At 46.8% G+C, this 144179-nt stretch overlaps 1 protein-coding gene and 1 pseudogene across 1 annotated transcript in view; both read right to left on the bottom strand.

Annotated features, from left to right (window-relative positions):
* SCAF8 (SR-related CTD associated factor 8) overlaps positions 1 to 3690 on the bottom strand; it is a 216184-nt gene extending 212494 nt beyond the window's left edge. Inside the window, exon 1 of the mRNA XM_055135075.1 lies at positions 3631 to 3690. Coding sequence (XP_054991050.1) covers positions 3631 to 3660 — 30 coding nt within the window. The 5' untranslated portion in view covers positions 3661 to 3690. The remainder of the gene's footprint in view (positions 1 to 3630) is intronic.
* A 65080-nt stretch (positions 3691 to 68770) lies between these two features.
* LOC101541568 (calcium uniporter protein, mitochondrial-like) lies at positions 68771 to 137579 on the bottom strand (annotated as a pseudogene).
* Between the last annotated feature and the right edge of the window lie 6600 nt (positions 137580 to 144179).

Raw genomic sequence — 144179 nt, 5'->3', positions numbered from 1 at the left:
AGCATAACTAGTGTATTTTCCAAGTATTAGAAGTCCTATGCCATCCAAGCATGGTCTGAAACACTGTGCTTTGCTAATCTCCCTCCAAAAGCAATCGGGGCAAAGCTCAAAAAGCTGAGCAGACCATGCACGCTCCGGGCCTAAGTCTGCGCCGTGCAGACCAGGGCCAGAGAAGCAGCAGAGCACTGCCAGGGCAAACTGCCCGGACTGGTCCTGGGGTCCACATACAGCTAGGAGCCCCCTAAAAAGACCTACCAGAGTGACCTCCATGGAACAGCATTCTTAAAGGCAGGAAGAGAGCCAACTTGAAACTACTTTCTGCAGCCATCAACTGCAGTAGGTGAGAACTCTGAAACCACCCGCCTAGTAAATGTCTCCAGCGTGGGGCAACAGCAACTGCAATACCTTGTAATGGTGACAATTCTCCTAAGGCAAAGTGCTCAGGGCACGAATCAACTCTCTCAGAAGCTTTCATCATTTCAGAATGACAATAGCAGTTGTAGGATTAATACTTTCATCAAAATAATGTTTAACTAAAAGCGTGTTTTTTTTTAAAAAAAAAGCACATCAGACACTTAAATATTAATTACTGAGCCTTCTCATTAACAATTTGAAGGAAACTGCCACCAAAAAATTAAAAAAAGAGGATCTCTGGGCAGAGGGGTGAGAAAGCCACTGGACCACTCTGAGAAATTAAGGGGGCAGGGAGAAATACCATAAATATGATTTATACACATCCTGTATAAAGCCAGGGTTTTTAAGACTGAAACTCATCCAGCTTGCAAATTTCAAAAACCTATACCCTTAACCTTAAATAAAATCTTGGAAGGGGCTGGAGTGATAGCAGAGCGGGTAGGGCGTTTGCCTTGCACGCGGCTGACCCAGGTTCAGTTCCCAGCATCCCATATGGTCCCCTGAGCACCACCAGGGGTAATTCCTGAGTGCAGAGCCAGGAGTGACCCCTGAGCATCGCCGGGTGTGACCCAAAAAGCAAAAAAAAAAAAAAAATCGTGGAAGGAACTACTTCTAAGTCAATTTTTTTCAGGGAGTGAAGGATATCTTGAAAAACGGAATCAGAAAGCCAGAGAATGCCAAATATTTTATCTTTTGAATAAAGTATCAAAATACCATACTGGCAAATATGAGTGATGATGCTTATTGTTAATTTTTTTGGTGTTAATTTTATTGTTATTTTTTTCCTTTTAAAAGGAAGTTATTGGATGCTTCCAAGGCACCTTTAGATTCAGCAGACAAAATCCTGATGTGCTCCTGATGTGCTCAGCCCAGGAATAAATATCTTTATGGGCCAAATTAAGTATATAAAAATAGTTTATTAAAATATCCTTTTCTCCTAATCCCTTATGTAAGAGACTCCTTTTTTCTGTATAAACTTTACATCAATGATTTCATTAAAAATATTCATTATTGAACTGTTTCTCACTATGTGCTTGTGATAAAATTATTACTACAGTAGCAAGCAACTATAGTCAAAGTCAGAAAAAAATCAACAAAGTTATATATTTTGAAGTTAAAAAATTTGAATATACGTTATTCTCTATCATTTTCTCAGGTATTATTTCTTTCCTCAATGAACTACCGGTATTTTTAAGATAACCTCTTTCAATCATGCTGAAATGTGAGCAAGTAAGGGAGCTAAATGTTTAAGTTCTTGAAATCCATGGGGAGGAACAAGCATGTGCTGCATGCATTAATATAGGAAAGAAGTCTCGTAGAAATCTCCAATTCCCATAAAGATCAGGTGGGAAAAGAGGTGAAACTTCCAATCCAGTAACAGGCCTTGATCTTGAATGTCAAAGGAAATGGCAAAAAGAAAAACTGACAGCAAGGAGCACGAGTAACACTCAGTGCTCTATTGTGAAGGCAGCCCAGCAGGATGGACCCCTTGAGATCTGGAAGATGGGGACATAGATCAGGGGCTGCTGCAGCTCTTTCCTCCTTCCCTCCTCTGGCTTCTGGGGACAGAACCCAGGACACACACAAAGCAAAGGCTCCACCAGAGAGCTACATCTACCCTCACCCAAGAATACACACTAACAACTAACTCTACAGACAGGAAAGATACCCGTCAAAATGGGATGAAGTGGAGCAATCATACATATAATTGCAATGGAAAAGGATTCTTTCTTTGGGGTGGGGGTAATTAAAAAAGACTCACTATTCATGCTGTAGCAAGCCAGAATGAAAAAAAAAAACACATTACAGAAGAACTGGGTTTCAACCCTGACCTAAGGCTAAACCAACAATAAACTGTAACCTATAGTACCACTACTTTCCATTCCAAACTTCAGGGACTACCCAGAATGGAAACAAATTGTATCACCAAATCAGAAGCTATAAATTTGCAAAGAAAATGGAAACAATTCTAAGTCTGGTGACTGTTATTATCAAGAAGTTTAAAAAAAAAAAGTTCCGAAAGAAAATCTTTTATAAAGTGCTTGCTTTCGGACAACTGTCACTGCTAACTCTTTACACGGAGTCCGACTCTTGTTCTTAGCCTCCTTGCAAAGCTTCCCAGGAATCAATTAGGGGGAAAAAAAAATCAAACTACATGCTTCCAAGTGTGAGGCCCCGAATTCGATCCCCAGCAACTGCAAATTCTTAACAACTGCAGAACTTTTAAAAGTACTGTCCCGCCTGCCTGGTACACTAAAGAGTCTGCCAATCATGCTAGGGAAGAAGAGTATTTATATTCGCAGAAATCACCAAGTGAGTCCATTTCCCAAGAACCGTTGCCCATCCCATCAATGTTTCCCCCCATCCCCCAAAGGGCCGGGTTTAAAAAGCCTGTGTACTGGGAAGGTTAATATTCGCACTGAGTAAAGGTCGATTTTTTTTTTTAAAAAAGTCAAAGAGGTTTTTGCTTTTTTTTTTTTTTCTCTTTCATACCACTAACAGGGAACCCAAACACGGTCAGGCTTCCGACTTATTAATACATGCAACTAAGTGGAGAGAAGGGGGGGTACCTGCTGGCTTAGATAGATAAATAAGTAGAAGAAAGCGAGCGGGGGCTGCGCGGGAGCCCCGCGGGGCAGCCTCGCGCCCCCCGCCCGCGGCCCTCCCGGGGGTGGGGTGGGGGTGGGGGGTGGGGTGCGGGGAGGCGGCGCGCGGGCCGCCACGTGCAGAGCGCGGCGCGGCGCCCACCCCCGCGCGGGGCCCGGGCCCGCAGGCCGAGCTCGGGGCGGGCGCCCGGGCAGGCTCCGGCTCCGGCCCGCGGCCCCGCGCGCGCCCGCAGCTCCCCCGCAGAGGGCGGGCGGCCCCGAGCGCGCAGCCCGGGGACTCGCGGCAAGCGGGGCGGTGTGTGGGGGTACGGGGGAGAGAAGGGAGGGGGGGGGCCCGAAGATAAAATAGGATCGAACAGAATAAAATAATAAAATAGAGAAGGGCGGGCGCGGCCTCCCCGCCGCCGGCCCGCCCCTCCGCCCCGGGGCGCGCACCCCCCTCCCCACCCTCGCCCCGCACGGCCCGGCCGCGCGCTCCGCCCCGAAAACGAGGATCCTAATAACGAGGAGGAGGAGGAGGAGGAGGAGGAGGAGGATAAAGCGGGAGACCGGGAAGGGCCGCGCCCGCCGCCCCGCGCCCGCCCGCCGCCGCCGCCGCGGCGACACCAACCTCGCTGTTGAAGGTTTTCACGGCCTCCATGGCGGCGCGGCGCGGGCGGCGGCCCCGCGGCCCCGGGCGCGGCGGGCGGGCGGGCGGCGGGCGGCGGCGGCGGGGCCGGGCGGGCGCGGCGGGGCCGCCTCAGGGGCAGCGAGGCCGCGGCATGGCCGCGCAGGGGGACGCGAGGCGCTGCCGGGCGGGGGAGGGGCAGGGCCGCGGCGCCTTCTCCTCGCCTCCGCGCCGCCGCCGCCGCCGCTCGCCCTCGGGCCCGCCGCGCTCCTGCCGCCGCGCCCGCGGCCTCCCGCCGGCTCCCGGGCTCGCCTGGCCGCCGCTCGGGCCGCACGGACCAGCAGCGCACCGCGGACACGGACGAGGACGCGCCGGCGGCGGCGGCGGCTGCGGCATCCAATATGGCGGACGCCGGGCGTCGGGCCGCGCAGCTCCGAGAGCGGCCGCGGCGGCGGCGGCGGCGGCGGCGCCGGCCAGCGCGCCCCCTGGCGACGGCAGGGCGGCGCGGGCGCGCTCGGCACTCCCCGCGCGGAAGCACCAGCGAGCGGGTGCGGCCCAGAGCGTCGCCGCCTCCCGAGCACAGGCGGCGGCTCGCGTCTAGGGCCGCCGACTCGCCTGCTCGCCCGCCAGTCGATCGCGCGCGCGCGCGCACGCGCCTCGGCTCCTCTTTGCCGCGGGTCCACGCGGGAGCGAGCGCTGCAGCGCCTGCCCGCCTCCTGGGACTGCGTGGCCTGCACGTGGCCCTCCGGGCAATCCCGCTGTCCCCGCCGAGTGACAAGTTTTGCAAAAGAGCCGCGTCCACCTTTCCGTTGTTTTGCATGCGGGTTGTTGGCCAGAGCCGCTGGGTTTTTTGTGGGTTTTGAGCAGCTTTCCAGAACTTGACCGGGCCGGGGCAGGGGGGCCTCAAGGTTACCCTCCACAGGAAAAGTTCGTCTGGTTTCCTATCGTAGGACCCGGACGCGTCCACTGCCACGGGAAGAAACGCTAAAAACAAAAGCTTCCGCGAGCGAAGGGGTGCAGGGGGCTCCCCCCACCCCGGGAAGCTCGCATGCAGCCCGCGAGCTGCTCCGTGCAGGAAATGCACGCTGCGTGTAATCCGCGGGGACCCGGGTGCAGACAATGCGCGTGGGTGTGAGTGTGGGTGCGGGAGGTGGGCATGTGCGAAGGGGAACCCGTCTTTTGTACCAGGTGGATTCCGGAGGAATTGGGCGCCCGTGGGAAAAAGATGCCGGCAGTGTTCATCGATGAAATAAATGGGAGATGCCACTGCCAGCAAAAAGCCTTTTTCTCTCCGCTTCATGCACGGTAGAAAAGCCGAGAGAGGAGCAGACATTGACTGATGGTAAACGTCAGGCGTGTCTTCACTGAGCACCCCCCCCCCCCCAGCCCCCTTGGGGAGAGGCATGTTCCTGCAGTCGCTTCTCCTTGCTTCTTGCAAGTTCTTTCCAGGGAAGGGAGGAAGAAGGGGCAGCATTTGACCCCGGGTGCTTGGGCCAGGGCAGGAAACAGCCCAGCGGGCCCTGTGGATTTTTCGCCTCTCCTAGCCAACAGCGTCGTCCTCCTTACTGGAGCACGAGGTCTGGTTATTGAGAAAGTAAAAAATTCACTTTGGGGACTGGAGCGATAGTGCAGCCAGTAGGGCGTTTGCCTCGCACGCTGCCGACCGGGGCTCAATTCCCAGTATCCCATACGGTCCCCCGAGCACCTCCAGGAGGAATTCCTGAGTGCAGAGCCAAGAGTAACCCCTGTGCATTGCCGGGTGTGACCCAAAAAGCTAAAAAAAATCCACTTTGGCATAAGGGCCGAGATCTTGCCTGTTATTTCTGCCTTCGGAATCCCCATAAAGTCAAGAAGTGCTCTGTCCCCCTCTGCCCCTGGACAGCCCATCCTAGCCGTTAAGATCCCTTCCAGGCAATTGCAGTTGCTTCCTAGCTGGTCCCTTGGGGGTCGTCCTATAATTCATCCTCCAGAACAGCCAGAGGGCAATTTTTTTCAGATTCAGTAAGATATGGTCAAGTCCTTGCTTTAAAAAAGCCCTTTAAGGGCCTGGAGCGATAGCACAGCGGGTAGGGCATTTGCCTTGCACGCAGCCAACCCAGGCTCGATTCCCAGCATGGCATATGGTCCCCAAGCACTGCTAGGAGTAATTCCTGAGTGCATGAGCCAGGAGTAACCCCTGAGCATCACTGGGTGTGACCCAAAAAGAAAAAATAAATACATAAAAATAAAGTAGGACCATGACCTCTTACCAGACCCAGCTCCTTTAACTTTTCTGTGCTCAGGATCCTGTGGCCAGCCCTCCTTTCTGGTCCTGAACAGGGAGTGGCCCTCCTGCCTGGACATTAGGTATTTCTTCCTGCGTTGGGGTCACTTTTTCTGTTTTCAGAATGGACCCCTCATTCACTCCGTTGGCGGAAGTTCTCCCCTACCCAGCCCATCTGTGGTGTCAAGGATCCATAATTCGCTGCTTCCAGAGACTTCAGTCATTCATTAGAGAACTGAATTGCTGTGCCTGAGAAGGTGAAAATGCAAAATAAGGTAAAGAATAAAATCAGTTGTTACCTTTGTCCGTTTTGTTTTTGTTTGGGGGCCAGCTTACTCAAGTCTCTCTTCTCAGGAACTAACCCTGCCAGGGAAATTGAACCTAGGACAGCCATCTGCAAGGCAAAGACTTTCCCTCTGGCCTCCAGTTGTTACCTTTTATAGGGCTCTACTTTAATAAAACTCCCACACCAAAAAAAAAAAAAAAGAGGGTACAGGATCAAGGGAGAAAGGGAAAAGGATAGTCTTAATAGGAGCACGTGGAGCCAGAGAGATAGAACAGCTGGTGACTGACCTGGGCTGGGTTCCCACACCCACGGCCAGGAGTGATCCCTTAGCACAGAGCCAGGAGTAAGCCCCGCGCACAGCCACTGCAAAGAGAACAAGGAAATAACAATGAAATTCACACTGTTGAGTTTAACACTGTTGTTTTTCTAAGCACAGTTTGCCTAACCTGAGACCTCATGGTTAGGGGGAATAACTCAGGCTCTGCATCTGCCGCAACCGGTCAGACTTAAGCACCGCCTAAAACTACACTCACTGTAGAGCCTTCTAGAGTCTAAACCTGCTCTATCTGTGCTGCGCGGTCCCCTCACATGAAGTTATGCACATGAAATGTGGCTTGCGCAGCTAGGAGGGATGACTTTCACTCTCCTTCACTCCAATCGACTCCTGCATCAGAAAGCAGACAGCTCGCCAGAGAGAACTTCCTCCCACGACAAGTGGATGTGAATTATTTTAAAACTGGGGCCCAGACCTGGAACAGGATCTAAACCCTAGCTTTCTTGTGTTGGTTGTTTTTTTTCTGCTATGAATAGTCGGGGTGAGGGTCAGGCCACTCCTGGCTCAGTGCTCAGGGAATGCACAGGTCAGGGACTTAACCAGGGTCTGCTGAATGCAAGGCAAGTGTTTGGTTTGGGGGCCACCACGGATGGTACTCAGGGCTTCCCTCTGGCTCTGTGCTCAGAGTCACTCCTGGCAGTGCTCAGGACCGTAGAGTGCTAGGAATCAAACATGGGTCAGCTGCAGGTGAGGCAAGTACCAGCCCCCAGATGCTCTGTCCCTAGCCCCCAAGGCAAGTGTTTCTATGCCTATATTATCTCTACAGCCCCTAGGCCCTGTTTTCTTAAACCGCAAATAAAAATCCCATGAAGTCATGTGACTTTTTAATAAATCTCTCTATGATTTGTTATCAACAAATATTTGATCTCAATGCCTGTTTTATAAACCTATATGCTTGGGAGAATGTAAAACGTTCTCAGGCAGGGAGCTGAAGAGATAGTACAGTGCATAAGGCGCTTGCTTGCACACAGCTGACCTGGGTTCAATCCCTGGCATCCCACATGGTCCCCAGAGCACTGCCAGGAGTGATTGTGACGTGCAGAGCAAGAACTGGCTCCTGAGCATCTCTGAGTGTAACCATAGCAAACAAAAACAATTCTCAACAAAAAGGGGTTGTCAGTAGTAAAATTTTGAGCCGTGTGGTCTTTTTTTTTTTTTTTTAGTTTTTGGGCCACGCCCAGCGATGCTCAGGGGTCACTGTTGGCCCTGTGCTCAGGTCTGCTGCCTACAAGGCAAACACTCTCCCCGCTGTGCTATTGCTGCAGCCCCAAGGCCATGTGATCTAAACTAGAACAAATTCCTATCCAATAGGAAAAGGGAAAATGAGAATGAGGACTTGAGATGCTTCACAACATTTCTGTAATGGTTAGTATATTAGGGGATTGATACAACACGGACTATTACACTGCCAATAAAAATAGACTGCCAATGAAAATAACAGAGAAACCATCTTTACAAAGCAGTTCCTCATAGGGGAAACAAAATCATCACGCGATGATTCGATTTCACTGCTGGATTTTTTTCTTTTTTTTCTTTTTGGGTCATACCTGGTGATGCACAGGGGTTACTCCTGGCTCTGCACTCAGGAATCACCCCTGGTGGTGCTCAGGGGACCATATGGGATGCTAGGAATTGAACCTGGGTCGGCCGCGTGCAAGACAAACGCCCTACCCGCTGTGCTATTGCTCCAGCCCCTCACTGCTGGATTTTCATTCAAGACTAATGAAAACAGGGCTGTGAGTTGAACACATACGGTCATAACAATAGTCACAGCTAAGAAAGTAGAAGCAGCAGGTCAGAGCAATAGTACAGTGGGTAGGGTCTTTGCCCTGCATGCGGCCGACCCTGGTTCAATCCCCGGCATTTCATATGGTCCCCCTACCATGGCCAGGAATAAGTCCTGAGTGCAGATCCATGAGTGACCCCTGAGCATCGCTGGGTGTGACTCAAAAAGAAAAACAAAAAGAAACAAAGAAACCGGAAGCAGCCCAAGCATCTGCTAATAAGTGCCTGGGTAAAGGGAAAGAGTATCCACCCAGTGCAACACTCTTCAGTCTTGATTGTGACACTTGCTGGGCCACGGCAGGCCTTGCAGACATGAAGGCTCTGCGGAGGAAGCCACATACCAAGAACAAACGTGTAATTCCAGCTACGCGCTGCACCGAGAACAGTCACGTTCTAGCGAGGATAGCATTCCTTTCTGGATGTGGTGGCCACTGTGTTTGCCGAGATGGGAAATAGGATGGCAGCTGCCAGGGGCCAAATGAAGCGAGAAAGGGGGACTGCTGAGGACTGACTATCGGGTTCCTTTAGGGAAGATGGAAAGTCCTGAATCTGAGGATGGCACAGCAACGCGAGTGTGCTTAATGCCATAGGAGCGTACACGGGGAAAATAGTCAAGGGGCCAGGGAGAGACTCAGAGGAGCACATGCATGGCATGTGGAAGCCCTTGGCTCAATCTCCAGCAACACAGAGCCCCTGAGCACCACAAGACATGGCAAACACACACACACACACACACACACAGTATTTTTAAATAGTTAAAATGGTCAGTGTTGTGTTTATATGCTAAACCATGTCAAAAGCAATTGTAATGGTCAGAACAAGAGCAGAAATACAGGAAATGGGGCCAAAGAGGTAGTTCTGGGGGTGGGGGGTAGACACTTCCCTTGCATGCAGTTCACCCCAGTTTGATCCCTCGCACCAAATATAGTTCCCTGAGCTCGGCTGAGCATGGCTCAAATTCCTCCCCCCTCCTGAAAAAATAAATTGGAAAATAGATCACTGTCACTGTATCACTGTCACCCTGCTGCTCATCGATTTGCTCAAGCGGGCACCAGTAACATCTCCATTGGGAGACTTGTTATTACTGTTTTTTTTTTTTTTGGCATATCAAATATGTCATGGGTAGCTTGCCAGGCTCTGCTGTTTGGGCGAGATACTCTTGGTAACTTGCTGGGCTCTCCGAGAGGGGTGGAGGAATCAAATCCGGGCCAGCCTCATGCAAGGTGAATGCCCTACCCACTGCGCTATCGCTCCAGGTATACTATATTTTAGTTCTAAAAGCATGTTATAGCAACACTGAAAAGGGATACAAATAGTAGGCATATTCATGTTGCAATTGTGAGCTTTTCAAAAATAATATTTTGCCTCCTTTCAGAAATTCAGTGACTCTGAGCTTTTGTAAAAATGGACTCACTGATAATTCACCAAATTTGACATTGATATCAAGACTGTGAGAACGCATTGAAGTTACAATGTAAACATTTTACTTCTGCCAACTTCACTAAGTTTGAATTTTTTCATGGTGTGGGTTCTTTTTAATTTTTACTGAATATAGGTGAGGTAGACTGTAGGATAACATGGGGTTTGTCCTTTTAGCCTTGCCTTGGGGAACATAGTTTACCTTAAAGCAATGTCCTTTCTGTATGGACACAGGAAGACAATATTGTGCTTGTAACTTGGGAGTTGCTTGACTCCAATAATATTTACTCCTGGGCATCTGCTTTCTTAACTTAGTTGCCCTCAGTTTCTAGCACCCCAAAAGCAGGGTCCCGATGAGGGACAGGACGGATCCAGGGCAAGCGGTGAGTTATGTGCTACCCTGGCATCGAGATAGGCCAGGCCACAGCACCACAATACTCAACTATAAGTTGAGGGCATGATCATGGACAAATGTTGTCATGATCCAAAGGTAACGAAGAGATTAGGACCCTGCTGGGGTTAGGAAGACTAACCTGGCCTGACGACTGTATAGTGAGATGTCCTCAGGAAGAACCAAACTTTATATCTCTTACTGTGCTCATACAGAATGACATTGCTAGAAATATTAGAAATATTAGAAGTAGATTTACTGTAACTATTTAAGCAGATTACTAGCTCACACCCTGACACACCCTTGTTTGGAATCACTCCCTTGAGTGGATCTCCTTAGATGAGATTTCCTTAGATGAGATTTTGTTAATCTCCTCAAGAAATGGTCTTACCCTTCTTTGTTGATTTGTTGATGTTAAACCCACCTTTGTGCTACCACCCTATGTAATTTGCTATATAAACTAAGACTGTGGGGCAAAGGGGGGGCCAGACTCAGAAGAAGCAGAGAGAGAGAACGAAATAAACTGATCGAGCAACCAGTTTGGCCTTCTTCCTTCCGCCGCCTTCCCTTGACCGACAGCACACACAGCAGTTCCGGAGCACCGGACTCGGGCGGTGAGACAGAGCCACCTGGAGAGCCCGAGAGTACACGCGCCCGTCGGCGTGGTTTAGTTTTTACAGTAGACCATTACAAAGCTGTTCATGATTAGGTTTTAATAATCCCCTTTGACTCACCCTGGTCTAGGAGCTGGAGTGATAGTACAGCAGGTAGGGAGTTTGCCTTGCATGCAGCTGGCCAGAGTTGATACCCAGCATCCCATATGGTCCCCCAACCATCACCAGGAGCAATTCCTGAGTGCAGAGCCAGAAGTAACCCCTGAGCATCACAGAGTGTGGAACCGACCCTCCAAAAAAAAACAGAAAAAAAATTATTTACCCTGGTCTGTTCAGCCTTGCTTGGGTCCAAGTTTAACTGTGGCTTTCTATTTCTTTTGAGATTTCTTTATGAGTCTCTGAAGCAAGGCAGTTAATCAGTTTGCATAGCTGAGCCAGAGGTGGTTTCTGGGTGTAGCTCCCACATACCTAACTTTTGGCCATTTAATTTCTCAGGAAACTTGGTCCCGAGTTATTAGGGTCTGGCCAGAGACATAGCAGCATTTTGGGGGTATCAGGAAGCCTGAAGGCACCATCAGGCTGCTGATGCGCTCCCCCTCAGGTACAGGTTAGCCTGCTGGCGGCATCATAATCCCTGTAGGTGTGCTTTGTTGTGGATGAAAGAGGTGATTCTTCAAATGGCTAAAGAGAAGCAGCACACGTCATGATTAATAATAGAGGTCCAAGATCAAAATGCTCCTGAATTTTCAGGCTTGTAGTTTGGATGTTGATAAAAAGCTTCACATCGATGTCCCATGAGTAAACCGGGAGATTGATGGTCTTCTCCTTCCAAAGGATGCTCTGAGCCTCTCCCATTCATGCTTCTGGCTCAGAAACACTGCCTGCCTAGAGACACAACCTAACCATTATTGCTCAGACTATCCACAACAACTCTATTACTGTTTGTGATGCTGAGATATTTTGTCTACCACCAAGCTTTATGTGAATGTGCACTTTGCAATGTTTCATTTTAGATCATTGTAAAGAGATGAAATCATTTGGTTGCTATAGAATGAAAGAAAGATCAAGGCATAATGATAAAAACAAATTCAGTCATACTGTTGGAATATAGTATGACTGAAATCCGACCATGAACAGCTTTGTAAGGATCTATCTCTAAGTGATTCCATTTTTAAAAAAAGTATTTTGGGGGGCTGGAGTGATAGCATATTGGGTAAGGCATTTACCTTGCACGCGGCCTACTCGGGTTTGATGCCCAGCATCCCATATGGTCCACTGAGCACAGCCAGGAGTAATTCCTGAGTGCGTGAGCCAGAAGTAACCCCTGTGCATTGCTGGGTGTGACCCAAAAAACAAACAAACAAAAAAAGTTTTTTAAAAAAGGAGTGCATACCCAACAACACAGTTAACACACATCCTTGAGAAATTGTAAGAGGTCAGGTGTAAAAGAATGTTCATGGCAGAATTATTTTTAGTCACAACAAAAAAGTAGCAACTAGTCACATAGCCATTCACTGGAGAATTTAAAAATATCAAATAAATAGTGGAATAAAATCACTGTCATTCCATTGCTCATCGATTTGTTCGAGCGGGCACCAGTAACGTCTCTCATTGAGAGATTTATTGTTACTGTTTTTGCCATATCCAATACGCACGGATAGCTTGCCAGGCTCTGCCGTGCGGGCTCGATACTCTCGGTAGCTTACCGGGCTCTCTGAGAGGGGCAGAGGAATCAAACTCGTGTTGGCTGCATGAAAGGTGAAAGCCCAACCGCTGTGGAATAAAATGTCAGTGAAAATTGATTGAGTTACCAAAATGTAACATAAATAAATTTCAACCAAAAAAAAATTCAACCAAAGAAAAAAAAGTTTATTACACCCAAGAAATCATTTCCTTCTATTCTCTGAATCAGGTTAGCTGTCTGCCACCAAAACTGGTCATAAATTAAGGCACAAAGATAGCTGGCCTCAGACATTCTCTGAATAAAACCCCAAAGGTCACACATCTTGTGGTCATTTTGTTACTCCTCTGTTTTCTGAATAGTTACTCAGTGTAATTTATCAAAGTAGATGAGACTCATGAACACACCCATGAGAACCAAACACAGAAGACCAGTGTATGTCCCCAGAAACGGGAGTGTGATAATTATCATAAAGACCAAATGCCTGTGATTCCCTAGCTAGAAAAGCTTCCACATCAAGAAGGTGTGATGGTGGAGGGATTGTGCTTGAATATTTAATGCAATAAATTATTGTGGACAACTTTACAAAATTGATCTGATAAATGCATACATCTGATGAGTGCATGCAGTGACAGTGACAACTTTATAAAAATAAAATTAAATAAATAAAAAATCTTTCACATCAAGTAATAATCTGGTTTGCTCCAAAGTAGCATTGCACTGTAGCACTGTCCTCCCATTGTTCATCGATTTGCTCGAGCAGGCACCAGTAACATCTCCATTGTGAGACTTGTTACTGCTTTTGGTATATCAAATATGCCACGGGTAGTTTGCCAGGCTCTGCTGTGCGGGCGGGATTCTCTCGGTAGCTTGCCGGGCTCTCCAAGAGGGATGAAGGAATCAAACCCAGGTTGGCCTCGTCCAAGGCAAATGCCCTACCTGCTTGTGCTATGCTCCAGAAAGTTTAGTGAGAACTTTTTGTTTGTTTGTTTGTTTGGTTTTTTTGCCACACCCAGCAGTGCTCAGAGGTTACTCCAGCTCTGCACTCAGAACTCACTCCTGGCCAACTTGGAGGATCATTTTGTTTTGTTTTGTTTTGTTTTTGCTTTTTTTGGGTCACACCTGGCAATGCACAGGGATTACTCCTGGATCTGCACTCAGGAATTACTCCTGGCGGTGCTGGGGGACCATATGGGATGCCGGGGATCGAACCCGGGTCGGCTGGGTGCAAGGCTGTACTACCCAAGTACAGCCCTACCCGCTGTGCTATTGCTCCAGCCCCTTGGAGGATCGTTTTGGATGCTGGGGGTTAAACACTCCCCATCCAGCCCACCACCCCAGTTGGCTACTGTGCAAACAGTATACCCTCTGTACTGTCTCTCGGGCCCTTAGTGATGACAACGTTTATAATCTCCCCTCGGTATCTATGCAAGCTTCGCTGTTCCTTTTGTCCAAACTTTGCTGTTCCTTTTTCCTAGACAGCCCTGAGAAAGCGCGGCAATAAAAACCTCTTTGGTTTCTTCTTTTTTTTTTTTTTTTTTTGCTTTTTGGGTCACACCCAGCGATGCTCAGGGGTTACTCCTGGCTTTGCACTCAGGAATTACTCCTGGCGGTGCTTGGGAGACCATATGGGATGCCGGGGATCGAACCCGGGTCGGCCGCATGCAAGACAAACGCCCTACCCGCTGTGCTGTCACTCCGGCCCCTTGGTTTCTATTTTTATTTTCAGGCTGACACCTTTGGGCTGAAGTCAATGCCTGCAGTCAGACTAGTAAAATAAAAACAAACAAATCTGATTTTATCCATTGTATATCAACCTGTATATATTTTCATCAAAATTTAGTTGTTATCAAGGTACTTTAGTATTGTTATTTTTCAGTGGGGCTGTGTTGCAAATTGTGTCTCTCAAAGTTGAAATGCTGAAATTCTACCCCTTAGTATGTTAGACTGTGTCTGCATCTGGAGGTAGATACATGAACAAACTCTCAGTTATTGGGGTATGATGGAGAGCCAACATGTTTTGGTTTGTTTTTTAAGTGGAGCACAATATTTTTTGTTGAACAAAATTTACTTAGATGTGAGAGGATGAGCTGGAGCGGTAGTACAGCAGGCAGGCTGCACATGGCTGACCCGGGTTCAATCCCCAACATCCCCTATGGTCCCTCGAGCACCACCAGAAGTAATTCCTGACTGCAGAGCCAGGGTGACCCCTGAGTATCACTGAGGTGTGCTCTGCCCGCAAAATAGAAAGTTGTGGGGGGAAAAAGAGGAATCTGTGTTCCAGAGGAAACATGGGCTTCTCCAGAATAGAAAAAGCAAGCAATGGAAGCCGACCTCACATGCTAGGTAAAGAAGCAGCTCTGATAGAGAAGGGATCACCAAGCAAAGGGTGCTAGGCGGGCCCACTAGGGATGGGAGATACGGGCTGAAAATAGACTATAGACCGAACATGATGCCTACTTAATACCTCTGTAGCGAACCATAACACCCAAAAGGAGAGAGAGAGCAAAAGGGAATGCCCTGCCACAGAGGCGGGGTGGGGTGAAGGGGACAGGGTGGGGGTGGTGGGAGGGATGCTGGGCCCATTGGTGGTGGAAAATGGGCACTGGTGGAGGGATGGGTACTCGATCATTGTATGACTGAAACATAACCATGAAAACCTGTAAGTCTGTAACTTTGTCTCATGGTGATTCACTAATAAAAATTTTTCTTAATAAAATAAAATAAAATGAAAAAGAAAGAAAAAGCAAGCAAGCCAGCAGAGATATAGAGAGATTCCTTTCAAGAGAGAATGCAGCCTTAAGAGGGCCAAGAGACCAAGGTTTTGATGTCCATAGACATTGTGAAATGACCACCATAATTAAGACAAATCCCCTCACTTCACATAGTTACTTTTTTGTGTTTGAGGCAAGAGCACCTGAGTTCTACTTTCTTAGCAATTTCAAGAATCTTTGGGGCTAGAGTGATAGCACAGTGGGTAGGGCATTTGCCCTTGCACGCAGCCAGCCCAGGTTCGATTCCCAGCATCCCATATGATCCTCTGAGCACCACCAGGAGTAATTATTGGGTGCAGAGCCAGGAGTAACCCCTGTGCATCGCGGAGTGTGACCCAAAAAGAAGGGGGAAAAAATCCTTGATGTTATCATTACTGCTAATTGTCATGTATATCAAGCACTCTTAAGCACTTGCTCACCCTTCTGGAAGTTTCCATTGAACCGGTTTCTTCACTTTACCCTTTCCCTGCTCTATTTTGTTACTGTGATTTTAATTTCTTTTTTTTGATTTTTCTAATTCTAAAATATGTAGGTGGAAAAAATATGTAGGTGGGAGCAAACTATATTCGTTTATCCATATTTGACTTTCTGCATTTAAATTCCTCTAGTTTCATTCATGCAGTTCTAAATAAAAAGATTTCCTTCTTTTCCTTGGACTAATCCATTCCAGACAATTTCATTTTAGTTGTGTGTGTGTAAACAAAAATTTTATAGGCTAAATTGATAGAAGAAACAAAGATATATGAGATGCATAGAAAATATATGTAATGCATACTACCTATTATATCTTCTTCATGAACCTGTTAATGAATGCTTATATTGTCTGTCTTGGTTACTATGAGTAATGCTGCAGTTAATGTGGGAATGGAGGATCTCTTCAAGATACTGATTTTAATTACTTTGGGCATATAACTAGAAGGCAGACTCTTCTGCCCCCTCACCTGGCTGTCTTCACTGGGGCACCTCAGAAGGGGGTGGGTTGAGTTTCCCTCCCCGCCCTAAGCAGAGCCCTGGCAGTCGAAAACCTCCAGAACCCAGCCACAGCCATGCTCAAGGCCACTCCCCACAACCGGGATGAGCCTCACACACAAAGGAACCAGCAGAGGAACCCAGGCATGCGGGACCCGGGGCTGAGATCTCCAAGTCTGCTCGGATCAGGACTGGGCCTCCTCCACCCAGGTCCCCCATTTTCCAGCAGCTAGTCAGTCACACCCATAGCCACCTCCCCCCACCCCAACCCATGTAATCTCATCAATGGCCAAGATCCAGAGACTATAAAACAAAGTTCCTGGAAGAGAGTGATGCAGAATCTCGCACGGCAGAGCCTGGCAAGCTACCCGTGGTGTATTCGATATGCCAAAAACAGTAACAACAAGTCTCACAAGGGAGACATTACTGGTGTCCGCTCGAGCAAATCAAATCAATGAACAACGGGATGACAGTGCTACAGTGCTACATTTATTTTGGGGTGTGTGTGGCTTTGGGGTCACACCCTGTAGTGCTCAGAAGTTACTCTGAGGCTCTGTGCTCAGGGTCACTTTTAGTGGTGTATGTGGAACCAGGCAATGCTAGGACTTGACCCTTGTAAACCACGCGCTCCAGCCCTTGGAGCTCTCTCTGGCTTCCTATTGTCCCCTCTCAGTGGCCTCCCCACAGGCAGTGCTCCAGGGGGGCCATGCAGTGTCTGAGATCACATGCAGAGCCTTGCGTATGCACGAACGCACTCAGCACATGTCTCAGGAACACACAAAGCCCCAAGGTCGACCCAGACAGGCACGGCCTCCTGAGCAGCCGCAGGTACTCGGCCCTGGTGGGGCCACTGATGAATTTCCAGAAGAATTACAAACCACATTCCCTAGCACTCCCGTTGTATAACAATTACCAATAGTAACCAAAATGCTTAATTTTTTTTAATCAAAGAACATGGCTGAGTAGATGTAAAATAAAATCAGTCTTCAGGCCCAAACAGGCCAAAGCAGGAATGCAGAGAGCTCGGGAAGAATTGGAATGACGGGATATGGAGCGTTTGCCAGGCTCTGAGGCCACTAGTTACAAGTGACAGGCAAGGGACAGGAGATGCCAAGCCACGGACTCCTGTAAGAGAACCTTGCTCAGAGCTAAATGTCAAAGGGCCATGGCCCTGGGGAAGCTGAAGGGGGAAAACCCAAAACAAGAACAAACTTTTCCAAATGTCAGGGTGGAGTTTGGGGGAACAATATGGAGCATGCACTGTGTTGACACTGGAACCAAGGAAAGAGACAGGAACAAATTCTCCTCAGCACCTCTAAGCACAGACGAGATCTCAGACATGTCTGTGGTCCAGTTTTTTTTTTTTTTTTTTTTCTTTTTGGGTCACACCCGGCAATGCACAGGGGTCATTCCTGGCTCATGCACTCAGGAATTACCCCTGGCGGTGCTCAGGGGACCATATGGGGTGCTGGGATTCGAACCCGGGTCGGCCGCGTGCAAGGCAAACGCCCTACCCGCTGTGCTATCACTCCAGCCCTCCAGTTTTATTTTGTTTGTTTGTTTGTTTTGCTTTTTTTTTGGGTCACACCCAGTGGTGCACAGGGGTTACTCCTGGCTCTGCACTCAGGAATTACTTCTGGCGGTGCTGGGGACCATATGGGGATACTGGGATTCGAACCCGGGTTGGCCGCATGCAAGGCAAATGCCCTACCCGCTGTGCTATCGCTCCAGCCCTCTGTGGTCCAGTTCTTAACGCCGACGTGAGGTGGAAAGCCTCTGATGAAGACGTTCTAGCCAGCCAGTGCTGGCGAGGTTGGTGTGAACTCAGGCCTTTGACAAAGTAACCAGCAAATGCCTTCTGGAGCAAAAGCAACTTCGACCAAACTTTCAGAGAGCTTAAAAATGCAATTATTTACTAAACAAATAAATGCAATAAATGGATAAAAAGAAAACATGATGAGAGGTGAGTGGACACCAAGAGAGAAACCCAAGACAGTAGAATTAGACCAGCAAAAATGCAACATGGTAAAATAGACTTGAGATTGAGAATACAAAAAATGTTGACAGATATTCAGGAATATTTGGGCTAGGTTATCCAGGTCACTCCCATCCTGAAAATCATAACATATGTTGGCTAAAAGAGGATATACATACATATATATGTATATAAACCATATATGTACTGTCACTGTCACTGTCATCCCATTGCTCATTGATTTCCTTGAGTGGGCACCAGTAACATCTCCATTGTGAGACTTGTTGTTACTGTTTTTGGCATATCAAAAATGCCACGGGTATCTTGCCAGGCTCTGCCATGCGGGTGGGATACTCTCGGTAGCTTGCCATGCTCTCCAAGAGGGGCAGAGGAATTGAACCCGGATCGGCCTCATGCAAGGTGAACGCCCTACCCACTACACTATCGCTCCTGTACATATATATATATATATATATATAGTATATACACATATTTGAAATTAAGCACTCGAAATAGTGTGATATCTAAAGAAAATAAGATGCACAGAAAACTCTGAAATTTCTTTTGCTCTAAGGGCATTTTCCAATCCAGACAAAAGGCTTTGGATTTTGACAACCTCCTAGGAGCAAAAGGCAAAATATGGGCTCACTCAAGCTGAGAAGCCTAACCTGAGGGTCTCTTGACATTCCTGACCCTTGGAAAATTGGAAGAATCCTGCCTGGATTCAGATGAAACAAGATCATCACAGATCTCTCCTCCTTAGGAAAGAATCAAGAAAATCCCTTATCTCTGGGGTCCCAGCAAAAGGACTGCCTGGAGCGAGTACTTGCCTGGAGCTTGCCTTGAAGGAATCCTACACAGGCTGGATCCCCAGGCCCCGGTGGTCCCCTGATCCCTGCCAGCGTGATCCCTGAATTAAGAGTCAGGAGTCAGCCCTGAGCACCTCTAGGTAGGGCCCCCAAACAAAGCAAACAACAGAGAAGAAAAATCTCCTTTTACTTGGGCTACACTAGCACGCAACAGGGATAAGTGGAGTTGGTGGCGCCCGCTCGAGCAAATCGAAGATTGACGGGAAGACAAGTGATACAAGTGAGTGATACTGGAGCCAGATCGATAATAACAGCAGCAGATACAAAGTTTTCCTTTCAGGTGGATGACCTGGGTTTGATCCCCGGCATCTCTCATGGTCCCCCAAGCCCTGCCAGGAGTAATTCCTGAATGTAGAGCCAGGAGTCAGTCCTGAGCATCACTGGGTGTGCCTCTTCAATAATAATAATAATAATAATAATAATAATAATAATAATAATAATAATAATAATAATAATAAATCTCTTCCTTACCTGGCAGAGAAAGAAGAGGGGAATTCTGAGACCTAGAATAATGCCTTGTGTGACTCAGTAGCTAAAATGACCTAAAATGATTTGTATTGCTTGTTTGGGTTTTGGGGGCTGCTTCGTGCTCTGTGGGTGTGGGGTACGGTGGGTAGCAGTAGGGATGAAGGGGGTCACCACGTGATGCTGGGCTTCCTGCATGCAAAGCTGTGCTCATCCCGTCGAGCTCTGCAGCCCTTGAGGGAGTTTGAAGTGACCAGAGATTCTCAGTCTCACCTAGACAAGCAGCGACCAACTTAAACCCTCTTTGGAAGGCTGGCCCTTTTGTGTGCTTGTTTGGGGTTTGTTGTTGTTGTTGCTGTTTCCCATTGCTATAGTGACAAATTCCTACACATTGGGTGATTTCAAACAATGCCCACTTACTCTCTCCCTGACCTGGGTGGTGAGAATCCAAAAGGTGTCTGTCTCTCTAGGTTAAAATCAAGACGTTTTCCGGGCCAAAGAGATAGTACATTGGGTAGAACTACCTTGGATGAGGCTGACCTCTCCACCCCAGCCATTGCAGATGGTGCCCTGCAGAAATGCCGACAGAACAATGCAACTGAATTCCTACTTCATACCACAAAAACAAACAAAAAACCTAGGTCTGGAGAGAGTACAGGGATTAAGTTGTCTTGCATACCACTATCCAGTTCAAATCTCTGGTACCATGTATGGTCCCCCAAGCATCACCAGTGGCTATCCTGAGCACACAGTCAGGAATAGCTCCTCCAAGAGCAATAGTACAGCAGGTAGGGCTCTTGCCTTGCCGGTAGCTCTTCTGGGTTTAATTCCTTGTACCATGTAAAGTGATCCCTGAGCACAGAGCCAGGAGTAAGCACTGAACATTGCTGAGTGTGGCCTCATAAGAACCAAAATAAAATAAAGTTAAAAAACCTTTTAATAAATGAAATAGCCCTTCAACACTATAAGCTGTGGCCTGAATACACAAAGACCAGGGGGAAAAATTAAGCAAGCGAGCAAGCACACACGAAAGCAAGCAAGCAAGAGGGAGGGAGGGAGGGAAGGAGGGAGAAAGGAAGGAAAGAAGGAAAATAGGAAGGGAGGAAGGGAGGGAGGGAAGGAGAGAGGGAGGGAGGGAGGAAGAAGGATGAGGAAGGAGAGAGAGGAAGAAAGAGAGAAAGAGAGGGGGAGAGAGTGAGGGACAGAGAGAAACTCAAAAATGATCAGACACATGGGACTGGAGCAATAACACAGCGGGGTGGGGCATTTGCCTATCACACGGCCAACCCGGGTTCAATTCCCAGCATCTCATGAGCACCGCCAGGTGTAATTCCTGAGTGCATGAGCCAGGAGTAACCCCGGTGCATCTCCAGGTATGACCCTAAAACCAAAAACAAAACAAAACAAAACAAAAAGATCAAAAACTAAGAGTGATCAGGAGTTACTCTTGAAGTTGTGCTCTGAGGTCACTCCTGGCTGTGGATAGAATGGGTGTTGGACTGACCAAGCAAGAGGAAGCAAAGATAAACAAATGGGACTACATTAAATTAAGAAGCTCCTGCACCTCAAGGAAATAATGACCAGGATACAAAGTCAGCCCCTGGAATGGGAGAAATTATTTGCCCAATACTCTTCTGATAAAGAGTTAATATCCAAGATATACAAGGTACTGGTAGAACTTTACCAGGGATTGGTGTTGAAACAGGAAGAAAAATCCATCCTCATCAGAAAATGGGGAGAAGATATGAACAGAGACTTCCTCAAAGAAAAACTACAAATGGCCTAAAGGCACATGAAGAAATGCTCTACATCACTGATCAGGGAAATGCCAGTCAAAACAAGAATAAGATATCATCTCCTGACACAGAGACTAACACACATCAAAAAGACCAAGAACAACCAGTGCCGGCGTGGATGCAGGGAGAAAGGGACTCTCATTTACTACTGGTGGCAATGTTGATTGGTCCAGCCTTTTTGGAAAACAATATGGACATTCTAAAAAAAATCTAGGAATAGGGGCTGGAGTGATAGCACAGCGGATAGGACAGTTGCCTTGCACACGTCCAACCCAGGTTCGATTCCCAGTATCACATATGGTCCCCTGAGCACTGCCAGGAGTGATTCCTGAATGCAAAGCCAAGAGTAACCCCTGAGAATTGCCAGGTGTGACCCAAAAAAGAAAAAAAAAATAAAATCTAGGAATAGAGCTTCCATTTGACTCAGTAACTCCAAGGGTTCAAAATCAAAACAGAGAAAAGACATTTGCACCCCTATGTTCTTTGTAGCACTCTCCACAATAACAAAATCTGGACACAACCCTAGTGCTCAAAAATCACTGTCACTGTATCACTGTCATCCCATTGTTCATCAATTTACTCGAGCGGGCACCAGTAATGTCTCCATTCATCCCAGCCCTGAGATTTTAGCAGCATCTCCTTACTCATTTTCCCCAACGATTGGAGGCTCTTTTCAGGGCCAGGGGAATGAGACCCATTATTGTTACTGTTTCTGGCATGTCGAATATGCCAGGGGGAGCTTGCCAGGCTCTGCCGTGAGGGCGGGATTCTTTTGGTAGCTTGCCGGACTCTCCGAGAGGCTTATATATATATTTTCCTTTATGATGATGTGTCACGCGGCCATTTGCGGCTGCATGGTCCAAGAATATGTTCACTCATGAAAGGCAGAGCCGTAGACCAATGGAACAGGGTGGAATATCCTTACACACAACCCCAAATGTATGATCATCTAATCTTTGATAAGGGAGCAAGAGATGTGAAGTGGAACAAGGAAAGCCTCTTTAACAAATGGTGCTGGCAGAACTGGACAACCACATGCAAATAAATGGGCTTAGACCTTGACCTGACACCATGCACAAAAGTCAGATCAAAATGGATTAAAGACCTCAACATTAGACTACAAACCATAAGGTACATTGAAGACAAGGTCGGCAAAATGCTCCACGATATTGAAGATAAAGGTATCTTCAAAGGCGACACAGAACTAAGCAATCTAGTAAAAACAGAGATGAACAAATGAGACTACATTAAACTAAAAAGCTTCTGCACCTCAAAAGATACAGTGACCAGAATACAAAGACTATCCACAGAATGGGAAAGGATATTTGCACAATACCCATCAGATAAGGGGTTGATATCAATGGTATATAAAGCACTGGTTGAACTCTACAAGAAGAAAACATCCAACCCCATCAAAAAAATGGGGCGAAGAAATGAACAGAAACTTTACCAAGGTAGAAATGCGAATGGCCAAAAGGCACATGAAAAAGTGCTCTACATCACTAATCATCAGAGATGCAGATCAAAACAACCACGAGATACCACCTCACACCACAGAGACTAGCGCACATCCAAAAGAACAAAAACAACCGCTATTGGAGAGGATGTGGGGAGAAAGGGACCCTTCTACACGGCTGATGGGAATGCCGACTGGTTCAGCCCTTCTGGAAAACAATATGGACGATTCTCAAAAAATTAGATATTGAGCTCCCATTTGACCCAGCAATACTACTGCTGGGAATATATCCCAGAGAGGCAAAAAAGTATAATCGAAACGACATCTGCACATGTATGTTCATCGCAGCACTATTTACAATAGCTAGAATCTGGAAAAAACCCGAATGCCCTAGAACGGATGACTGGTTGAGGAAACTTTGGTACATCTATACAATGGAATACTATGCAGCTGTCAGAAAAAAGGAGGTCATGAATTTTTTATTTAAGTGGATCAGCATGAAAAATTTCATGCTGAGTGAAATGAGTCAGAAAGAGAGAGACAGACATAGAAAGATTGCACTCATCTATGGTATATGGAATAACAGAGTGGGAGACTAACACCCAAGAATTGTAGAAACAAGTACCAGGAGGTTGACTCCATGGCTTGGAGGCTGGCCTCACATTCTGGGGAAAGGGCAACTCAGAGAAGGGATCACCAACTATAATGTAGTCGAAGGCCATTCGGGAGAAGGGAGTTGTGGGCTGAATGAGGGCTAGAGACTGAGCACAGTGGCCACTCAACACCTTTATTGCAAACCACAACAGCTAATTTGAGGGAGAGAACAGAAGGGAATGGCCTGCCACAGTGACAGGGTGGGGTGAGGGGAGATGGGATTGGGGAGGATGGGAGGGATGCTGGGTTTACTGGTGGTGGAGTATGGGCACTGGTGAAGGGATGGGTTCCTGAACTTTGTATGAGGGAAGCATAAGCACAAATGTGTATAAATCCGTAACTGTACCCTCATGGTGATTCATTAATTAAAAATAAATAAATTTAATATAAAAAAAAAAGAATATGTTCACTCATGGGTGAGGTTCGGCCTGAGCATATGGAAAGTGGCCTGGAGGGTGGCAGCGGTGGGGTAGTGGAGGTCGGCTACCGGGACTGGGTCCCTTGGGGTGGGGAGGGCTCTCACCTATCCCCCTCTGGGGCACCCCTGGTGTGGAGTCCGGTGGCATGGTTATCGGGGCCTCGTTTTATGCTACTTCCGGGAGAAGCAGCTGTGAGCTCTGGAGGGTGGCCAATGAGGAGGTAATCTGGCGCTGGCAGAAGGTGGCTTATGGGTGTGACCCCTGGGTCACTGGAGATTGGGGGAATCAGGCAGAGGATCTCTGTTCCCGGGTCCCATTGAGCCCAGAGTCCAAGATCACAAAGTGTTCAAGAATAGATGGATAAAAAACTATGGTACAGGGGCTGGAGCAATAGCACAGCGGGTAGGGCATTTGCCTTTCACGCGGCCGACCGGGGTTCGATTCCCAGCATCCCATATGGTCTCCTGAGCACCACCAGGGGTAATTCCTGAGTGCAGAGCCAGGAGTAGCCCCTGTGCATCACTGGGTGTGACCCAAAAAGCAAAAAAAAAAAAAACCCAAAAACTATGGTACATATATACAGCTGGACTATTACTTGGCCCTAAGAAAAGATAAAGTCGTATAGTTTTCTGCTACATAGAGTGACCTGGAGAGTAGCGGGCTGAGTGAAGTTGGTCAGAGGGAGAGAGACCAACACAGAATGATCTCTCTCATATGCGGAGTATAAGGAAACACAATGGGGAATCATGAATGCCCAAAGACAGTGGAAATGAAGAACTCGAGAACTGGTAATCAATAAGAAACGTTCCACCTAAGGGGTCTGGGAGATAGGACAGGGAGAAGGCAATGACTATAGCAGAGGGAAGATCAAATGGGAGGAGGAGGAGGAGAAGGAGGAGGAGGAGAAGGAGGAGGAGGAGGAGGAGGAGGAGGAGGAGGAGGAGGAGGAGGAGGAGAAGAAGGAGAAGGAGGAGAAAGTGCTGAAAGGTGGTGAAGTATTTTGCATGAAGCCCTATTGGCAACAGAACTGTAAACCACAGTGCAAAAAATAATTATTTTTAATATTTGGGACTGGAGCTACAGTACAGTGGGGAGGGCACTTTTCTTGCATGTGGCCAACCCAGGTTCCATCCCCGGAATCCCCTGAGCATGCTAGGAGTGATTCCTGAGCACAGAGCCTGGTGCAACTGAGCTCTGCCAGGTGTGACCAAAACAGTCCCCTCCCCCCAAAATTAAATAGTGCCTCTCCTAGAGACAGGCTGGTAGGTGGGAGGCAAATGCCTGGAGGGGGGACACCGGTGCAGGGAAGTGGGCACTGACGGGATTGGTGTTGGAACAATGTTTGCTAAAACCCAACCATGAAAAGCTTTGTAATTTCACAGTAACTAATTTTTTTTTGTTTTTTTTTTTTTAAAAGAATGGGTCTGAGGACAGTAGACACAAGGGCCAGGAAGACTGCCCCATAGCTGGAAGCCTGTCTCATGAGCTGGGGGAGAGGACAGCTGGAATAGAGAAACGATCACTAAGTCAATGATGGTTGGAGGAACCGTTTGGGATGGGAGATGTGTGCTGAGAGTAGATAAAGGATCAAACATGACAACCTTTCAGCGTCTGTATTGCAAACCATAATGCCCAAAAGTAGAGAGAGAGTATGGGGGAAATTATCTGCGATGGAGGCAGGGGGAAAGTTGGAAAGGGGGGAGGGTAATCTGGGGGCATGGGTGGTGGAGAATGTGCACTGGTGAAGGGATGGCTGTTCCATCATTGTACGACGGAAACTCAAACATGAAAGTTTTGTAACTGTATCTCACGGTGATTCAATAAAAAAAAAATAAAGACAGGAAAAAATAAAAGCATGGGTGCTGGCCACGTGCCAGGCAAGCACCTTAATCCCTGCATGACCTCTTTAGTGTCCAAGATGAAACACTTAAGACAAAAGCCCCAATACTATATAACACAACCACTTGAACACATTGGGAAGAAGCTCATTGATAATGAATCTTGGAGATATTTTTTAACATTAATCTAGTCACTTTATTTGGGGGCCACACGGGTGGTGCTCAGGGTTCACTCCTGGCTCTGCACTCAGGGATTGCTCCAGGTGAGCATGAGGGGCCACGTGGAGTGCCAGGGATTGGACCGCGGTCAGCAGTTTTATGCAACTCAGTAAGAGGAAAGCAGTCCAGCTGAAATGGACAGGACTGAAATAGACATTTTTGTAGGTGTTTTAGTTTGGGGGCTGCACCCAGAGGTGTATAGGGCTTTTACTCCTGGCCCTGTGCTCAGAAAATACTCCTGGATCGGATCGGGTGGGGGGGGGGTGTCAGGAGACTGTATCGTGAGTCAGGGGTGGAACCCCGGTCGGCTGCATGCAAGGCAAGGGCCTACTCACCGTGATCTCTCTCTAGCCCCTAAATGGATGCTCTTCTAAAGAGGAGCACAAACAAGGCAAAAGGAGAAAGGAGAAGCTGCTCAGCATCACTAATCATCTGAAAAACAGGCAACTGCATCTCTCTCTGAGTGAGGCTGCTCTCCAGGAAGTGGACTCGAAGGTGCTGTGGAAGAGGGGTGTGTGTGTGTGTGTGTGTGTGTGTGTGTGTGCGTGCGTGTGTGTGCGTGTGTGCGTTCATGGACACGGGGATACTGATGGAAATATAAACTGATGCAAGAGCTACAAACACCAGCAGAAGCAGAAGAAACAACAACAAAACACTGGGAATTTCTTCTCTTTTTAAAGTTTTTCCTTTTTTCTCTTGCTATTTATTTTCATTTTGGGTGCCACACCCAGTGATGCTCAGGGGTTACTCCTGTCTCTGCACCAGGAATTACTCATGGAAGTGCTCAGGGGATTTTAGGGGATGCCGGGGATGGAATCTGGGTTGGCCGCATGCAAGGCAAGATTCCTACCTGCTGTACTATCGCCCTGGCCCCCCCACTGGGAAATTCTAAAAATTTGTTTCAAAAAATATCATCTGTAGTAAGGGAATAACAAATGGTCTGAGGCAATAGAATCTGAGACCTGGTCTACAGAACTGAGCTGACCAGGGCAGGGGGATGGGGAGGGGGCAGGGGAGGGCGGACACTGATGGAGAGTGTGGCACAGGAACATTGCATTCCTATCGTGAGCAGTATTGCAAGTCAGGTTTGTAAGGTTTCTTAAAAAATCTATTGTACTGCGCCAGAGTGATAGTCCAGTGGGGAAGGCATCTGCCTTGCATACACCTGACCCTAGTTCAATCCCTGGCATCCCATACGGTCTCCTGAGCACCTCCAGGAATAATTCTTGAGTGCAGAGCCAGAAGTAACCCCTGAGCATCACTGGGTGTGGCCCAAAATGGAAAAAAAATGTTCTATTCTGCAATCGAGCAATTCCACTGGACGGAATATACCCAAAGAAGTGAAAGCAGGTTTTTTTTCTGTGCGACACGCCACCATGTCGAGTGTAGCATTGCTCACACTGAAATCCTAGTCACTGCCCCGTGGAAACTAACCACTGTCCACTGATGGACCAATGGATATAAAAATAAAGCAGCATCAAGTGCACACACTATGGAATATCGTTTAGTCATGAGAAAGGCCATTTACCATTTACCACAGGTAGAACGATTTTTAGCCTGCTGTGCTTGAAAAACGTAAGTATGTGTTACTGTAACTTATACTTACAATCTGGAAAAAAAGGAGAAAAAAGAGATAAAAAAAAAAAAAAGACCAAAAGTGGTCGTCAGCGGACCAGGGCCATAGGGCAGGAGGATTAGAGTCAGCACCTCAGAAGGGGGAAGCTTGCAACAAGGACTCCAGCTGTGCAGAGCATTGATGCACCAGGCAAGTCTCAGCTGCAACTATTTTGTAACAAATACATGTATCACAATAACTCCGGGGGCACTTTGAATGAACACAATGTTACATGTCAGATTTATCCAAATTTAAAAAATAAACAATATTTCCAAAGGCAGCCAGAACAGACGGGTGTAAACTAGCTGAAGTTAGAAAACTAGTTTCCGGGGTGTAAACAGAAGTCGAGTAATCAGGAAGGGGCGGGGCCAGGCTCCTTGCTTAGCAGCAGAGAAACTGTTTCTTGCCTCTCTGGTGGGGCCTTCCATGGAGCCCCGCCTCAGTCTGTGTCTTCTGCAAGCCCAGTCTGTTTCTTCTGAAAGCCCACTCTGTCGCTTCCAGAAGAGTCCATGAGACTGTGTAGCACTCACTAGAGTGAATTAGAATAAAAATCTCCCTAAGGTCACGGATTTAGAGCCAGAGAGGCCGCACAGCAGGTACCGCGCTTGCCCTGCACGCAACTGACCTGGCTTCTATCCCTGGCACCCTGTATGGTCCCCTGGGCCCCACCAGGAGTGATCCCTGAGCACAGAGCCAGGAGTCAGCCCTGGGCACTGACTGAACAAGTCCAAGCCTACCCACTTGGCAACCACCTTAGCAATGGGCCTTGCAGGAGGCAGAGTGTAAAACTGTATCAACTAACTTAGCAGAGAAAATAAAATGTGCATTTGCTGGCATTGTGTGCCTCGCCCCCCAGCTCTGAAATGTGAACTTTCTTACTGTGAGGCTATATTCTCCACCTCGGGGGTTCACTGCAGATCTACTTGGTTTGTAGAATTTATATTTTTGTGTAGAAGTTAGTTAATAAGCAGTTATTTAATAAGGCAGTAAACCACGTTTTTTATTTCATTTTATATATTATTTATTTATTTATTTATTCTTTTTTGCTTTTTGGGTCACACCCGGCGATGCACAGGGGTTACTACTGGCTCTGCACTCAGGAATTATTCCTGGCAGTGCTTGGGGGACCATATGGGATGCTGGGAATCGAACCTGGGTCGGCAGCGTGCAAGGCAAACACCCTACCTGCTGTGCTATCACTCCAGCTGCAGATCTACTTGGGATATGCACGTTGCTTTATCCACTTGGTTCTCTCTCCTCTCCTCCCCTCTACTCCCCTCCTCCTCCCTTCCTTCCTCTCTCCCTCCCTCCTTCCCTCCCTCTCTTTCTCTCTTTCTCTCTCTCTCTGTGTCTCTCTCTGTGTCTCTCTCTGTCTCTCTCTGTCTCTGTCTCTCTCTCTCTCTCTCTCTCTCGCTCTCTCTCCTCTCTCCTCTCCCACCCCCTCTGGCCCATGGTTCCCTAGGGCACTGGTGGCAGGGGTCATTTCCCATGCTGGGGAGTACAAATGAAACCCAAGTGCGGGTCGACAACTGCCTGGTGCAGCCAGTGACGTGAGGTCTGTACCACAAAGTGCACAGAGCAGACACTCATCCGTGCTAGGATTCCCCAGGTGCTTCCCGGGGGACCGAGGTGGCAGAGAGAGAAGTGCAGCTGCCTCTTTCCCCACCATTGCACAACCCCCCCACCCCACCCCCCGCCCCAGGATCCCCAGAACCTTCCGCAGCCTCAGCCACGTTGCCCAGCTACAGCACAATGTTCCTGCTACTTTCTGCCTGGCAGGACGAACCGTGATGCAGGGAGAGAGGAGCCTCCCTGAGCCCGGAGGCCTTGTGGGACTTTCTAACACCCCCAAGCCAGGCGTTACAAAGTTGACTTGAGAAGCCTGAACATGCCATAACAGGTGGGGTACTCACCTCGCAGGCAGCCGACCCGGGTTCTATCCCCCACACCACATACGGGGGCCCCCAAGTCCTTCCAGGAATGACCCCTGAGTGTAGAGCCAGGAGGAAGCCCTGAGCACAGCCGGGTGTGTCTCCCCAAACAAACAAAGGGAGGAAAGTTCCCTGGAATCTGCCAGGCCAGAGGGATCCAGAGAGGAGTAGCTCACCACACGGAAACCGGCCCCCAGGGTACCTGCAGGTTCAGCTCGGCACAAAGCACACACACACACACACACACACATACACACACACCTAAGGGTACTCCAGTGGTGCTTTGTTGTTGCAAGGCTGTGTGCACGAACCCCCCCCCCATTATTAACAGAAAAAAATTGCAAATCACAGATTAAATATATTAAAACCAAAAATAAAGCTACAGGTTTATGTAATATGTATAGACATGTAAAGACACTTTTATGGAAAAAAGAATATTATCTTTAAATTTGTTCATGGATACATTATTCATATTACTAGAAACAACTCAAGTGCCCATAGTAAAGTAATGAATTATTAACGCATAGAAGATACTTTAAAGATGATGTTTTATAGAATTGAAGATTGTAGTCTGTCTTTAACAAACATGTATAGACTATACCGTAGTTATAGATAAACATGAATAGAGATAAATTTGTTCGTGTCAAGTTCATTAGTTTTTGATTATTATAGACATTAAGTTTTAATATCTGAAATAATCAGTTTCTCTAAGTGAATGCCTCATTTATCTAGTTTCCTTGCTAATTCTAACTCATCCAATTTCCTATTTGGAATTTAGAAGCACAGTCTATCCTGCAAAAATTAACAAAATGATCTCTTAGGATTTTTTTTGTGAATTAAATTGGGGGAGAGAGAGAGAGAGAGAGAGAGAGAGAGAGAGAGAGAGAGAGAAACGCACTCAAGAGAGAACACGGGCTTCTCCAAGGGCGGAGAGAGCCCCCCCCCCCCCCGACATCCTAACATTAGACACGAAAGCATGAAAGTACAAGTCTCAAGAGGGGAGATGCGGGTGACACATGATACCATGGTTTACTCTCTTATTTTAGAGATTTCTATCAATCATTTTGTCATGATTTTTCCACACAAAACTTTAGAATACACTCCCCCCACCAAAAAAAAAAATCTTTAGAATGCTTGCTACCATACATCCCTGTAGGTCTTTTTCTTGGAATCCTAATAAACTGACAAGTAAATTAGGTAGAACTGGCATATCTTGAAAACTGAACGTGGGAAGAAATAGACACTAATCAAAACAAAGAAACTAAGTATATGGTGTATTATTTGATGCTAAGTGCTAAATAAGGGCTCAAGTGGTAGTGCATTGGGTAGGGCATTGGCCTTGCGTGCGACTGACCCAGGTTTGATCCCCGGCATCCCATAAGGTCCCCAAAGCACAGTTAGACATAACCCCTGAGATTACTGGGTGTGACACCCCCCTGTAAGGACCCCCACCAAGTGCTAAATAAAACAGGAAAGGAGGCTGGGAATTAGGGGTGAAGGTTCACTGTCACTGTCATCCCATTGCTCATCGATTTGTTCAAGCGGCACCAGTAACGTCTCTCACTGAGAGACTTATTGTTATTATTATTGGCATACCCAATATGCCACGGGTAGCTCTGCTGCGCAGACTCCATACTCTCGGTAGCTTGCTGGGCTCTCCTAGAGGGGCGGAGGAATCGAATTCAGGTGTCCACGTGAAAGGTGTGCTATTGCTCCAGCCCTAGGGGTGAAGGTTGCCCGTTTGTAAATGGCACCATGCAGGGGAGCATCCCGCAGTGCTCAGGGGCTACGGGGTCACTCTAGGAGGAGCTCAGGACACTAGGCAGTGTCAGGGATTGCAACCGGGGCTTCTACATGCAGAGCTCGAGTCCCCACCTTTCGCGCCAGGTCCCTGGCCTACTGCTGAGAACAGAAGAGATGCGGGGATGCTGCGGGCGAGTCTGCCTCCAGACCAAGGCGCTGGCCTGTGCCCGAGCCCTGGTGCAGGTGACCGGGAGTCGTGGGCGGAGGGGATGGACCGCTTCCCGCCTTCCGAGTGGAAACGCCAGCTGAACGGCCTGAGGAGCTGGACCGCGAGGCTGAGAGCAGGAGCGTGACGGGTCAGTGCAGGGGCAGGGGAGGAGCTCACGGGGAACCGTGCCTTGGGCTGGAAGATGCTCGCCCTGCATGTGGCCAATCAGAATTCAATCTCCGGCGTCCCTCACGGTCCCCGGAGCCCTGCCAGGAATAATTCCTGAGAGCAGAGCCAGGAGTAACTCGCGAGCATTGCCAGGTGTGGCCCCACACCCAATAACAGCAACAACAGAACGAAGAACCCTGGTCCCTCCCCAGGTCGCATCCGCAATGGCCAGGCAGCAGGAGACACAGACACGGCGCCCGTGGGTGTGCAGGCTGCGTCAGAGCACGCAGGCGCCTGGGTTCCATCCTCGGCACTGACTCTGGCATCCTGAGCATTACCAGGAGTTATCCCTGAGGGCAGAGCCCAGAGCAAGCCCTGAGCACTCCCAAGTGTGGCTCCAAAACAAACCGAAAAGCAAAATCAGACAAAAGTGGCATCCTGGGGCCGGAGCAATAGCACAACAGGGAGGGCGTTTGACTTGCATGCGGCCGACCCGGGTTCAATCCCCGGCATCCCATATGGTCCCCCAAGCACTGCCAGGAGTAATTCCTGAGTGCAAAGCCAGGAGTAATCTCTGAGCATCGCTGGGTGTGACCCAAAAAGCAAAAAAAAAAAAAAAAAAAAAAAAAAAAAAAGTGGCATCCTAAGAATCCAGGTTAGGGTGGAGAGAGAGAACAGCGGGGCAGGCACTAGCCTTGCGTGGAGTTTCCCCGGGAACCTCCTGGGACTTGCAGGAGACAGGCTTGTGCCTTAAACACAGAGTCAGGAGACGCCTCTGAGTGCCGACGGGTGTGCCCTCACACACCAAAAATTAATCATCCAATTTATTTGAGTGACGTGCTCTGAAGATCTTTCTCACAGTGAGCTAAGCCCTGTCTCCGTCCTGTGTCCCTGAGCCGCGCTGTGTAGACGGACTCCTCACCTATGAGCGTTCACAAGCACTTTATAGAACGCTTGTGCGATTTGGGTTTCTGTCTGTCTGTTTGCTACACCCAGCAATGCTCGGGGGTCACTCCTGGCACTGCACTCAGGAGTCACTTCCGGCAGTGCGCAGGGAACCGTAGGAAATGCTGGGGATCGAACCTGGGTCAGCCACGTGCAAGGCGAGCGCCCTCCTGGCCGTGCTACCTGGCTCTGAGCCGCTGTGCTCTGCACTCAACATATGCAACTACTCTGGCCCTCATGACTTGGAGTCACTCTTCTTTGATCATCTCAACAGCCCGAGCACTGTCTTCAGAGCTGCTGCGCTTTTCTCCGTAGAGTCTGACAGAGAGAAAGAGAGAATACTCTGATAGAATCAGAGGTGAAAGGGAGAGATGACCACAGACGCCCGAGAGATCCAAAAGCCCATACAAAAGCACGGGGAACAACAGTATGCCACTAAATATGAAAATCTGCTAGAAGTGGGTGGGTTTTTAGAATCCTACAACCTCCCAAGACGATCTGGAAGAAGTGAAACACCTGAACAGACTGATTAGCATCAAGGAAGTTCAGGCCGTTAAAACAACAACAACAACAACAACAACAAAAAACCTGCCCTGGAACAAAAGTGTGGAGCCAGATGCTGTCACTAGTGAGTTCTGGCGACACTTTGGAGAGGCCCTCTACTATCCATCCTTCTCAGGCTTTTGCAGAAAGTGCAACAAGAATCCCCTGGTTTCTCTAAGACTAACATCACCTTGGTACCAGAAGCTGACAGAAATGTACTTGAGAAAGGAAACCTTAGATGAATATCTCTGATGAATATAGATGCGAAGATCCTCAATTAAATCCTGGCAAACTGAGTACAATATATGAATTGCACTGAATCGCACAGGCGGTGGGGGGGTTATTCCAGGGATGCAAAAATGGTTCAATATTCGCAAATTAATGATTGTGATAAAAACACATTAACAAAAGGAAAGACAAAAGTCATTTGAGGGCCACAGGGACAGTACCGTGGGTAGGTACTTGTCTTGCATGTGCTGCCCTGGGTTCAATCCCAGGCATCCTACTTCATTCCCCAAGCATTGCTAAGAGTGGTTCTGGAGCCAGGAGTAAGGATCACTGGGTGTGGTCCCAAACCCAAACAAACAAAAGCCAAGCCACCTGATCTTCTCTATAGAGGCAGATTCATTTCAATTTAAAAGCATTAAGCAAGATTCAGTAGCCATTTGTGATGAAGGCCCTCAACAAAACGAGAATTGAAGGAACTTCTCTCAGTTTCATTAAGGGCAGCTACAACAGGCACACAGCTTACATCTTCCTTAATGGGGAAAAGCAGAGTCTTTCCTTTAAGGTCAGGAGCAAGACAAGGACATCCACTCTCACCACTGGTACTCAACATAGCTTTGGAAGTCCGAGCAACTACAATTAGAAAGGAAGAGATGGGGCTGGAGTGATAGCACAGTGGAGAGGGCATTTACCTTGCATGCAGCAGACTCAGGTTCAATCCCCGGCATCCCATACGATCTACCCTTGCACTGCCAGGAGTAATTCCTGAGTACAGAGCTAGGAGTAACCCCTGAGTTTTGGCGAGTGTGACCCCCCCAAAAAAAAAATAGAAAGAGAAATTTGTTTTTGTTTTTGGACCACACACCATTGGTGCTCAAGAATTACTCATGGCTCTGCATTCGGGAATCACTCCTGGTGGGCTCTGGGGACCGTATGGGATGCCAGGGATTGAGTCTGGGTCGATTGTGTGCAAGCCAAGTGCACAGCCCACTGTATTATCTCTCTGGCCCCAAGAAAGAGAAATTAAAGAAATTTAAAACCAGTAAAGAAGATAAACCATCACTACTCAGAAATGACATCATATTGTACATAGGAGACGTGAAAGATTTCATTTAAAAAATCTACTAGCAGACATAGAAAGATCGCACTCATATGTGGAATATAAAGTAGCTGAGAGGTACAAGCTTACAATGTTGCAATTCCTGGCAGACATTTCTCTGGACTTAGTTACTAAAATACTAAAATACAGAAATCCAAAACTATGCTGCTGCTAGTGTGGCCTCCTGACCTCATATCTCTTCATTCTCAGCAATGGAAAACAAATTACCAAATGCTTTCTTTTCAGCAGATCGACTTTAGGGGGGGAGAAACTCCAAATCAATAATAGTGAATTTTTTTGTTTAAATATTGAATGTAATCAAAGTAAAGTGAAAGTAAAGTTAAATTTACCAGTTACACATGTGGGGTGGGGGGCTGGGGAGGTGGGGGGAGGGGGGAGGTATATCGTGATTCTTGGTGGTGGAATATGTGCACTGGTGAAGGGATGGGTGTTTGAGCATTGTATAACTGAGACTTTAACCTGAAAGCTTTGTAACTTTCCACATGGTGAATTAATAAAAGAATTTAATAAATAAATAAATAAATAAAAAATCTACTAGGCATTACAACCCTTTAGAGTAAAATAGCAGACTGCAAAATCAATGCACAGAAATTGGTTTCCTTCTTATATATAAACAACACTGTAGAACAGAAAGAAATTTTAAAACCCACCCCATTTATGATTATTCATTAAACTGAAATATATGGAATCGTTCTAAGGAGAAGGTAAAGTCACTTTTAATGAAAATTATAGTTCACTTCTAAAGGTAAAAAAAATCAAGGAAATAAAAACTTATGGATTGGAAGGATCAACATCATTAAAATGACCATATTACACAAAGTATTGACAGAAGCAATACGATTCCCATGGTATTTTTTAAGGACATAGAACAAATTCTAATTTATGGAAAAGGAGCTAAATGAAATGGAGCTAAGAGTGTCTCCAACATATGATGCTGGGAAAAGAGGTTAGCCACATGCAAATATATATATATATATACATATAAACATATATATATGAATTTTTGGATTCCTATTTCACACCACACAAAGGTCAATTCAAAACAGATTAAACACCTGTCTCTGTAAACTACATTGAGGAAAACTCAGCAGGACTCCCCAAGACCTGGGCTTCAGAGGAATCTTTAATGACACAGCCTCACTGGCAAAGAGAACAAAAACAGGGGAATCAAATAAAGAACTGTATCAAGCTAAAAAAAAAAAAAACTGCTCTGTATAGGAAATGAGGCCGAAAATAAAGATACCCTATTGCCCTATTGATTGAGAGAAAATAGGTATGAACTAAAACCAAAGGGTTAATATCATGTCAAGCACTCTCAAAGCTAGCGAATAAAATCAACTTAACAATTATTTGTATTTGTCTAGTTTCATTATTTGTTTTTGAGTCACACCCAGTCATACTCACTGGTTAGTCCTAGCTCTGCACTCAAGGACCATTTTGGGTGGTCTTTGGTGACCTTATGGGATGCTGAGGATTGAACCCGGGTTGGCTACATGCAAAGTAAAAAATACTCTCACTTCAAAACTCCATTTTTCAATAGGGAGAGGTCACAGTGATAGTACAGTAGGTAGAACGCTTACCTTACATATGACCACCCTGGGTTTAGTTCTTGGAACTCCATATGGTTCTCAGAGCCCCATCAGGAGTGATCCCTGTGTGCAGAGCCAGGAGTAAGCCCTGAGTGTCTCTGGATGAGCACCCCCTCCCCCCAAAAAAACCCCAAAATAAATAATACAAAATGGGGAGAGATAAACAGATATTTTCTCAAAGAAGATATAGATAGCCAATATTTGGTATATGAAAAAAGATTCACCATCACTGACTATCCAGAAGAAGTGATTCAGAATGTAATCAAAACAACGAGATACCACCTCACACTAGCAAGATAGTCTATAGGAGAAAGATCCCCAACATAAGTGCTAGCGGGGAAGTAAAGAGAAAGGAACACTCATTCACTGCCTATGGGAACGGCTGCATGCTATAGACTCTTGAAAACGGTCTGGAGGCTTCCCCAAACATGGTGAATCACTTTGAGATATGATTCAGTGATTTTGATCCTGGGCATCCAATCTATACCAGTGATCTGAAAAGAAATACGTACGTCTCCGTTCATCACAGTGGTGTTTACAATAGCCACGTGTGGAAACAACCCAAGTGCCCAACGAAGATGAGGGGGTAAAGGAACTGGTGTATTTCCACACGGGAGTACTACTCAACTATGAGAAAAGAGGAGATTTTGTGGTTTACTACAAATTGGATGGAATTAGAGGGTGTTATGCTACGTGGAGTGAGTCAGAATGTAACAGATAAACGCCCGGTGATCTTGCTCCTATGCAGAGTATAAAGAAACAAAGAAAGGACGTAGGTCATCTCTGAACACAGACAAGCCCTGTAAGCCTATCGACAGGGCTGGGAAATGAGGTGCTCCAGGGAGGAGGGGGAGGGAGAGATCTTGAACCACCAGCGGAGGGACAGGTGACTAGCTCTGCAATTATGAAATAGTGACATAGTTGCTGTTTTTATTTAAATATCTTAGTTTACAATAGTATGATAGAAATGAGGATACTTAAATTAAAAATTAAATAAACAGGGGCTGGAGCGATAGCACAGTGGGTAGGGCGTTTGCCTTGCACGCGGCCGACCCAGGTTTGAATCCCAGCATCCCATATGGTCCCCTGAGCACCGCCAGGGGTAATTCCTGAGTGAAGAGCCAGGAGTAACCCCTGTGCATCGCCGGGTGTGACCCAAAAACCAAAAAAAAAAAAAAAAATTAAACAAACAGGGCCAGAACAATGGCTAGGGCAATTGCCTTGTATGTGGTAGAGCCAGGTTGGATCCTGGCAACTCATATGTCCCCCTGAGCCCTGCCAGGAGTGATCCCTGAGTGCAGAGGCAGGAGTAACCCCTGAGAATCACCGGGTGTGACCCAAAAGGAAAAAAGAAAAAGAAAGAAAAAACAACAAAATTTATACAAACAAATAGCATCACTCAGGCCTGAACATAACTCTAATATAAGGACAGCTCAGCTCAGGACAAACAGACCTATGAAAGCCATGATTATAACTTTATCAGATAACTTAAAGTTCCACTTGCTATTTTTAGACCCACATCCCATCACATGTGCTTCTTTTAAGCCATTCCACCACAGGCTGGTTTCTTCAGCCCAGTTGTAGGAGGTCATACAAAATCCATGAAACTCGATTCTCTAAGATTAAGCTCATTACTCGAACCTAGTGTCTTTTTCTTATTCTTATTCTGTAAAACCTATTAGCTTTCTAGTTTCAGCTTATCTGAAGATTTAATCAGCACACTTTCAATGACATTATATCGATGGCTACCCAAAATGTCTAATTATTGAGGACATCAAACGACAGATTCATTGGGTCTTTTCTTATTATTCCACTGAATGCAAATCCACCTAGATGAAAGTATCTTATATGCTGAAACACCATGCAATGCTGCAATAGGCCCGGTAAATTCTATTGTATTCCTTTCAAAATTAATCTGTAGTTCAACTCCGGGGATCCAAGGTTTAACTTGCAGTTAGAGACTACCCTTGATGACTTAAATATAGTAACATCAAAAATGCCTCAGAGGCTTCTGGCTAAAGATAACGAACCAAGAATGTGTTCAGACCTCGAGTGCTGTCTGAGAATCACTGACAGTACACTGGGACTGGACAGCCATAGAGATACTTTAGGGGGAGAGGTGAAGGGACTTGTCGATGGATAAACTGCAAACATACGTGTGCTGATGCATCAGATGGAACCCAGATATTCGTTTAATGGGCTCATAGCACCATCATAGTTTACTTTGATTTCCTCAGTGAAAAAGAGTAGGGAGTTCAAAAATGTATGAAAGGATAGGCTAGTCAACTCTCAGCCTTCCCACTATATCCGCCAGAGAAGGCTGCATTATGAAAAAGGAAAAAAGTCTCGTGGGGCTGGAGAGATTGTTTGGTGGGTAAGGCACTTGCTTTCCATGCGCCCGGCTCCAGGTTCGATCCCCAGCAGCATATTTGGTCTCCTGAGCTTTGCCAGGACTGATCCCTGAGCTCAGAGTCAAACTCAGAGCCAGCAGTAAGCCCTGAGTCTCGCTGAGTGCTGCCCCCAAACTGATATATATAATGACCAAACATACTGCCTCTTAGGCCAGAGACATAGCTCAAACAATAGGCTGGAGCTCTTGCTCTGCATGTAAGAGCCTGTGTTTGACTCCCAGTAGCACACAGGTAGGACAGATATGACAGTGATCAGAATCATTGAGCTGGGAGTATGTCCTGAGCGCCAGCAGGTGTTGGTCCCCCCAAAACAGAACAGAACACTAAGGTCAGCACAGCGTATGGTCAACATGTTCTTCTAATGTATCTTTACTTACCTTCCATTTAGGAAAATAGACTTAGCGGGAGCACCTCACATAAAGGAAGGAGAGACATGTAACAGAAGCATCACATCTTCTATTTTTGATAGACTAGAGCTATCAAGCATCAGCAGAATGTGAGAATTAAAAAGCAAAATGAAAAAGCTAGACCATGGGGGCTGGAGAGGTAGGGTGCTTGCCTTGCACATGACTGATCCAGGTTCAATCCATGCATCTCATCTGGTCCCCTGAGCCCTACCTAAAGTGATCCCTGAGTGCAGAGCCAGGAGGAAACCCAGAGCACCACCAGGGGTGGCCCAAAACACCAAAATAAAGAGCAAGATATGCAAGGAAGGGAGAGGGGCAGAACTCTGGAGGAAACATTCACAGAAGAGAGCTTACAAGAAAAGTAACTTGTGTTGGGGAAATATTATACACATTAAACGTGAAAAAGCAGGACCAGAGCGATAGTACAGTGGGTTGGGCATTTGTTTTGCATGTGGCCGACCTGGTTCGATCCCCAGCATCCCATATGGACCCCCAGGCAATGCCAGGAGTAATTCCTGAGCGTCACTGGGTGTGACCCAAAAAGCCAAACAACAACAACAACAACAACAAAAGCCCATTAGAAAGGAACAGTCCAAGATACCATGCAATGCCACCAGGAAAATATGACAAGCACAGGAAATTAAAGGTGGTAAAAAGCCACAGGACCCTGTTATCTGAAGGGTCAGATTCACTCTCTTTGAGAAGACTAGAGTTGAGAGGCCAGAGTGATAGTCCGGTGGGTAAGGCACCTCCCTTGCATGCGACTGACCTCGGTGAAGAGCCAGGAGTAAGCCTTGAGCACAACTGGGTGTGGCCCCCAAACCAAAGCCTGTTTCTAATCTGCTCCCAGTGAGGCTACTGCTGTGCTGGGGATAGACTTGAAACAGAAGGGCCGTTATTCATAGAAGGAAAATATAATTGTCAAATTTTATGCCAAAGGAGAAAGACAATTCAGAAGAAACAACATATACGTCACTAATACGAGTCTCAAGAAGACCCAATGGGAAGAAATGCCATCAAAGAAAAGGAAAAAAAAATCCTAGAAGAGGAAAGAGACACCAGGTTTCAAATGAAAAGTGGTCATTGAAGGCTGAGCAGGATATTAAAAAATATTGTTTTGTTTTGGGGCCACACCTGCCTGTGCTCAGGACTAAAACCTAACTCCATCTCAGGCAACCCTGAAACCCAGGTCAGCTCTGTGCAAGGCAAGTGGGTTTCTTCTGAGGGGAGAGGGGTGGAGAGCCCACCCATTGTGCTCAGGGGTTACTCTTGGCTCTACACTCATGAGTTACTCCTCGGGGTGCTTGGAGGGCCATTATGGGATGCCGGGATCAAACCCAGGTGAGTCAGGCACAATGCCAAGGGTGTACCATCTCTCTAGCCCCAACAAAGCAAGGGTCTAGCAGCTCGATCTTCCGTATCTACCATCTCTTCCATCCCCAAGATCAATTTTTTAAAGTTCCACTTCTTGTTATTCATTTCAGAACCGACAAATATAAGGAATCATATAGAACTTCCAGAGAACATTGGTCTGTGTCCTACGTGAGCTTGGGACATTTATTTTGTTGCTTCTCCTCTTTGTAGGGCGGGGCTGGGGGTGGCTGTGGAGAAGCACACCTAGTGTCAGGGTCTTTCCCGATGGGGCTGGAGGAATCATTGTCAGCCTCAGTGCTTTGTTCTCCTTGGGAGATGAAGCTGAAAAACATCACTGTATCACTGTGTCACTGTCATCCCGTTGTTCATCGATTTACTCAAGCAGGCACCAGTAACGTCTCCATTTGCTCCAGCCCTGAGATTTTAGCAGTCTCTCGTTACTCGTTTTTCCCAACAACTGGAGGCTCTTTTCAGGGTCAGGGGAATGAGACCTGTTATTGCTACTGTATTTGGCATATCGAATACACCACGGGGAGCTTGACAGTCTCTTCCGTGATCTTCCCTAGTACTACCAGGAGTAATCCCTGAGCACCACCTATGAATAAAATGAATAAAAATGAATAAATTTCACAAAAGGTGAAATTTTAAGCTAAAAGTCTTCAACTAATATCAGTGTGAGATAATAGCATTACTTTGGTGCTTTAAAAAAAGCATCTTTTCAGGTATTCTCTTACACGACAAATTTAAATATTCGTATCTTGTAGTTAATTTTGATTTTCTGAAATTAAAATAAGAACAAGGGACCAGATAGGTCACTTTCTGACCTATGAACTTATATATAACTCCATGAAAGGCATCAAAACTAAATCATCCACTGCTCTAAGGACCAATCTCCAAAGTATAACTTGCCCCTGCAGGTCAAGAAAGAAAGATATCACTCTCGTAAAATATTTTGTTGTTTTAAAATTATATTCTGTTACATTAAAATTACTGTCCTCCCATGGGGCTGGAGCAATAGCACAGCGGGTAGGGCATTTGCTTTGCACGCGCCGACCCGGGTTCTAATCCCAGCATCCCATATGGTCCCCTGAGCACCGCCGGGGTAATTCCTGAGTGAAGAGCCAGGTGTAACCCCTGTGCATCGCCGGGTGTGACCCAAAAACAAAAAAAAAATTAAAATTAAAAAATAAAAAAAATAAAATTACTGTCCTCAGAGTTCAAGAGAGATCAATGGATTCAGAACATTTATTTATTTATTTATTTATTTATTTATTTATTTATTTATTTATTTATAATTGGGCGTTTGATTCCTCCGCCTCTCTCGGAGAGCCCGGCAAGCTACCGAGAGTATGGAGCCCGCTCAGCAGAGCCTGGCAAGCTACCCGTGCATATTGGATGTGCCAAAAACAGTAACAATAAGTCTCTCAGGGAGAGACATTACTGGTGCCCGCTCGAACAAATCGATGAGGAACGGGATGACAGTCCTTACAGTCCTTATTTATTTATTTGTTTGTTTGTTTATTTTTGCATACAGGAGGTGCAGTTTTCATCCCCAGCACTACATGGTACTCTAACACCTGCTTCTTGAAGTGGCACCAGAGCACAGAGCTGCGAGTAGTCCTGAGCACCACAGGGTAAGTCTCAAAAACATCATTATCATCATCATAAATTATTCTCCTAGCTTTCTTTAGCTTCACTATTGTCCGACATGCATCTATTTCCATTCCTTTATTATTTTTGCTTGTTTTTTTAGGAGGCCACACCCAGCAATTCTCAAAAGTTACTCCTGACTCTGCACTCAGGAATCACTCCTGGCAGTACTCGGGGGACCATATGGGATGCCGGGGATTGAACCTGGGTCTGCTGAGTGCAAGGCAAGACCCTACCAGCAGTACTATCTCTTTAGCACCATCTAGCCCTTTGTTTAAAAATGTCTTGCATACTTTTTTTTTTCCTGTGTGGCTTTTTTTCTTCTTTTTTCTTTCTGTACCACACTCAGCGGTGCTCAGGGCTTACTCCTGGCTCTGCACAAGGAATCACTCCAGGTTGCACTTGGAGGACCATATCGGGTGCTGGGGACCGGACCTGGGTTGGGTTCATGCAAGGCAAGCGCCCTACTCAATGTACTATCGCTCCAGCCTTCTGTAGACATCTTTTTCTTATGGACAGTTTGTGTTTCAGTTTTTCACCCCATTTTAGGAACTGGGCTTTGCTTTTATGGAGCTGAATGTAACAATATATGCAGACCTATGCATCTTCTTTTCTGCCTCTCATTGAATAAATCCAGATTTTGGGTGGGGGGGGAGAGTAAATTGAAAGATACTAAAAATATTCCAACTTTAGGTGGTTGTTACTGAATTACTAAGTAATACTTTCTATCAATATCTTCCAATGACCAACACTCCTGTTTCCTAGCCTACTCTCTTCTTTTTCCATTTCTATTCCTGCCGCCTCACCTCACCCCCTCCCACATGCCTTTAATGTTAAGGTTTTATGTTCTGAATTATTATGGCTACACTTCTTTATAGCCTTCCTGTTTTAGACTCTAGACTATCATGCTGTGTATCACTTTAAAAACAACTCTCTCATTTTTTTTGGGGGGGTGGTGGTGTGGGAACGCCACACCCCACTGGCTCTGCACTCAGGAATCACTCCTGGCTGGCTCGGGGGACCATATGGGGTGCTGAGGGTTGAATCTGGATTGGCCACATGTGAGGCAAGAGTCCCTCCCTGCTGGACTCTCACTCTGGCCTGAGGGAACAAGGTCCAATGTTCACACAGTGGTAGTTTTGATTTTTTGCACTTGACTAATTTTTTTTCTCTCTTTTGACTTTGAATCACTTTGTGTCTTTTTTACTTATCTGCCAATTAATAGATAACAGTAAAAATCTGCTCTACGGCTGAACATGGCATGTTATTTGTTTTCAGCCAGAGACAGAACCCAAGGACTAATGCTAAGCATATATTTAATTTCTGTGCTACACCATGGTCCTAAAATACAATTTTTAAAAATAGGATAACTTTACTCTTTCTCAGGATACTCATTAAAAGAAATGAGTTATATAAATATGAAGAATATTAAATATTATCTAACTCAATAATAACAAAACAAATGACTCACTACACCTTGCTTTTCTTTTTCTCTTCTGTTCCCCATAGTTTCACATGTAAATAATTCTTTTCCCTGAAACCTTTGTAATATTTGGGAAGGCATAGGACATAGTCTAAGATCCAGGACTAATTAATCTGGCTCTTAATCCTGTTGCAGGAATATTTATGGTTTTACTTTATATATAGTTTATACACGTTGTCAAGCAGCAATTTCCTTGACTGTAAGACTGGGATATTTGGGGTTGGAGTGATAGCACAGCGGGTAGAGCGTTTGCCTTGCACACGTGTGACGGGGTTTGATTCCCAGCATCCCATATGGTCCCCCGAGCATCGCCAGCACACTCAACTCCTGAGTGCAGAGCCAGGATGAACCCCTGTGCATCGTCACATATGACCCAAAAAGAAAAAAAAAAAAAGAAAAGATTGGGATCTTCACAGTGCCCATTCCACATAGTGATTTGAGATTGAAGGGAGATACTGCCTGTAAGATTGTGTGCACAGGGCTGGAGAGTTTCAGGGGTTAAGGCGCTTGCTTCACGTGATGCCCACCCCAATTTGCTACTGGTGCCACATGGTCCCTCAACCAAAGAGCCAGGAGTAGCCCCTGAGCACCACTGGATGTGAACCCCCAAAGAAAAGAAACAAAAATCTGTGTGCAAACAGTCATAATATTTGCAGTTATGTTGCAGGCTGATAGAGAAGCACCCTCTCTCTCTCCCCTTCCCAATGTACTTTTGGGAAATAATAAAATTTAAGTGATGGCCTAGCGCGGAACAAGCCCAAAGGCATGAAGACCACATCCCTTTGAAATATAGCACCTGAACTCTTTGAAGAAGAGAAACTGAGGCACCCCTCAGGTGCAGAAGTTCATGGCCTCTCCCAGGGAAGGGTGGACCCCTCAGAAAAGGAGAAGGTGCAGAGGAAGCTATGCGGTTATGACCAGACCATCACAGTGCAAGGGAGGAGATTATGAGGGGACCATCAACAGTACCGGGCTTTGCGGTGACAATCCCCAGATTAACTTTCATGTCAGCAAAACTCCAGGGGGGAAAAAAAAACATTGGGAAGAATTGTATAACAGCGCCTCCAGAAAGCCGTTTGGGGTTTGCCTTCAAGCCTGCGTCCTCCCTAGAACGCACATCCCTCTTGCTCGTTTCTCTGCTGGCTTATTTCCACTCTGGAGAAGCCTGTGTCCTCTCTTGGACACACTCTCCCTCTGTCTCCTCTCACATCTTTCCAAGCAAGCGAGAAAATAAACATTCTTGCCGTCAGAGCCGTAGTACAGTGGGCAGAGCATTTGCCGTGATGGGCCAACTGGATGTAATCTCCTGGCAGCGGCCTGAGCACCACCGGAAGTAGTTTCCGAGTGCAGAGCCAGGACTATATATATATCAATCACTGTCACTGTCATCCCGTTGCTCATCAGTTTCCTTGAGCGGGCACCAGTAACGTCTCCATTGTGAGACTTGTTACTTTTTTGGCATAACGAATACGCCACGGGTAGCTTGCCAGGCTCTGCTGTGCGGGTGCGATACTCTCTGTAGCTTGCCGGGCTCTCTGAGAGGGGTGGAGGAATCGAACATGGGTCGGCCGCGTGAAAGGCGAATGCCCTACTGCTGTGATATATGTGTATATATATATATTTTAATATTTATTTATTTATTTATTTTTGTTTTTTGGGTCACACCTGGCGATGCACAGGGGTTACTCCTGGCTCTTCACTCAGGAATTACCCCTGGCGGTGCTCAGGGGACCCTATGGGATGCTGGGATTAGAACCCGGGTCGGCCGCGTGCAAGGCAAATGCCCTACCCACTGTGCTATTGCTCCAGCCCCTATATATATATATATATATATATATATATATATATATATATATATATATTTTAATTACTTTGTTTCACTCTTTTACCTCCTTCTGAAATTCTTCACCTTGAGAGTAAGGAAACAAACCAGAACTCCCGTGCTGAGGTTAAACTACCCCTGATCCTTGGGGCCAGAGGGAGAGCACAGTGGGGAGGGCATTTCCAAGTGGCCGGCCCTGGTTCTTCCCTGTGATCCCATCTGGTCCCCTGGGCCCCACCAGGAGAAATTCCTGAGTGCAGAGACAGGAGTAACTCCTGAGCATTGCTGGGTGTGGCCCTCAAACAAATCAAAACAAAACAGAAACAGTCCTGATGCTGGCATTCCCCGAGCACGGGTGCTGAGGTGGGTTGAGAGGAAGGTGGACACTCTTCTCTGAGTCCACTTTCCTTGCTCCCCACCGAGTGACCGGCAGCAGTTATTACTGGGGTATACTGTTATACTCGGTTTCAAAGTTCACCAGTATTGGTCATTACATTTTTCCTCCTAAAAGCAGTTTTGTTTGGGGCAGAACCTTGCAGTGCTAGCGGGGGGTACTCCCAGCTCTGTGCTCAGAGTCACTCTCAGCAGTGATAGGGGACCAAGGACACAAGCTGGGGAGCAAACCAGGATCTATCACACACTAGGCATTGCCCTAATCTCTGGAATCTCTCTCAGTGCCGCAAAAGCAAATTTTCTTTGTTGGTTTTGCTTTGGGGCCACACTCCACTATGCTCAGGGCTCACAGCCCTACCCACTGTGCTACCTGTCCAGCCCCAGTGTTTACTGTCTTGATGTGCAAAGTCACTGCACCTTCCCCAGCACCGAAATGCCCCAGACCCTCCACTACGGTCCTATGTGATGTGGAGTCCCCCTCTGCCCCCACACTTACCCGCTTCTTTTTCTGCATTTTTGTGACTTTATCATAGCAGACGAGAGTTGTCTGGCTCTAATCATTTTACCTAGGAAAGGACGTCAGGGCATCCCAACGACAGATGCTATTTCTGACTGAGAAGAAGTTCGTGAGTCGCAACTTCAGGTCCATGCAACAATCACTATGGTCCCAAGTACTAAAAAATGATCAAGTTGCCTAGATGCTCTCTCCTCATTGAATTAAAAATGAAAACCTAGTGCTGGAGCAATAGCACAGCGGGTAGGGCATTTGCCTTGCACGCAGCTGACCCAGGTTTGAATCCCAGCATCCCATATGGTCCCCTGAGCACCTCCAGGGGTGATTCCTGAGTGCAGAGCCAGGAGTAACCCCTGTGCATCGCCGGGTGTGACCCAAAAAGAAAAAAAAAACCTTAAACTGTAAAGTAATGATTAGAAAAATCGAGCACAATTCAGCATTTCTTGTAATTTCAATGTTTCACCACTGTAAGGACTTCAGAAAGAAGCCTTATGTTTCACAGGTCCTATTTTCAGAGCACCCTAAACATATGTTTGATTTGCCTGTTGGGTTATGCTACTCTGATTATGTTTTCCTCTCAAAACCCAGTGGCTTACATGGTTCAATTAAAGGGCCACAGGGGCCCAGAAGTGGACAAAAAAATTATGGAGGCTGCTAGCTGTGAGAGGGTAAAGGAAGGTTGAAGGCTGTGTTGACTAGGAGATCGCATTCCCCTTCTAACATGGAGCCATTGCCTTATTTGAGTCATTAGTTTTTTCTAAGTATCGATGAAGACCAAGTATCGATGACCATATCTCCCCATTTTGTCATTGAAGTCCCAGATGCAAATTTCACAGGCATGCTTACCATATGAATTACAACTTCTTAGACAATTTGTTGTGGTTCAACACTTTATGATATACACTTGATAGGTTAAAAGAACACACCAAGATAAATCCAGGTGATGGGGACACGTTTATGACCTCAGTTATGTACTGAACACTTAAAAACCAAAAACTGAAGGACCAGAGCAATAGTACAGTGAGTAAAATCTTGCATGCGGCTGACCCTGGCTCAATCCCTGCATCCCATATGGTTTCCTGAGCACTGCCAGGAGTGATTCCTGAGTGCAGAGATAGGAGTAACCCCTGAGCATCACTGGATGTGACCCCAGAACAAAAACAAAAAATTAAAGCACTGTGCTTTATAAGAGTGCTCATGGTAGGGTTTCATGCACATATTCCAACACCATACCCATCACCAATGACAGCCTACCCCCACCCTCACCTTTATATTTTTAATTGAATCACTGTGAGATAGTTACAAAGCTTTCATGCTTGAGTTTTAGTCATACAATGATCCAACACCCATCCTTCCACCAGTGTGCATTTCCCACCACCAATGTCCCCAGTATCTCTCCCACCACCCCCACCCAAATCCATCCCCTGCCCCGGCAGCAGGCACCTTCCTTCTTTCTCTCTACTTTTGGGCATCATGGTTTGCAATACAGATACTAAGAAGCCATCATGTTGGGTCCTTAGTCTACTTTCAGCACACAGCTCCCATCCCAAGCCATCCCTCCAACCATCATCAACTCAGCGATCCCTTCTCCATCCCAACTGCTCTCCCCCCAGCACATGAGGCAGGCTTCCAACCATGGAGCGTTTCTCCTGGCCCTTGTCTCTACTGTCCTTGTCCACCCTGGTCTTGGAGCCTTCTCATGTCCTCCTTCCCCCCACACACTTAGTCACTGTCACTGTCATCCTGTTGCTCATCAATTTGTTTGAGCGGGCACCAGTAACGTCTCTCATTGACAGACTTATTGTTACTATCTTTGGCATATCCAATACGCACTGGTAGCTTGCCAGGCTCTGCCGCGCGGGCTCCATACTCTCGGTAGCTTGCCGGGCTCTCCGAGAGGGGCAGAGGAATCGAACTGGGGTCAGCCACATGAAAGGTGAATGCCCAACCGCTGTGCTAAGTTTGGTAAACTAATTATAGTAGTCTTTGAGCATTACTTACTCCCGTACTATGTTTCCTTCTGTCCCGCGCATCAGAGCCATCTTTCTCTGTGTCCTCTCTTCTGGATGCCTCACTCAGCGTGATCCCCTCCAGTGACATCCATGTACTTGTGAATTGCATTTTTTTCCCCTTTGGAAATAGAAGAGTTTGTTGGAAAGTAGAAGGGAAAGAAAAAGAAATGGGGCTGGAGTGATAGCACAGCGGGTAGGGCGTTTGCCTTGCATGCAGCCGACCTGGGTTCGAATCCCAGCATCCCATATGGTCCCCTGAGCACCACCAGGGGTCATTCCTGAGTGCATGAGCCAGGAATGACCCCTGTGCATCGCCAGATGTGATCCAAAAAAAGCAAAAAAAAAAAAACCCAAAAACTCCCCAGGAGGGGAGGAGCTTAGTATATGACTAAGTTTGATTTTGTTTTTTTCTTATAGATAAGACTTTCTTTTAAATTTTTAATTTCTAATGTTTTTTGAGGGGAGAAGGCATACCTGGCAGTGTTCAGGGGCTACTCCTGGCTCTGTGCTAAGGGGTCACTCCTGGCAGTGATCAGGGGACCGACCACCTGTGGTGCCCTGGGGTTGAACTAGCGTCAAGTGAATTCGAGGCAAATGCCTTTTCCCCCTTGCTATCCTTCTCGCCCCAGGCTTTTTTTTTTTTCCTTTTTGGGTCACACCAGCAATGCACAGGGGTTACTCCTGGCTCTGCACTCAGGAATTACTCCTGGCAGTGCTCGGGGGACTATATGGGATGCTGGGAATTGAACCCAGGTCGGCCGTGTGCAAGGCAAATGCCCTACCCGCTGTGCTATTGCTCCAGCCCCGGCTTTCATATCTTTTGACTTTTACTTAGCTATGAGGATCATTCTGATGAAAATTCCCATCATTGGGTGAAACAAGGTTCTCAGTCATGTTGATTTGAAGAAACTGAAGACACTTGCTAACTCTTACGGACAGGCATGGGTGGTAGTCACAATAGCTCAACGCAAACAACAGTTTGGAATCTCGCTGTTCTCTTCTTACTCAGAATTCAGTACTTCTGTGGTGAAATATATGACAAATATTAAATCATCCACCCGGAGACCAAGCCTTCAGTGAAGATGTGAGTAACCATGCTTCCAAACTAAAACGTTTTCCATATCTATTATTACGCGTGCTGAGACTGTTCGCCTTGTTTTGAGAAAGTCATTAGCATTAAACCAGTTTTGTTCATTATTCCCTGTGTTTCAAGACCTGGCTAACCCATCGAAATGGCTTGAATCTTTTTATTTCTCTCACAGACATCTAAGCCCTTAAAATATATTTTGGACGGAACAAAATTGTTTTTCATCTCACTTCCAGAGTAGTTTTCTAACAACTCCATGGAGCATTTTAATTGCAAATGCAATGACTCCAAATAGCTAGGCAAATTAGCATAAATACAGAATTGAAAGCTGCTCGGAGAGTCCTAAATTAAGTCAGGCTGCAAGAAGAAATTTTAGTGAACAAAAAGATTAAACAGAGACAACTCACAGCGTTTCTGTTGTAATTCTCCTGCTCCTTCGTGCCCACAGCTCACCGACCTGGCGCAGGGCGTTTCAATAATCTGCTATTCCAGGTATACTGGCTGAGGGAATGAATGAGTGAGCAGGTGAAGTCTTGAGGCTTTCTCCCTGAGTCTATCCCCAAAGTCTCTGTTGGACTCTAAAAAGCTGGTTTCATTATGCCACGCCTATACTCAAATACCTTTATAGCACCACAATATAAAAGTTTCCTTGGCTTCAATGAAACCTTATTATTTTTAATTATTGCTAAGTCTTATTGCCCAGACACAGACACACAGCACACAGCACGTAGCACTCGTGCACACACACACACACACACACACACACGCACTCTTCCATCTCTCAACACTAACTAAATCCTTTCCACCCTCTTAGGTTCAGTTGATGCTCATACCCTTAATGAAACCCCCCTGATCACATCAGCTTACTCTGCTTTTGCTTTTGCATTTGAATCATAGTTAACACCTGGTTCTTGTCAATTCAGGTTCCTACCCTCTTCTGCGGGGCTGAATCCTGCTGTCTGAGGAGGCATCTGGGAATCTCTCCGAGTCACCTCTGAGAAGGAAAGGCAGGGCACTCACCTGTGGGATGCTCTCTGACCAGGCAACCACTGAGAACCTTTTGTTGTGGCCATTTTCTCTGCTTCTCCTAAGGAAGATACTGTGCAGGCAGTCAGGGTCTGTATTTGCTGCGAGTCTGTTTTCTTACTAATATTATGCTGAGAGGGCTGGAGCCATAGCACAGCGGGTAGGGCGTTTGCCTTGCACGTGGCCATCCCAGGTTCCATTCTTCCGTCCCTCTCGGAGAGCCCGGCAAACTACCGAGAGTATCCTGCCCGCACGGCAGCTCCTGGCAAGCTCCCCGTGGCGTATTCGATATGCCAAAAACAGTAACAACAAGTCTCACAATGGAGACGTTCCTGGTGCCCGCTTGAGCAAACTGATGAGCAACGGGACGACAGTGTTACGGTGCAGTGCTACTGAGAGAAGACGCCTTGATGGTTCCTGCTCCATAAATGGGAAACATTTTACCTAGGTTTCAATACCTGCATTGCAAACCATGATGCCCAAAAGGCAAGAGAGAGAGCAAAAGTGAGAGAGAGAGAGAGAGAGAGAGAGAGAGAGGGAGGGAGAGCAGAGCTAGAGAGCGAGAGCAAGAGCGAGAGAGAGAGAGAGAGAGGAAGAGAGAGAGAGTGAGCGAGAGAGAGAGAGAGAGAATGGTTGTGGGAAATACAGGCTGATGAAGGGGTGGGTGTTGGAACACTGTATGACTGAAACCCAATCATGAACAGCTTTGTAACTGTTTATTTCATGGTTATTCAATTAAAAAAAATCTTACCTATTCAACCATTTCTTAAAAAATATGATTTTTTTTTCTTTTTGGGTCACACCCAGCAATGCTCAGGGATTAGTCCTGGCTCTGCACTCAGGAATTACTCCTGGTGGTGCTTGGGGGACCATATGGGATGCCGGGGATTGAACTCAGGTCGGCCGAGTGCAAGGCAAACGCCCTACCCATTGTACTATTGCCCCACCCCCACCCCCAATATATGATTTTTTAATATTGGTCCCTAATCAAAAGTATTTATAAAGAACAGACACTTTTTTGTTTAAAGTGTTCCGTTTTATTTGGTTAGGAAAGGAATAGAAAAATATGTAGTGTAAGTTCAATGTTAAAGTGAGAAAGGGCAGGCAGGACTGTTTAGGAGTAAACTCTAGTTAAGTGCTTACTCATCAGAGATTCTATATTTAAACCCTGAAGTTGGAACACGTTCAAGAATGAAAAATCCTCCATGAATATTTAAGCAAGTCAGAAATGGGAAATGAAAAAGTGAGACCTAGGAAACCAGAGCCAAGCATCTTGAATTCCATTATCGATTCTTTCTTAAATTTTTTTATTTTTATTTTTAAAAAAGGTTTAGAGCTAGGACATTGATTTAATACTCAGGTGTCGCCTTGAATTTGGGCTCTACCAGTAATTCATTTTGTTCCAGAGTCTTGACCATTGAGTGTCTTTTAGTGACTTTGTTAACCTTAAGAATATATAAGTTCGTGATGTGGCTTCTGAAAATATGATAGAAACAAATTCCTTCTATATTCCAACTTGAAATAAAATAAATAAAGTTATCTGGTCGACTACTCTATAGTCCACGGTAGCACTGTCTTCCTGTTCATTGATTTGCTCGAGCGGGCACCAGTAACATCTCCATTGAGAGACTTGTTGTTACTGTTTTTGGCATATTGAATATGCCACGGGTAGCTCTGCCGTGTAGGCGGGATACTCTCGGTAGCTTGCCAGGCTCTCTGAGACGGATGGAGGAATCAAACCCAGGTTGGTCATGTGCAAGGCAAACGCCCTACCCACTGTGCTATCGCTCCAGTCCACTGATCAGGTTAAGATAATAATATTTTATAAATGGCTCTTTAGAATGTCATGGAAATACTCAGGACTGACACAGGACAGGTAGATAAGGACTTTTAGTGTTGACCTATCCCCAAGGGGAGGAGAAAGTCCTCATTTCTGTGGGTCTTTTTTGTTTTGTTTTTGTCTTGGGGCCACACCTGACAATACTCATGGGCACTCCTGGCTGTGTGCTGAGGGGTCACTCCTGGCAGAGCTCCGGTGACCAAATGGGATGCTGGGAGCTCGAACGCGGGTTGGCTTCATGCAAGGCAGACAGATAATCCACTTTGCTGTGGCTCCAGGCCCAAACCCCGTCTCTAGAGGAAGAAAAACGGACAAAGATGGTTAGTTAGAAGCCACTGAGAGGGAACCTAACGAGATTTTAAAGACGTTGACATTTGAGCTCAGAGGGAACACCAAAGCTTTTGTACAGTTTCAGAGAGTTTTTGTATATCTGATAACAACTTTCTGGGTTAGTACCTTGGGGACAGTCAAGCCCCAGGTCACACTCATTTGCATTTGCTACGGGGGTGACAACATAGAATTATTCTCTCATTACATCTCACGCTCCAGAAGGACCAGAGTACTGGGAAGTGACTCAGAACTGCCTTTGCAGATTTCTCTTGGGTGGAGGGGGCAAAGAATGATAGCTCAGGGGTTAAAGATACTTGACTTTTCAGAGGGGCTGACATTGGTTTGGTCCTGGCACTCGATATGGTCAACTGAGCCCTGCCGGGTGTGGTCCCTGAGTGCAGAGCCAGGCGGAAGCCCGGAGGACTGCTGGGTGTGGCCCCCAAACAAAAACAAAACAATGAACCAACCAACCAGAAACTTGGAGCCCGAGAGACCGCCCAGAAGGCTGGAGAACATACTTTGGGTTTGATGTTTGACACTATATGGTCCCCTGAGGACTTCGAGGAGTGACCCTAGACACTGAGCCAAGGGCAGCCTCCATGAACTGCCTGTGTGGCCCCGTAACCAGCCAACGCAGCCCAATCGGAAACTTCACGCGAGTTTAATTTTCCCCAGCGATTGCCTTGAAAGAGGGAGAAGTGATCTGTGATGAGGCTGACAGTTGTCCCTTTTCTTTTTCTCTTCTTTTCTCTTCTGCCTTTTCTCTTTCTTTTCTTTTCGGGTCACACCCAGCAATGTACAGGGGTTACTCCTGTCTCTGCACACAGAAATCACTCCTGTAGGTGCTGGGAGACCATATGGGATGCTGGGAATCGAACCCGGGTCGGCCGCATGCAAGGCAAACGCCCTACCCACTATGCTATTGCTCCAGCCCCCTGCCTTTTGTCTTCTTTCTGTTCCTTTTGGGCCACCCCCTGTGGTGCTCGGGGCTCACTCCTAATGTAGCTTGGGGAACATAGGTAATGCCAGGGATTGAACCCAAGTCAGCTCCATGCATGCAGTGCCCTGGCCTCTGTACTTCCCCCTCCCATTTGTCGTCCCTTTTTCCAGCTTGATTTTCTGGGCACCTTGTGGGTTCCTTGTGGGTTCCCTTCCCCCAAATGCTGTGCCCCGTCCTAGTTGAAGTGTTCTCTACAAAATCCTGAACTCGCTTAGGTACTGATTTCCTGATGTCACTGTGGTAGTCGTTTCAGTTTTGTGCCAAGTGATGCAAGAGATTTGTAAGTTGGGGTACAAAGTTCCTCTTAATGTTCAAATTAATTAGAGATTTTAATTAAACTGGGTAAACCGGGGCATTGGGAGCAATAAAGCAGGCAGGGTGCTTGCCTGGCACACAGCCAGCCCAAGTTCCAGCCCTGGCATTCCATAGGGTCTCCTGAGCTGGCCAAAAGTAAACCCCAAGCGCAGAGCTGGGAGTAAGCTCTCAGCACCACAGGGTGTGGCCCCCAAACAGAACAAAACAAACTGGGGGACTGCACTCATGCTGCTCAACCGTTGTCTCTTGAATCCCTTGGGATTCAGTAAGGAAATAATGGAGAAACTGAAAAATTGGGGGAAAATGTATACGATCATCACCACAAAGGAAAAGAAAGGGGGCTGAAGCAATAGCACAGCAGGTAGGGCGTTTGCCTTGCACGCAGCCGACCCAGGTTTGATTCCCAGCACCCCATATGGTCCCCCGAGCACTGCCAGGGGTAATTCTTGAGTGCAGAGCCAGGAGTAACCCCTAAGTATCGCCGGGCATGACTCAAAAGCGGGGGGGAAAAAAAAAAGGAAAAGAAACTTGAACCATGATTTCTTACTGGTTCGGCGAAGATGGAAAATGAACACAACAATAGTGGCCAAGGAAGTCGCAAGCCCAGCTCCAGCAGAGGAAGGCAGGAGGGAGGTTTGCTACCACACAGAATCCCGGGCAGAGGCACCCAGAGGATGAAAGAAACTCAAGTGAGGAACGACCAAGCGCTTGCTTTTGTTTGTTTGTTTTTGATTGATTTATCTGTTGTTGATTTAGGGTCACACCCAAAGGTGCTCAGGACTCACTCCTTGCTCTGTGCTCCGGGATCACTCCTGGTGGTGCTGACGGGACCGTGTATAGTGCCAGGTATCAACCATGTGCAAGGAAAGTGCCTTCATCCCTGCACTATCTCTACAGCCCATGTATTTTGGGGCGTTCCATTATTTTTTCTCTAAAGAATAAATATTAAAGTGGGGGTCAGAGAGATAGTATCGGGGTAAGCTAAGTGCCGGGCGTGGTTCCCTCTGGCACTACATACGGTCCCCCAAGCTCTACCAGGGGGGCACTTCTGAGTAAGAGGCAGGAAAAGCCCCTGAGCACTGCTGGGTCTATCCCCGACACTGCCTGCCCACCCCAGCAAATATTCTAATGTACAATATTCAGAGTCAAGATGAAAGTTCTGCAGGAAAGGCGGCAGCTTTGGCACTCTGGATTACGGGGTGACTCCCCATCTGTGTAGCTCAAAGCACAGCTGGTGAATGAACTCGGCACCACACCAGGATCCCACCTGCCCTGCCAATTCTGCAGTGAACAACAGGAGCAAAGGGACAAGCAGGAAAACCCACCAAGAAGCAAGCAATGATTCAGACAATGCAGGAGGACCATGTTTGTTTGTTTGTTTGTTTGTTTTGCTTTTATTTGGACTGGAGTGATAGCACAGCGGATAGGGCATTTGCCTTGCATGTGGCTGACCCGGGTTTGATTCCTCCCTCCCTCTTGGAGAGCCTGGCAAGCTCCTGAGAGTATTCCATATGCCAAACACAGTAACAACAGATCTCACAATGGAAACATTATTGGTGCCCGCTCGAGCAAATCAATGAATAACGGGACAAGTGCTAAAAAATGACAGTGCTTTGCTTTTGTTTATTTATTGTCATTAAATCATAGTGAGATAGCACTGTAGCACTATCATCCTGTTGTTCATCAACTTGCTTGAGCGTGCACCAGTAACGTCTCCACTGTGAGACTTGTTACTGTTTTTGGCATATTGAACATGCCACGAGTAGCTTGCCAGGCTCTGCCGTGTGGGCGGGATACTCTTGGTAGCTTGTCAGGCACTCCGAGAGGGATGGAGGAATTGAACCCGGGTCAGCCGCATACAAGGCAAGTGTCCTACCCACTGTGCTATCGCTCCAGTCCACAGTGAGATAGAGCATTACAAAACTGTTCATGATTGGGTTTCAGTCATACAATGCTCCAATACCCATCCCTCCACCAGTTTCATTTCCCAGCACCAGTGTCCCCAGTTTCCCTCCCACCCCTTCAAGCCACCCCCCACCCCAGCCTGCCTCTCTGCCTGGCATCTCTCTTCTCTCTTTCTCTTTCTCTCTCTCACTGTAGGCATTATGGTTTCTGGCCCAGATGCTAAAAGGTTATGTCTATCCTTTCAACACTTAGTTCTTGTCCAGAGTGATCATTTCCAGCTAGTATTGTCATATGGGTCCTCCTCTATCTTAAATATCCTCCATCTCCCTCACTGTTGACCAACCATTGACCAGAAGAGGACCATGTTTTGCTTTTCTCGAACTGATTTCTTTAAAAGCCTAGACCTGGACCTGGAGGAATAGTACCCTGGCAGCCTTCCAAGTCTGTGGTGGTGAGTTTGAATCCCTGGAGTCCCACATGCACCAGGCACCATCCTATGGTTGGAACCTGCTGTTGGAACCTGCCAGTTTTTGTTTTTTATTTTTGAGGTTACACCCGATGATGCACAGGGCTTATTCCTGGCTCATGCACTCAGGAATCCTGGCGGTGCTCGGGGGACCATATGGGATGCTGGGAATTGAACCCAGGTCAGCTGCGTGCAAGGCAAATGCCTTACCCGCTGTGCCATCGCTCCAGCCCAGAACCTGCCAGTTCTGCCGTTTGTAATCCATGAGAGATTTCTGGCCACATGGCAATCAGGTGTGTGAGAACCACAAGGGGTTGCAACTCTGGAAGTTTTAGTTTAGTGCCGCAACTGAAAAAAATGTGTAAGTGCCATCCATGGCCTGGAAATGCAGTCACTGGTGAGCACAGGCATGAGCACTATTGTGACCCTGATGAGCACCACAACTGTAATTTGGGTGCGTCAACCATGAGCATGACCACAGTGAGCATTTGTGCAGGCACCGCATATAACAGGACTGCAAGCCTTGTGAGTGTGATGAACAAGGGTGTGAGTGTACTATGACTCAGCACATCACACCCTTCCCCTGCCGTGTGTGTGTGTGTGTGTGTGTGTGTGAGAGAGAGAGAGAGAGAGAGAGAGAGAGAGAGAGAGAGAGAGAGAGAGAGAGAGAGAGACCTTTAAAATTATTGCAACAACATCAACAACAATGGAGGCAAGGGAGGAGAGAAGGAATTCAAAATGAATAAATTCAGAAGCTCCATCAATAAAAGGCTAGGTCTGCAATCCAAGAGGATGCCCTAAAAATAAAAGGAATCCTAGAAGAAGAGTTTTTCCAAACAAAAGAAGCGACACATGAGCCCACGGGAAGAGTTGACGAGAACTCTCGGGAAGTGGCGCTTAGAGAGATGGGAAGGCAAGACAGGGTCTGAGAGGATCACTTCGATGGTCCCACAGCTGGGGTTATGGTGCAGGTGCTGACCAGGCTGTGCAGGTCATAACTTCAGCTTGTGCCGCCTTGCAAGACGGGTGGGAGAGAGAGGAGAAAGCACAGGGACGAGACTCTCCCAGGGGTAGGCCAGAGCAATAGCTTAACAAGGAGGGCTCTTGCCTTGCACACGGCCGACCCGGGTTCAATCCCCGGCATCCCATCTGGACCCGAAGCACCGCCAGGAGTAATTCCTGAGTACAGAGTACAGAGCCAGGAATAACTCCTGAGCATTGCCTGGTGTGACCCAAAAAGCTCCCCGCCAAAAAAAAAAAAACCCAAAAGAATTTCCCAGGTCTGAAGGTTCTGCTGCTTCAGATGTTCAGATGTGAAGGGTCATGGAGAAGAGCAAGAAAAATGGATGCAAAAGCCATCATTGCACATGGGTGCAATTTCAGAACAGGGAGGCTAAAGAGATGCTTTTCATCCCCACTATCTATTGTCTCCTACATATCAAAGTTACCCGTGGCGCACTCGATATGCCAAAAACAGTAACAAGGATGGTTCTCATTCCCCTGATCTTCTGAAAGAGCCCGCAGTATGCCATCGGGCTACACTAGCACTCGAGAGCGACAAATGGAGACATTACTGACACCTGCTCGAGCAAATCGATGAACAATGGAATGATAGTGATACAGTGATATCAAAGTTTAAAGAAAGGGGAACTGTGATAGTTTGATGGTGGGAAGTGTAAACTGAACAAGTAAGTTGACATCTTATGTCACGGACTGGTAAGACTGAATAGTCACAGATTGTGACTCAATAATTCTGTTTATAGATCTTTTCCCCCCCAAGAGACCAGAGCAATAGCACAGCCCATAGGTGATTGCCTTGCCTGCAACTGACCCAGGTTTGATAGCCCAGTGGGCTCCTGAGCACTTCCAAGAGTGATTTCTGTGTTCAGAGCCAGGAGGAATCTCCAAGGATCTCTGGGTGTGGCCCCCAAACAAAAACAAAACAAAACAAACAAACAAGAAACCCAGATCTATTCCCTGGAGAAGATGACTCCTTTCCTTTAAGACACATCAACAATGGGGCCAGAGTGATATATAGCACAGCGGTAGGGTGTTTGCCTTGCACACAGCCGACCTGGGTTAGACCCTTGGCATCCCACAGGGTCTCATGAGCACCGCCAGGAATAACCTCTGAGCATCGCCAGGTGTGACTCAAAAGAAAAAAGAAAAGAAACATAAACAAGAAATTTTTCTGCCATGTTATTTATAATAGAGAACAGAGCTTATTGTAGAATAGTTAAAATTACTAAGGATTGACAGGGACACTGCACTGCACTGTCGTCCCATTGTTCACCAATTTGCTCGAGCAGGTACCAGTAATGTCTCCACTGAGACTTGTTACTGTTTTTGGCATATTGAATATGCCACGGGTAACTTGCCAGGCTCTGCCATGTGGGTGAGATACTCTCAGTAGCTTGCCGGGCTCTCCGAGAGGGACAGAGGAATTGAACCCTGGTCTGCTGCATGCAAGGCAAACGCCCTACCTGCTGTGCTATCGCTCCAGCCTGGAACACACATAAAGATTCAGAAATGTGTCTGTCTGGGGCCTGAGTACAGTACAGCAGGTAGGACACTTGCCTTGCTTGTGGCTGACCCAGGTTTGATCCGCATATGATCCCCTGAGTGCGGAACCAGGAGTAAGCCCTGAGCACAGCCAGGTGAGGTCCAAAAACAACAATAAAAAATATTTATGCTTATCTAAGCATTATGATTCAGCAAGATCGATCATATCCACAGAGTGACCAAGCTTGTTAAAGTTTCGCGAGAGTTCAAGATGCCGCTCTGTCTAACGTTCATCGATTTAAAGAAGGTCTTTGATTCTGTTGAGACTGAAGCGGTCGTCGAAGCCCTGGCCAAGCAGGGTGTTCGAACTCAGTGCATCACGGTCCTCTGCGAGCTGTATTACCAACAGGATCTCACCATTCTACAAGGAAGTAAGCGATCATTGACGTAAAGAGAGGGGTGTGGCAGGGTGTTACCATTTCACCGAAACTCTTCAGTGCCACCCTCAAGAACATCATGTGACGACTGGAATGGGAAGGAATGGGAGTGAAGATAGACGGTCGGTCGGCAATTACACTACCTCCACTTCGCTGATGACATCGTTCTCATAACAACACACATTAGCCAGGTGGCACAAATGCTGGTTGACTTCGATGGTGAGTGTGGGAAGGTCAGACTGCAGCTGAATCTCACCAAAATGATGTTCATAAAAAATGAACTAGTCCCTGACGTTCCGTTTGCTTTCAATGGAACGAACATCTCCGAATGCAGCAGCTACAAGATTCCGGACACAGTGCTCAAAGGTTTCTTCCAGTGGAGCTCAGGAGAAGATCTGTAGCCCAGAGATCAAACCTGGGGCTGTGGCAGGTAAGGCAAAGACTGCAACCCACCGTGCTGTCTCTGCCCGTTTCACTACAATCTAAATGCAAGTCGGAATGAAGAACTCAGAGGTAGCCAGGGAAGTGATAGTGGAGACTTTCTCCACGTTGTTGTTGTTGTTGGTTTTTTTTGTTTTGTTTTGTTTTTTGCTTTTTGGGTCACACCCAGCAATGCACAGGGGTTATTCCTGGCTCTGCACTCAGGAATTACTCCTGGCGGTGCTCAGGGGACCATATGGGATGCTGGGATTTGAACCCGGGTTGGCCACATGCAAGGCAAATGCCCTATCCGCTGTACTATCGCTCCGGCCCCGACTTTCTCCACGCTGAAAGTCGCTAAAGGAAAATGCGAGTAGCCCTGCCAGCGAGTCCGGTCTTGGTTTGAAGAAAGTAATTAATTGCTGGGGCCAGAGAGTTAGCACAGCGGGGAGGGCACTTCCCTGGCATGTGGTTTACCTGGGTTTGATCTCTGGCATCCGATCTATGGTCCCCTGAGCACCACCAGGAGGAATTCCTGAGCACAGTGTCAGGAGTAACTCCCGAGCAATGCTGGGTGTGGCCCCAAGTCAAAACAAACAAAAAGAGTAAAAGAAAAAAGAAAGTCATTCATCGAGGAGTGATCTTGTCTAGTATTCTCTGCGCTTTCCTTTGATATTCCGCTCCACAATAATTAACAAGAAACATGCCTGTCACAGACATCTGAATTCCAAGAGCTTACCTGGGTGGAAAGCAGAGAAAGACCTTGGCAAGAGTTTCATCTGTTTGTTTTGTGTTTTATTTCTCTTTTTACTTTCAAAAAAGGCATGTTTCCATCTCTGCCGCTGGCTAGCCATGGGCAGAGAAAGAAAAAAAATTGCAAGAAGACACACGAAAGCAATGGCAGGAAAAGGGAGAAGGGTTTGGGTGGAGGGCGGCTGAGCTCGGAGCTTTGCTGGCGGACAGTGGAGGTCGCGGACACACACAATGGGCAGTTCCACTTTGTTTATTAGGAAGAATCTTGTACCTGCGTCATCAGTGGCCACCTGACTTACTGGTCACTTGGAGGGCATGTATGTGGCCAGCTATTAGCTTTTAGTGTTCCTCCTGAAAACATCCCCAGGCTCGTGATAAATGGCATTTGATTGACAATACCAGGACGCCCTTAGCATTAACCCACAGAAACAGCAGTGTCAGCATAAGGGGCGGAATATGTTATTTCAGTGGCTCCAACTTTGAGCTGTTGTTGCAGCGATGAGAATTTGATCTTGAGACCCTGGGTCAGGTGTGAAACCCAATCTCTGAGGATCTGCCACCAGGCTCTGCCTCTATGATCACTTTCTCAGTGTTTCTGGTGTTGGGGCGCAAACCCACGACACAGTCTCTCCCCGAGTCACCTGCCCTGGTAAATGCTTTTTGATTGGTCTTGAATTCAGTCCTCAGCAAAATTCTAGGGTATTGCAAAATCTGGGTTCTGTGGACAGTAAGACAGTACTCGAAAATACTTGAAAATAACAAAGTGGGTGAGCTGGGACATGGCTCAGGAGGTAAGCCGGCCCCATGCCAGGCAAGCCCCTTGTATAAAGCTCTGTACACCGGGCATCACATATGGCCTTGAGCACTCCTGAGCACAGAGCCAGGGGAGCTCCTGAGCACTGCCGGGTGTCATCATCAACATCATCATCATCACCATCATCATCATCACCATCATCATCATCATCATCATCATCATCATCCCGTTGATTGTCAGTTTTCTCGAGTGGTCTCAGTAATGTCTCCATTCGTCCTAGCCATAAGATTTTAGCAGCCTCTCTTTACTCATCCTTCCCAATGGTGCCACATTGGAGGATCTTTCAGGATCAGGGGAATGAGACCCATCATTGTCTCATGAGGAGGAGGAGGAGGAGGAGGAGGAGGAGGAGGAGGAGGAGGAGGAGGAGGAGGAGGAGGAGGAGGAGGAGGAGGCCCAGTCCCCATTCGAGGAGGCTTGGAGGCTGAGGCTCTGCTTGCAGGAAGGGAAACTCAACTCGCCTTGCTCCGAGGGGCCCAGTGAAGACAGCCAGGCAGGGGGCAAGAGACTCTGCTGGGTATGGTCTCCCCAAATAATTGTAGCACTGTAGTCCCATTGTTCATCGATTTGCTCAAGCAGGCACCAGTAACGTCTCCATTGTGAGACTTGTTGTTACTGTTTTTGGCATATCAAATACGCCACGTGTAGCTTGCCAGGCTCTGCCGTGCGGGCAGGATACTCTGGGAAGCTTGCTGGGCTCTCTGAGAGGGACGGAGGGATCGAACCCTGGTCGGCTGCGTGCAAGACAAACACCCTACCCGCTGTGCTATTTGTCCCCCAAATAAACAACAACAAAATAATAACAAACTGCGGGGCCAGAGAGACTAAATAGGGGCTAAGGGGGCATCTTGTATGCAGGGAACCCCGAGTTAGAAACCCGGCACTCTGTGGCCTCGGAGAGTTGAAACATAGACTGTGGGGTCTGGAGTGCAGCAGACGGACCATTTGCCTTGCATCGGTGGACGTGGGTTCGATCCTTGGCACCCCGTATGGTCTCCTGAGCACCACCGGGGTGGAGCAGGAGCAAACCCTGAGTAATTGCTGGGTGCGCCCCCTTCCCCCCACCCCCAAAGAACCCCCAAGTAAGCCCCACTCTTAACTTGGACCCCTCTGACCCCCTCTATTGATCCCTGAGCGGGAGCTGCGTGCTATCTAGGATAAGGGTATAAACGGCATTTGGGGTGCACGCCGAGAGTTCAGTTTCCTCTATCACCACCAGGCATCAATTTTTTTGGCTGTTTTTATTTTGGGACCACACTCAGCAGGGCTCAGGGGTGAGTTATTCCTGGCTCTGCACTCAGGAATCGCTCCGGGTGGCGTTCAGGGGGCCTTAGGGGCTGTCGGGGATGGAACCCATGTTGGACCCCTGCAAGTCAAAGGCCCTCCCCGCTGTCCTATCGTCCTGGCGCTTCTGCTGTGCCCCCCCCCCCCCCGCGCTGCTCCTCTGTCTGGGCTCCCCACAGCCACCCGCGGCTCCCGGCTGCATCGCACCAGCTGCGGGGAAGCGCCGTGCAGGGGCGGGGACCCCCCTCCCCCCCACCGTGGTCCCCAGCAAGGGTCCCCTCCCTGGGAGCAGGTGTGCCAGGACCGCAGCGAGCAGCAGGCTGAGGGTTCGAGCACCGCAGCGCGGCCGCCACACAGGCGTGGGACCCTTGGGGTCAGTGCATCAACACTGCAAGCGGGATGGGAGCGGGTGGGGCCTGCTGAGGTCCCGGGGGAGCAGGGGGCGGGGGGGACACCCCAGAGGTCGTGTCGGGAGCAGGAGCCGCTGCTTCTGCTCAACCGAGATGCAGGTTGGCCTTTGCAGCGCCAGGACAAAAGTCCTCGGAGTTCAAGCCCCCGGCCCACCCGGGGCCTGGCTTGGGGGGCTCAGGGCGAGGGAGGAGGCTTGGGGGGCTCCTTTGCATCCCTAGTCCTAGGGGGACGCTGATGTTTGCTGGAGGCGCCTCCGACCCGGCCCGCCCGGGCCTGCCCCGCCCCCCGTAAACACCGGGTCACTTCCAGCATCCTATCTTGCTCCTTCGCCTTCCCGCAGGGCCTCGGAGGAGCCCCTCGGCGAGAGACCCCCACGCCAGGGAGCTGCCGAGCGCAGCGCGGGATCCGTGGGGTTGGGGTGCCCTCTGCTGGATACTCTGGGTGCTGCCCGCGTCCCCCCGCGCCGCCCGCGCAAACCCCGCGGCGCAGACAGTGACCTCTAGCGGGCAAGCCGCTGCGCTTCAAACCCATCGCCTTTCTCCGCGTTCGCTCTCTCCCTCCCTCCCTCTCTCTCTCCCTCCCTCTCTCCTCTCTCTCCCTCCCCTCTCTCCCTCTCTCCCGCCCTCCTCTCTCTCGCTCTCTCTCCCTCCCTCATCTCTCTCGCTCTCTCTTCTCTCTCGCTCTCTCTTCTCTCTCGCTCTCTCCCTCCCTCATCTCTCTCACTCTCTCTTTTCTCTCACTCTCTTCTCTCTCACTCTTTCTCCCTCCCTCCTCTCTCGCTCTCTCTTCTCTCTCTTGCTCTCTCCCTCCCTCTTCTCTCTCACTCTCTCTTCTCTCTCACTCTCTTCTCTTTCACTCTCTCTCTCCCTCCCTCCTCTCTCGCTCTCTCTTCTCTCTCTCGCTCTCTCCCTCCCTCATCTCTCTCACTCTCTCTTCTCTCTCTCGCTCTCTCCCTCCCTCGTCTCTCTCACTCTCTCTTCTCTCTCACTCTCTTCTCTTTCACTCTCTCTCTCCCTCCCTCCTCTCTCGCTCTCTCTTCTCTCTCTCGCTCTCTCCCTCCCTCATCTCTCTCACTCTCTCTTCTCTCTCACTCTCTCTCCCTCCATCCTCTCTCACTCTCTCTTCTCTCTCTCGCTCTCTCTCTTCCTCCTCTCTCTCACTCTCTCTCTTCTCTCTCCCTCTTCTCTCTCTTCTCTCTCTCGCTCTCTCCCTCTCTCTCCCTCCCTCACTCCTCTCTCTTGCTCTCTCTCCCTCTCTCTCCCTCTCTCTCCCTCCCTCACTCCTCTCTCTTGCTCTCTCTCCCTCTCTCTCACTCTCTCTTCTCTCTCCCTCTTCTCTCTCTTCTCTCTCTCGCTCTCTCCCTCTCTCTCCCTCCCTCACTCCTCTCTCTTGCTCTCTCTCCCTCTCTCTCCCTTCCTCCTCTCTCCCTCTCTCGCTCTCTCTTCTCTCTCTCGCTCTCTCTTTCTCTCTCTCGCTCTCTCTTCTCTCTCTGGCTCTCTCGCTCTCTCTCCTCTCTCTCTCATTTTCCTTTGAGGCAGTGGTTTGCAGTGCTGTTACTGAAGGGTTATCATGTATGTCTCTTTACCTCCTTTCAGCACTCAGTTCTTGTCCTGAGTGCTCATTTCCATCTGTCATTGTCACAGTGGTCCCTCCTCTGTCCTAACGGTCCTAGCTACCCTCTCCCGCCCCCTTTGTGGTGAGCTTCCTACCACCGACCAGTCCTCCTGGCCCTTCTTTCCAGGTCTTTGGGTATTAAGAACAACTTGGTAACTGTATAGCTCATGGTGATTTAATTAAACACACACACACACACACACACACACACACACACACCTCCTGCAAAACAGCAACAACTACAAAAACCCCTCCTCATCCCTGACACTCCACCATCTTCACCGTGAAGAGACGTCTCTAGAAGAGCATTCCACCTGCCGTGTAAGTCCTCCTGGTTGGATTTCTCCTGTTGCATTCTTATGTTTCCTTATCCTAAAAGCGATACTTTGATGAGATTCTGCAGTGAGAACGGGGATTAAACCACCGATTTTAGACTTTTTTTGGGGGTGTGGGGTGTGACATCTCCAGCAACGTCAGGGGTTACTCCTGGCTCCGTGCTCAGGGATGAAGTTTGAAGACCATATGTGGTACCGGGGATGGAACCCGGGTGGGTCACGCGCAAGGCAAGCGCTCTACCTGCCGTGCTAACTCTCCAGTCCCTGAATCACAGATTTTTAAAAATTTACTTTTTTTTTTTTTTGCACTGGGAGACGATTTAACTTTCGGTGCCTCCATTCCCTGCACTAAAGATCAGGCTCATGTCTACTCACCAGCCCATGTCTACTTACGTCACAGTGCAGAGCTCAAAGGAAAACTCCCCACAACTGTTAGGTATTTCTGTGACAACCAAAGAAGTGAGAGGGGCCAGATACAGTGGGTAGGTGCTTGCCTGGCCACAGTCCACCTGGGTTGAATAACTGGCACCACCGAGGGTCCCCCAAGCCCTACCAGGAGTGATCCCCGGGCACAGAGCCTGGCGAAAGCCCTGAGTACTGCCAGGTGTCATTCATCATCATCATCATCATCATCATCATCATCATCATCATCATCATCATCATCCTGTTGATTGTCAAATTTCTCGAGCGGTCTCAGTAACGTCTCCATTCATCCTATCCCTGAGATTTTAGCAGCCTGTCTTTACTTGTCCTTCCCAACAATGCTGCATTGGAGGCTCTTTCAGGATCAGGGGAATGAGGTCCAGCATTGTTACTGGTTTTGGCATATTAATATGCCATGGGGAGTTTGTGAGGCTCTCCCATGTGGGTAGGAAACTCTTGGTAGCCTGTTGGTTCTCCTAGAGGGAGAAGTAGGCTATAAGATGTTGCTCGGCCAGGTGTCATTACAAAAAAATTTTTTTTGGTGGGGGGTTATGTTTTGAATCACACACACAGCACCACATTCTCATGGTGCTAAGTGAACCATTTATGAGGCCAGGGTCAGCACTTGTAAGACAAGGGTCTGCATTTCTGTGTCCTCCCCAGCCCCGGAATACGAGCCTTAGGGTTCTCATTCTGGGGTAAGACTGGTCTCTGGGCATCTTTTTGTTGCTAAAAGTGTCTAAGGAAAAATGTCTCTTCTTGGGATCACTGAGTCAGTGGTGGTTGGAGGGATGGTTCGGGATGGGAGACGTGTGCTGAGAGGAGAAAAAGCACCACACATACCGGCCTCTCAGTGTCTGTATTGCAAACCATAATGCCCCAAAGCAGAGAGAGAGTATGGGGGAAATTGTCTGCCATGGAGGCAGCGGGAGGGTTGGAAATGGGGGCGGGGTATACAGGGGACATTGGTGGTGGAAAATGTGCACTGGTGGAGGGATGAGTGTTGAATCATTGCATGATTGAAACTCAAACATGGAAGCTTTGTGACTGTATCTCACGGTGATTCAATTAAAAAAAAAGTCTCTTCTTGGAAGGGGTGGGTGGGAAGAGCGTCTTCAGAGATGGGGAAGTGGGGGAGGGGTGGAGGAAAAATTCGCTCCTGGTCTCAAATGAAGTCTCTGCGGAGGCACAGAACCAGGGTTCGGGAGGGGGGCTGCCCGTGCGCCTGCAGGGCTGAGTTTGGAGGGGGGTGTGCAGTCAGCCTGGAATTGGGGGAATGAGGCGGAGGGATGCAGACGGAAGTGCCATCATAAAGCACCAGACTGTCCCCGGATGCCGGATGCACAGGTGTGTGTGGGGGGGCAGGGGGGCGGGAGGGGGCGGACCTGGGGCTCAGGCTTCATCGCTTGCTCCTTGTCTGGGCTCAGGGACTGTCTGGTGCTCCCTGTGCACCCAGCAGGAGTTGAATGTTGGCTCTGGACCAAGAACCAGCTCTGGGCAAGTCAGTGCGGGGAGGGGAGTAGAGATGAAGAAGCTGAGCAGAGCCCGTGACCCTGCGGCTCTGGGTGTGCGGGAATCCAGGCACGGCTCCCTGGGGCTCAGCGCGACACCAGATCCCTGCCTTCTGCGGGGGTGACCTGCCTCAGCCCAGGGGGCTGGGGGTGGGGTGGGGGGTTACGCAGGACTTTCAGCTGATTCTAATTTATTACAGAGTTAAAAATGAAAAGCTAAAGTAGTATACAGAGCCTGAGCGATAGCACAGCGGGTAGGGCGTTTGCCTTGCACCTCGGCGACCGGGGTTCGATCCCCAGCGTCCCATATGGTCCCCCAAGCACCCCCAGGAGTAATTCCTGAGGACAGAGCCAGGAGTAACCCGTGAGCATCGCCAGGTGTGACCCAAAAAGCAAAAAAATATATAGTATACACTAACAAAAGCTTTAGGTGTGTGTGCATACCTGTTTGTGTACGTGTGCATGCATGCGTGTGTGTGTGTGTGTGTGTGTGTGTGTGTGTGTGTGTATGGTGCTGGGGACTGAACCCAGACTGAACACATGAAAATGTGTGTCAAGTCACCCAAATTATAGCCTTACTTTTAAAAAAATGAAATAAAATTATTTTATTGAGAGAAGACACTAATTATCAGGAGGATTTGGAATTAGAGAGGAGAAGGGGGGGGGGAGAGAGAGAGAGAGAGAGAGAGAGAGAGAGAGAGAGAGAGAGAGTGCCAAAAGCAAATGACGAGGAATTATGCACCCCGATTTTGGGCAGTGGGCTACCCAGAGCAGAGTATATACTACCTCTTATGCGTTCTCTTTCAGAGAACCATTTTGGGCTGGAGAGAGAGCCCAGTGGGCGGGGGCCCTGCACTGCATGCGGCTGACCTGGCTTTGATCCCAGTTCCACGAGGGTCTCCTGAGAGCTGCAGGAGTGATCCCTGAGCACAGAGCCAGGAGGAAGCCCTGAGCAGTGATGGACACGGGCCCCAAACCAATAACTAAGTAAAGATGATCATTTTGAAGTCCTCTTAGCTTTTATTTTTCCTCACCCATTGTCTTAGGTGCGAATAACATACTAAAATCACTGTGCATAGGTGTGTCAACGTAAGGAAATGTTTTTAGGGATTGGAGAGGTAGTGCAGGAAGGAAAGCACTCGCCTTGCATCCCACCGACCCTGATTTGATCTTGGGCATCACGTGTGGTCCCCTGAGCACTGACAGGAGTGATTCCTGAGCACGGAGCCAGGAATAAGCCTGGGTGTCACCCAGTGAGATGATCACCCTGTCCCCTAAAGGAAGAAAATCCCCGTCGACTGTCGACTTTCCCTGTCCCCTGGGGTTTTGCCTCCTTCAGGGTCTATATTGTGGTGCATATAGACTGCGTTGTTTGGCCTGAACATTATTGCAAGAAATAAAGTTTGAGCCAAAACACAAAGGACCAAATACAAACAAAAAACGCCTGTCGTCAGGTCACTTGGATCTCTTTTCCCTACACACGGCTCCTCTTTTCTGTCCTGAGCCTGAGGACACGGGGCCACTGGATATCCTCACATTCTCTCTCTCTCTCTCCTCCTTTTCATCCTCTTTCTTCCTTCTCCTCCTAATCCTCCTCCTCCTCTTCCTCCTTCTCATTCTCCTCCTCCTTCTCCTACTCCTCCTTCTCCTCCTCTTCCTCCTCCTCCTCCTCCTCCTTTTTCTCCTTCTTTTCCTCCTCTTCCTCCTTCTCTTCTTTTTCCTTCTTCTTCTCCTTCTTTTGGACCACACCTGGTTGTGCTCAGGGCTTACCACAGAGATGGTCAGAGATGGGCACAGGCAGGAGAGACTCCTGCAAACTCTGCAGGGTCCAATAGAAAATAAACACTGTTGGACTCAGAATCTGCCACCCACTTATCTTCAGGATTTGATTTTCTGGTATTCAATTACTCTATGTCAAAAATAAGAAAAGTTAAATTAAAAAAAAAAAAGTAGAGCAGAGTGGGGTGCCGGTGTGTTACTGTTTTGCTGACCCTGCAGAGAAGAGGCAAGAAATGAACACCCGCCCCCCTCTCCCCCGTCCCCGGCATAATTTTCATTTTTTGAATCTCTCAGCTATGTAATTGCATCATTTTTCATTCGGAAACTGAGATGCTTGATTAAGACAATGTTCACTAAGACCTTGAAGCTTTTAGTCCACAAAGCCTGATCCTTAGATCTCGCCATTTCTTTCTTCTCTAAGATCCCTTTTATTGGTATTTTCTAGTTAAAGGTTAAAACTCCTCTGCCCTGCTCTGGCAATCATCAGAGACAGGCATTCTTCCTGCTGGGGTGCAAGGCTCCGAGGAGAGATCAATCCTTGTCACCAGTCTGACGGAGGGGCAGATGACCTTGTAATGGATCTCTCAGTCTCTTAAGGTCCATTTATGCCTGAGCAATTGCATCCTTGAGTTGATTGTGTTTCTTTAGGTCAGAACGTGACTTTTTAGCTCCTTTATGGAAAAATAATAAGTATTGTCTGTCTCTGGCTTCTGGATAAACATATTCCTGGCGTGTCATTACAAAATAAGCATGCATTGCCATGGTACTTCCATAAGTGATGAAGTAGGGACTGGTTCCATGATGTCCCAGGAAGATTCTCACAGGTCAGGCGGGCTAAAATGCCGAACTGTGTGGCCATGTACGCAAGTCCACCCCATAGTACCAAAGTGGTCCTCTTCTCGGATTTCCTGCTAATCTCAATTTGTACCTTTTCCAGGGGTGCCAGCTGCTCCTTGAGGTGCTCGAGCCTCTCGATGAGCTCCCTCTCCTTGTTTAACTGGTGCTGCTCGATGCACAGTGTGGTGTGCAACTGCTCCACCAGCGTCTTCACGTCCTTCAGTGTTGTTGCATTTTCAGGGCTTAAGAGTTCTCTCTTTGGTGGTCATATGTGATATGTGAAGTCATTAATGACCAGCTTGAAGTCATCAAGGAGGAGAAGATCTATGTCCCCGGCAACAGCAGCAGCAGCACCAAAAAGCTATAGATAGATTAATAAATTAAATAATAATAAATTAAATATTGAGTTTGAATGCCCTGTTTGGTTAGGGTTTCAATGATCGCTTCAGTCTCAACAGAATCAAAGGCCTTCTTTAAGTCGATGAACGTTAGACAGAGTGGCATCTTGAACTCTCTCGAAACTTCAATGAGTCTGGTCATTATGTGGATATGGTCTATCATGCTGAATCCCCTTCTGAACCCAGCTTGCTCGCATGGTTGTCCTTTGTCTAGTGTTCTGCCTATTCTATTCAGGATGACACGAGTGAACAACTTCTAGATGACAGACCGCAGGCAGATTGGGCGATAGTTGCCGATGTCGTGGATGTCTCCCTTCTTGTACAACAGAACAGTCCTACTGGTTTTCCACTGGGACAGAACCTTGCATTAAGACAGGTAGCGTGTGAAGAGTCGGGCCAGTGTATTGATGAGTACTGGTGGCAGATTCTTCAGGTGTTCGGGTTTGACCTTGTCCGGACCAGGTGCTGTTCAAGTCTTTACCAACGAAATGGCATTTCGGATTTCAGAAGGGAGGATGTTGGGAAAGATATATCCATCCTGCAGAATTTGGTATGTGGGCAGGTGGACATGGCTGTCAAAGAGATCCGAGTAGAAGTTGTGAATAATCCTCTCCATTGCCTTACTGGAAGATGTGATAGATCCATCGGGACGTTCGGAGGGTAGTCATCTTGGGCTTGTAGTTGGCGAAGGACAGGCGAGCACTGCGAATACCTTTCCCGGCTTCTGCTGCACTGGCCAACACTGCTGCTCTTCCCTCTTTGAGGTCTTCCTTTATCACATCTCTGCACAGCTTTGTGAGCTCGGACATTAGCTTGTGGTTGCCTGAGGCTCGTGCCAAACCACGTTGACGAATGAGCTCGAGAGTTTCCGAAGGCATTGTCTGTTTGTGGCTTTCTCACTCTCGGCATTCCTCGCACAGTCATGGAGGTGCTGAACCAGTTGATCGTATTCCTCGTTGATATTGTCAAGGACGGCATCTTCTCACGTTGCTGCAATAGTGCTAAAAAGCTCCCAGTTGGTGGTCATTCTGGGAGTTGCCTTCTTAGACTTAAATTTTGCAGACTTTTCTCCCCGCTCTGTGAAGTAGAATTTCGCACAAAGGAGACGGTGGTCCAATCCCGTTTGGAATTTTGGGACAACAGTGACATCAGTCAGGCAAAACCTCCGATTGAATATGATGTGGTCAATTTAATTGTGGAACTGTCCACCGGGAGACTCCCATGTCCAGCATTTAGGTTCGGCCTTCTGGAACTGTGAGTTACCATGGATGGTCTTGGTCAACATGATGAATTCAGACAGTCTCTCGCCCTGATCGTTCCATTCTAGGTCATTGGGTCCCAATGTGGAGTTCTTCGGGTGACCTTCTCAGACCTATCTTGGCATTAAAATCACCAACAATGATCTTGTAGAAGGTGTGGTCTTCTTTATAGAACTTCTCCAGTTCTATGTAGAATCTCTCAATTTCTTCATTGTAGTTGAAAGTTGGTGTGTAGACAACAAAGATAGAAACTGCAGGCAGTGAGCCACATCTATTCAAGCGTAATTGTCCGATTCGGGTTGTTAGGCATTCGAATGAATCAATGCTCATGGCCAAGTTCGTGTTGACAAGTTTGTGTTGACACCAATGCCACTGACACCTCTGTTGTCGCATGTTCCGAGGAACAATTCATCTCCAGTGTCGAAAATGGCGTGATGTGATTGATGTCTCCTCATTTCGGTCAGACCAATGATGTCGTACTTGATCTTCTGTGCTTGCATCATCAGGTCCTCGATGGATGTTTCTGATGCCAGCATACGAGCGTTGAAAGTACAGACAATCATTTTAGTCTTTCTTCGTTTTGGCAGTCTAGTTCGTCCCCGAAATTTTTTCAGCCTCTTCTTGCTCATCTTTCTTAATGCTGCCATATTGGGGGCTCTTTCCCCCCCCAGGTGAATGAGGCCAATTGTTGTTACTGTTGTTGGCATATCAAATACACCACGAGTAGCTTGCTAGGCTCTGCCGTGCGGGCGGGATACTCTCAGTAGCTTGCCGGGCTCTCTGAGAGGGACGGAAGCTTTTAGGGCGGCCTCCAATTGCCCTTAGGAATGTTACCATGGTTCACACCAAATTTGAACCCTATCAAATATGGTGCGGGGAATAATGGGTATTGTCTTATGGTGTGTCAGAGAGTGGCCTGGAGTGTGGCGGTGGCTGGGTAGTGGATGTAGTGGGGGTCGGCCGGTGAGGTATTTATCTCGTTTGGGTAGGGTGGGGCGTCTGGGTTGGACCCCTCCCTCAGATACCGGAGATTGGAGGAGGCAGACAGAGGATCTTGTTTCCGGGTCTCGTTGAACCTAGAGTTCAAGGTCGCAAAGTTCTGCTTACCTGGTTTTGCAGGGCTTCACTCGTATGTGAGGTTCGGCCCAAGTGTCCAGAGAGCGGTCTGGAGCCTGGCGGTGGCTGGGTAGTGGATAGTGTTTGGAAGTCCTAGCCAGACAGGGTGTTCAAACTCAGTATATCAAAATCCTCTGGGAGCTGTATTGTGGATTCACCACCAGGATCTCACATTCTACAAGGAAATGATCATTGATGTAAAGAGAGGGGTGCGGCAGGGTGATACCATTTCACTGAAACTCTTCAGTGCCACCCTCAAGAACATCATGCGACGACTCGAATGGGAAGGAATGGGAGTGAAGATAGACGGTCAGCAATTACACCACCTCCGCTTCGCTGATGACATCGTTCTCATAACACCAAACATTAGCCAAGCGGCACAAATGCTGGCTGACTTCGACCACAAGTGTGGAAAGGTCAGATTGCAGCTGAATCTCATGAAGAAAATGCTCATGAAAAACGAACTAGTCCCTGAAGCTCCATTTGCTCTCAATGGAACGAACATCTCCGAATGCAGCAGCTATGTGTACCTGGGTCGAGAAATCAACATGAGGAATGACTTGGTGCCAGAACTGCGCAGGAGAAAGAGAGCAGCGTGGAATGCCTTCAAGAGGGTCGAAGAAGTGGTTAAGAGAACAAAGAACCTCCGACTCTGGGCACATCTTTTCGATTTCACTGTTCTTCCTGCACTAACAAATGCCTCAGAGGCCTGGGCCCTACGCAAACAGGATGAGAACGCTATTTGGGTATCCCAAAGAGGAATCAAAAGAGCTATGCTAGGAGTATCACATATAACTCATCTAACTCGGTGGCTAGGTAGTGGATGTCATATATATCCATATCTATCCATATGGATATATATATCCATATATATATATTTCCCTCTATGATTGGTTGCCTGCTGTTTGAACTCCATCAAATGTGGTGCGGTACTCTTGGAGTATGGATAGGGTGTGTCTTATGGATCGAGGCCACGAGGTTCAGGAATAGGTTCACTAGTCCGTGAGGCTCTGCCTGAGCATGTGGGAAGTGGCCTTGAGGTGGTGGTGGTTGGTTCTGGAGGCTTTTGGCTGCCGGGGCTGGGTCCCTTGGGGTGGGGAGGACTCTCACCCGCCCCTCTGGGGCGCCCTGGGTGAAACAGCCTGGTGCGGCGTGCGGTGGCATGGCTATGGCAAGTGTCATGTTATCAGGATAGCACAGAGTTTAAGGGGCCTTCTTAGCATGTGGTCCTCTGAGCACAGAGCCAGGTGTGGCCCCTGGCTGCGCACCATCAGCAGTGTCCCCCTTGCCACCATAATAAAAATTAAAGTGTCCTGAGTAGAAATAACCCTAGGTGGGTGGTATAAGCCTTGCAGAATCGAGAAGTCACCTTTCTACGATTACTTCCTTCACTCTCCCCCATTTTCCTGATGTCTGAAATTATTTTAGAGGCTCTAAATCTTATTTGGCAATCAGATGAAAGACAAGTGCCCACGAAAGGGAGGACCCGCAGCTTGAATTTATTCCAAGTGCTGATGAGACTCTCCTGAGAAAGGTGTAGGCTGGAATGAGGAGTGAATACAAGCTCTGAAACGCTCAAGCGAAAGAAATTCAGAGGAGTCCTGTGAAGTGTGACATTTCCCCTGTGGATTGTTTTCTTCCCCCTACCCCATTTTTATTTAACTCACTTAACAATTTTTCACATTGCTTGGGCCAGAGTGGTGTTACAATGTGTCTTTGTCTTGCATGCAACCCTGGGTTCAATCCCCGGCATCCCATATGTTTCCCCGAACTCTGCCAGGAGCGATTCCTGAGTGCAGAGTCAGGAGTGAGCCCTGAGCACTGCTAGATGTGGCCCAACAGCTCTCCCCCCACAAAGCAAACATGGTTAAACAATTCTTTTTCACACTGAGAAAGGGATTCAAGTCTGTTGATATCACTCTGGCCCAGTGCAACATATATAAAGAAGAGGAGATAGGGAATATTCATATATAACATATATGAATATAAATAAGAGTATATAGACTCCTCATGCATCTGTGTTTTGATAGCATCTCTGAGTGTATCTGAGTTTGGTACATGCATTGATTTTCAAGTATTGATTCACAAGAAAAGGAAAGCACTTCAATTTATGATAAATGATTTGGCTACCTTCTCTGATGTTACCGTAACTGAGGTAGCTCAAAAAGCACAAAAGGTCATGTCAGGCATTGATGTAAAATATACCAGTGCTGTTTATAAAGACCCCTTGCATATAATGTTGTTGATCATGAACTTTTCCGGAAATCCTGTAATCTCATCATTTCCTCCCATATTCCAGCTGTTCCTTCTTAGATTAAAAAAAGAGCATTTATGACCAGCAGGTTCCAATCCTAACGGTGTGGGGAGCAGTGGCCTGAACCTCAAGCCCAAGTGGATTTCTTCTTCTTCTTTTCTTTTCTTTTTTTTTTTTTTTTTAAAAAACTTTCTGTTTAAAGTTGAAACTTTACTTTTTGTGTTTGGGGCTGCACCTGGTGGTACTTGGGGCACTGTAGGAGGTGCTGAGGATTGAACACAGGTCAGCTGCATGTGCGAGGCAAATGCCTTATCCCCCATTCTACCTCTCCAGTCTCTTCACGATGCATTTATTTTCTTTTCTTTTTTTTTTCTTTTTGGGTCACACCCGGCGATGCATAGGGGTTACTCCTGGCTCTACACTCAGGAATTACTCCTGGCGGTGCTCAGGGGACCATATGGGATGCTGGGAATCAAACCCGGGTTGGCCGCGTGCAAGGCAAACACCCTACCCGCTGTGCTATCACTCCAGTCCCCACGATGCATTTCTTGATGTATATATTCAGCTGACAGGTGCTTATTAGATGTCTTATCTTTCAAGCAGCAGAGATACAGAAAGAAAGAAAGATTTAATCCAGTTCGTTAGAAAGGTGTACTGGCCTACTGAAGATGAGAGGGGGTGGGCATCTTTGATAGAGTTTGGGTTTTTCTTTGGTGGGGGGTGGGGCATTGGGTTTTAGGTTAGACCCTTCTGTGATTAGGGTTTATTCTTGAATTTGGGCTCAGGGATCACTTCTGGCAGTGCTTGGGGAGCACACGTGGTTCTGGGGATCAAACTCGAATGGGAATATGCAAGGCAGACACCTCACCTCGGTGTTATTTCTTTGGCCACCCAGAGGGTTTCTATCCTTGAGTTAGAATACCAGTGTCTGGGGAATAGCCGAAGGAGCAAGTCATTTTCCTACAGAGACATCCCATTTGCCAGATAGATCACCAGAATTTACGGTATTCCTGAATTCTGAAATACTTAAACTATTAGACTGCAGAATTAGTAGAGTAGTATAAATACTCCAAAGCGGTATAAATACTACAGAGAAAGAGCCTTTGTTTAACAATCGTCTTTGCATTTCCCAGAAGCGACTGGCAATAAATGTAGTAAGCACGAGAGCTGAAAATTGACCTCATCTGTTCTCCCCTGACATCTAAGTTCAAACTTTTTTTCCTTGTTTTTTGTACACCCCGGAGGTGCCGGGGGGCTATGGCTGTCTCTGGGGTACTCGGGTAACTGCGCTGTGCTGGAACTGAGCTCAGGCCTCCTCCACATACTCCAGTCCCCTGAGCTGTCTCTCTCTTGCGCCCCTAAGTTCAAGCTCTTTGTATTTGAGCGATGCGCTCAAGAGAGAACGCGGGCTTCTCCAAGGACGGAGAGGGTGTCTCTACACTCCGCAGCAGTAGGCATGAAAGTCCATGTCTCAAGAGGGGAGATGCGGGCGACACATGTGTGCGCGTGCCAAACCTCTCTCGGGTTTGTTCAAGGTGTCTTTTCCAGGGTTTTCCCAGCCTGCCCCCACTCGGGGCTTCTACCTGGGCAAATGTCCGTTGCTAGGGAGGTTGCCAAGGGGTAGAGTTGGGAGTGGTTGATGGTCTTCTTTGAAACTCCTTTCTTGATCTTTTCTTCCTGCTGGAGCATCTCTCGAAGGGGGTCCAGCCTGCTCTGGCTCTGTTGCTGGCGCCCACGTGAAAATCTTATCAGGCCTGAGCTCACAAGGTGGGCCATTTACAAGAAAAATTGGTTTTATTATTTATTTTATCGAGTCATTGTGAGGTAGACCCTTACAAAGCTGTTCATGATTGTATTTCAGCCATACAGTGTTCCAACACCCACCCCTTCACCAGTGCACACTTCCCAGCTCCTGTGTCCCCAGGGCCCCTCCCATCACCCCCACTGTCCACTCCCTGCCTGCCTCTATGGCAGGCACTGCTCTCTGTCTCTGCTTCCGTCTCTGCCTGTCTCTGTCTCTGTTTCTCTGTCTCTGTCTCTGTCTGTCTCTGTTTCTCTGTCTCGCTCTCCCTTTGGGCATTGTGCTGTGCAATATTGATACCGAGAGGTGAGTCTTAAAAGTAAGTAAAGGGAGATTCCTGACAATAGGGGCTCTTTCTAGCATCGGGCTATTGGTCTTATTCCATCCATAAATGTAATATTACATTTATTTGTGGGCTGGAGCAATAGCACAGCGGTTGGGCATTCTCCTTTCACGCGGCCGACCTGTGTTCAATTCCTCCCCCCGTCTCGGAGAGTCCAGCAAGCTACCGAGAGTATCTCGCCCACATGGCAGATTCTGGCAAGCTACCTGTGGCATATTGGATATGCCAAAAAACAGTAACAATAAGTCTCTCAATGAGAGATGTTACTGGTGCCTACTTGAACAAATCAATGAGCAACGGGATGACAGTGACAGTGACATTTATTTGTAGTATTGTAAATTGTTGCCATGGGCCTCTCCCCATCTCCTACATCAGCGGGAGGGTCCCGGAGCAGGTGAAGACCTGCTGTGTCTGGATGAGGACCCTCCCCACCAGCCCGCTGCCTCTCTGCGCAGGGGCACGACTGAAGGCTGCCTCTGGACACTATGGTGTCCGTCTCTGTTGAGGAAGCAAACAGAGGGCCAGCAGAGAGAGCAGACGGGCGGGGAGGTGCATCCTCCTCACTCAGGTTCCCACTGCGGGGAGGGGGGTCTGCTGGAAGCTGTGCCATCTTTCCGAAAGCTCTTCAGGGCAGCTGACTCACCTTGCCTTGTTCTGCACCCAAATGGCATCATTCCTGTGTCAGATCTCCAAGAGATTGGCAAGAGGCTGAGGCAGGAGGTGGGAATCATTTGAATATCACAGAGTAAAACCTGGGGCCAAAGTGACAGCAGAGGGGGTGGGGCGCTTACCTTGCATGTGGCAGAACTAGGTTGGATTTCCAGCGACACATATGGTTCTCCGAGCCATTCCAGGAGTGATCCCTGAGTGCGGGGCCAGGAGTAAGCCCTGAGCACCACTGGGTGTGCTCCTGAAACCAAAACCAAACCAAAACCTTACACCAAAGAGTAAAACCTTCTCATGGGCTCTCTGTCTTTCTCTGTCTCTCTGTCTTCTCTCTGTCTCTGTCTCTGCCTCTGTCTCTCTCTCTCTCTCTCATACACACACACTCTCCCAAACAAACAAACAAACAAACAAACATCCCCCAAAACAAAAAACCAACCAAACAAAACCTTCCTCAAGGGGCAGGCGGTAACCCAGGGGCTGGAGCATGTGCCTTGCATGCAGGAGGCCGAGGTTTGATCCGTGGCACTACATGCCCCTCCCCTCAATGAGCACCTACTATTGTAGGGTGTGCCCCGCCCAAATAAGCAGAAACATCTCTTCAAAACTCTTTTGGCAGACAGTGGGCACAATGACCTTCCAGGACCTTGCGTGGCTGTACGAGAGTTGAAATGGGCGTTTGCCAGGAATGCGCCCTGGACGCACAGTGGACGCTGGCAGGAAGTATTCTGCAGTCCTGCTGCATGATTCACCGGGGAGCTGGACGCTGCCCGCTGCCCGTCGCAGTCTCTTGTATGTGCACAGGCTGGAACCTGAGGGGGCTTTCCAGCTGTGTTCCGACTCCTGTTCCCAGAATCTCCCTCCTGTTCCTCCCCGAGAATGTCACGTTCTCTACATTTCTCTAATCAAAACAAAAACTGACAAGAGCCCCTGAGCACAAACCCAGAAACTGTTTCACTTGGTCATCATTTTAAAGTCCAAAGTGAAAGCATGCATACACAGGGACACACACAGACACACAGACACAGACACACACCACAGACACAGAAACACACAGACACACATACAGACACCGACAGACAGACACATATACAGACACACACAGACATACCCAAACAGACAGACAGACAGACACACAGACACAACACACAGAACAGACAGACAGAAACATACAGACACGCAGACACAGACACAGGACAGACAGACACAGATACACAGACACACACAAGAACATGCACACAGATATATACACAGATACAGACAGACAGAAAAAACATACATACAGAAACACACACAGACACACATACAGACACACAGACACAGACAGACACACAGACATACACACAGACACACAGACAGAACACACAGACAGAAACACACACACACCACACAGACAGACACACACAGACACACACACACACACACACACACACACACACACCAGCATTTACTTAACTTCCTTTAAGACTAGCAAGTAAAATTCCAGAAGTTTCCGTTGGCAGCCATACACACTCAATATATATTTTCTTGCCCGGGTAGAAACTCAAACAAAAGAAAACAACCTACATTGTTTTTCCTCTTTGTTCAGAGGTGCTGGCGTTATTCATTTCTATGTCTCGGCCTGGCCGGGTCTTCTGCCTGCCGGCTGGCTCCTGTGTATGGGCAGGGAGGGGGTGATTTACAGCCTGTGATTCAAACTCCCCTGCCCCAACGCCTGCCCCGACCCCGTTCTTCCTTCCGCTCTGCGCCCGGCCTCCACCGTGGCCTTCTCTATCCTGCTGCTGAGAAAAGCAGGTGGGGGCAACTGGCCCCTTGAGGGGAACCCTGGGCCTTGCTCGGTCCTAAAGTCACTTGGTCCACGCGGGAACATTGTCCTGAGCTGTAAAGAGACTGTGGACAGGACAGGCAGAAACCACTTCCTGCCACTGACTTCAGACATTGGAAATAGCATCAAAGGACAGGCAGTGCCACAGAGGGACAAGGCTGGTGTCCAGAGTCTCTTTGCCGATTGGTCATGGTCTTTCCTCTGCTGGGCCCTTCCCTACGGCAGGAGGAAGAGGAGAAAGGGGAAGAGAAGAGGGGAAACCTCAGGAGAGTGCCAGAAACTGGTTTTATTTCATTTTATGTTTTTATTTTTTTGTTTTTTTTTTGCTTTTTGGGTCACACCCAGCGATGCTCAGGGGTCACTTCTGGCTCTGTACTCAGGAATTACCCCTGGCCTTGCTCAGGGGACCATATGGGATGCTGGGAATCGAACCCTGGTCGGCCGCGTGCAAGGCAAACACCCTACCCGCTGTGCTATCACTCCAGCCCCGGTTTTATTTCATTTTAATAGTTTTGATTTGGGGGCCACACCTGGTGGTGCTCAGGGATCATTCCTGGAGTGGTCGGGGCGGGGGTGGGGCATACCTGGTGCCGGGTTTTGAATCCAGGTTGGCTACATGCAAGGCAAGTACCTTACCCACTGTGCTATCTCTCTGGGCCCAGAAGAAAATTTTATTTATTTATTATTGTTTGTTTTGGGGCCACACCCAGCAATGGCAGGGGTTACTCCTGGTGATTATCAGGGGACCTTATGGGATGCTGGGGATGAACCCCGATCGGCTCTGTGCAGGCAGGCACCCTGCCCGCTGTACTATTGCTCTAGCTCGGTGATGAATTAGTCTGTTTGAACCCAGAGCAGCCTCTCTGGGCAGGGCTGCCCTCATCTTCCTTCAGCGACTTTCAACTTGGTAAAACCTCCGTTCCTGCTTCCCTAGCTGAGTTCTGAGTTCTTTGTTCTGGCCGGCACTTAGAGTGCAGTGAAATGGGCAGAGAGACAGCCTGGAAAGAATTTTTAAATTTTTTTTTTTTTGTATTTTTAGGCCACATCAGAGGTACTCAGGGCTTGTACCTGGTTTTGCACCCAGGAATCACTCCGAGTGGGCTTGGGGGACCATATGGATGCCATATGGATGGGGCTAGAACTCAGGTCTGCTGTGTGCAAGGCAAGTGCCCTCCCCACTGTACTATCTCTCTGCCCCCCCCCAAAAAAAATTAAATGTTAGAAAACTGTAGTCTGAGTTGATTCCTTTTTTTTTTTTTTTTGGCTTTTGGTCCATGCCTGGCGATGCTCAGGGATTACTCCTGGCTCTGTGCTCAGGAATCACCTCTTGTGGTGCCGGGGATCAAACACAAGTTGGCTGCACGCCAGGCAAATGCCTTACCCCCACACTATGGCCTTACCCGTGTACTATGGCCTTACCTGTGTACTATGGCCTTACATGTGTACTATGGCCTTACCCATGTACTGTGGCCTTACCCGAGCACTATGGCCTTACCTGAGCACTATGGCCTTACCCGTGTACTATGGCCTTACCCGTGGCCTTACCCGAGCACTATGGCCTTACCCGTGTACTATGGCCTTACCCGTGTACTATGGCCTTACTCGAGCACTATGGCTACAGCCCTGGGTTTATTCTTAGGACACTTTGCTGCGTTAGTGCTTCCTCATGCAGTGACTCTTGAGATAAGGACCCACCCCCGAGTGAGGCAAGGTGGCCATGATTGATATGTCACCAATGAGGAGACAGCCTGGTGGTGGTCACGGGGCCGGAACAGTCCTACGGTGGGCAGCTGAGGCCTGTGAGCATCCTAGGGGAGTCTCTTTCCTGCTCTTCCAGGGGAGCACAGAGCCTAGCCACTCAGCAGGCTAGTTGCTCTAGTTCTTGGAAACGGGCCCGAGGATACAGTTGGACACACCGCCCTGTGAAATAAAGACTTCTCAAAAGGACGTCATTCCATCACAGCGATTCTCCTTTCGCGTCAGGGAGAATGGAGGAAAGATGGGAGGAATAACCAGTTCTACAGACCTGACCTTCTCTCAGCAGGAGAGGGAGGTGGCAGCTTAAAAAGGCCCAGGTCAGGTCGAACGGGGGAGTTTTTTGTTTTTGCCCTCTGAGCAGACCAGGTTGGCACCTACTATCCAAAGAGTATCCTTTGAACTTTTCAAGGCTGAAATCCCCCACTTTGAAACTACAACAAATTAGGCTGCCTGGTTTTATTGGGGGAACTTGTTAATAGCAAAGTTTCTGGCATTTTTATATGAAGGCTGCATCTCTTGAGGCAGATCACTTAAACCTTGGGTTGTGGGGGTCAGAGATATATAGTACAGGGGTTAAAGTGCTTGTGTTGCATACAGCGGGCCTCAGTTCAATGCACAGTATCACATACAGCCCCCTAAGGACCACCCAACGTGATCCCTGGGCCAGGAATAAGCCCTGAGTACTGCCAGGTGTGGCCCAACACCACCCTCTCCCCACAACAAACAACGACCTCCCCCCAAATCAACAGCAAAACCAAGAAAATTCTCTCGATTTTTCAGCCACACTTGGCAGTGCTCAGGGCTCATTCCTGGCTCTGCACGCAGGGATCACTTTGGGTGATGCTCAGGGAATAATTTTTTTTTTTTTTTTGGTTTTTAGGTCACACCCGGCGATGCATAGGGGTTACTCCTGGCTCTTAACTCAGGAATTACCCCTGGCGGTGCTCAGGGGACCATATGGGACGCTGGGATTAGAACCCAGGTCGGCCGCGTGCAAGGCAAATGCCCTTCCCGCTGTGCTATCACTCCAGCCCCAGGGAATAATTTTGGATACTGGGGACCAACCCCGGTTGGCTGCCTGCAAAACAAGCATCTTACCTCCTATATTAGCCCAAACCAAAAAACTCTGAGTTATGTCTTGAGTGGAGTTTCAAGTCCTCGTTGACTTAAGGCCGGATAATAATAACTAGTCTCCACATCTCGGGGCTCAACAGCCTTCAGAGTAGGTCAGCAGAAGGGCTTTGTCCCCAGGGGACTTCAGATATTCCGGCTTGGGGCTAGGGAGATAGCACAGCAGGTGGGGCGCTTGCCTTACCTGTGGCTGGGTTCAGTCCCTGGCCCCACCTGGTCCTCCAAGCCCCATCGGAACTGATTCCTGAGTGCAGAATCAGGAGGAAGCCCTGCATATTGTAGAGTGTGGCTCACAAACAAACAAACAAACAAACAAACAAACAAACAACACAGTTGCTCCAAGGAGTGATTCCTGAGTGCAAATATTCTGGTTCTTGGAGAACTGATCCCCGGACTCGAGGGGGAGAGGAAGATGCTGGAGGATGCTGGAAGTCACAAACTCGCCCTTAATAGCAACAGGAAGACCTGTGCGCAGAAGCCTGAGACCCTAGGAAATAAACTCTGCAAATAATGTCTTTTTCCTAGTGACGTTGGTGCTAAATCATTTAAAGAGTGAAATGTTCCAGGCTGCCTATTCATAGCGACAGCCCCCAAGGGAGAAGATGGTTGGGAGAAAAATCAGAATTTTAACCTTCATTGTTTTATTGGGCACAGTGAAACTTACATTGGGCCTGAGCACAGGGGGACAGAAGTGCTTCTTTCTTGTCTAGGAAATATAACAGGAAACCAAAACCTGCTAGCTTTTCGGTGAAAGATGCTACAGTATTTCAGGGATTTTAGGCATAACAAATGCAGGTTATGACTTTTTATACTAGAGACCTGTAAACGTCTTCTATATCTTCCCTCTTCTGTTGGTGAGATATGTTTTAACTCCACCTCCCCTCAGATGCAGGCATTTAATCATGAATTATTGCTATGGTGATGCTTCGCATACACTAAAAAACATTTTGCAAAGATAGAAATTGGAAGTAGGCCACCTGGATGTTCTCCCGACCCCACTAAGAAGTGTCTTCTCTTCCTGTTTGGAGCCACTTGTTAAACTGGATTTTCAGGCTGGATCAAGACTCAGTTCTTAGGAGAAATGTCAGCTTCTGGGTGAGGGGTTCCAGATGGCTGGCTTCTCTGACTGGGGGGAGGATTTTCTCACGAGGGCTGGCCACCCTTTTGCCGTTATGGCTTTTTCTCTGTTGTCACCAAGATGCCCCGCCCACACCTCCATTTCTTTAGGTCATGGGAAGCTAGACCCTCTGGCAGCTTTTCCCACAGACTCTTTTACGTGGTTTCTTCCAGAACTGAAGGAAGAGGGCAAGTTGGGCAGAGAAATCAGCACACATGTGGAAGTTCGAAACCGGAAGCACTTGGTGCCAGCAAGCCAGATCAAGAACCACAGAGATTGTTCTGGGTGGAAGGTTTCCCTAGGGTCTGCCTGGTTACCACAAAAGTTGTTTTCCCCCCTCTGGTGGTAAGTATGTTGACTCTTTGAGAACACTTTTTTCTTTTTTTTGGTTTTTGGGCCACCTCCAGAGGTACTCAGGGCTTATTCCTGGCTCTGCACTCAGAGATCACTCCTGGTAGTACTGGCAGTACTCAGGGGACCATACAGGGTACTGGGGATTGAACCTGGGTTGGCTACATGGAAGGCAAGCACTCTGTCCACTGTGCTATCACTCCGGCTCTATTTCCTTTTAAAACTGTTTATAAAATCAGGGCATGTGAATTTTAAGAGCAGGAATACGAGCTGACAAAGATGACACACTCTACAAGGTACCTTGTACCTTCTAGGAAACATCTACAGAATGGAGATCATTGAGGATTTGATCTATTTTTAGCTAAGAATATGATTTTAGACATCTTGAATTTTTAGGAAACTTGAAAGATTGAGCAAAATATTTTGATTTAGAGGACTAACTTTGAGATCAGTGTGAGTCTTGACCATGCATTTTCTTTTCTTCTTTATTGAATCTAAGCAGAAGAAACTGGCATTTTAATATACATTGTAACAGACCAGAAAATTTATTCCAAATACAAAATAAACCTTTTTCCTTCCCCTCCTCCACATTAAAAAAAAATAAAGCACTGTAATTTACAAAGTTATTCATAGTTGAGTTTTAGACACACAATATTGCAGCATACGTCCCACCCCCAGGGCCAACGTCTATCTACCCGAGTTCCCAGGGCCCCTCCCATATCTCTCCCATCCCCATCCCTGACCCCAGCCTGCCCTGTTTTTTTTTTTTTTTTCTTTTTGGGTCACACCTGGCAATGCACAGGGGTTACTCCTGGCTCTTGCACTCAGGAATTACTCCTGGTGGTGCTCGGGGGACCATATGGGATGCTGGGAATCGAACCCGGGTCGGCCACGTGCAAAACAAACTCCCTACCCACTGTGCTATCTTTCCCAGGCAGACCCTAGGAAAACCTCCCAGCCTGCCCTCTTGACAGGCATTTTTCTAAGTTTGGTTGTTAAAGTTTGGGTCTCTTGATTTCAGCATTGTTGACTCTGTGGAATCAATCTACCTTTCCTAATGGTCTGGGAACGTCAATTTATTTTTATTTGTCTTTTAAAGAAGGTTTTAGTGTAGTGTGTAAAATTTCTTGGCAGTTCCTTCAAATGGGGCATGGTCTCCAGTAGTCTAATCGCCAGATCAGAAACTTAGAGGAAGTCAGCAGGACAGACTCTACGTGACAATGAATTTCTATTTCAGAGTTTAAAACAGTGGAAGGAAGTAAAGATAATGACATTTTTTCCAGATATATTTACAGGGTTGTAAACATTAAATGATTTATAGATTTGTGTGTTTGTGTGTATGTGTGTGCGTGTGTGTGTGTGTGTGTGTGTGAACCCAGGCTATATAAATAGCTTGCTTCCTCGGGAGATGTGATGTGATGTATAAATTCTGAACTGGTAGTTTCTAATTCTAACTAGCTTCTTTATCAGGCCTGCTGGAGATAGAAAATTTTGTTATATACTAAAATAAAGTAGTTTTAAAAAAAGGGTCGGAGAGATAGTAAGATAGTACAGAGGGTACAAGAGGGTGCTTGCCTCGTACGTGGGCAGACCTGGGTTCGATCCTCAGCATCCCGTAGAGTCCTTTGAGCAGAGCCAGGAGTAACCCCTGAGCATTTCCAGGTGTGGCCCAAAAACAAAACAAACAAACAAACAAATTGAACCTTGTGAGATGGAGAGACAGTTAAGTACAGTGGGTAGGGTGTTTGCCTAGCACGCAACTGATCCTGGTTCCATCCCCAGCATCCCATTTGGTCTCCTGACCATTTCCAGGAGTGATTCCTGGGTGCAGAGTCAGGGGTCATCCCTAAGCATCACTGGGTAAGGCTCCCAAGCAAACAACAATAGCAACAACAAAATTAATTGGTTAAAAAAAATTAAATTAACTGGTGATTGGCATTTATTCTTCCAACAGAGGGCGCAATCAGCTACTCGATGACAAGCCCCCCCCCCCCCCCCCCCAGATAAGCTCCTTTCTCTAATTATCAATCACCAGTTCACGAACATTTGTCCCTGAGCCATTGGGGAATATGACATCTTAAAAACACTCCAATATAACCTGTATTGAATTCCTCAGTAATTTTTCTCCATCAGCCTCTTCCCTTTATTGAAAGCCATAGATTTAATGAATCTAGACCTTCCTTCGGCTTCTTAATCCACTGTGCTTGGTGTAGCTGGGCAAACAAAGGAAGGTTTTCATTGACACAGCTGGATTGAATTGGTCTGAAATAGTGAAGGGTTTTGAATAACTGTCCTATGCAAATCTATAAATATTTTTAAAAGGAAAGGATATATTTTTGTGTGTGTGCGACACTTTAGGAGCAGATGAACTTTTATTTGTTTTTTGTTTCACACCCAGCAGTGCTCAAGGGCTTACCCCTGGCTTTACGCTCAGAGATCACTCCTGGCAGGCTCAGGGGACCATATGGGATGCCAAGGATCGAACCCAGGTCAGTCATGTGCAAGGCCAGCACCCTACCCACTGTAGTACTGCTTTGGCCCCTACAAGCAGATAAACTTCAAAGTGTCATTTTGCTATATGCTTTTTAAAAATATGTATATTTTAATTTTAATTTTTTTAATTTTTATTTTTAATGAATCACCGTGAGGTACAGTTAGAGACTTAAAAACTTCCATGATTAAGTTTCAGTCATGCAATGATTGAGTACCCATCCCTCCACCAGTGCCCATTCTCCACCACCAATGTTCCCAGTATCCCTCTAGCCTCCCCCTGCCCCCTTCCCCCTCCCCCGTGACAGGCACATTCCCTTTTACTTTCTCTCGCCTTTTGAGTGTTGTGGTTTGCAATACGGGTCAAGCCCATAGTCTACTTTCAGCACACATCTCACATCCTGAGCGAGTCCTCCAAGCATCCTTTACTTGGTGGTCCCTTCTCTATCCCACCTGCCTTTTCCCCCTGTATGTGAGGCCGGCTTTCAAGCCATGGAGCGATCCTCCTGGCCCTTGTCTCTACTATCCTTGAGTGTTAGTCTCCCATGTGTATGCTTTCTTGACTTTGTGCTTTTTGAATTGTGTAAGGCCTGTTTACATTGTCGGGCACAGAAAATAAGTGAAACTCTAATTCATCATCAGTCACTTGTATCTCCACAGGTTGCTGAGTCTTGTCACATTCATGGACTGACTGAAAAATGAAATCCCGGAGCTGGAGAGATGGTTCAGGGCTTGAAGACTGTCCCAGAGATGACTCTCTGAGTTCCCCAGGAATTATCCCTGAGAACAGAGCCTGGAGCAAACCCTGAGCACTGCAGGATATGCCCCCACCCCAACAAAAACAAATAAAGAAAAAAAGAAAATGAAGTATAGTAAAACATGTGTTACTTGAATATGTATTAGAGCATCTTTAGAAAGAAGTTTTGATTTCCTCTCTCCTAATCTCTCTCAAATCTCTATGGAAAATTTATTATTTCTTTTTGTCCACATTCAGCAGTGTTCAGGACTCCTGGAGGTGCTCGGGGCCCATACGCTGTGCCAGAGACTGAGCCTGGCCCACCACATGCCCGACAAGCCCCCTACCCACTGTAGGATATCTTCGGCCCTATGAAGAATGTAACGCATCTATAAAAGTAGCACAAGAATATGATGAATTACCTGTGCCCGTTGTCTGGCTTCAAAGATTACCAGCATATTACCCAAGTTGTTTTATCTATACTCCCCTACCTTTGATCCCATGTTGACTGTTTTTTTATAGCTTTATTGGTGTATAATTTTGCATACCATCAACGCCATAGAAATAGGCTAATAAACGTTTACGTTGACTTGTAATTCAGTGCTTTCAAGTTGGTTTGTAGAGTTGAGGAAGCATCACCACCCTCGAGCTGCATCATGCTCTCCTGGCAACGTGTGATCTGTGCTCACTTCCACTTTCAGCTAAAAGGACCACTAATGTGAAAATGCCTAGGTTTCCTTTTTCTGGATCTTTCATGTAAATGAAACCAAGAGTCTTTTTGGGGGAAGAGGATATGCCCAGGGATGCTCAGGGTTTTCTTCTGGCTCTGTGCCAGAAATGGCTCCTGGTGGTGCTCAGGGGACCGTATGGGATGCTGGGGATCCAAACCAGGTTGGCTACATGCAAGGCAAGAGCCCTACCCACTGGGCATTAGTCAGTCCCCAAAACAACAATCTTTTGCATATAGTTTTATTTAGATGCTTTGGATATCGTGTCTTTTCATGGTGTAGTGTATGACAATGGTTTGTTCTTTTTAAATCATTGATTGTAGTTAAGTTGTATTTCATCATATGGATAAATCCAGTAAACATTATCCATTTATTAGTCGATTAGCTTTAGACCTATTTCTAGTTTGGGATTACTAGGGAATGAATCAAGTTGCTATCAGCATTCATAGGAGTGGGCTTTGTGTGAACATGTGTTTTCATCTTGAGTTGGTACCGGAATGTGGAATGGCTGGGTTGTTTAACTGATATGTTGAAGAATCTGCCAATCTGTTCTCCAAATGGTTGCACCACTTTATGTTCTCACTGGCAAGATGTGAGGGTTGTGTTTCTCCAGCTCTTTGCCAACACCTGTTTACTCCATCTATTGTATAACAGCCATTATAATGGGCACCTAGTAGTGTTTCATTATAGTTTCTAATTATCTTTTCAATGTGTCCAATTTATTGACTGAGATCAGCTTTTTCTCTGTCCCAGTTGTTGTTTGACATTATAAAGAGTCTCGATTTAGTCAAAGTATCCAAACTGATTAAAGTAAGGGTACTTCCTCACCTCCTCCCCAGCTAAGGTGGGCATTTGGGGGGTGGGAGAAGGAAAGCTGTATTTAGTGAAGGGGGCTGACTGGCTCTCCTCTTGCCACCCCCACCTTTCTGTTTTGTTTTGTTTTTGGACCACACCCAGTGGTACTCAGGGCTTACTCCTGGCTCTGTGCTCAGGGATCACTCCTGGTGGCACTCAGGGGTTATATATGGAGTCAGGGATTTGAATCAGGGTTGGCTACATGCAAGACAAGTGCCTTATCTGTTGTATTATCTCCCCAGTCCTCCCTATTCTGCCATTCTTTTTAGTTTTGCATTTATTTTGTGTGCAGTGAGTGAGGAATGGGAAGGGTGGGGACTGCTATGGGCCTGCTTTGTTTTGGGGTGAATATTCACCCCCTCCAGCTCTCTTTTCTTCCAGGCATAGAAGGATGGAAGGGCATTTCAGCCTATGGGCGTTTCTCCAGCTAGAAATGTGCTTCTCCATTTCTTTGCTGAGGTCGTTTTACCCCTATACCTGGTCTTTTTTTCTCGTAGGACCCCAAATGTCCTCATCCTGGGAAACCCACATCTGCTCCGTCCCCATCAATGCGGCTGCACCTGGTGGTCATTCATGGCTTCCCTCCTCTGTCTCACCTGTATCGCTAACTTCTTCCTCACTTTAGATTTCTCAGCTGGCAGCCAGAGAACAGTCCGTGGTCACTCCAGAGGGGTCCTAATGATCCTAGCCGACTTTGGGAATTGGGTATCCCCAAAGCCTGTATGTGGTTGCGTGAAGGACAGAACCCAACGTGGAAAATCTTTCCATCTGCACAATGGAATACTACACAGCTGTTAGGAAAAATGAAGTCATGAAATTTGCCTATAAAGGGATGGACATGGAGAGTATCATTTCACGCTGAGTGAAATGAGTCAAAAGGAGAGGGACAGATATAGAATGACTGCATTAATTTGTGGTATATATATCTATATATCTATATTTATCTATAATTATCTATCGAGCTGGAGCAATAGCACAATGGTAGGGCATTCGCCTTTCACGCAGCCTACTTGTGTTCGATTCCTCTGCCCCTCTTGGAGAGTCCAGCAAGCTACCGAGAGTATTGTGCCCGCATGGCAGAGCCTGGCAAGCTACCCGTGGCATATTGGATATGCCAAAAGCAGTAACAATAAGTCTCACAATGAGAGACGTTACTGGTGCCCACTCAAACAAATCAATGAGCAACGGGATGACAGTGACCACAGTGACAGTGATCTATCTATTAGATGACTAATATCCACAGTCAGGGAAAACAGGAGCTAGGAGAGGAGGACTGGTCAATGATTAGGATCAACAACAAGTGTGTGTGTGTGTGTGTGTGTGTGTATGTGTGTGTGTGTGTGTGTGTGTGTCAGAGAGTAGGTAAGATAAAGAAGGAACCAGAATGACATTAATAATTGGAAATAATCATGATCATGCCAGACAAGAACTGAGTGTTAAAAGTAGGTAAAGGGATATACCTGACAACCTTTCAGTACCTGTATTGCAAACCACAATGCCCAAAAGGAGAGAGAGAGAGAGAGAGAGACAGACAGACAGACAGACAGACAGAATCAGAGACAGAGACAGAGACAGAGACAGACAGACAAAGAAGAAAAGTGCCTGCCATAGAGGCAGATTGGGGGATGTGGAGGTAATGGGAGGGAAACCGGGGACACAGGTGCTGGGAATGTACCTGGTGGAGGCATGGGCATTAGAACACTACATAACTGAAACCTAATCATGAACAGTTTTATAAGGGCCTATCTCACAGTGATTCAATAAAAAAATCTTAAAAAACAAACAACAAGACCCAACAAGAAGACCCTATGTGCAGGTGTTTGCGATGGGCATTGGTGCTGAGAAACACATCTCTGGGCCACGTCACTGTCAGAATGTGACACCAAGTGTGACCCTACGCCGACATAGAGATGTGACCCCTGCCTGAAGAGTCAGTAAGCAGTGCATGACTGTGTCTTTGGGAGGGGCGGGGCCACTACTGGCTCTGTGCTTGGGGATCACGCCTGGAGGTGCTCAGGACTTAGTCCTGACTCTGTGCTCAGGGATCACTCCTGGTGGTGCCCAGGGCTTAGTCCTGGCTCTGTGCTTGGGGATCACTCCTGGAGGTGCTCAGTGCCAACCTGAGTTAGCTGTGTGCAAGACAAGCACCTTCCTTGCTGTACTATCTCTCCAGTTCATTATTTATTTATTTATTTATTTATTTATTTGCTTTTTGGGTCACACCTGGAGATGTACAGGGTAACTCCTGGCTTTGCACTCAGGAATTACTCCTGGTGGTGCTCAGGAGACCATATGGGATGCTGAGAATTGAACTTGGTTTGGCTGTGTGCAAGGCAAACGCCCTACCTGCTGTGCTATCACTCCAGTCCCTTACCACTTATTTTTTTTAAAAAATAGACAATCACATTGATGTCTGCCCTACACGACTGTCCTTGATGACCTCTTAAAAGGCCCTGTCCCCAGACACAGGAATAGCCTAAAATGCTGGAGATTAGAATTTCAGCATCTGAATCTTGGAACAATATAACTGGGCTCAAAACAGTGAATGAAAAGGCAGAAACAAAACCTTTGTTATCTATGGATGATGTGATTTGTTTACATAGCAGCTCAAAAAAAGGTTAAATTATGAAAATTAATAAATGAATCTATAAAATTTCTGAACATAGGTCCACATATGAACATCATTGATGCATTGATGGGGCTAGAGAGAAAGTACTAATCCCTCTAGCACCTGCCTTGCACGCAACTGAGTTGGGTTCAACCCCCAGCACCCCAGCTGATTCCCTGAGCCCCACCAGGAGTAAACTCTGAGCACATCTGGGTATAACCCCCCCAAAAAATCATGTATATTTCTATACAAATGCAAAAAATTAACAATATGAATAAAATAGGATTTCTACGAGCATCAGAAATGGTCCAGTACTCATCTTTGTATTTATTATGTGACCTTTGGGGGTCCTTCCCAGCAGGGCCCAGGAGGCCTGGGAGTTGTCTCTGTGCAATTCTCAGTCACTCTGGACAGCAGGTCAGTGAGAGGCCTGAGGAGGGGGTGCTGCTCACGTCCTGATGTCGGGGCCCACAGGGGCCATCCAGGGCCACACACAACTATGCTCAGGGAACCGTGGGGTGCCAGGCATCAAATCAGCCTGGGCTACACGCAAGGTCTGTGCTCTCTCTCTGGCCCAATAATTGATTTTTTTTTTAACCAAAAATAAAAGAACTTACAAAATGCTGTTTCAAAAATGAAAAGAGGCTGGAGCAATAGTACAGTGGGTAGAGTGCTTGCCTTGCACACGGACAGCCCAGGTTCAATTCCCAGCATCCCCTGTGATCCCCCAAGCACTGCCAGGAGTGATCCCCGAGTCCCTAAGTGCAGAGCCAGAAGTGATCCCTGAGCAGAAATGGGTGTGGCCCCCAAACTAAAACAAAACAAAACAAAGCAAAAAAAGCCCCAAAAGCCAAAAAAATGAAAAAAAAAATGCCTAAAAAAGAAAAAAGTAAAAGAAAAGAAATGAAAGAAGACCAGTTAAATCCAGTTAGTTGGCTGAAAGATTCAATAATAGTGTAGAAACATCAATTCTTCTCACGTGATTTGTAGGCCCTGGGCAGATGACTCAGCGGTAGAGCACAGGCCCGGCTTGTGCAAGGCCTGGAATTCAATCCCCAGCATCGAATTCCCCTTGTCTCCATGCCCCCCACTACTGAGCAGGCCCGGAGCACTGCTGGGAGTACTCTGGTCCCCTGAGCACTTCTGGAACGGTCCCTAGAAAAAATTCCAAGAACTGTCTCTGCAAGTGAGGACTCAGCCGATGGTGGAACTCATGGGGGTGATTTATTACAGTAAAATGAGCCAACAGCCAAGTCAGACGAAGGAGAAGGCAAAGGAGGTGAATTTGGGAAGATCCCAGGTGCAAGTTTTAAAAACTCTTCTTCCAAGGGAGTAACCCTTCCACCGCCAGCCCTAGGTTATGGCGACACATGTGAAAGAATCACCCGGGGAAGTTCTTCTGAGACTTGGGGCCCAGAGTGTTTACTGGGGGGCTTGACGTGCACATGGCCTGCCCAATATGCACCCAGGTTCTACATTTGTAAAAGAAAAGCGAATGCTCAACTATAGCTAGATGGTTTGCACAGCTTAAGAAATGGCGGGATAGAGGCAGAGCCAGGGAATAGTACAGTGGGGAGGGCGTTTACTGTGCATGCAACTGACCTGGGTTTGATCCTTGGCATCACAAATGGTGCCTCAAGCCAAGAATAATTCCTGAGTGCAAAGTCAGGAGTAACCCCTGAGCACTGCTGGGTGTAGCAGAGAGAGAGAGAGAGAGAGAGAGAGAGAGAGAGAGAGAGAGAGAGAGAGAGAGAGAGAGAGAGAGAGAGAGAGAGAGAGAGAGAGAGAGAGAGAGCAGGAATCTCTACTTTTTCCAAATTGAAGTTCAGAGCCAGAGCCAGAGAGGTAGTATGAGGCTAAGGGGCTTGCCTTGCATACAGTTGACCCTAGTTTGATCCCAGGCACTGCATCTGGTCTCCTGAGCCCTGCCAAGAATGATCCCTGAGCACAGCCTGGTGTGGCTGCCCCCACCCCATGCCTGCCAAAAATCAAAACCAAGTAAAACTGAACAAAAAACAAAACAAATCTAAGTTCTCAGATTGCAGCCAAGTCTAACCTTACCCACAGGCTTATCAAAGGCTAGTGTTCCCAGGTCCGCTTTGTCAACTATTCCTTGAGCAAAGATGGACAAACAGAGCAAGAGAGAAGGCACAGTCTAGAAATAGACCTATCCATATGCAGACATTGACATACACAGGCATTGATAAATGATTGACATCGATATATACACACAGACAAGGTATTACTGGAATACTCTGAAGGAAGAGAATGCTTTAAATAATGAATGCTGGGTTACTTGGTCATATAATAGGGAGAAAGTCAAGTTTGATATTTACTTTACATCATAGCCAATTGATGAATTTAGATGGGTCAAAATAATAATGCTTAGAGAGGATAACATGAAGAATGTTTTTATGACTTTGTTGCAAGGTCCTTTTAAAATTCACAAGAAGCACTAACCATCTAAGACACTTAGGAAGAGAAAAATGTTTTAGCCTTGATTAATAGTGGAAAACTTGTTTTACTCAAGGAGTCCAATGAGAGTCCAACAGAGCAGGAGAATGCCAATAAATACTACAATCTATAAATAATTTGAATGTATAATATGTAAAGGACATCCTACACATGTTATAAGAAGAAGAAAAAGAAAAAGTCATTAAAAATGTAAAACACTCAACTAGGCAGGCACTTCACAAGAGAGGATATCCCTATGGTCCATAAACATATTAGAAAGTGATTGTGTGAATTTCCTATTGCTGCTTTAATGAGTTCCCATAAACTTAGTGGCCTACATTGGACTCTTTGGAATATATCCAACAGACATGTATACCTGGGGCTGGAGATATAGTATAGTGAATAGGGCACTTGCTTTGCATGTAACTGACTTGAATTTGCTTTCTGGAACTACATATGGTCTCCTGAGTCCACCAGGAGTGATCCCTGAGCACAGGGCCAGGAATAAGCCCTGAGCACTGCCAGGTGTGGGCCCCCAAACCAAAAACCAACCAAACAAAAAACATTGTGGTCTAGCCATACAATGGCATATTAAATAGCAGTGAAAAACAAAAAAAGAGAAACTACCACCATTACTATAGGTATATGCATGGAGGATCACTCAGTCAGAATGGCAAGAGCACATACCATGTGATTTCACTCACGGAGAGCTCAAAATAGCCATCACTAAAACATGGTATTAAAATCTAAACAGCAAACCAGTTATTCCATTTCTTGACAGCTAATCCCAAGAGAAAAAAAAACCCAACAAAACAAAAACAAACAATATGGAAAGATCTTTACACTCCTTTGTTGACTGCAGTGCTATTCACAATAGCCAAGATCTGCAAATGGCCCAAGTGTCCAAGGACAGAGAACTGGATGGATGAAGAAACAGAGGTGTATGAACACCATAGAACACTCAGCTCTAAGATCACTGTCACTGTATCACTGTCATCCTGTTGATCGTCAATTTACTTGAGCGGGCACCAGTAACATCTCTATTCCTCCCAGTCCTAATATTTTAGCAGCTTCTCTTTACTCATCTTTCCCAACTCTTGGAGGCTCTTTCAGGGTCAGGGGAATGAGACCTATAGTTACTGATTTTGGCATATCAAATATGACATGGGTAGCTTGCCAGGCTCTGTCCGTGTGTGCAGGATATTCTCAGAAGCTTACTGGGCTCTCCGAGAGGTATGTGTGTGTGTGTGTATGTGTGTGTATGTATGTATATATATAGTGTATATAGATATCAAATATTTAACAAATCATATTACTCTATGATTCAACGCCTACTGTCTGAACTCCATCAAATATGATGTGGTAATTATGGAAAATGGGTAGGAAGTGTCTTATAATGTTTCCGGTAAGTGGCCTGGAGTGTGGTGGCAATTGGTTGGGTAGTGGAGGTTGGCTGCCAGGGCTGGGTCCCTTGGGGCGGGGAGGGTTCTCTGGGGGCCCTGAGTGAAAACAGCCTGGCTCGGAGTCCCAGCTCTAAGATAGATCCTGCAATGTGTATCGGACTGGAGGCTATCATGCAGAGTGAAGTGAGGAAGAAGGACAATTGTTGAATGTTTTCTTTTATATGTGGAACATAAAGAAACATAGTAAGGGAATAAACAGTGGTCAATGCTAACAGCTTCTTTTGTTTTTTAAATTTTATTTTTTGCTTTTTGAGTCACACCTGGTGATGCACAGGGGTTACTTTTGGCTCTGCATTCAGGAATTACTCCAGGCAGTGCTCGGGGGACCATACGGGATGCTGGGGATTGAACCTGGATCAGTCGTATGCAAGGCAAATGCCCTCCCCACTGTACTATCGCTCCAGCCCAATGCTAACAGATTCTGAGTCTTCCCAGAACTGAGTTTGCTAACTGGGGGTTGGCATGGGGAATGAGAAGGAATGAGGGGTGTGATGGAGGAATGCAGATTCTCTAGTGGTGAGGGTGGTATAGCATTGCTATTAAAAAAATCCTACACCACCATGCCTTAAAAAGGAAAAAAAACACTTTCTCTTCAAAACTTTTGAAGATAAAAAATAAAAAATAAAATAAATCAGAATAGTGGTGAGGGTGGTAATGAGTAAGAGGTGGCTATAGACAGTTTAGGTAGTGCTATTGATGTTCTATATCTTGATTTGAGACCACTTGTACATATAGATTCCAACAAATCCACCAAGCTCTTCACTGATGATTTCTACCCTTTCCTATCTGCATGCTCTAATGTGCTTGTTTATTTTTGGGTTTTGGATGGTGTATCTGATGATGCTCAGGGCATACCCCAGCCTCTGTGCTCAGGGGTTACTCCTGGGGGGGGCTCAAGAGGACACAGGGGGTGCGGGGAAGTCAAACCCAGGTCGATTGCATGCATGGCAAATGCCCTACCCGCTGGAACTAGCTCTCTGGCCCCTGTTACGCTCTATTGAAATGAAAGGAAGTTGATTTACAAAATACAAAACAAGCAAATAAGAATGCTTGAACACTTCTTTTTTGAGCAATCATTGAAAGGGAAGCAAATCCTTATCTTGTAAACTTTTCCCCTTCCCATCCCATCCTGAAGTTTTTTACTTAAAGAGAAACATTGTTTCCTTCTCAGAATCCTCATAACACCCCCGTGGAAGGCCAGTCCAACGCCATCAGCGGCCCTGGTGACTGGAAAGTTGAGAATATCCTTCCAGGAAATGGGTCCCGAATTGTTTGAATGTGTTTCACAGGTTATAAAAACAGGCTTGGTGGGAATTTCAGCTTCAGCATTTAATCAACTGCCAATTGCTCTGGATGTAGAAACTCCAGTGACTCATCACCTCAGGTTGTGACAAGGAGAATAAAAGGAGTTTGGAAGTTCAGGCACAGAAGGAATGTGGTGTTATTAGTATGCCAGTTTCTCCTGATTTTGTCTTTTTAATAGCGCAGATTTCTCCAGTGCATTCCAGTTCTGCGTCTGACTGATGGTGTTTGCTAATATAACGTTGCATACAGTCCTCGAAAGTTTCCTTTGATTTCGTTGCTCTTATTTACTTATCTTACATTTATAGACTTGCTCTTAGAAGCCCTGTGGTAAAAGAAAAGGAAGACTGAATTCCTTTCTTTTGATATCACAGAATCTGGGTTTATGGAGCATTTAAGGATCCGTAGTCAACTGCGATTCCAGAGTGTTGAAGGCTGGGGTTATAAGACTGATAATGATGTTTATACTGGACCACAACCAACGTGGATTCCAGAATCAAGTGGAACCCTTTTGAAAAAAGTTCTCATGATAACTGCTTCCTGCTTCCCTGAATGACCAAGTATGAGAGTTCTATCAGCATATTCTTTTTTTTTGGGGGGGTCACACCCAGCAATACACAGGGGTTACTCGTGGTTCATGCATTCAGGAATTACTCCTGGCGGTACTCAGGGGACCATATGGGATGCTGGGAATCGAACCCGGGCCCTCCACGTGCAAGGCAAACTCTTTACCTACTGTGCTATCACTCCGGCCCTCTCTATCAGCGTATTCTTACTAGGGACTATGACAGTCCTCTACCCCCACACAAGTGGAGGAGATTTGAGTGAGGGGTTAGAAAGATGAAAGAAAAAGCAGTGGTTAAAAGACTAGCAGAGACTTTAGAGGTTGGTATAAATTGAAACAAGCCGGCAGACAGTGAAGCCAGAAATTTGAGCGTTAGACACCAAGAAGCAGGGAATCTGAAGTAGAAGGTGAATGGGAATCACATTTATGAAAGAGAGTGGAGAAGGGAAGAAAGCAGTGCAGAAAACTCCTGGCACCTGAGTTCTGATTAATTGTATATTCAATGGTCAGGGGAGCGAAAGAAAGCAGAAGGTCAAGAGCAAAATTATTGTGCATATGATATAACTTTAGAACTAATCAGAACCTGTGGTTAAGCCTGGCTTCATCATTACAACGGAGCCAGTAAGTCACACACAATTCTATGTGAGGTGCAAATTCTTTGGAAAGAAGCTTGAAAGGCTTTTTCTGCTTATATTTTTGCATCATTAGGGTTTGAACCCAGGGGCCCACAGATGCAAGTGCTCCATTGTGAGCTACACCCACAGTTCAGAAGTGACTGCAAGGAACTAAGTGTGTAAATGAAATTAGCATTGTTTTTTTCTAAATAATGTCTTCTATCTTCTGGTACTTTCTTAGCTTTCTACTCAGTCCATTTAGATGGAGTAGAAATAGCCACAAGAAACTTGAGTGATACATACTAAAGCTGGATTAAAAACACAACACAAAATACAATGAAATCTGACCAGTTGGCAGTTGGTGGGTGGTCCATTTTCTTAATTTTGCTGGAAGAACTCTTACAGTCAGGCTGGAAATATGTAAGAACCAAACAAAAAGTGTGGTCCAAGATAGGTTACTTTAATAATAATTATTAAGAATGAGAAAAGGCATTTGAAAAACCAAAACACAAGTTAATTACTCTTGAGTAAATCTCCTCTACCCTAACCTCACGTTGAAGCCAAATACTAGGCATGAAAGAAATGCTAATCAGCAATGTTGAGTTTGGTCCCAGTGGAAACTTCATTCCTAATGTTGCTTAGAATAAGTAGATTTATCTTGGCTTCCATTGCTTAAGGAAATGCTTTTATTCTTGCCCTCTTTCAAGCCAAAGGCAAATGGAAGACTTTCAGATTAGGAAGCAAGCTGTGTGTGTGTCTCTGCTGCAGACACGGCAAATAATTAGGAATATTTAGTTTAAGGGAGACGTGAGACGAAGGAAGAAAACTTTTATTTGTTTTGGGCCATGCCCTGTGGTGGTCAGGGCTGACTCCTCGCTCTGTGCTCAGGGCTCAATCCCAATGGGGATTGGGAAGCCATATGGGGTGCGGAGAATCAAATCTGGGTCGGCCTCATTCAAGGTAAGTGTCCCACTTGCTGTGCTGTTGCTGTGGCCCCAAAGGAATATATCTTAAGATGGAAGAAGCCAGTTAAATGCAGCAGTTTGACACTCTTAAGTCTGCTGAGTTAGGCCTGTGATACTAAGGGTTTAGCACGAGTATTTGGCATTGTGTGTGTGGGGTGTCTCCCAAGTATTCCCAATGTCCCTCCAGCAATTCTCAGCCTGTCTGGTGGGTCACTGCTAGGTCCAACACACCAGAGCTTCCTGGACCCTGTGGTTCTGGTACGATGAGGGTCTCTCGTGCTTGGGAGCTTCCATGGACAGTTACTCAGGGGCCTCTAGGACTGCACGTGGTGAAGAGGGGGTTGATGGTATTGAACTTTGTTCATCCACATGCAAAACATGTGCACTTTAAGCCCTGCACTATGCTTCCAGCCTCACAGCATGAAGATTCATGAGAGAGAGAGAGAGAGAGAGAGAGAGAGAGAGAGAGGCAGAGAGACAGAGAGACAGAGAGACAGAGCGAGAGAGGGAGAGAGACAGAGAGAGAGAGAGAGAGAGAGAGAGAGAGAGAGAGAGAGAGAGAGAGCGGGAGCACTTCTATTTGTGTTTTTTCCTTTTGCCTACACCTGGTGGTGCTCAGGGCTTACTCCTGGCTCTATATTCAGGGATCATTCTGGCAGGGCTCGGGGGACCTTATCGGGTGCTGCGGATTGGAAATCTAGATTGGTCGTATATGAGGCAATGTCTTGTCTGCTGTACGGTTCCTCTAGCCCCCAGACCAGAAAAGCTTTGGTTGTGTTGTCCTTGCGGTGAGGTTATGGCAGAGTCTCCACCATCACCAATCCAAGGAGTACTTTAGACTTTCCCCTGGAGAGTCTTATACAGGTGATCTCAATAGCTCAGCTCAGCCCTTAATGGAAAGAGAAGCAGAGGAGAGGGAGGAGAGAGGGAGGGAGCGGAGCGGGGTGGGGGGGAGGAGAGAGAAAGAGAGACAGAGACAGAGACAGAGAATGAAAGCCAGGAACCTTATTGACTGTGATCATTGAAACCCAGTTATACTTTAGCCAGAGGCGGAATATTATTGTTGCCTACTTGATTAAAGAACAAATGTGTTTAGTTCAGTGGCTGCAAAACACATTGCTATTATTATGAAGTCACACTTAAAAAAGTAATTTATTATAAACTATTATGTAGAAATGAATATACAATATGGTGCGCTTTAAACATTTTTTTGGATCACACCTGGCAGTGCTCAGGACTCACTCTTGACTCTGTGCTCAGGGATCACTCCTGGTGCGGCTTGGGTGACCACATGGAACTGCATGCAAGGCAAGTTCCCTACCCACTGTACTATTGCTCTGACCCCGCTCTTTGCATTTGATGATATGTCCTTCCGTCCTTTCTCTCTCCCTTTCTTCCTCCCTCTCCCCCTCCCTCCCTTCTCCCCTCCCTTTCTCCCTCCTTCCCTTCCTCCCTTCCTCCCTTCCTTCCCTTCCTTTCTTCCCTCCCTCCCTTTCTCCCTCCCTCCCTCCCTTCTCTCTCTCTCTTTCTTTCTTTCTTTCTTTCTTTCTTTCTTTCTTTCTTTCTTTCTTTCTTTCTTTCTTTCTTTCTTTCTTTCTTTCTTTCTTTCTTTCTTTCTTTCTTTCTTTCTTTCTTTCCTTCCTTCCTTCCTTCCTTCCTTCCTTCCTTCCTTCCTTCCTTCCTTCCTTCCTTCTTTCCTTCCTTCTCTCTCTTCCTCTCTTTCTTCCTTTTCCTCCCTTCCATAGAGCTCAGGGATTCCTCCTGGTTCTGTGCTCAGGAATCACTCCTGGGGTAACCATAAGGGATGCTGGAGATCAAACCCACTCAACCTGTGTAAGACAGGTGCCATACTCGCTACTCTGAACTCCCTTTTGGGTTTGATGATGTGCTTTTGCTCTCAAAGAAGTAGCTAGCAGGACTGGGGACATAATTGGTCAGACAGGGACCCATGCCTCACATGTGTAAGGATCCACACTTGTTTTCAGACTTTTTCTATTTTCTGTTGTTTTCTCGAGATTTCCTGCATCTCGTCTTGAAGTTCCTTGATCTTTTCTTCACTGCTGTTACTCTGTTGCTCAAACCTTCCCTTGAGATTTTTTTCATATCACCTAGTATACTTTTCATTTCTCTCATTACCATACTCTTCATTGCTATCATTTACGACAATAGTTTTCTCATTTTGCTTTCATGTTTTTCTTGTGCTTTGCAGACTACCTGTGCTATCATTTCTTTGATAGCACATTAAACACCCTCAACCTGGTGTCCCTAAAGTCATTCTCTGAAAATTTCCAGTACTGGTTGATGCTGGTTGAATCTTACGTGTTACTTTTCCACTCATTGAACCTGAGGGGTTCCTGTGAATCTGCCCCATCTCTTCCACATGGTGTTTGCTCTGCTCTTGCTGTGCTGAGGGGAGACTCTTTGTAGTTGGCACCCCGTGCATTTCTGAGAGACTGGGATTTGCTCTTTTCCCTCCCTGCCCATCTTACCCAGTGATTGGAGGCATAACTGTGACAGTGTGCTGAGTAGAGCCGTGGGTGTGTGGAACTGGGGCTGTGGGTGTGGCGGGGGTTGGTCGTGGAGGCTATTGGGACCTAGCTTGAAGGGAGGGTTTCCATGAAGCCTGGAGCAAAGTGGGATTGAGAGGGAAACTGGGGTTATTGTTGGAGGGAAGGTCACACTGGTGGCGCTGGAACACTTACTGCTTGAAACAACTGTATAATGCACAACTTTGTAAATCGTGGTGTTTTTAATTTTCATTTATTTATTTATCTAATTGAATCACCGTGAGATACAGTTCCAAGCTTTCATAATTGAGTTTCAGTCATACAATGATCGAACACCCATTTCTTCACCAGTGTAGATTTTCTACCACCAATGTCCCCAATATCCCTCCCACCAACCCCACCCGACCCCACCCCCTACCTCTATGGCAGACAGTTTCCTTCTTACTCTCTCTACTTAAATATTTTTAAAAAATGAAACACTGTGAGATACAATTACAGACTTACACACTTTCGTGATTATGTTTCAGTCATACAATGGTCAAGTATCCATCCCTCCACCAGTGCCCATTCTCCACCACCAATGTTCCCAGTATCTCTTCCGCCACTCCCCACCCCTGCCTCTGTGGCAGGCACATTCCCTTTCACTCTCTCTCTCCTTTTGGGTACTATGGTTTGCAACACAGGTATTAAGTAGCCATCATGTTTGGTCTATAGTCTACTTTAAGCACACATCTCTCATCCCGAATCATCCTTCCAACTATCATTGACTAAGTGATCTATTTTCTATCCCAGCTGCCTTCTCTTGTCTCTACTGTCCTTGGGTGTTAGTCTCATACTAAATCATGGCGTTTTTCATCATCATCATCATCATCATCATCATCATCATCATCATCATCCCATTGATCGTCAATTTTCTCGAGTGGTCTCAGTAACATCTCCATTTGTACTAGCCATGAGATTTTAGAAGACTCTCTTTACTCATCCTTCCCAACAATGCCGCATTGGAGGCTCTTTCAGGGTCAGGGGAATGAGACCCAGCATTGTTACTGGTTTTGGCAATGAATATGCCACAGGGAGTTTGCTAGTCTCTCCCGTGCGGGCAGGAAACTCACTGTAATTTGTCAGGTTCTCCCAGAGGGAGAACTAGGCTATAAGATGCCTAGGCTTCCAGGAGCTTGGTTTTATAGTCTCTGGATGTTGGCCATTGATGGAATTACATTGTGCCAGGGGCAGTTTCTGGGTGTGACCACCCAGCTGCTGGAAAATGGGGGATCTGGGCAGAAGAGGCCCATTCCCAATCCAAGCATAAAAATAAAACACCAGAGATGTCACCTGGGAAATTAATCTCCCTTGGAAGGGTTGGGGTTCAGATGTCTGTGGAGGAGCTTTTTATATTAGATATGGATACTTCCTAATATTTGCCTTATAATTAATTTCTTATTACTATATATATGTTTATCAGTTGACCATATCCAGAGTTTTAGGTTCATAGGAAGGTTACTCCATTTGAATGAACACTTGACCATCCTAATATAAAGGCCATCTTTTTTTTTTTTTTTTTAGTGATTAAAGTTCTGATTTTATAACATACAATAAAGGATAGCATTATTCTGGCAGATTTTCTTTTCTTTTCATAAATGGATTTATAACATAAGCCATTCAATTCAACACACATGATATTCACTACACATGACATTATTGAACATTATTGTGCAAAGTGAAATTAGATACAGTACCTATCCTCAAAATCTCACAAATATATTAAAACTATGTCTGTGTACTCATTGTTTTATGTCTTACATAAACACTCAAGACAGGGGCCGGAGCGATAGTACAGCGGGTAGGGCGTTTGCCTTGCACGCGGCCGACCCGGGTTCGATCCCCGGCATCCCATATGGTCCCCCAAGCACTGCCAGGAGTAATTCCTGAGTGCAAAGCCAGGAGTAACCCCTGAGCATCGCTGGGTGTGACCCAAAAAGCAAAAAAAAAAAAAAAACACTCAAGACATTTCTTTTTTTTTTTTTAATAATTTATTTATTTTTAATTAGAGAATCACCGTGAGGGTACAGTTACAGATTTATACACTTTTGTGCTTATACTTCCCTCATACAAAGTTCGGGAACCCATTCCTCCACCAGTGCCCATTCTCCACCACCCGTAAACCCAGCGTCCCTCCCACCCTCCCCAATCCCATCTCCCCCCCAACCCACCCTGCCACTGTGGCAGGGCATTCCCTTCTGTTCTCTCTCTCTAATTAGCTGTTGTGGTTTGCAATAAAGGTGTTGAGTGGCCACTGTGCTCAGTCTCTAGCCCTCATTCAGCCCGCAACTCCCTTCCCCCACATGGCCTTCGACTACAATGTAGTTGGTGATCGCTTCTCTGAGTTGCCTAAAGGCCATCTTTTCTATGCTCAGAAACATCTTGGCAGGGCCACTGGGGGTTGGAATGTTCTTGATTATTATGAAAATGTTTGAAAGATCTGTGATTATGAAATATGAGTGGTAAGCACTTCATTTTCAAGAAGGAGGAGGGAATAAAGAAGCAAAGAGGAGGGAAAAAAGGAGAGATTTGTGGTTATAGGAGATAGGAAAGAAAGGGTGAAGAAGGAGAGAAAGGAGGAAGGAAGGAAGGGAGGGAGGAAGGAAGGAAGGAAGGAAGGAAGGAAGGAAGGAAGGAAGGAAGGAAGGAGAAGGAAGGAAGGAAGAAAGGGAGGAAGAAAGAAAGGGAGGAAGGAAGGGAGGAAGAAAGGTAGGAAGGAAGGAAGGAGGGAAGGAGGGAGGGAGGGAGGGAGGGAGAGAAGGAGGAAGGGAGGGAGGGAGGGAAGGAGGGAGGGAGGATGGAAGGAAGGAAGGCAAGGAGGGCAGAGAAGTAGTTGAGTTTCTCTAAGCCAGTTTCCGGCTTGGGCAGCTGTCCCTCTGCCCTGGCCCGCCTTTGTTTGCGGGCCTCTGCCTGTGCACCGGCACTAGCTTTGTCTCTGCCAGCTTGCCTTTGCGTCTTGTCCGAGTTCCTCTGCATTTCCGTGGCATTGCTTTTAGCGGGAGGTGTTCAAGCAGTGGACTCCACGGTGGTGTCTAACCAATCTTCTCTATGTCCTTCCTCCTTCTGGAGGAGCACATCTTGAGAAGAGCAGAAATTCTGCCCGAGTGACACAGCTTGGTAACCGAAGGCAAGCAATACGTGTGGTTTAGACCCAGTAATCACCGGTCGGGTCTTAGGGAAAGTCACGCTTGGCTGGTGGTGTTCTCTGGTTGTGTAATTCTCTTGGAGGCACCTCTTGCCAGTCTCTTGTTTGTTTTTCTCGGAGAGAATGTCTGCCTATGAGCCTCTCATTTTCACCCATACGATACCCAACAGCTTGCTTCTCCTCGCCTGACACTATGTATTGATTTTTTTCTTTTGTATATCAGAGTACAAGAGGCTTGCTTGACATTTCTTTAAATACCTTGTTTGCATTCCTTTTTTTACGTTTTGTGTTGTTTTATTGGGGCACTGCGATTTACAGTATTGCTGGTGATGGTTTCGCATGTATGTCATTCCAGCATCGCACTGTGCACCGGCGTTTCTCCCTACCTCCCCGAGGTTCCCAGTGCTCCTCACTTTCAACTCCCCTCCCTCGGATTCAGTTGTGTGGGTCAACTGTCCTGTTGTGTTGCCTGTGGACTTTTGTTTCTACCTTGCTATGTATTTTTAAGCTCCACGTGTGAGATCTTTCTGTATGCATTCCTTTATTTTGACTGTCTCAGCAAGTGAAACCCCCCCAAAAGAACTCCCCCCAAACTCTCCCCCAAGCCCCCCAAATTACCAAACAACAACAATGAAAACCCAACAAAAATGATCTTACTTCACACACACATACATACATACACACACACAGAGTAATTTATTTTTTGGTTTTTGGGCCACACTGGTATTATTCAGGGGTCACTCCTGGCTCTCCTGCTGTGCACTCAGGAGTCACTCTTGGCAGTGCTTGGGGGACCGTATGGGATGTTGGGGATCAAACCAGGGTTGACCGAGTGTGAGGCAAGCACCCTGCCCTAGCTCTCTGGCCCGCCAAAAGTAATTTAATTTGTGGTTTTCCCCCCTAGAAACATTAAAATGTGCTATCTAATAGAGACAATTCTTTGAGGGGCTGGGAATGTAATCCAGCAAGTGCGTAAGTGTGAGGCCCTGGGATTTGATCTCTGGCGCTGCAAAAAATATTTCATTTGAAAGAAGTTTTTAAATATCAGAAATATATTTACAGAGAGAGTTGAAAGTTTAAGTTATTTTAGGGCAGAAGAATGATTTTTCTAAGTGAAGATTAAATTCTTGGAACAGAGCTTATTATAAAGTGTTCCTTGCTAAATTCCAGAGAGAGTAAGTATATGGATGATTATAATTATTAAGAAAAACTAGACTTTTCTGAAGTACATTTTGACCTCTCGAGCTTAACTTAGTGGAAGGCATCTATGGTTTTCCAGAACAATCTCCCTCAGGAATAGGGTTTGACCCATTCTGAAGAGATCTAAGAAAGTCATTTTAAATATAAATGACATGCTTCTCCCAGCAACTAAAGAGTGCCCTTCAAAATATTTCCCCTTACAAATGAAAGTCAAATATTGGGAACAATCATGAAAAATGAGTTTCTTTTGCCCTAACTGCCCCCACTATTAGCCAATCAATAGAGTCAATTGCCCTTTGTGGTGGCTGGAAACTTGTCAAGAAAGAAGTTCAGGGAAATTCAGATTTGTGAAATGACAAAAGAAAGGAATGTTGGTAATCAGAATCCCTTGGGGACGATAACCAGGGGGATACTTAAATGCAATCAGGCTTTATGTTTAGAATTTGCCACATATTCTTATCAGTTGATCACACTGGTTGTTTTCTTTTAGAATGAATACAAAAAACTCCCCCCCAAATCTTTATCTTTGGACTTAAAATCAAAAACGTCTTCAGAGCAAACCAAGGGATTGAAAATAAATTATTTTGTGCTGTTGACTTCATGACTTGATTTTTTTTGGGTGGTCCTTGGGCAGACTATATGAAAAAATGTATTTGTGGTGATTTTGGGTCCCACTTGGCAGTGCTCAGGGCTTACTCGTGGCTCTGCACTCAGGGTTCACTCCTCGTGTTGCTCGGGGGACTTACCAGATACTGGGATGGGATCTGGGCTGGTTGTGTGCAAGGCAAGTGCCCTCCCTGCTCTACTATCTGTACATCCCCTCAATTTGGTTTAAAAATTGTTTATTAAAAGTGGGGGGCTGGAGCGATAGCACAGCGGGTAGGGCATTTGCCTTGCATGCAGCCGACCCAGATTCGATTCCCAGCATCCCATATGGTCCCCTGAGCACTGCCAGGAGTAATTACTGAGTGCAGAGCCAGGAGTAACCCCTGTGCATCGCCGGGTATGACCCAAATAGCAAATAAATAAATAAAAATTAAAAAATTATAATTAAAAGGGAAGGGATGGGGTCAGAGAGCTAGTGCGTGCCACAGGAGACTGCTGTACATTCCCCAGCACCTCACTGCCGGTGCGGCCCCCAAAACAAAACACAATGAAGGAGAGTGATGTCATTTCAGAACAGTGAAGAGGGAGGGTGGGCAAGACGGGGACAGGGAGCACGAGGAGTGGAATTCCCTGAGACAGTGTCTGAGTTATTGCTCCCGCCCTGACTGATTTGTGTTGGATCCTGAGGCTTTTGTTTATTTATTTATTTATGTCTTTTACTATTATTATTGGAATGGAGCAATAGCACAGGGGGTAGGGCATTTGCCTTGCATGCGGCTGACCTGGGTTTGATTCCTCTGTCCCTCTCGGGAAGCTCGGCAAGCTACCGAGAGTACCCTGCCCGCACGGCAGAGCCTGGCAAGCTACCCATGGTGTTGAGTATTCAATATGTCAAAAACAGTAACAACGAGTCTCACAATGGAGACATTACTGGTGCCCGCTCAAGCAAATCGATGAACAACGGGATGACAGTGCTACAGTGCTACTATTATTATTATTTCATTTTATTTTTTTGCTTTTTGGGTCACACCTGGCGATGCACAGGGGTTACTCCTGGCTCTGCACTCAGGAATTACCCCTAGCTGTACTCAGGGGACCATATGGGATGCTGGGAATCAAACCCGAGTCGGCTGCATGCAAGGCAAACGCCCTACCTGCTGTGCTATTCCTCCAGCCCCTATTTTATTATTTTTTGAGGGGCTTCCCAACCAGTGCTCAGGGGCATGTGCGGCCACTCTGAAAGGTTCTTGGCCATCCAGGTCAATGGTTCAATATGAGGGCTTAGGTTTTCGGTGTCGGGAGTTTCTGGTTTGCCCATCTGTGTTTGGGAGTCCCCAGAGTTACACCCTGTGATGCTTTGGAGGTCACTGGTGCCTAAATAAAATCAGCTGTGTGCAAGACCTGAGCGTTCACACCTGGCCTCTCTCTCTGGACTCCCCCTTGTTCTTTCACATTCTGGAGTTTTCTAAGCCTGACTTCCTCCTGTAAGAAAAACATCAGACAGAGCCAGCCCAGGCACAGTCGATAAGGAAAAACAGACACTGTGGCGACTTCCTTTTTCCAGGGGTCCGCGGAGACGGCGGATATTCAGACTCCGTGAATCTACCAAGAGCTACCGACCATCTTCCAAAACAAGAAGAGGGTCGTGCTGGGAGAATCCGGCACTGAGAAACTGTCACAAGAAGGTGCATGCACCTGTCCCCCTGCTTCAGGGATTTGTGTCTCAGCGACATGGTCCCTGTGGGCCAGTGTCCGGCCCTCTCCAGGCAACTCAAGGTGACCAGGAGGACTAAGGCTGTGGGCACCAAGAAGCAGTCCTAGAAGCTCTGAGTCTGTGTGGGCCTGAAGAATAAAGATCTTTTCTAGTCTTAAAAAAAGAAAGAAGAGAAAAGAAAAGTAAAGAAAAGAAAAAGGAAAAAGAAGAAACTGGGGGCTGGAGCCATAGCACAGCGGGTAGGGCGTTTGCCTTACACGCGGCCGACCCAGGTTTGAATCCCAGCATCCCACCCCGAGCACAGCCTGGAGTAATTCCTGAATGCAGAGCCAGGAGTAACCCCTGAGCATTTCTGGGTGTGACGCAATAATTAATTAATTAATTTTTTAAAAAGAAGAAAATGAAAAAGAAAAGAAAAACATCAGAGTTGCATCCTTCCAACACCTAGTTCTACGTTTCTATGAATGAAGATAGTCTTTGGGGAGAAAATAAGAAATTTCCCTCAAAATATGAGTCCACTGTCACTGTCATCCTGTTGCTAATCGATTTGTTCAAGCGGGCACCAGTAACGTCTCTCATTGTGAGACTTATTGTTACTGTTTTTGGCATATCCAATACCCCACAGGTAGCTTGCCAGACTCTGGCGTTCGGGCAGGATACTCTCAGTGGCTTGCTGGGGTCTCCGAGAGGGGCAGAGGAATCGAACTCGGGTCGGCCGCATGAAAGGTGAATCCCCAATCACTGTAAGGTGAACGCCCAAGCACTGTGCTATTGCTCCAGCCCATGAGTCCACATGGTTTGAAATTCAGAGTCAGTGAAATAGGGCTCCATGCCTAAGAGGATAAAATTCTTTTTTTTGTTGTTTTATTTTCTTTTGGTTCCAGATTTTTTTGCTCACACATTGCTGTGCTCAGGAATCACTACTAGCACTGCAGAAGGTGCTGCGACATCTCTGTGGCACTGGGGTCCAACTGTGGTCGGCCGTGACCCTGGACTATGTCTCCAGCCCAGAAGTTACAATGATTTAACTTTACCCCACTTGCATTCTCATTGGTGCTGTCAAATGATGTCACTACCATATATATTATAATGCATTTTGGATATTGGATATATAAATCCAAGAAGAAACTTGGGAGTGGTACAATCTTTTATTCTCTGTATTTGGGAACAAAATAAGAAATTCTATTTCCCAATCTATTATTTTTTTTTTTTAGGATATAGGATTGTCATCTTTGGCAGTAAGGTTGATTCTGTGCTACTTTTGTCATTTCAACCCTTCTGTGTTCTTGGAGATCCAGGACAAGATGACGATACAGAACAGGGGTCCTCTGGGTACACATCTTATGTGTTTCCTATAAGGGAATCAGAAAAAAACGTCCTCTACCCCTCTGGGCTCTTCTCAAAATGGTAGAGAAAACCAATAAACATCAGACAGCTGGAAGCAGGTTCTCCTGAGACACCTCCCCCCGTGTCCTTGTCATCAGTGACCTGAGCCCCAAGGCTGAGGTGACAGGCCTTCCTGACTAGTTCCAGTGAGGCCACTCACCCTTCAGAAAGAAAGGCGACTTCACCTGGTTATTTTTTCCTTCTTCTTGTGGTTAAATACATAGGGGAAAGGAAACAGAGAGAGTTCTTCTGTTTATTTATTTAGGGTGTTGGGTACTCTGGGATCACTCTGGCTCTGTGCTCAGGGGTTACCCCTGGTGGGGCTCAGGAGACCCTGAGCAGTGGTGCAGATTGAACTTGTATCAGTCACAGGACAAACAAAGGCCTTAACACTAGTGCTAACATTGCAGCCCCCATTTTCTTTTGTGTTTAATACAACCTCTCTGAGTCCAAGCTTGATGATGTGATTCTTGAATTATATAGGTAACTGGGAAGTGGAATAGAATAGGGACTTTTTATGGCCATTGACATGAGAATTGAAAACAGACAGCTGTCTTATCAGAGTTGTGTTGGCACAATTTTCAGAGCCTGAAAAGGGAAATATAACACTTTCCTTATTATAATACTTTACTTTGTCTTCCCATAACAGAAGTTCAAGATGTTCCTGGACTGAAAACAACACGTTTAGAAATACAGCTGAGCGTAGGAAATTATAGCCTGAGAATAACTGGAGTACTTCTGCTCAAGTTGGCATCCTTCCCTTATTTTACTTCCCACCTGTCTTTTTTTAAGTAGTAATATTTGCAATTGGGTCACTCCTGGCTTTGTCCAGGGCTTATTCCTGGCTGGATGCTCAGAGATCACTCCTGGTGGTGCCTAGGAGACCATCTGTGTGCGAGAGATCAAACTAGTCTCAGCAGTGTGCAAGACAAGCACTGACTTCTATACTATATATTGGGCCACATTTGCACGTTTTTCCTGACCAGGATTTGATGCTGTGAGCATTGGCCTGTATTCACAGCTGAGGCACACATGTGTGTGCTCGCCAGGGGTCGCTGTGGCACTCACACATTTGCTCCTTGGGGGTTGTGCTTCCTGACTGTGGAACTCGAACTTGTTTATCTTTTTTGTTGTGTAGTTCACTGCAGTCTGCATCCCTTTTTGTGGTTCTCACGCTCTGTTCTGGCTCTGGTCCCGACAGAAATCTCCTGTAGCCCCTGGCATCACAGACAGCAGAGCTGCAAGGCTCAAAGAGCAGAACTCTCAGGATCATGTTTAGCGCATATGGGACTCTGTGGATTTGAACTCGTGACCATACGTTTGCAAGGCAGGAGTTCTGGGCTCCTGGGCTATTGCTCTGGGTCTGTCTCCAAGGACTGTGATCTGGTTGTAGATTCCTTAGTTTTGGCCTCTTTTCCATCTTTAGGCCTTCAGTTTTTTTTAGTCAATTTTATGAGACACTTAATAACTTTCCAGAAAGTTCTTTCTGTGTTTAAGTTTGCTGAGCCAGGTGGATATAGTCTGAAACAATCCAGTGAATTACTAATGACTGTGTCAGACGATTTGGCTTTGGCTTCATTTAGCTGAGCCGTTTCCTGATCGAAAACAGGAGTTAACATTTAAGCTGTGAATTTCTGCCCTGTTTTCTTTTCCTCACCATCATGGAGCTCTTGCCGTGGTCCAGGCTCAGCATGTTCTGCCTTCCCCTTGCACGTGATTGCCAGAGGAGACCAAGAGGATATAGAAAGAAACACTGATTGGATGAGTGAAAGGATGGAACATTCTAGTAGGTAACCAGCTCAGGGCTCTGATATTGTTGGGTTGGGTGATCACTTTCTAAGAAACTGATTCTTTAATTGGTTACTGGTTAAGCAAGACAAAATACTTAGTTTTTAAATCTTTTTTCCCCCTAACTTTATTGAAACACTGTGGTTTATGAAGCTGTTCATAATACAGCTATTTCAGGCAATCAATGTTCCAACACCAATCCCACCACCAGTGTGATCTTTCTCCACATTGTCCTCATTTTCCCACACATCCCCCTAAGCCTGTCCCTGTAGCAGGCACAAAATAATTTATTTTATATTTCTTGTTACAACAAAATGGCTGGAGTGATAGCACAGCGGGTAGGGCGTTTGTCTTACATGAGGCTGACCCGGGTTCTATTCCTCCGTCCCTCTCGGAGAACCCGGCAAGCTACTGAGAGTATCCCACCCACCCGCCTGGCAGAGCCTGGCAAGCCCCCCGTGGTGTATTCGATATGCCAAAAACAGTAACAACAAGTCTCACAATGGAGACATTACTAGTTGGTGCCCGCTCGAGCAAATTGATGAACAACGGGATGACAGTGCTCCAGTGCTACAACAAAACACTTAGTGAAATTACAAAACAATAATCCACTAAAAGAAAATTATTGTTATATCTCACATTGGTGTTACTAAAGTTTTTGTCTGAGAATTTACTGACCCGTTTGTTGCTAGTTGAGTCTTCTGTGTTCTTGTTTTTGCTTATTGAGCCTCACTGGGCTTTTGTGCTGCTCCCCCATCTAACTCAGTGTGCTCCTACGGGGCTGTCAGTGTTGTGGAGTTGGGAGGTGTTGTGTGGCTACATATGTGGCTACACATCCCAGGAGATCAGGACCTGGACACCTGGGACAATTCTTGGCCTGCCTCCTTTTGAGGAGCCCCAGAGTTTTCAGTCTGAAGACCCCACAGACCTGAGAGTTTCATATGCTTGGCGTCTCTTCGGGGATTGCTCTTCAAGTAGTCCAGCTGGGCAGTTTACAAGGTGGAGGCTGTGGAGTGTGGCCGTGGCCGCCTGTGCTCCAGCTTCACTTGACCTGCCCCTCTTTCAAGGAGGCACCGGAGGAGGAATGCTTAATTTTGATTGGGCATTCTGTAACGGTAGCCAAACCCATCTGACACTATGGTTGAATTTTTTTTCTTACCGCCTTAAACTCTATTCTCCCCTCCCACCCCATTTTTTAATTGTTATCCATCTACTGCCAAAGAATTACTTATTGCTATTTTTGTATAATTTACTTAATATGTTCTAGAAAACTCCATTGGAAACTAATATTTCTTTGGAAAGATTTTGCATGTTAAATCAAAACCAGAACCATTTGCTTCTTTAACTCTAGAGAGTCTCCTTCTGTGTGACTGGTCAGATGACAGACTAGATGGAGGGACTGGAGAGATACTAACAGTAGGTAAAGCACTTGTCTTCCACACAGTTGACCCTGGTTCGATCCCCAGAAACCTATATAGTCACTTGAGTCCACCAAATGTGTTTCAAGAGTAGAGCCCCAAACACAGCTGGGTGTATACACATACATACACATATATATGTATATATATGTTTATATATATACACACACATTGTAAGAAGAAGAATAAGTGTAGATAAAATGTCTCATTTCCATACAGAAAATTTAGAGGATTTTGCAATAAGATTTGAATATTTTATATTCATTGTCATTAGGAGACAAAGTTATTTGGATTACACATGTTGAAAAACTGAAACTATGTTTTCTTGAATTGTAAAATGATGTACTGACTTATTATTGTTATTATTATTTTGATTTTTGGGCTCCACCTGGCAGTGCTGCGGTCTTACTTTTAGCTCCGTGCTCAGGGATCAGTCTTGCAAGTTCTCTGGGGCCAAATGTGGTGCTGAGAGTTGAACTGGGCTTGGCTGAGTGCCAGGCAAATGCCTTAAGCCCCTGGACTATCTCTTTGGCCCTTGTTGGTTATTTTTCACAGACATATTTTATTAAGCAGGTTAAGTCAGCCCAGAACAAGGAGTTTGAGCATGCATAACAAATATTTGTGGGGGACTGTAGGGGTGGCCACACCTAGAAATGCTCAGGGGTTACTCTTGGCTCTACACTCAGAAATTGCTCCTGGTGGTGCTCTGGGGATCATATGGGATGCCCAGAATTGAAGTCAGGTCAGTCATGTGCAAAGTACCCTACCCTTTGTACTCTTGCTCTGGCCCTACTTTGGAAAGAATTCTGTCCGAGCTTTCACCGACCACCAACATGAAATGCTGATTACAAGCCAGTAAATCTTTCCACAATCTCTCTCTTGAAGGGTGTCAAATTGTAGTGTAGTTGGAATAAATAAAAGAAGTCATATTTTAATAATATCCAGTCTTCGATGCCATCAGCGAAATGAAATTTTCCTGGAAAGACTGTTGTTACAGTGTTACTATTTGTAATAATTTCCTTGATGTGATAAACAAAGAAAAAGTCAATGATCCAAATGGAGCTTCTGGCAGGAAAAGTGCATTCTCATTAAAAGAAGGACTCCTGGGCCAAGCACATTTGAGTCAACACCAAAGATGAAGTTGATATTGGAAAGGAGAAGCTGTTTGTGGAGACCACAAAAATCCATAAGGCTGAAGAATTCTTTCACCCACGTAGGATAAAGCCAGGTTGGCCTTTGCCAAACCTCCTGGCAGCCTTAACCAGGAATTATAGTTAAGAAGAACTTACAACTCCTGGTGCTGGAGAGGTAGTACAGCAGGTAGGGTGCCACAGAACTGGTTTGATCCTCGGCATCCCATATGGTCCCCAGAGCCCGCCAGAAGAGATCCCTGATCACAGAGCCAGGAGTCAGCCCTGAGCTTATGTGGTCCCCAAACCCAAACCCAACCAATCCCAAACAAAGAAAAACTTACAAGTCAAAGAACATAGTTTACGCAATGTCATATACATATATATTTTTTTAAGTCATAGCCATCTTTTACTGTTACTGTGTTTCTGGAGTGAGCAGACGCAATTGGGCTACACTACCATGCGACAGGGACGAATGAAGATGCTACTTGTGCCCACTTGAGCAATTGATGAACAACGGGATGACAGTGATAGTGACAGCCATCTTTTAGGTACTTAGACAAAATGCTTGAGATCTGATATGTCAGAAAAATTGCAGATTGTATGGGGGCTGGGGTGAAGAAGACAAATTTACTGCTAAGACCTCAGGTATTAAAGGTAACCAGTGAGATTTGACCAGCTGTGACTATTTCTTCGAGAAACACATGACAGAAAAACTTTCAGTGTAACATTGATGGTAGTTATCAAAGAGATAGAAACTATTTGCCCAAACTCATCCATTTCTATGGTTCAGACGGCTGCTTTAAAAACAATACACAGGTGAAAAAACAAGGAAAAGTTGAGTTAGGCCAAGAATGTTCGATGATAGTCTCCTGACAGATCCTGGACAATTCCTGCTGTAACAAATGCCTATTTTGTTTTCAAAATACCCTCCTGGAAACAGATACTCTCCAAGTCCCAGATGTTCCATGATCTAATTCAGGTAATGTGTTTTTTGTTTGTTTGCTTGTTTTTGGTTTGGGGCCATACCGTGTGATGCTGTGTTACTCCTGGCTCTGCACTCAGGCATTGCTCCTGGCGGTGCTCGGGAGACCATATGGGATGCTGGGGATTGAAGCCGAGTTGGGTGCATTCAAGGCAACTGCTCTATCTCCAGCCCTAGGCAATTTCTTCATAAGTTTTAATTTTTTTCCAAAAAGCTCTTACCAGCCTTTCTCCCCTTCTATCTGCTTGCAACAGAAGGCATGAAACAGGTGAGAATTTCTTTCCTTGTGAAAGCTTATGAGCAATATTATTAAATAACTGAAACGACTGAAACATGAATGTTTATTGTAATAATTTTTTATTTTGTTTTGGGAGCACACTGTAGTGCTTATTTTGGGCTCAGTGCTCAGAGATCACTCCCGGAGCTGCTCAGGGGATAGAACAGATGTACGGTGTTGGGGATAGAACCAGAAGTGAGCAAGCCAAGGGCCTTCACCACTGTACTATTTCTCTGGTCCCTAAAGAGAACTTAAAAAATTAAAAATGGATATAAGTTTTATGATTTATAATACTAATATTGATGGTTTCCCATGCACATAATTCTAACACTACACCTATCTTAAAAATAACTTTTTAATAGATAAATGTAATGACCTAATTTAAAAAATGATAAATGCTGCTGCTGCTGTATCACTGTATCACTGTCAACCTGTTGCTCATTGATTTGCTCGAGTGGGCACCAGTGACATCTCCATTGTGAGGCTTGTTGTTACTGCTTTTGGCATATCGAATACGCCACAGGTAGCTTGCCAGGCTCTGCCATGCAGGCAGGATACTCTCGGTAGCTTGCCAGGCTCTCCAAGAGGGACGGAGGAATCGAATATATATATATATATATATATGTATATATATATATATATCACACTGTCATCCCGTTGCTCATTGATTTGTTCGGGCAGGCACCAGTAACGTCTCTCATTGAGAGACTTATTGTCACTGTTTTTGGCATATCCAATATGCACGGGTAGCTTGCCAGGCTCTGCCGCGCGGGCTTGATACTCTCGGTAGCTTGCCAGGCTCTCCAAGAGGGATGGAGGAATCAAATATATATATAGTTGAATATATATCACTATATATATAGTGATTATATATATAAATAAAACTTTAAAAATGAAAAAAACAACAGCAACATGTATTCAACCTAATGATGGAAACTTAGTTCCTCTGCTTCTTTATGACAAATTTTCTTTTATTAATGATGGTCATAATAAATTCAAGATTTTTAGTAAATACCAACTAGAAGGAACTTCCCACAAGGCTTCCACAAGAAGCTTGTTCCACCTTTTGCTTGGGTTTGGCTTCACCATCTTATTTACATCAAAGATGAGAACTATTTGGGTTCTAGCACACTGCATTTCAGACTCAGGAGCACGTGAACTTCTTAGGATACTTAGGATAGGAGCTGGAGAGATAATGCAGTGGGTAGGGCGCTTGCAAGGCAAGCAACCTACTTGGGTTCTATTCCTGACTTCCCATAAGGTCCCCTGAGCAGTCACTAGGAGTAATTCCTGAGTGAAGAGCCAGGAGTTACCCCTGAGCATCGTCGGGTGTGACCTCCAAAATTTAAAAGATAAAAAAATGAAATAAATGCCTTATGTGGCTGGAGCAATAATACAGGAATTGCTTTGCCTTCAGTTGAAAGACCATTGAGGTTAGTCTACCTCCAGCTGAAAAACCTTCTGTTTTCAGACAGTCCCAAACCTGGAAGAACAAAACCAACTGTTTTCAGCTGTGACTCGCCTTGTCGTCACCCTTTCCTTCCCCTGCTCAGTCTCACCACCACGTTCCTTCCAGCCGTGTCCTCCTGGGCTGGCGTTCCACAGGGAGTCCTTTCTCTCTGAAGGCCATGCTTCTCAAGGGCTACACAGAGTAACCATGACTCATAGAGACTGATTTAGTGTGTCTCCAGCAGCTCTGTGCAACAGCAATGTAAAGAAGGAAGATGATTGTCTCCGTCTAACGAGTGCTTAATTTGAGCCTAGATTGGGTGAGTGATGGCTCTCGTATATCACCTGTGGTTGCAGGACTTGAATGCAGTACCCACGCTTTTATCAGCACCGCCTTCAATTTAAAGATTGAAGGCAAAGTAACGGATTAGCAGTCAGCTACAAGGACTCAAACTTCATACTGGTCAAGTTCTCAAACAGAGGAATTATTGCTTAGAGTATTATTTTCAGAAGTTTTGTTTTGTGTCCAGAGAGTTGAAGTTAAGGTCTATAAGAAAAACTCAACAAATTTTAGTATGAGATTAAGTTGCGCAGATTAAATTACTTGATATAGTCACTTCCTGTGGCTTAAAAGAGTCTGAGAGAGAGATGGCTGGGGTAGGACATTGAGTACAGGCTAGGACCCCATTGTGTTAGCTTCTTTTTTTTGGGGGGGGGTGTGACACCCAGTGATGCTCTTGGCTCTGCACTCAGGAATTACTCCTGGCGGTGCCTGGGGGACCATATGGGATGCGGGGATTGAACTCGGGTTGGCTGGTGCAAAGCAAACACCCTACCTGTAGTACTATCGCTCCAGTCTGTGTGTTAACATCTGTGTTTAGGGACTGGAGCGATAGCACAGTGGGTAGGGTGTTTGCCTTGCACTCGGCCGACCCAGGTTCGATTCCCAGCATCCCATATGGTCCCCCGAGCCAGGACCATATGGAGTAGTTCCTGAGTGCATGAGCCAGGAGGAACCCCGGTGCATTGCTGGGTGTGACCCAAAAAGAAAAAAAACACATCTGTGCTTGAATGTTTCTGCCAAGGACTTCACAACTATCATTAACTACACTTTTACCCTACCTCTCTGTTGTCCTCAGGCTTGTCTGAGGGTAGAGTGGTGTTCCAGGTTGTTCGTGAGACCCAATCCAACCTCAAAGGCCAAGATTTTCACCACTGAAAAATTTCAAAAGAATATACTGTGAAGGTAGTTCTAAAAGAGTGGCTCCTGAGTTGTTCCAACAATGGTAACCTCTTTTGTAAAGTACACATTCTCCCGTCGAGTTCCTTCACAAGTAGAAAGGCTCTTCAGATGTTCAAGTCATGGATAGTTAATTTTAAATCGGATTTGTTTTATGGTTAGAGCTCCAAGAGAACTAACAATGGGATTAATCCCTGTGTATATGCAGAGATGATTAAGCTGCATTCCTCTCATTTGCTTTCATTCTTTAGGAAAATAAGGCAGTATATTTTCCTTTTGGCTTTTAGCATTACGACTTGATCCTCAGTTGGTAAGGAGATTATTTGTCTTTTATATGCAGTCCTTCTGGGTCAAGATCATGTTACAAAACAGACATTCCTGATTAAAAGTAAAAATCCCAATTTATCCCTAGGAATAAAATATAGATTACTTTTAACTAAATGACCAACACATCAGTTTTTGCTTCTTATTTTTTGTGCCCCTTACTAATAGATTGATCTACCACCTAAGACTTCAAAAAAGAAATTTCAGTTGTCTATATATATGTGTGTGTGTGTGTGTGTGTGTGTGCATGTGTGTGTGGGTGAGTGTATGTGTTTGTGTGAGTGTATTTGGTCTGGGAATGAGACTATCTGCAAAGCTTGCACCTACCGCTCAGCTACCTCTCTGGCCCTGAAATATCAATGTGCTTTAATGTGTTTTCATCATTATTTCATAAATCTTGTAGCCTGGCATTCCAGGCATATTCAGAGACACAAAGAATCCTTTGGGCTGATGACAGAGTTCACCCTTTATTCTGACTTCAAGATTTGATAATGGGGTTCTGCTTACATTGACTTTGCAATGACAGTTGGAGTATAGCCCAAACTCTCTTCCCTCCCCCCCGCCCATTTCCCAGTTTTATAGTGTTATCTATTCATGGGAAGAGGGCATTCTGAGATTTAAAAAAAATGATATAAGGGGCTGGAGCGATAGCACAGCAGGTAGGGCATTTGCCTTGCACGCGGCCGACCCAGGTTTGATTCCCAGCATCCCATATGGTCCCCTGAGCACTGCCAGGAGTAACTCCTGAGTGCAGAGCCAGGAGTAACCCCTGAGCATCGCCGGGTGTGACCCAAAAAGCAAAAAAAAAAAAGAAAAAGATATAAGATTTTAGAACCATCTTATCAGTCAGCTTTATTCTTGTATTGGGAATTATCTTTCACCAATTAAAAAAATACTGTTGGGGCTGGAGCAATAGCACAGCGGGTAGGGCGTTTGCCTTGCACGTGGCTGACCCGGGTTCGATTTCCAGCATCCCATATGGTCCCCTGAGCACCGTCAGGGGTAACTCTTGAGTGCAGAGCCAGGAGTAACCCCCTGTGCATTGCCAGGTGTGACCCAAAAACCAAAAAAAAATACTGTGTCTTATTGTTACGTGTATTTTCGATGTCCCCCATGAATGTCAAGTACAATAAGTATTCTTGAATTTGATTTCCCTGCTTCAGAGCATTCGATCATTCTGCTAATGAGGATAGCATTTTATTTATTTTTATTTTTTTTAATTCTTTTATTAATTCACCATATGGAAAGTTACAAAGCGTTCAGGTTAAAGTCTCAGTTATACAATGCTCAAACACTCAGAGGATAGCATTTTAGATTTCATCATACCTGAATAAGAGGGTTGGAAAGCTGGTAGTTTCTTTGAAGTAATTTATAAAATTAAAAAAAAATTTTGGGCCAGAGAGATAGCTCAGCAGGCTTGAGGTATGCTTTGCATGCAGGAGACTCAGGCCCCTTTCCTGGCACTGCCAGGAACAACACTCACCACTGAACCAGCAGTAGTCTCCAAGCATCATGGGCTTAGGGGAACATCATGGGTGCGGACAAAAAACCAAATAGACAAAATATCTTTTTTTTTTTTGGCTTCACACCTGCCAATGCACAGGGGTTACTCCTTGCTCTGCACTCAGGAATTATTCTTGGCTGTTCTCAGAGAACCCTATGGGATGCTGGGAATCAAACTCAGGATGGCTGCATGCAAGGCAAATGCCCTACGTGCTGTGCTCTTGCTTGAGCCCTGACAAAATATCTTCTTAAGGGGTATTGGTTTATAATACCAATTAAGTAAGAGAGTACTTAACCTCTGTACTCTCTCTGTTCCTCTGAAAATATTTTAATCTATTGCAAATCATATTAAATTCAGATGAAATCATACATGACATGAATTTTACAAATCTAAATATCAACTATAAATGTTCCTCACTAGGGCATCTGAAGGCACTGTCTTAGGCCAGAAGGGAGTGATTTACTTCCTTGTACAGGTGATTTGTGGAGAGACAAACCTACAAACTGGAGGAAAACAGTAAAAAAGCAAGCAAAAGTCATGGTTTTTGATGCTCATCCAGGGTACTACTGCAGTCTGAGGTACCTTGAGGCAAGATGACTGTAGCGGGAAGCTCACCCAGTGGTGCCCTGGGCCTGTGGGGAGGGAGGGTGAAGCCAGATCTGCAGAGAGGGGCAACTGTGAGCCTCTAGCAGGTAGCAGCCATCACGGTGGGGGCAGGAGGCATACCAGTCTGATAAAGATGAGAGCAGCGTGTCAAAGGGTCCATCAACGACCCCCGGGAAGCCGGAGGTCACCATCAATAGTTACAGTAAAACCACGAGGAACTTTGACTTGGAATTCTTTTCCAACTTACTTAATCATTCATCCAAGGATGCTTTGTCAGGGAAAGTGGCTATGCACAGTGGCTATTTTGCCTTTTGAATTTTAAGAACTTGAAATTCATTGCCAATCCAGTAAACCAAGGAGAAAATAGATCGCTGAGTTCTAAATTCTGTCTTGGGTTGTTTTGAGAGAATGTGGAAGCTAGTTTGTGATAAACATGACAATAGTTAACAATTGTTTTTTTTTCCTTTTTAACAATTGTTTTCTTAAAATGAAACAAAAGGAGGGTTGGAGTGATACTATAGCAGATAGAGTGTTTGCCTTCCATGTGGCTCACCTGGGTTCCATCCCCAGCATCCCATTCGGTCCCTGAAGCACAGCCAGGCGTTATTCCTGAGAGTCAGGAGTAATCCCTGAGCATTGTTGGGTGTGGCCCCAAACCCAAACTCAAACCCAAGCATCCACCAAAAGGAGTATTTTTCGAAGAGGAATGATTTTATAAAGTATAAAATGCAAACGACAACTTGCTTATTGGTACAGTGTGGAGGACGAGAGGTTATTTGAAAGATACTTACCATGTATCTTTTACCATCTCTTACCATGTCTCAACCCAACCTTCTTAAAGGATTAGTCTTAGCCCACCCATTTAATTATGTGGATAGAGACACACAAGCAGGCAACGTGCTCATGATTATGACCTCCTTTTATGTTTTCTCTCCTTCTCTTTACATGAAAGGGAGTCCCTTTTCAAAGATTTAGATATCTGACCCATCCGGCCCAAGCTTCAGTGAGCAGGCTTGGCGCTCAGCCGGATGTACCGTGATAAACGGTTGACTCCTTCGCCCAGGGACGCGGGGCCGGGTTACAGGACTCGTATCTGCTGCAGAAGGAAACGGACACGCCGCCCAAGGTCAGGGCGAGACCAAAATAGCTGTGTTGGGAGGTTGATACCCTTGACTGTGAGGTCAGGCTTCACAGTTGAACTCACAAGAATATTTTGAAGTCAATTAAACAGAACGCTGCAGCTATATATTTTGATGTTTGGGGTCTTTGAAAGGCGATCTGCTGCTCTAGCGATGCCGCACGGACACTTTGCTTTTGGAAAACAAGCTGGCATTTGATTCTGGTTTATTTTTACTTCCACCTCTCTTGTTTCCAAGAAACAGGGATGAGTGACCTCTCAGGGTCTGTGTTGCAAGCCAAAATGCCCAAAAGTAGAGAGAGAGAGTATGGGGAATATGGTCTGCCCTGGAGGCAGGGGGAGGGTGGGAAAGGGGGGTATACTGGCAATATTGGTGGTGGGGAATGTACACTGGTGGAGGGATGGGTGTTTGATCATTGTGTAATTGTAGCCCAAACATGAAAGCTATCTCACGGTGATTCAATAAAATTTAAAAAAATTAAAATTTATATTTTTCATTGAATCACCATGAGATAGAGTGACAAAGTTGTTCATGACTGAGTTTAGGCACTGCGGTTTGCAATACTGTTCCTGAAAGGGTACCATGCTTAGCACCTCACCTCCTTTCAACATTCAGTTCTTGTCCAGTGTGATCATTTTCAGTTGTATCTAGACGATTTTGGGGGCAGTGACAGACCTCACGGCCGCCATGCACGGAGCGAGGTGGAGTGCCAGGGCAGAAGGCAAGAGGAAGCCTGAGGTGAAACGCTGGAGAGAGCCAGACTCAGCGCCCTCATTGAGCGACAGGCCAAACATCAGGAGGGTGGAGAACAGAGTCGAGTCAGAATCACTGGCCAGGCCTCTGGGGCCCTGTGGTTTCGTGGTTTTGCCAGAGACTGTGTGATCTCTGGTCCAGGGTTGAGGAAGAATCACAGCTACCAAAGTGTGCGGCCCCAGGCTAGCACCCCAACCAGGGAAGTACGAGCATTGTGGACGGTGTGGGACCCCAGTGAGCTTGAGAATGAGAGGGTGCACAGGTACCATAACTCGGGCCCATGTGTCTTGGGCACCCCCACCTATGTGTGACCTGGTTCTAGAAAGAGCACTGGAGGGAGGAGAGAGGAGCAATGTACTGGGGTACATTGATATTTCAGGGCCAGGAAAGAGTGCCTGGTGCTCTGCCCAGCTTTCATCTTGCCCACCTCATGGTTCTAGGATGCAGCCCTGGAGGTCCCCGGGTGCCCCCTGGGGTCCTCCACACTGCAGGACCTGAGCAGTTTCTCATCCTCGGATCTGTGCTGAGCTGCTGGGTGGGCCAGCACATTCTCCAGTGGGGGCCCTGGACCCTCTGAGTGGTGCCCCACCAACTTTTACCTTTTTAAAAGAATTTCAAGTTTTCTTTCTTTCTTTCTTTCTTTCTTTCTTTCTTTCTTTCTTTCTTTCTTTCTTTCTTTCTTTCTTTCTTTCTTTCTTTCTTTCTTTCTTTCTTTCTTTCTTTCTTTCTTTCTTTCTTTCTTTCTTTCTTTCTTTCTTTCTTTCTTTCTTTCTTTCTTTCTTTCTTTCTTTCTTTCTTTCTTTCTTTCTTCGTCACACCAGCAATGCACAGGGGTCACTCCTCCCTCTGCACTCAGGAATTGCTCCTGGCGGTGCTCAGGGGACCATGTGGGATGCTGGGGAATCGAACCGGCTCAGCCGAGTGCAAAGCAAACGCCCTCCCCTCTGTGCTATCACTCCAGCTCCCCCAAGTGTTTAACATTTAAAAGAATGAGTTCAGGTTCTGTCCTCACCATCACAAATCGATTTCCTAGTTCAGGAAAGAAAACATCGACTTTGATCTGGTTCTGCCAGTTGACACCTTGCCAGTTGGGCTTTCAGTGAAAGTGAACGCAGGGAGCGCACCCACCTTCCTGACAACCGGCTCAGGGGCGTGTCTCGGGGTGTGGTGGGGTGACTGCTCAATTGTTCTCACAGCGATAGAACTGAAGTCAGCTGCCTTACGAAACAGAATCCGATAGTGCTTCAAAGGCAACCAGTCGCTTGGGTCTCTCATTGGAGGACTCAGAAAATTACTGAGCAGCTGCCGTTCATTTAGTCGGTGCCCACCACTTGGGCACTTATTTTCACTGTTCTCTAGTGTGCGGGTAACCCTCCTGGCAGTGCTGGGGGCTGGGGTCCTCAGGGCTCTGTGGTGCCAGGATAGACTCTGGAAGGCGGCACAGGCAAAGCATCTGGTCCAGCACTAGAGCATCATGCAGGGATGGTGGGTGAGGTGGCGGGTGGATCATTAGTAGGTGACAGGCTGGGTCTGGGTTAGATGCTCTTTGGGAGGAGGGAGAGATTTGCAGATTCTTCATGGGTAGATGCCTGTGGGCTTGCTTAGAATTTCAACAGGAAGATTAAAGAAAGAATAGGGAAGAGGTGTTTTTTCTTTGCTTTTGCTTTTTGGGTCACACCCAGCCGTTGTTTAGGGCTTAGTTTAGCTCTGCACTCAGGAATCACCCTGGCAGTGCTCAGGGGACCATATGGGATGCTGGGGATTGAACCCGGGTTGGCCACTTGCAAGGCAAATGCCCTACCTGCTGTACTATGGCTCCAGCCCAGGGAAGGGTTCTAAAGTGTGATGTGAGGGCCAGAGCCATAGTGCAGGGGGTAGGGCATTCACCCTGCTTGTCGTCGGCCCGGCATTGATCCCCGGCATCCCAAATGGTTCCTCCAAGCCCCACAGGGAGTGACCCCAGAGTGTGAGCCAGGAGCGAGCCCTGAACACTGCCGGATGTGGCCCCCAAAGGAAACCAAATCAGAGTCATTTTGGACAGGGTTGATCCCTGGCACTGCCCATGGTCCCCTGAGTACTTCCTGGAGTGACCTTGGAGACAGAACCAGAGTGAGCCCCAAGTACCGCCAAAGGTGGCCCCAAACTCCTGCCCCTGGGAAAAAAATGTTTTGGCTGGAGAGACGGTAGAGTAGGCAAGGTGCTTACTTCTTATCCTGCTGAGCCTGGTTCAGTCCCCTTCGCTGCACATGGTCCCCTGAGTACCACCGGAAGCGCAGAGCCAGGGTAAGCCCTGAGCCCCACTGGGTGTGATTCAGAAACCAAACCAAACCAATCAGAATCAACTTAGCTTCTTTTCTCTCCCAGGCCACTCCACCCCACCTTCCCACCCCACCCAGTCTCTCACTGAGTCTCTCTGAGTCCACCTCTGAAGAGGCATCCATCCATCCAGGAGCTTCTGTTTTGGGGGGTGGGTTTTGTGTGTGGAGACTAGACCCAGTGATGCTCAGGGCTTAATCCTGGCTATGTGCTCAGGGATCACTCCTGGCTGGGCTCAGGGGACCCCATGGGATCTCAGGACTTGAACCTGGGCCAGCTGCATGAAAGGCAAGTGCCTCAGCTGCTGTTCTAGCTCTCTGGCTCCAGCTTTGACCTGAGCACACAGAGGGTGTTGAAAGGAATGGGTCACACAACGTTGGCCTTACCTGCTTCAGGCCGATTCTCTTCCATCTCAATGACTCGCAGGGAGCTGGCTGTGTAAGTGGTAGCGGATATCCCCGCGAAGGATACTGCTCTGGGCTTCGAGAAGCTCACACGCTGACAGGGCAAACTAAGATAGACAGGTCAGCACAGCCCCTCACAATAAGGGCAGTTATGGGGGACAGAGGGAGGACCCCAAAGTGGCCAACTCTCTCTTGGCCTGTCAGGGATGGGAGGAGAAGTGAGGATTTGTGAGAGAACATGTCTGTGGGCAAAGATTTTTAATTTTTTTAATTTAATTTTTATTTATTTTTTTATGGATGAAGATGAGGGCTGGGGGTGAGTTTGGGCAGGAGAACGTTTGTGATTTCAAGGAAGCAGTCGGAGGGGAGAGAATAGTAACAAGTCCTGAGAGCTTGACAGGGTCCAGAGCACGAAGGTTTCATTTTTCACGTTTGGACCTGATCCTGTAAGTGTAAAAAAAAAAATCCTTGGGAAGAATTCTAAAGTTATTTAAAGTAAGAGCAGCAGAAGGGTATGTGCCTGCCAAAGGAACAGCTTTGAAGGGCCTGCACCCATTTACAGACAGTTTGCTTTGGGTCTACTCGGAAAAATCAAGGAATAGCATTTGAGACTTGAGTTCATATAAGAGATGGCACCAATTCATTATTTATTTATTTATTTATTTATTTATTTATTTATTTATTTATGTTTTTGTGCCATACCCAGCAGTGCTTATTTTATTTTATTTTTTTGCTTTTTGGGTCACACCCGGCAATGCACAGAGGTTACTCCTGGCTCTGCACTCAGGAATCACCCCTGGCGGTGCTCAAGGGACCATATGGGATGCTGGGAACTGAACCAGGGTCGGCCACGTGCAAGGCAAACGCCCTACCCACTGTGCTATTGCTCCAGCCCCCCTAGCTGTGCTTAGGGCTGACTCCTGGCTCTGCGCTCAGGGATCACTCCTGGTGATGGCCGTATGGGATTCTGGGGACCAAACCCAGCTTGGCTGCGTGCAAGGTAAGCACTCCACTGCCGATGAGAGTGGTGCTGAGTAACAAACAGGGCTGCATGCAAGGTGGATGCTCGAACCTCTGTATTCTCTCTCTGGCCCCACGTTTGGAATTCTGCAAAAGTGAGTTGGTTCTTCTTCCACATTTATTACCAGGACTTTTTCATAATTGTCATGAATCGAATGTTGAGTAAACAGATATTCATAAAAGTCCTACGATGTGTGAGGAACAGTTTTACTAAACATTGTTTTGTTTTTCTCTGACAAACCTCGCCGGTGAATGGGGTAAACTGTTTTCCCGGGCTTCCTTCGACCAGGAGGCTCCAGGAAAGTAATTTCCCATCAAGCAGTTGTGTCTTCTTCTGGAAAAGTAAAGGGGATGGTGAAGGGGATGAATTCTAACATGTTTTCCAGACTTCCAATTGTACAATTATATATTGCATTCAACGAAATAGGCTTCAAGTGGTCTACAAAGGGGAATTATTAATATCACTTGTGGGCAGGTCCAACTCAATGAAATCTGTGTTTAAAATCTTCCTTGCCCTTGGCCTCAGGGAATGTGTCTTTTGTCTGCTACATTATTTATTATGACTCAGAGCAAAAATATATAGACCCAATGAAAATATCAAGTGGATGAAGTGAACCTTGTGCAAGATATTTTATGACAAAGAAAAAAAAGGCCAGGCCATCTGCAAATGGCTGATTTATGGACTTAATAGAAACTGTTACCTATGGAAAATCTTACAAGGAAGTGAAACAACAAAGGAATTTGGAACCGACTCTAACACCAGATGTGAATGGCACAGTCCAGGGGAGAGAGATTCTCTGTCACCGTTATCTTTCTGGGAAAAGAACGATCACAAGTGAGAAAAGCTGATGAAACCCGAGGAGGAAGAACACTGTTTAGATTTGAGAGGTGGAAAAAAAATTCCTTCTTTGCTTCTTGCGAAGGTCCTCAGCCCCTGGGCAGTGGGCCGGGTGGGCGGAGAGCTTGGGAGGGAGGGCCTGTTGGCTTTTGGCTTCATTTTAGGGGAAGGGAATCGGGACGTTTCTCGACGCCTGCCTTTTGCACAGTGCCAGCCTTCTCTGGGCATCGGGAGCCTCTCTTTTCCCCGAGGAAGGTCTTCGCCTGCCTTTCTTGCCAGTGCTAGAGTGGCTGTTCTTTCCTGGACTTTCAGATTTATTCCTGGAAACACCATAGTCCTCAAGGCAAATGACAGTTCTGGACCATAGAAGCCCAGAACGGCCATGCCACCTCGCTCTCTCCAGGGCCCCTTCCTCCGGACTGTGTTTCAGTTGGCACAGCTGATCCCAAGCCACAAAAGACCGGCCAGGGGAGACACAGCCATGGGACACTTCTGTTTTTATTTTATTTTTTTTGGGGGGGAGTCCACATCTGGCAGTGCCCAGGGCTTACTCTTGGTTCAGGGGTCACTCCTGGCGTGGCTTGTGGGACCATATGCGATGCCTGGAATGAAACCCTTTGGGCCAAGCGCAAGGCAAGCGCCCTACCCACTGTACTATCTCCCTGGCCCCCAGTGGGGCATTTGCACAGAGTGCTGAGGCCATGAAGGAGACTCCCCACCCCCTTTTATTTTTATTGAATCACCCCGAGATGCAGTTACAAAGCTTTCATGTCTGAGTTTCCGTCATACAATAATCAAACATCCATCCCTCCACCAGTGCACATTCTCCACCACCAATGTCCCCAGTATTTTTCCTGCACCATCCCTCCTCTCCCCCTGCCTCCATGGCAGACATTTTCCCCCATACTCTCTCTCTCCTTTTGGGCATGATGGTTTGCAATACAGATACTGAGAGCCTATCGCGTTTGGTCCTTTACCTACTTTCAGCGCACATCTCCCATCCCGAACGATCCCTCCGACCATCACTGACTCAGTGATCTCTTTGCCAGGAGACTCCCTGGGTCCCAGTTTGAGCCCTGCTCAGGCAGCCGCATGCCACTGGGGCATCTGTTATGTGAGCACAGCTGACAAGGGCGCGGCCCTCCTGCCCCCTTGACGCTCCCCTGAGGCCCTGGCTAGGGCAGGGGGCCAGGCAGAAGTGCGGGTGGGAAACAGTCAGAGCTGAATTTCTTCCTGGCAAGGGTTGTGAGGGAACAGGAGGGTCAGGTGGTCCTCGGTTTCCAAAGGAAGGGGCCTCGGGGATTCCAGGTGACCCCTTCACAAGGCGGCCCCGCCAGCAGCTGGCACAGCTGTGGTGGGCTTTTTTTTTTTTTTTTTTTTTTGCTTATTGGGTCACACCCAGCGATGCACAAGGGTTACTCTTGGCTTTGCACTCAGGGATGGCTCCTGGTGGTGCTCCGGGACCATAAGGGATGCTGGAAATCGAATCCAGGTGGGCTGCATGCAAGGCAAATGCCCTACCCGCTGTGCTATCGCTCCAGGGGTTCTTTGACCCAGAGAGATGACTCCAATTCGCCACATCTTTCTCAGCTCCACCCTTGCAAGCCTCAAGGCTCTGAACCTGCAGAGACTGCAGAGGGGAGCGGCCGGTAAGGGGCTGTCCCCCCACCCCCCGTGCCTCACCCCCACAAATACACACAGGCCAGGAAAGCCCCGGACGTGCCTGGCTTCGTCGGAAGCCTCAAGGTCTCTGGGACGGAGCCCACAGTGGGTGGGGGGCCAAGACGAATCTGTGAAGTGGAGATCTTTGGGGGTAGGCGGAGCAAAGGCGCCCCGAGTTGGTGTGGAGGTGGGGCCGGGGAAAGGAGGAGAAATGGGCCAGGCTGGAGGCGCAGGGTGGGCGTCAGGGCCAGGTGCCTTGGTTTGGGGGCTTGGAGCCGCAGCTCTCCAGGCTCAGGGACTCTTCCTGGCTCCGTGCTTATAAGGCATCAATAACTCCTGGGGGGTGCCGGGGGACCCCAGCGCCAGGGATTGAGCCCCGAGCCTGTGCACCAAGTGCCAACGTTTGTACGGAGTCATTGGTGCCCGGGGCTGGGTGTTTCATGTGTCAGTTAAGGCAGCGGCTCAGAAGTCAGTGTTGGCAGTCCCGTTCAGTGCAGGAAACAGTGTTTGGATCCTCTAGTTCCCAGACGTGAGGTCAAAGCCTCGTCCCCGGCCATCGCCCTGCTGTCCTGTCCCTCGCCTCACCTTCAAGGAGGATGAGCTTCGTAATGAGGAGGGTTTGCTCGTCCTCTTTTTTTCCCGAAAGGAGAGTTTTGAACCGGTGAGTTTTGCAAACCTGGCTTTCCAGCGCCAGAGGCAGCCTTTTCAGTAGATTGTCATCACCCACCTGGGTCCTCGCCCTGCTTAATCCGGAGGTGGGTTGGTCCCCCCCCCCCACCAGTGTGTTAATTGCTGAGCCTGAGTGCATCCAGAGTGGGGGGCGGGGGGAAGGAAGCGGTGGAGGATGTGCTGGACCGTTTTGTGCCAGAAAACCACCATCTGCAGTGTTGGAAACCACAGTGCCTACAATGAAACAGTTTTTAAGAACCCGGTAGGCAGATAATCGTTCCATTTATTTCTTTAAAAAATTTTTTATTATTATTTTGGTTTTTGAGCCACAGTGGGTAGTAATCAGGGCTTACTTTTGGTTCTGTGCTCAGGGATCATTCCTAGATTAGGGGACAATGAGGGGTGTTGTGGATTGAACCCGGGTCAGTCTGCTGCAAGACCAGTGCCCTGCTTGTACTATCAGCTCCAATAGGTCGTGTCTTTTATTTTATTTTTTCTTTTTGGGTCACACCTGGCGATGCACAGGGGTTGCTCCTGGATCTGCTCTCAGGAATTACCCCTGGCGGTGCTCAGGGGACCATATGGGATGCTGGGAATCAAACCGAGGTCGCCCGCGTGCAAGGCAAATGCCCTACCCTTGTGCTATTACTCCAGCCCCACTATCAGCTCCAATAAATCCTTATTATTATTTTTTGTTTTTTCAAAGATGGTATATACTTTAGGAAATGTCGTGGGTAAACTGAGACTTCCCTGCTCAGACACTCTGCTTCCTGCTGGGCCGACTGGGAGGAGCGAGGTAGAATAGTGCGTGCGTGCGTGTGCGTGCCTGCGTGTGTGTGTGAGTGTGTGCGTGTGTGTGTGTGTGTGTGTGTTTATGTGACACCAGTTAGCACCTCTCTGTGCTCTAGACCCCCAAAGCACCCCTCTGACCCTTAAGGAGTGTTAACCAGCATCAGATCAATTCCATAAACATTCAGAAGCTGCACCGTTGCCTCCGTCAACCCACAGTGTCGCTTAATTCCCTCTCTCTGAGGCCCTCCTCCAGCCCCACCAGGAATCAGACAAGATTGGGGTGAAGCAACAGCACCCCGGAGAGCCCTGTCCCCTTCTCTCCTGGGAGAATAAGGAGTGTGGGGTGTCTGTTCCTTACTCAGGCCAGCGCCTGTACGTGTCTGCTGGTGTTCTGTGGGTAAAGGTGGGGGAGGTGTCACCATCAAAAGCCCAGCCCCCCAGCACACTTATGGCTCGCCGCCTCACACCCCTGTGCTCTTTTAAGCCCGATCTGTACGTGTAGGGACTTTTTGTGCCCATTCCACCTGCTACTCAACTGGAACTCAATTCCTGTATAACGTCTCTCGAGGTCCAGAAATAGATGAGCAATTTGTAAATCCATATTGCGGGCTAAATGAATCATTTTGTGAAAGCCAAAGCAGTAAAGATTTAATAACTGAGATTCTAGAGCCTTGCAACACAACTGCATCACAGGTAGAAATGGACTCATTTATTCAATTCAGTTTTTTAGTCCTTTTTCTGGGAGAAGCACACTCCAATGTTTGGGCATGGGTTAAAGAGAAATCTTTTTTTTTTTTTTTTGCTTTTTGGCAGGGGTTACTCCTGGCTCTGCACTCAGGAATTACCCCTGGCCGTGCTCAGGGGACCATATGGGATGCTGGGATTTGAACCCGGGTCGGCCGCGTGCAAGGCAAACGCCCTACCCGCTGTGCTATCTCTCCAGCCCCTAAAGAGAAATCTTTAAGTTTCATAAAAGTTAAAAAAAAAAAAAACAACAGGGGCTGGAGTGATAGCACAGCGGGTAGGGAGTTTGCCTTGACACGGCCAACCTGGGTTTGGATCCCAGCATCCCATATGGTCCCCTGAGCACCGCCAGGGGTAATTCCTGAGTGCAAAGCCAGGAGTAACCCCTGTGTATCGCCGGGTGTGACCCAAAAAGCAAAAAACAAAACAAAACAAAACAAAAAAACAACAGCCATGAGACTGGAAAGTCAGTACAGGGCTTCGGGCACTTACCTTGCAAGTGGCTGACATGGTTCAATCTCTGGGACCATGTATGACCCTCTGAGGACCACCAGCAGTGATCCCTGAGCACAGCTGGGTGTGGGTCCCCAAGCAAAGACAAAACAAGTGCTCCACAGGCCCTTCTTGCTCTGGGCTTGTGCATATTATCACAGCCCTTTATAACCACCTTTCCCTAACATGCATCCGTTATAGGGGACCTCCCCAAGTGGTGCTCCAGGGGCTCAGGGGCCAAACCAGTGATTACCTGGTCAACAGGATTGGTGGTTCAATGCAGGGTTGGAGAATGTGGTGTTGCTCAGGCTGACCATGCAGGAAACTCCAGCCATGCCCAGGAGCCTCTAGGCCTTCACCTAACAGTGCTTGGGAGGTCACAGGGTGCTGGGGACATACGCAAGACTGCCCCGCAGCTCCTTCCAGCACCCATCCCTGTGACTGGCCCAATTGGGCCGTGTGCAGAACCTGGCTGCCTTTACTCCATTGGACAGAGTGATGCATTTACTTTTTTTTTTTTTGCTTTTTGGGTCACATCCGGCGAAGCACAGGGGTTACTCCTGGCTCTGCACTCAGGAATTACCCCTGGCGGTGCTCAGGGGACCATATGGGATGCTGGGAATTGAACCCGGGTCGGCCGTGTGCAAGACAAACGCTCTCCCCGCTGTACTATTGCTCCAGCCCCAATGCATTTACTTTTAATTGTCATTAGCTGCTTGCTTTGGGCTCAGAAAATTGCCAACAAAAACGTCTCCTGTTTTTTTTTTTTTTTTTTGGTCACACCCAGTGATGCTCAGGGGTTATCCTGGCTCTGCACTCAGGAATTACTCCTGGTGGTACTTGGGGGACATATGGGATGCCGGGGATTGAACCTGCATCAGCCGTGTGCAAGGCAGACGACCTATTCGCTGTACTATCTCTGGCCCTGTGTCTCCTGGTTTTGATGCTCTAACGTTGTAGGATGAAGAGCAAGGTCCTCCTTGCTGACGGTATTTCCCCGGCACTGGACAGGACGGTGAGATTCAGCACGGGTGATGCCTTATAGTTATCCCAAGCTCCAGTTCCTTCTCTGATCAGTGTTTTGCCCTTTTGTCCTCTGGGCAGCGGCCCTAAACTGTTTCACTGGGTTCCTTCCCCTGGTAACAGATAACGTTTCTTCAGCAAACCCAGAGGATGACTGAAAAGCTATTTGGGGGTAATTCAACCAATCATTTATTTAATGAGGATCAGAATCCTGTTATCTACCAGGCACTTAAGATGCTGCAGAAGCAGCAGGGAACAGGGTGGGCCCCGTGCTCCTTTGGACCCCGGCTGTGCCTCGAGACTGAGGGGAGAGAGCCGAGTCAAGGTACAGGGTGACCGCCGTACCATCTGCACGCCAGGGAAGAAGTGGAGACAGGCTGCCCGGGCAGGCTCAGCGGGGATTGCAGGTGCCACACCAGGGAAGCAGCCATCCCAAGCCCACCTTCTTTCGTGAGGAATATCTCACCCGGTGTTTATTACACTTGCACATAGGAGGCAGCGGGCCAGAGTGATAGTGCACGGGATAAGCCTTGTACTCGCCAACTATGTTTTGGTCCCTGGCAGTGCCTGTGGTTCCCTGAGCACCACCAGGACTGATCCCTGAGTACTGCCTGGTATGCCCCCCTCCTACACTTAAAAGTTAAAGTTATAAATATAGCTCATGGCGCTGAGAGAGAGGCCAGTGGGCGGAGGCTGACGGCATGTGGTGAATGCAGGAAGCTGGGGTTCAGTTCTTGGCATTGTTTGGTTCCCCGGGAACTCAGGTCAGAACTCAACATTGTTTGAGTTCTGACCTGAGATTTTATATACATGTCACTGTCACTGTCATCCTGTTGCTCATCGATTTGCTCGAGCGGGCACCAGTAACGTCTCCATTGTGAGACTTGTTTTTACTGTTTTTGGCATATCAAATACGCCACGGGTAGCTTGTGAGGCTCTGCCATGCAGGCGAGATACTCCTGGTAGCTTAAAAGTGTCCAATTAAATACATTTATATATAATTTTTGTATAATTATATATAAATCTATTTTGTATGTTTATGATTATATATTCATATTAAATGTTTTATATATTTATAACTTTATATATTCATATAAAATATGTTTTATATCTATTTAAACTAGTTCAAAGTATTTAATGAACCAATTACCAAGAAATGGTTGTCATTGTTATTGCATCATTATCATCATTATTGCATAGAGCACATCCATTTTCAAAATTTTCATAATTTTTATTGAATCACCGTGAGATAGAGCATTATAAAATCGTTCATGATTGTGCTTCAGTCATAAAATGTTCCAACACCCATCCCTTCACCATTGTAATTTTCCAGTACCAGTGTCCCCAGTTTCCCTTCCACCTCTGTTTTATATATTTTATAATATATATAATTTATTATTTATAAAATTAGGCAGAATTATGTATTTATATATAAAACTATCCAATATATACATGTATGTATAATAATATTTTGCAGTCGTTAATTTTCTTTCTCATCCAGGAATCCAGGAATGTGAGGAAAAACTCTGTGCTCATGAAACAGAAACATCCCACAGCTCTGTGGCTTCTCCTCCATGGTGAGAAATTAAGTCGGAAAACTGACACAAGTATTGGTAACGGTCCTTTGATGAGCCCGCATTCCTCTGAGCGAGGTTAATGAATTAGCGACAATGATGAAAAATAAACACATCCAGGGTGACAGCAAATGAAGGGAGGAGTTCCTCTGGCTGGCCACAGATTGGAGGAGGAGATGGTCCCTGGACCAGAAGAATCGCTTCCCAGACAAGTCGGGAAGTGTTGGAATTATCTAGGAAAGTTGCCTTTGTTGGTGTTTAGGCCCGATTTGCTTAGCTATGAAGACTCCAGGCCGTTTCTTCACTATCCCTCTTCTAAGGGGCTTTCTCCTAGGGTTGAGAGATAGTACAGTGGGTCGGGTGCTTGCCTTGCATGTGTCCAACCCAGGTTCTATCCCGAGTATTCCATAATGTCCCAACCCTGCCAGGAATGATCCCTGAGTGCACGCCAGGAGTAAGCCCTGAGCACAACTGGATGTGGCCAAAAACAGAACTCTTCTATTTCTCAGAGATGGGAAATGACTTCTTAATCTTTTATCTTTAAGCAATATAGTTTTTATTACAACTTATTTCAAAAGATGTACGGGGAGAGAAAGCAAGAAGTTTAAGAGAGAACACAGGTTTCTCCAGAGTGGAAACAGGCAGCAAAGAAAGAGAGGAGCAAGTGAGATACGTGTGCAGGGGGGAACATGGACTTGAAGAGCAAGCGTGACTTTTTTTTTCATGTATTCTTAAATTTTTTTTTCTATTAAATCACTGCAAGATAAATAGTTCAAAAGTTGTCCATGATTGGGTTTCAGTCATACAGTGTTCCAACACCCATCCCTTCACCAGTGTATATTTCCCATCACCAATATCCACAATTTCCTTCCTGCTAACTTCCCAACCCACTTTTCTTCTCTCTCTCTCTCTCTCTCTCTCTCCCATTTAATTCATCTTCTCAGTGAATCCAAGCTCTATTACTCCAGACAATATATTTGTGAGTCAAACACAGCTCAGTGATAATCATGAGTTGACTTCCTGGGATCTACCTACTCCTTGCAGTACTCTGGGTCACAAGATGCTGGGAATTGAACCTGGGGTTTCCACATGCAAAGTGAGTGCTTCTGTCCTTTGGATTCTCTCCCTGGTCCACAGTGATTTCTGACCAACTCTTTTTCCTGATGGATCTTCCTGTGGTCTTCTTGTAGATAAGGAGCATGCCTTATTTTTGGCTTTGGGTCTTTACATATCTAGAAAATTATTTGGCAGGAACAAGAATTGAATGTATGTTTAATGCATGAAGAAAGACTAAGTGAGTTAACAAATGAGCAACTCCCTGATGTCCCCAGTAATTTTTTGGGTTTATTTACAGGCCACAGCTGTTAGTGTTTAGGGCTTAGTCCAGGCTCTGTGCTCAGGAATCACTCCTGACAGTGCTCAGGGGACCATATGGGATCCTGGGGATTGAACTTGGGTCAGCCACATGCAGGACAAGCACCCTACCCTCTGTACTATCTCTCTGGCCCCTGCATCCCATACTTTGGAACTGTGTTTCAGTGAGTGACTATTTTCATCTATTCCTATTATTCAGGAAATATGGTTTGCATCAGTGATGGCATTTATGCTTTTGGCATTAAAGTTTCTGTACCATAACTACCACAAATGTGCCTCAAAGCTTTTTCCTCTGTCCCTGCGTCCTTCCTGTCCACCCTAGATGTCCCAGTCCTGTTGTCCCCACCCTTTCACACGGAACTTCAGTTCTTCTGTCATAGTCCAAGGGTTTGTTTTCTCTGGACCCCCTCTAGGGAATTACTAAATTATTTTCTTCAGCCTTTCTTGTTCTCCCATCAATTTGGTGACTGCTCATGGCTGAGAGCTGTCCCTCACCTAATGCAGAAAGATACTCTGAAAAGCTTCAGAATGGCCACCAAAGAAACCAACAATCTCATTCAAAAATAAGGAGAAGAGATGATTAAACTTCCCTGAAGAATATGCAGAAGGCCAGGAGGCATATGATTGTGTTCATTGTCCCTTGCATCAGGGAAATACAAACCAAAACAACAGTGAGCTACTTGTGAGAGGACAGATCTGTCCAAGAGGCCGGACATAACCGATGTTGGTGGGATGTGGTGAGAAAGGAGCCCTTCTGCACCGTTAGTTGGGATTTTATCTGGCTCAGCCTCTATGGAAAACAGTATGAGATCTCTCAAAAAAGTAAGAATAGAGCTTTCATATCATGCAATGATTCCAATTCTTCATGTCTATCCCCAAACACAAAAACATTCATTTGAAAAGATAAGTGCACATCTACATTCATTGCAGTCCATAGTGTAATAGCCAAGATATGGAAATAACCAAATGTTCAACAATATATGAATAGATGAAGAAGTTGTGTGTAAATGTACAATGGACTACTATGCAGCTGTAAAAAGGAAGAAATCTTGCTGTTCATTGAAACCTGGTTGGAAATGGAGGGCATCATGTTAAGTGAAAGGAAACAGAGAGAAAAGGGACAATATCAGATGGACTCACTCATCTGTGAAACACCAAGAGTCCGGACTAAGGAATAAAGAGTACTGAACCAGGACAAACTCTGGTCCTGGATCACAAAACTTATTAACAGTGGGAGTAGGGGAGCAGGAGAGTGATGAGGTGAAATGGAAGTGACATGAGGTCCTTGGGAGAAAGTTCTGGCCACTCTGGAGGCAATGAGGTGGTAAAACATGTATATTCAGAACTCTACATGTGAACACAATAACAGCCTACAGTATAAAAAAACCTAAAAATCAAGACAAAACAGCAATAGGTAAAACCAGGATTTAGATGAGGAGAAAAAGTCAGTGAAGTCAGTCAATTCTTGGTTCCAACTCCAAACGGAAAATAGGAAATATGTCTCATAGAGGCTTTTGTTCTCACAAATATCGAGGAGAGAGCATGACATGGAATTCAATCATCCTATGACATTTATATTGCCCTGTACATTTAGTCCAAGTCTTTGTTAATGGATCAATGACTGAATAGTCTTACATTTAATTGTTTCTAATCCTAGATTTAGATAATCTGGGGCTATTTGGTTTCAGTTGACTCAGGGGTTGTTTCACATTCATTTCTATTTAATGAAGTTCTCCGACTGTCCTGTATTCACTGCCTGTAGAAGGCATCAATGAATAATATATGCAGTCATCATTTAATTCCTTTAACACACTAGAAGGAAAGTTCATGTTTGCTAGCCCCTAGGAAGGGTCTGGCAAGTTGGCAGGATCTGTTCACCAATTCATTCATTCATTCTTCTGTGTTCTTCCGGAATTCACTGAGTGTACTCTCTGTGAGCACAACTGGGGATACTGAGCATATAACCTTGACCTGCAGCTAAGTTAGGCTTAGAGGAAAGTGAATTTATTGTAACGGAGACTGTTGTTGGTTTTAGGCATGATGGTGCACTTTGGAGGAATAGCAACACAAGTGGAAGTGCTGGCTTAGACAGAGATATAGATGAGGGGGCGTGCCTAGGTGGAGGGAATGAGCAGATCTGTACAAGCTCCGAAGTGGAAATACGATAGTCTGTAGGAATCACTTTCCAGCCCTGTACGGTCACTGTAAGGCTCAACTTTCACCGTTTGCATGTCCTTGGTCGCGCATACAAGTCTCTGCAGATATTTCAGCACAAATTCAGCACAAAGGTACCTTGAACCATTCCCTACAGTGGCTCGTTTTCTCCTCTGAGTTTTCTATTTTCTGGGATGCCTCTCAGGTCCTGAACTTGATCTTCAGACCTGGCTTCCTCAGGACCGTAGTCAGATTTCCCCTCCATCTACAACATAATCAATCCAGACTAATATTTTTTGCTTTTTTGAGACACATCCTGCAATGCTCAGGGGTTACTCCTGGCTCTGAACTCAGGAGTTACTCCTGGCAGTGCTCTGGGAACCATATGGGATGCTGGGAATTGAACCCAGGTCAAACTGCATGCAAGGCAAATGCCCTATCTGTTGTCCTATCATTCCAACCCCAAACCAAACTTTTGTTGTATTTAAAAACCAGCTTGTATGTCATGAAACTCCTCATTTATGAATATTCTAATTCAATCGAAACCATTTCCCAAGTGCTCTATGTAGTGATAGAGTCAGAGGGTGGGATGCTAAGAGATTTCAGAATTCCAAGGAGATTAGAGAGAACACTTTGATCTCATGAGGAAAGCAATACCTGCCAGGAGCCTGATTTGTGGTGTGGGGACTCCACGCTATCAGACTCCAGGGCTGTGAGAAAGATTGCTGACAATCGGGGTGCAATTTGAGCTGGGCCTGGAAGAGGAGCTGGGATTTCAATGGGAAGAGTGGAAGGGTGGAACCAGGGCAGGGCTGGGGGGCATAGACAAAGATCAAGGGGTAAAGGGGGAACCTCTGTCTGGAGGACATCAAAGAGCTTCAGCTCTAGCCACTTGGCAAAGCCTCCATTGCTTTCAGGGGTTCATTGTGTTGCAGGAGAATTTGAGTTCCCAGATAAGCAGTGCTGGCCGCTTTCTGATGACCTAAACCGCAAAGTGGTAAAAAAAAAAATGCAGTTGCAGAAAAAAAAAAAAGCAATGGGAGACAGTCTGCTTGGATGGAGCTTTAGTCACCTTTCATACTGCTAAGGAGAGGACGGGCCGTCGCCAGCTGTCCCACTGCGCGCGTTTAGCTCCCATGGGTGGGGGTGGGGTGGGGTGAGGTCCCTTTGGGTGCTTTGCTCAAATCATCGCAGGCGTCCTCTGGAGAATGACTCGATGAGCAATTTCACCTACTGCCCACTCCGATTAAGACCTTGCTCTGCTGAGAACGGCATTTCCCCAGTGCCAGTGCTTCTGTGATCTTCACGGTGACAGCTTCTATTTAGAAGGGGGGACCTGTGTAAACGCTGTGTCTGATGGGATTTTTACGTTGGCGCGGAAATGTGTCCAGCGCAGCTGTGCCCGACTGGTCTGGAAGGCGCTGGCCTGCGTCATGGGAGTCCCGGCTTGTCACTCGTGGCCTCATGGAACTGGGGGTGGGGGTCCCTGCTGGTCGGGGTTGGACTCAGGAGAGCCCCTCCACCACGGAGGGTGGAGAGAGGCTCACTATGAGAAGGGCATCTGCCAAGCGCGCTCAGATGTGAGAAGCTGATACGAAGAGTGGCAGGTCCTGAGAAACCCGGATGGGTCTGGGAGAGAGGTCAGTATCAGGTTCTGGGGAACAAATTGGACCTAGATAAGGCTGGGACCCACATCCCGCGACTGCTGCCACGTAAGCTCATCTTCCAGCTCTGGTGCAGAAACTCACAAATAACATCTCAGAAGATATCGACTAGCCACAAAAGTTTCTTAGACACCTACTCCTGGCTGAGACCTTGGGGGTGATCTCGAAGTGGGGGCAGGACTGCTCCCACCCTATAAAAGAGCCCCGTAGATGCTCCCACACTCCAAAGCTGCCTCATGCCTCTGGCCAACCGTCCAGGGAAACATTCTGGATTTTCTGGAGCAACATCTCCAAACTCTACAGCACTGATATCCTGGTAGGAGCACACCAGGTTGGATGGGATGTAATGTAGAAGCCAACCTGTTTCGACTGACAAAACATGAACACAGAAGGCTTAACTTGCAACAACAACTTGGTAAACACTCATACAAGCACTTAATGTCCCCAGGGTGAGATGCAACAGTTTGCACACCTTTTCTTCTATGGAAATATATGTTGAACACTCCATTAGCCAATTAATGGTGACAAGCAATATAAAATGAAGTATGTGGGCCTGCTACGGGGTCAGGTGTGAGGGGTGGTTGGGAAAATCGAGACAGTGGTAGAGGGAAGGGGACCGTGCTTTGCAGGCAGGAGTTCCGGGTTCGATCCCCAGCGTTGCAGGGAGGAACATTGAGTACTGATGGTGAGTAGCCCCTGAGCATGCAGGTACATGCTTCCTCCCTCCCCCAAAAGGTAAAGGTTCACTTCAAAGTAAATTTAACTCTGTCAAGCTCTTTACTGGACACCGGACAAAGTCTTGGAATGGCCACACACTTTATTATCATTATTTTATTGAATCACCATGAGATAACAGTTATAAGCTTTCATGTTTGAGTTTCAGTCATATAATGATCAAACACCCACCTCTCCACCAGTGCACATTCTCCACGACCCATGTCCCCAGTATACCCTCCCTTTTCAAGCCTCCCTCTGCCTCCATGGCAGGCAATTTTCCCCATGCTTTTGGGCATTATGGTCTGCAATACAGATGCTGAGAGGCTATCACGCATGGTCCTTTATCTAATTTCAGCACACATCTCCCATCCCAAATGATCCCTCCAGCCATCATTGTCTTAGCGATCCCTTCTCTATTCTAGCTGCCTTCTCCCGCCAGCTCATGAGGCAGGCTTCCAACTATGGGACAATATTCCTGGCCCTTGTGTCTACTGTCCTTGGGTGTCAGTCTCATATTATGTTATTTTACATTCCACAAATGAGTGCAGTCCTTCTATGTCTGTCCCTCTCTTTCTGACTCATTTCACTTAGCATGATACTCTCCATGTCCATCCACTTATAAGCAAATTTCATGACTTCATCTTTCCTAACAGCTGCATAGTATTCCATTGGCCACACAATTTATTAGATCTTGAGGGGACCCTGGTGGTTCTTCAGGTGAACCTTCCCATCACACCAGCAGGAGTTGAAGTCTGTGACTCTAGGCGCACATAGTTCCCGCAAGGTGCTCCAGATCTTCAGAACTTTCCCTGACGTTTCCCATCACTAAAAAAGAAGGCATTTTCTCCCCAGATTCAAGTGCAATCCAAACAAAGAAGAAACACTGAACATTTGTTTTTCTTTTTCCAAGTTGCAGTTGCCAGTTCATTTGTTAAGTATTGATGGAGAAGTTACTCAGTAATTGACAAGTCTGTGGATATTTCCACTCTGGTGAAATGGGGTTGACTTCTTTTTACCTAAGTGGATATTTTCTTTAACCATGTGCTTTTCTCACTTTTTAACAAAAACTTGGACCATTTCAATGAGCTGGCACCCCCTTTTCCATAGGAAAGAATGCTTTGTGTGGCTGTAAGCAGAGCAAATACTTCTCTTCCATAGGCTTATTAAAACAAGGCCGGTATGTTCCTGGCTGTCTGGCAATTTTCTTGTATGTTATTTATTTCTTAGTGTGAGGAGTGTGCCAGACAATCAAAGCAGATCACTCTGTTTCACATGGATTAGCAAGTAAGTTTAGAGCTTCAGGAGGTTTACATCAGCAACTTTTCAAAAACATTAGACAAGAACACTTTTTAAAAGGAAATCTTTTGTTGGTTTCTTCTGTAGGGTTCCACATGCAAGCTGCCTGGGGAAGGGAGTCGGGGAGCTCAGAGCCAAGGGGAAGAAATTCCCAGCGACAGGAGGAAAGTTTCAGAGTGGTGGACATGTTTGTTATTTCAGGATGATGAAGCTGTCACAGGCAAAAAAATACATAAAAAAAGAATTAGGCTATATGATTTTAGGGTGTGCATTTTCTTCATATCCATGACATCCTAACAACATTTTAGAAAATTAGTTAATTTTGTTGGTTTTGGCTCCACCTGGCAATGCTAGGGACTATTCCTGGCTCTGTGCTTGCAGGGAGGGGTCGCTCCTGGGAGTACCGGGGAGCAAACAATTGGGGTCAGCACCACGCAATGCCAGTGCCTTAATCTCTATACAAACTGTCTGGTCCCAACCAAATTAAAAAAAAAAAAAGCAGAGGCCAGGTTAGATGGCCCAAAGGACTCAAGCATGTGCGGTGCCTGTGACAGCCCAAGGTTTGATTCGAAACTCCACGCGGGACCCTGAACATTGTGCCTCGTGCAGCCCCCCCCCCCCCGCACTGCTAATGTGGGCCTGATCCTAAAGGACCAAAAATTTAAAAAATATATAGCACTGTAGCACTGTAGCATTGTCACCCTGTTGTTCATCGTTTTGCTCGAGTGGACACCAGTAACGTCTCCATTGTGAAACTTGTTGTTACTGATTTTGGCATATCGAATACGCCACGGGTAGCTTGCCAGGCTCTGCCATGTGGGCAGGATACTCTCGGTAGCTTGCTGGGCTCTCCAAGCAGGATGAAGGGTCGGCCATGTGTAAGGCAAATGCCCTACCCGCTGTGCTATTGTTCTTATATAAGTAAAGTAATGAAATGATGCTTCAAACTCCTCTATTGAAGCTTCAGGCTTAGAGAAGAGAGAAAAGCAAAGGATTCTAGACTCAATTATTCCAAGTAGTAGAGAAGAGCAGACAGGGGCTAGGGATGTGGGTCCAGGGGTGGAACATACGATACTCGTGTGTAACACACTGGGCTTGATCCCAAATACCACACACATGTGCAAACCATACCCACAGACACACACATACATGTGAACACACTGTATACACACACGCCGCACACTCAACACCCATAGGTACTGTATCCATTTACACAAATGTGCATATGCACAGACACACGTACACACACTTACATTCACACAATACAGAAGGTTACGGAGCCCATTGCTAGGAAATGTGCTCGAGAAAGCCCTGGAGAAGCCACGGATGAGCGCAGGGTTGGGAGGCCCGTTTCTCCCGGACAGTCCCTCTGGGGGGATCCTTCCAACTCTCTGCTGGAGGTGGGGGGAGGGGGCGTTCCTCGTGTTTTCAAAAATTACCCATTTACTTTCTGAGGAATGCGGCAGGGTTCATGTTTATTCAACGTAATCCTGTAATGCAGCTGCCGTTTCCTGGAATGCATGAATGACAGCCCAGACTCTCGGCCCGGCCGCGCTGCTCAGGTTCTTGTTTCTGCAGAAGGCGCGGGGCGCTCTGTCCGCGCAAGGGCCGGGCAGGAGGGCCGGGCAGATGCTGTCGGGACTGGCCAGAGGCCGGCGGCCTGGTGTCTGGCGTGGGGGAGAAGCCGCTGTTGAGGCGTGTGAGGACGGCACAGACCAAGCTGAGCCTGTGCCTGCAAGTGCAGGACAGCTGCGCATCCCGACTTGTATTTGTTTATTTTGGGGGGCCTTGGGGCCACTTCTCAAGCAGTGCTCAAGGGCCCCTCCTGCCTCCGTGCTCAGGGGTCCCTCCTCGTGGTGCTGAAACTGAGGGTGGCCTTGTGCAAAGCATCTTGACACCCTATTCTGTCTTGGCCACGACCGTCCTGGCCTTTAGGAAAGCAGAAACCAAGGCGTCCAGCTCGCCTTTGTCCATGTGAAGGGACCTTGATTTTTTTAAAAATAAATTTTATTTATTTATTTTGACTTACAATACTACCAATAGTGGTCTCTCTCGGACGTAATTTCGACATCACACCCATCACCTGTGTACCGTCTCCCATCCCTCTCTCTCATGCGTTGTCTCTTCACACAGCCCCCAACTCAATTGTGCCTGAGTCTCCTGTTACGGAGACTTTGGGTTTCTGTTGCTGCATTGCTGTGTCTCTCTGAGTCCCACATAGGAGAGATTGTCTGTCTCTGTCCCTTTTCTTCCGACTGACTTCACCAGCATGCCTCCAGCGTTATCTGTGTTGCTGTGAATGGCATGATTTGGTTCTTTCTTAGCGCTGCAGAGTATTCCGTGCTGTCTATATACACCTCGTCTTTTTTTTTTTCTTTTTGGGTCACACCCAGTGATGCTCAGGGGTGACTCCTGGCTCTACACTCAGGAATTACTCCTGGCAGTACTCGGGGACCATATGGGATGCTGGGAATCAAACCCAGGTCGGCTGCGTGCATGCAAACGCCCTACCCTCTGTGCTATCGCGCCAGCCCCCAACACCTCATCTTCTTGATCCATTCATTTGGAGTTGGGCACTTGGGTGCACTGTTTTGTGCAGTGATGAACACAGGTCTGCATATATCTGTCTAAATTCATGTTTTTGTGTTTGGGGGATCAATACCAAGAAATGATGTTGCTGGGCTGTATGCTCTGAGGGACAAAGGGAGGAAAATCCAAATTTGTTCATGGGCCTGGTTTAACTTGTGGGTAGAGCTAGAGAGAGAACAGGGAGGGAAGGACAAGCTGGGGAGGGGTAACTTACAAATTCTGTTTCTGTTTTTGGGCTGCACGCAGCAGTGCTCAGGGCTTACTCCCGGCTCTGCACTCAGGGATCTCGGGAGTGCATATTGAGTGCTCAGGACTGAACTGGGTTGGTTGTGTGCAAGGCAAGCGCCCTACTCACTGTGCCATCACTCCAGCCCCAACTCGCCAGTTCAGGGACTGGTCCATAGAAGGCCTCAGGCGAGCCCTGAGTTTCCTCAGTGAGTGTGAGCTTTGCCTCTGGATATCTGAGTGACATCCAAGCAGATTTCAGCCTCTCGAATTTGAAAAGTCCCCCATCCTGCTTACTAAGTATGTCATGATCTTTGCAGCTCAGAAAGCAGAGCTTTAAGCAGAATTTTTGGCTGTTTTGCTTTTAAGATAAATTAGTTTTATTTTATTTTATTTTAATTTTTTATTAATGATTCACCGTGGGGGTACAGATACAGGTTTACATATTCTCGTGCTGTGTTTCAGTCATATACAACTTGAGTATCTATCCCTCCACCAGTGCCCGTTCTCCACTGATGACCCCATCATCCCTCCCACCCCCTCCCACCCCATTCCCTTCCCCACCATGCCTTATTGGCAGGGCATTCCCCTCTGCTCCCTCTCTCCCTTTGGGCATTGTGGTTAGTAATGGAGGTCTTGGGTGGCCAATGTGTTCGGTCTATAGTCTGCTCCGTGCACGCCTCTCCCATCCCGAACGGGTCCTCCCACCACATTTTTGCTTGGTATTCCCTTCTCTGTCTGAGTGCCCTTTCCCCCAGAATGTGAGGCTAGTCTCCAAGCCATGGAGCAAATCTGGTACTTATTTCTGTTATTCTTGGGTGTTAGGCCTCCATTCTGTTGTTTAAAGTTTATTTAAAATAAGAAAATGGTTTATATTTCTTGCACCCTGAAAAAAAAGTTGCTGTGACGCCTAAGTCATGACAATGTGACAATGAAGGAACAGACATTACAGAGATGAGAATTAGTCAAAGGTCTTTGGAGTGAAAGTAGTTTTTAATATCCTGCCTGCGTATGAAAGTCTCTCGGATCAGCTCTTGTGAGGCTTTGATAATTAGTTTTCATTACATTGGGTTGAATAGCTTCTCATAACAGTCTTATCCCAATGGCGTGGCATGCAAGACTTCCCAATTTGATTCCTGTTTATCTCTTTGTGCCTAATCTCTCAGTCCTTGCTGGACTCATAATTTGTGTTCTAGCAATATTCAACTTCGTGTACTAGTCCAGTATTCTACCCAGAACACTTACAAAGACTTGTTTTGCTTTACTTTTGGGCCACACCCGGTGATGCTGAGGGGTTACTGCTGGCTCTACATGCAGGAATTACTCCTAGTGACCCTCAGGGGACCATATGGGATGCCGGGGATGGAACCTGGGTTCGGCAGTGTGCCAGGAAAATACCCTACCCACTGTACTATTGCTCTGGCCCCAAGACTTACAAAGACTTTAAGAAAAAATTTTTGCACATTCTCCACCTTGGAGATTGGCCTGCATCTAGATCTGAGATATATACTCTTATATATATATAAGAATATATATATATATTC

The sequence above is a fragment of the Sorex araneus genome, chromosome 4 (assembly GCF_027595985.1).
Source record: "Sorex araneus isolate mSorAra2 chromosome 4, mSorAra2.pri, whole genome shotgun sequence".
Classification (NCBI taxonomy): Eukaryota; Metazoa; Chordata; class Mammalia; order Eulipotyphla; family Soricidae; genus Sorex; species Sorex araneus.
The sequence above is the reverse complement of the archived record's forward strand: the minus strand, read 5'-3'. Positions and strand labels throughout refer to the sequence as shown.